The sequence below is a fragment of the Anolis carolinensis genome, chromosome 4 (assembly GCF_035594765.1).
Source record: "Anolis carolinensis isolate JA03-04 chromosome 4, rAnoCar3.1.pri, whole genome shotgun sequence".
Taxonomy (NCBI): Eukaryota; Metazoa; Chordata; class Lepidosauria; order Squamata; family Dactyloidae; genus Anolis; species Anolis carolinensis.
Window position 1 is genome coordinate 226,590,174 of NC_085844.1, and position 102,360 is coordinate 226,692,533.

The following is a 102,360-nucleotide window of genomic DNA, read 5'->3' on the forward strand; positions in this document are numbered from 1 at the left end:
GTTTCCAATGGTTTACAAGATTAAAACAATTACAAGAAAAATAGCAGGCTATGTTGGAATTACAAATCATTTCAAAAGAGGGAATAGGAAATACACTTTGCAGCAACAAAGTATTTAGAATTGGATGAAAGACTATTGATAGAGCTGAAACATATAAAAAACCCTGTAATATAATTTAGCTTTGAAATAAGGCTTACTGACAGTAACCAACAAAGAAGTGTAATCATTGAACCACTGCAGTTACAAAATTCAGTAAACTATTAGTATACTTTTACATAGAGAGGATTAGCTAATTCCTCTGCAAACTTGAAGGCTTACAAAAAAATTAGGTATTAGCACATACGATAGGGAAACTCCCTTAAGATGCTAGGAAATCTAAGAAATAATGAAAAATAAAATTGTCCCCCAGTCTCAGCTCTCCAAACAATGCAAACTTCCTAAAACCTTTTGTATATCTTTTAGTTTTACTGAAACTCCCCTGATATGATTGACAGCAGCCCATCGGTCCTCCCCATGATGCCTGTTGAGTTGCACCAGCATAATCTGCTCTACCTGAAATAATGTGACATCACTTCCAATTGCTATTTTGGCCAATTTGTGGTTGATTTTTTAATTTCATAGATTTTTAGTGAGGCTGAAGTGGCTCAGGGGTGCTGGGGAAAGTATATCACTGCATTTTCAGGCCTTTTGATAGCATTCATCTTGTTTTCTGGCAAAAAAAAGAAGCTACCAAAAAGAATTTAAAAATCAAGAAGTCAGGGAGCTTCTAAATGATTTCCGGGACTGAATATGGGGGCCCCTAAAATCCCCAGCATGTGCCCCATGAGCTGCACTTGGCCAATCCCTGGCAAAGATTAAATATATAGAGAGAAAGAGAGGGAGCAGCTAGAGATCCCACATCAAGATTGTATGGTATAAATCTGCTTATGTGGAGTTACACATGCGCTTTGCTATGCAATCAACTTGTTGAATGGCAGTGTTCTGCCACTGAATCAAGTCACCAAATGTGTAATTGAATGTGCAGCTAAACATGCATGTGTACCCATGCAGAATGTTCCTCCTGAGCAATGGCACTGCATGCCCAACTCTGCTTCCAAGTAGGAGAACATGTCCATGCACGAGTCACCAACAGGATTTTGATCATTTACATGTATATATACTGTGGAGTGGCACTGAAAAGGAATGGTTTTAGGGTTACCCAATCTGGGCTGAAACTCAACCCCCTTGGCCATTTAGCTTTCATTCACTGCAATTCCCTCTGACTTGAGAAATATGAATCTGTATATGTAGATTACAGATTACAGCATGTTTGTGAGGATGTACTGGCAAGCTTCTCTTTTTAGATTTAATTATTATCACCCCACTTGAGCTCTGCGTGGAATTTTTAAACAAGCAGCAAAATGTAATTAATGTAGCTGCCACTTTGGAAGTGGCATTTAAAATAAAAGAGAAATAAATAAAGAGCTGAGGGGAAAGATGTCTAAATACATATTGCCAAACAAACAAAAATTGTAGGCATTTCATGCTTGTCCTTTCTTAATTTAGCAAAAAAGGTGGGAAAAATGTCTTTGTAACTGGTACACATTGTCTCAGTTTCAGGGTGCTTTTTCTATAGATTAACACCCAGTTTCATTTCCATGGGTGAAAGTGGGCAAGTTCAAAAAGGCATTAAAAAAGGCAATACACAAAGTACCTTGGCCTACCCAAAATGCAGTCTGCCTAAGAAAAAATGTAAGGCAAATTGATCAATGGTATTCCCAATAGTAATCTATGGATGCGAGAGTGGGACCATAAGGAAGGCTGAGCAAAGGAAGATAGACGCTTTTGAACTTTGGTATTGGAGGAAAATTCTGAGAGTGCCTTGGACCACAAGAAGATTCAACCAGTCCATTCTCCAGGAAATAATGCCCAACTGCTCACTGGAGGGAAGGATATTAGAGGCAAAGATAAAGTACTTTGGCCACATAATGAGAAGACAGGAAAGCTTGGAAAAGATAATGATGCTGGGAAAAATGGACAGAAAAAGGAAGAGGGGTTGACCAAGGGCAAGGTGGAGGGATGGTATCCTTGAAGTGACTGGCTTGACCTTGAAGGAGCTGGTGGTGATGACAGCCGACAGGGAGCTCTGGCGTGGGCTGGTCCATGACGTCACAAAGAGTCTGAAGCAACAGAACGAATAAACAACACAACAAAAATTGATAAAATCCATGCTTCAAAACAGCTGGACAGCTTCTAAGCATTAACAAACAAAATGCATTGTACAGTTTCTTAGTGAAATTTTAGTATAAGAAGAAAGAAACAGAATTGGAGAAACATGAGTTACAAATGAAATATGCTGACAACTAGTCTCTTCATAAAACTGTCTTTGAGACAAGACAACCCATAAAAATACCCTTATCTGGAAATATCCTGTCTTTCGAGGGTTGAATGAAAAGTAATGCTTCCACCTTCGTTACTTGGGTTTGGATGGGAATATTTTAATAAATCAAATGTAGAAATAATCCTTAGAATGTGCTCTTTAGCAATCACAATTCACTTTTCCACATAATCACCAGATAATTGGATAAATTTCTGCCAACGATGAACAAGTTTTCTGAAGCTGTCACGGAAGAAGTCAACACTCTGTTTCCACAACCAGCATCTCATAGTACCCATCGTGCACAGATCTTCCGATAGCCAAGCACAGCAATAATGTGACCCACACGTTCTTGTGAAATGCCGATTATGCTTGAAATTTCTCTCTGAGTGATACGACAATCGTCCTGAATGAATCTGTCAACCTTTTGCTTGTGAAACTCAGTGGTTGCTGTCACAGGACGTCCAACTCTTTGTTTGTCATGCAAGTCAAATATTTCCACCTCAACATCTTTAAACTTACCCAACAACGCACAGTACTCACATCAACACAATCATCATAAGCAGCTTGCATTCTCTGATGAGTCTCCTTTGGGGTGACACCTTCTGCTGTCAAGAATTCAATGACTGCACGTTGCTTAAGTCACATTGACCAACCGTCTGTGCAGGGTTCCATACTTTACACTTCAACAACACAACAGTTCAATTCTAAGGCTTCCTGCCAAATGGAACTGTAGAGGAGAGTCTACTGAACAATCCAGTACCTACTGCATCTGTTGAGGAGTTATGAAGGTGGAGGCATTACTTTTCATTCAACCCTCGTACAATGCTCTATTCCTTGTCACCCAATGCTACCCAGTTGAGAACTTTATATTTTTACAAACGGATGGCAGGTTCTGCCTTCAAAATGTTTTCTTTTTCATTTTAATATCTTACAGACTATCAATCTTTCTTCACTCATTCATTAGATTTATATTGCAACTTGCTCCCAAACTGGCACTCAAGGCAGCTAAATGGAACCCAGGAAGGATTGATTGGGTCTAGAAAGTGGGCATTGTTTTGGAAACTGTAGCACTAGCAATCCTTTTGTGTGTTGAGACACTGTCATGGCCTTTCTATGTCAGTTAACAGGGGTGGGCAAAATGGGACCTCAGGACCAGATATGGCATCAAGTCTGTTTTTGCATCCCTTGATCACTCCACCCTGTTATGTTCCTTAAAATAATGTGTTACCTGCCTTATAAATAGCCTGCAACAGTGAACTGAGTCACATTAAAAACAAAAACAAAACCAAAAAAAACCTGTGACTGGCATCCATTATTGCAGTTACGGATCCACAGCATAGAATTGCAAGTTCACAACTGCTTCACATTTGCTAATTGTATATATTCATGATCATCATCAAGGAAAGGTTTCATGAGAACCACCACCCCTTTTAATGTTCCTCTAGTAACAGCAAGAACATCCCTGTGGGTAGAAAAATCAGACAATTCCAACTGGATGGCCCATTTGCAAAATTTTGCCCTCCACCTTTTAACTTCTCAACAGCAGAGTATACCTGCCCTGTTTGGCACAAGTCTGTCCATGAGAAGCAGGTGAACATAGCACTGAACTAATTGCAGAATAATCGCAAGATGTCTTCCATAATCTTCCATAATAGCCAGCAACTGTTTGGCCAAATTCAAGAGAGGTTCGGGTTTTTTGGATTCAGAACCAGCAACAGACACCAGTTGTGGATTTTAAAAGGTTTTACATTTATTCTACAGCAAGCAAATTACATGTAAGATACCCTCAATAACACTGCTGGTAGTCCCAGATAGCGGCAGGATGGACCCCTTCATTGTAGTTACCTAGTGCACGACACTTCAGCCACAGGTTCGTGCTGAAGCCCTGATTTGTGCCTTAGCTCAGGGCATTTTTATAACCTGCTTGTTTATATTTTGAGATGTTGTGAACATCACAACACCCTTGGCTATCTCACCATTTCTTATCTTGCACCTGTCTCCAAGGTTATACTCCCAGACCCTTCAAGGTTATTAATGCTTCTTGTGATGTACCAACTGTGTTATCTTACATAACATCTAGACAAGGTCAAGCAAATCATAAATAATCTCTAAACAGCTCAGAGGGACAGAGACAAAATGGAAGAATAACTAGGCTCCAGGTCACTATCTCCTCAAAATAACCAAAGGTCTTCCAGCAGTTGTCCATACTGTAGCTATGTCAAGCAATTGGGGGGGGGGGGGGGGGAGAGAGAGAGAGAGAGAGATCCCACCAGTGATCAGGGCAAAGCCATATAACATTTCCAGCCTGCATCCACCAGTGAGCAAGACATTGCAATAAGGCTCTTGCCTCTGGTTGTTTCAAAAGCCAGGGCTGTGTTGCAATTCCTAGAAATGTAATTCCATAGTGCCCTCAGCAGCAGCAGAACAGACCTCCTTCACTCAGTGCAATGCTGGTTATTAAGATACATTGGGCGGTGATGTAAAATGGAGCAGAGACATTGGTTACTTTTGCATTCACATGGGCTGTGTCTCTTCAAAATTAAAATATGTCTGCCCTTTTCTGCTTTGGTTTTGCTTGTTTGTTTGTGGAGTGTTTCTTTTCATTTTTGGAAGTCTATAGAGTGTCCCAGGGATAACAAACTGGTCTATGGACCTACTGCAGTTCCCTAACCCTACCATATATTATTGATTTAAGGTGTTTGCCTTGTCAAGGATGTCTTTTCTGTTAGGTAAAGGTTTCCCCTGACGTTAAGTCCAATCATGTCTGACTCTGGGGGTTGGTGCTCATCTCCATTTCTAAGCTGAAGAGCCAGCGTTGTCAGTAGACACCTCCAAGGTCATGTGGCCGGCATGACTGCATGAAACGCCGTTACCTTCCCGCTGGAGCAGTACCTATTGATCTACTCACATTTGCATGTTTTTGAACTGCTAGGTTGGCAGAAGCTGGAGCTAACAGTGGGCGCTCACTCCGCTCCCGGGATTTGAACCTGGGACCTTTCGGTCTGCAAGTTCAGCAGCTCAGTGCTTTAAAACACTTCGCTACCGGGGAAGGTGGTGGGTATTTCTACGCCAAACAGGTTAGCCCAGTGTAAGAACTAAGAAACCATGGGGCAGCTCCCAGCTTCGTCCCTTTGCCATAGTTGATCATGGGCTGCCACCCCATGACATTTCCATGGCTGGAGGAGTACAGATGTGTGAGACTTCTAGATGTTTGGACTTCAATTCCCACATGCCTCGGCTAGCACAGCCAATGTTAAGTGATTATAAGAATTATAGTCCGAAGTAGCAGGAATGCCAACATTTTCAAGCCCTACTGTGTAGAAATATCTTGGAATTGCAAACTTGAACTATAGAAATAAGTTTCAAACCATGTTTGAAAACAGCATTTTGTAAACATATTCAAAGAGATTCTTATTTTCTTACCAAAGGCAATAAGAAGAAGTCATTTCCTGGAATTCATTGTGCTAATGGACAGGTTTCTTGTTTGGACAACAAAAAGCAAACACAAATTCAGCTGGTCAAAGGGAGAAGATAAAGATCTTCGGTTTGTACATGCAAATGAATCTTTTTATCAAAAATCTTAAAGAAATCCTATAATAGATAGCCCTATAAACCCGAAAAGGCTGTCAAACAATGCAGAGCCCAGAAAAGTATGAAAATAATTACAAAAGCAGTTTGCTTAGTAAGAAGTTGCAGCATTGCCTTGAGAATCATGTACATTTCTCTGACTTTCCCAAATTACTAGAAGCTGATGGAAGCTGACTACAGTTGCTACATGGCATATCTGATTGGACTAACTTGGTTGTGTTTTGGAAACAAGCTCAGAGTTTTCTTGGCAAAAGCTGCTGATATTCTGAGAAGATAGAACTAAATTTGATGGATCCATTAGTCATGACACTCCTCTCATAATAGGAATAATATACCAAATCCTTCTATGTAGAAAGAACAATGTCCTTGACTATGACAACATCATTATGTCGTGGTTTCCACAGGATGATTTATTTTGATTTAATTTCATTATAAGCAATGATTAAAGCTTTGAAATGTTCCCCTTTGACAACCAAAATTTATTAGCTCACGTGGCCATCAAAAAGGTCTAAAAAGTAATTTTCCAACTTCTGGCTATGACTAATCTAAAAGTCCATAAAAGTGGTTGATAAATCAGATCTTGGTATCCCATCATGCACATTTTTGATGAATCTGTGGCTGTTCTTCAGGCTGATTTGCATGAACTATGATGGAGATGTTACCTTTTTTATGTGGACAGCATAAATCATGATCCATATGGCTCTAGCAGTAAATTCTCTGCTTAAAGTCCAGCAATGGCAACACAAAACTCTGAAAAGGAGCCTCAACATTACCGCAGCATAGGAACCAGGGCCACTAAAGGCATTTTGCTACCTGACGTCAGAAACATTCCATTAATAGATGCCATTTTTATGTATAGGTTAAACTACTTTGGAGGGGGCTCAGGACAACTTGTTGAGCAAGAAGAAACAACTATGGCCTCCAGGAAGAATGCCCAGAAGGCTGCTACCACTTCCCCCAAGCTCAGCTTCCTGGGTGATTAATCCAATCTCCCTTTCAATAGGGCTGGCTCTGATAAGAACCAAGTTACATGAATATGGCAAACATAAAACAGCAATATCCTGAACACATGGGCTGCTGCGGTGTAGTCTTCTACCTAGCACTTTTGCCTCTGCTTGAGTCTACTATTTCACCATAGGGACATTGGTTTCCTTCCCCAGTGCTATAAAGTTATGGATGATATCTCTAGTAGCTGACAACTATTTAAAATAGCCACAGGTTTTAGAGACTTCTATTTGAAAGCTTCCTCTATTTAAAAAACAGTCCAATCTGTGTCCAGTTAAAGAATTTTCCAAAACAAGAAAAAGGAAGGACAGGAAGAGGTTGTTTCCTGCTGCTCCAGAGACTAGGGTTGCACCAACACATAACATTAATGCAATTTGACACCACTTTAACGGTCATGATTTTGTGCTATGGAATCCTGGAATTTGTAGTTTGGTGAGGCACTAGCATCCTTTGGCAAAGAGTGCTTGTTAAACTAAATCCTTTTAATCCTATCTAGAGTAGACTCAATGAACCCACATGTTGGCTGACCTTTCAACAGCTGATTGAATGGCTCTACCCTAGTTGGGAATAACCAAAAGGTGGCAGATCCAGATTGCTATCACAGCCCTCACATATTCCCTATCTGGTCCAATTGGATGTTGGGGTCCCATTCTAGAATCTGCACCAACAATCAATAATAAAATAAACCATGCACTCATGGCCTTCTCTAACATATATTTTGACTTAAACCTTTCACCCAGCTCTTGTCTTATCAATTTTTTTTTTGCTTGCTATCTCTCTGAGCCTGCCTTTCTCTATGCTAGTGTTCAACTGCACACTCAATCAAAGGCATATATGATCAAACAAATAACTTTGAGATAGGGTAGCATACTGTTACTTTTCCCATGGTACTGACAGATCTCATGCATGCAATTTCAAACTTTATGCCCATTGCACAATGTGCTGACACATAACCCAAATTAAAAAAATGTATTCCTGAGGAAGAGCCTTTAATTCATCATTTACAGAGATTTATAAATTTTCTGAATCTATTTGCTGAAAAGAATGATTGACTTTGGAATTCTTTTTATCTCCCAAGAAAGCTCCACTGTATCTGATAACAAGAGCTTATATATCTGCTTGGTGATTATAACTGCAGTGATCACGCAAGACAGTTGTGTGCATCTTTGCCTCAGTCCCTTTTACCTGGGCTAAATTAATAATTTATATTGTTTTTACCAATCTATTCACGTGGGCTTATTAAAATTCAGGTGATACAGCCATAGGTCTTACAATTACAACCAATACAAACCTGATGTTCTGTTGTTTGGCTGCAGGAATGGGTTGTTCTAGTACAATCCTGTATTGTTTCTTTTCTTTCTTTCTTTCTTGGCAAATGTGAGTTTTCCATTGCACATTCCACCAAAATACATACCAATCAGAGCCGGTCCAACAATGAGGCGAATTAAGCGGTCGCTTCGGGCGCAAAACATACGGGGGCGCAGTCAAGACTGCTTTTTCTGTTGATTTCTTGTAAAACATGATGTTTTGGTGCTTAATTTGTAAAATCTTAATGTAATTTGATGTTTAATAAGCTTTTCCTTAATCCCTCCTTATTATCCAACATTTTCACTTATCCAACGCTTTTATTTTTCAGTGATTGGTTTGGGAGGGGGTGCCAAAATTCTGTTCGCCTACACTTGAAAAATACCTAGGGCCGGCTCTGATACCAATCTTTCGTTCAACCTACTTTCACTTGGGCCTTCCATATGGCTGCTGTGGTGAAGCAGTTTGAGTGTAAGATTTTGACTCTGGAAACCAGCCATGGAAACCCATTGGGCATGCTTGGGTTAGTCATACTCTCACAGCTTCAGAAGAAGGAAAATACAGCCCCCATCTGAACAAAATCCCATGATAGTGTTCATCTAGGGTTGCCAAAAGTCAGAAGTGACTTGAAGGCACACTACAACTACAACAGCATCAACAAAAATCCATAACACCTAGAGGAAGTTGGGGAAGGTTGTTCCAGTTGAATGCCAAAAACAATGCTTCTTTCTGCTATCCTTTCTCATGCAGAAAGTAATGTGCTACAATTTATAATTAATGAATTAATGAATTCTGAAATAAAATTTTAAAGGTGTAGTCCTTTGGCCATTCTGGAACACAGAATTTGGCCCCTGCCTTCCACGCTGTTGCTCTCCATGTTCTAAATCAGTGGTTCTCAACCTGTGAGTCCCCAGGTGTTTTAGCCTACAACTCCCAGAAATCCCAGCCAACAGTTTACCAGCTGTTAGGATTTCTGGGAGTTGAAGGCCAAAACATCTGGGGATCCCAAATTGAGAACCACTGGTCTAAATAATCAAGGTTCTATTGATTCAATTGATTTACTGAAGATCAGAGTAACAATTGGATTTACATCACTGCATAGGGTCAGGATTGGCATCAAAAAAGAATTTCTACCATCATGATGTATATCAGGGTGGGAAATATGTAGATCTCCAGGTTGTTAAATTGCAACACCCAGCATGCTTTTCCATTGGCTGGGCTGATAAGAACTGCTGGAAGTTTTTTAAAGCAGAGGTTGGATGGCTATCTATCAGGAGTGCTTTGGTTCTTTGTTCCTGCATGGCAGGGGGTTGGGCTGGGGGGCCCTTCTGGTTTCTTCCAACTCTATGAATCTTTGAGTTGGAATTCTGCAATGTCTGGAGTGCAACACTTTGTCCACCTTCAGTGTAGAGTCAGCTTTGTACATTTGCAGGTTTGACTTTTGCAAATTTGGTTAAAATGTTTTCATGCTTACTTGCATATGGAAATATATCAGTTCATCTGAGCTTTCTTTTATTTTTCATAACATTCAATCTAGACTACAAGAGAAAGTTTTGCATGTTTGTAGGTTTGTCTTTTATCACAATTTGATGATATCAGCATTCCATGAATTCTGTGTGTATGTGTGTGTCTTCAAGTTGCTTCTTGACTTATGAGGACCCAATGAATTTCATAGGGGTTTCTTAGAAGTGGTTTTGCCAGTTCAGTTCCATCTTCTTAGCCATTAGGAAAAGAAACAAATAGTCAACAGGGACCTCTAGTGATAGTAGATAACATTACATGGCACATCACACTTCTTTCAAAGTGCAAATCTAATAAGGGGGGATACATTCCTGAACCTACCATGGAAACATGAAACTGCAGATAATAGTGAAGCCTACTGAAATGAATAACTTACAGCAATGACATACCAGAGAACTATGTTGTAAGGCCTAGAAAATGCATAAAGGGAACACAATTTGTACAATCCTATTGCATCGTCATAAGCAATCAGTGTCTAGAACCTGCATTCAGGTGTCCTCTGACTACTGTTACACATCTGGGGAAAGGAGCAGCATCTTTCTTGAAGATCTAGGTGGGATAAGGATATTCATTTCTCCTGGCTGTGAACTCATGGATGGGAGATTGCCTGGGCGTAACTCCAATCCTGGTCATCGATTGGCTATTGGAATTATAATCCCACCCTCCAACTGAAGTTGCAAAGCCATGGAAAAGAATAGGCAAGCAACATTTTTTTGCTCTACAATCAGCCCTCCACATTCGCTAGACTTGGGGGCACAGGGACTCCACAAAAGTGAAAAACTCCAAATAATAGCATTGCTTTTGTTCCTTGTGAGAACATCTCTCTAGGAATCTTTCAGTTTTCCAACACAACTCTAGGATCAACTTCCATAGAATTGTACTGGAAGACTTAGAGATTCCTTGAAAGTATTTTCTCAAGGAGTCTTTACATCCTCCAGCATGAATCTGTGATCAATTTCTAGCAGAAATTTACCATAAAGTTGCACTGGAGAGCCTAGAGATTCCTAGAAAGAATATTTTGATGAAACTCACAAAAAGTCACATTCACACATTTGGAGCGCTGACTGAAATAGGATCCAAACTTCTTCCTGTCTCCAAATAGTAACAATAAAGCCTGGTAAATAAACTCTTAAGTTATACTTAGAGAAAGGCCATTGAAATTAATGGGATTTTGGTTAGACATTAGAATTACCCATTCCAAACTGGTGTGCGCTTCTGGACATCAAGGAAGCAATTCAGGTTGTCATCTCAGCACCTTCTGTCAGAAAAGTGCACCTCCTGTCCAATGTGCACCATGCAACAATTTAACAACATGCTGTGGATTCCAGTTCTTGTTCCTGTTGCTCTTTTTTCTTCTGCTTCCTTACAAGCTTCTTGTAAAGATACTGGATTCTCTGATCTTCTTGATTCTTAAAGAAAGAGGCAGCAATTTTTCGGCATAGTCGACGTGAATATGTTTCCAAAAATGTTATTGCATAAATGATGCAATATAAGAGTCCAACAGCAAACGTTACAGCTGTGTTTGGTGGATTTGGATATCTCAAGGAGCAGTTAGCAGAGAGAAAAGTCAGATTCTGATAGTAACTCCTTTCAAACGGTGATTTGGATTGTTCTATAGAAAAAGCATTATTAAAAACTTTTCCAAAAAATTCTATAAAGGTTAACTTCACCTGAAAGAACAAGAGAGAATTGGTTTAGCTGAAATGTGTAGCTCATCCAAATACTTGTTCTGCATTCAAAGGCCCCATTGACTCAACTAGTTAGCCCATGTTAAGGTGCAGGTTACTGATTTAAAGCAGCAACAACAACATGGGTCTTATTCACACTCCACAATTATACTAATCTAATACCACTTTAACCACCATGGCTGCATCCTAAAGATTCCTGGGGTTTGTAGTTGAATGTGGCTCTTAGAATTCTCTGAATAGAAAACTATACAGTTTCCCTGAACTTTGCAATGTCCAAAGAAGTGGGTTATGATAAATTAGATTTATGCCACTCAAACACACGAACAGGATGCTAACCAATCTTTTTTTTAGTCTTTAAAGTGCCACAATGATATTTTCATTTATACTAACTACTTACAATTAAAACCATGATTTCAAGTATAGTTTTTGCTTGCCTTGACAACTGACATCTTACTAATTTTCTCTTAAATACTTGGGCTGGTGGCTTTAGTACTCACATCGTATTTTATCCAGAAGCTAATTGGCACTACAGGGAACTGAGTAGCTTCACTCACTGCTGCTTGTGCCAAATGGAAGGCAATATAGTCTGTTGCGATGATCACTAATGTTAATATCAACACCAAGGTAAGAAGAAAAATATGTGTGAGAGAGGTCATGAGTTCTTCTCTGGTTAACTTGAGACCAGTTGGTTTTATCAGCTTCCTGGAAGTGCAAGAGAGTAGGTGAATTGTTTTCCTCTCCTGAGCTAAATATTCTAGTTTTTTGGTGATATAAATATTATCAAATTTGAGATCTGTGAGGTAGCTTTTCAGGTAAGAAGCGGACTCAAAAACAAGAAAGCAAAGAAAGAAGCCAGCAGATACTCGGTTGGCCAACAATATGACCTTCTGAATTAACACTTCAATTCTCAAGAATTCCTCTGTGATATGATAGCTGGCATCAGTCATTTTCTGACTCAGTAGGAATTCATTACTGTGAGTTTCAAACATAACCTGGCTATTGCTTGTTCTCCCAAATTTGTCTGGCAAGTCATCAGTTCTAATTTTGAGAGCACGACTGAATTCCGATGAAGCATTTTCCAACAGAAACGTTGACTTTAGGAGACTCTCAGAGGAATCCTTGCAGATGCATTTAATGATTTCCAGAATAGCCTTGATGTTGCTTGTGATGTTTGGGATTATGTTGACAGCTACAATCATGAAGCAGGCAGACAGGAGCAGCCTCCTCCCTTGCTTAGTCCCTAATGTAGGCACAACCATGGTGAACATGCAACGGACAGGGTGTACCAAAAAGAGTGTCCACAACGCCAGGAAACTAATGGTTGAAGCAACTGTGGCAGAGAACTGAGAGGAATATTGCAGAGAGGAAAACATCCAGCAGTAGAAGAGGCCTCCAACTGAAGCAGCAATGCAGCAGCACATGAGAAATAAGAATAGCAGTTGGTGATAGTTGGATGGTATTGGTGTGGAATAAGCAACCCAGGCTTCTAAGATGACTTCTTGTATCCTTGGAAGGAGACCGTCCTGACAGTAGGTCCAGATTCCTAACCTGTACCAGTAATGAAAAATTATTTCTGATTTGATATGATTGATCCAACAAATAATTGAAACTACCATAACTTCCACTGATCTTGAAAGCTAATCCGGGTGCAAATGTGAAATTTCAGTATTAAGATTGAAACATTGAATGTGAAATTTCACAGCTAAATCCAAAACTAAATAGTACTAAATTTGAGGGAAGTACTCTCATCTTAAAATTGCAGGCTTGGACTAGATTGTTTCAGCTAATTTGGAAAAGTTGCTTTTCTAAGCTCTTGTTTTAGTAGACATCATATGGTGATTCAAATCCAAAATCCAAAAGACTTCAAAATTGTCCACATGGTTGGCTGAGATAGAGATACCATCGTTTTCTGACTATTCAATGTACACAGACTCTGTTTCATGCACAAAATTATTTAAGATTAGCTATACAATTACCTTAGGAGCCCCGGTGGCGAAGTGCGTTAAAGCACTGAGCTGGAGACCGAAAGGTCCCAGGTTCAAACCCCGGGAGCGGCGTGAGCGGCCACTGTTAGTTCCAGCTCCTGCCAACCTAGCAGTTCGAAAACATGCCAATGTGAGTAGATCAATAGGTACCGCTCCGGCGGGAAGGTAATGGCGCTCCATGCAGTCATGCCAGCCATATGATCTTGGAGATGTCTACGGACAACGCCGGCTCTTTGGCTTAGAAATGGAGATGAGCACCAACCCCCAGAGTCAGATATGACTGGACTTAACGTCAGGGGAAACCTTTACCTATACAACTACCTTAAGCTTATATAAAATATAAATGAATATTTTGTTTAGACTTAGTCAAATCTCCAAGATACTCAATTTGAACATATATACAAATTCAAGTCTTCAAAATCCAGAAAAAAACCCCAAAATGCTTCTGATCTCAAGCATTTCAGATAATGGATAATCCTCCTCAATTTGCTGTTAAATTCTGCAAAAGGCTTGGAATTTTTTAGCAGAATGTAATGTCTCCTTATTTCCTGCCCCATGTACCACAAAACATAAATACATGTGGTATATTTTATCTGACAAACAACACTCTTTGGACAGTAGAGGTTTTAAATAATGAACTTAATTTGCTTTAGACATATATTTAAAGGTAAAGGTAAAGGTTTTCCCCTGACATTAAGTCTAGTCATATCCAGCTCTGTGGTTTGTGCTCATCTCTATTTCTAAGCCGAAGAGCCGGTGTTGTCCATAGATGCCTCCAAGGTCACTCCATGACTGCATGGAGTGCCATTACCTTCCCACCAGAGCGGTACCTATTGATCTACTCACATTTGCATGTTTTCGAACTGCTAGGTTGGCAGAAGCTGGAGTTAACAGTGGGAGCTCACTACGCTCCGTGGATTTGAACTGCTGACCTTTCGGTCAGCAAGCTCAGCAGCTCAGCGGTTTAACCCATTGTGCTACCAGGGGCTCCATATTATGTTTAAAATAACGCCTAATCATAACAAAAGTAAAGAATTCAATCATGATTTTGCCTCTGTTCACACATATTAGCACCTTTCACATTATACATTATTAGCTCTTTGATTTCACATCAACTGTCATGACAACATCCAACTGAATTCTGAGTTAGGTGTTTGTACCTCAGATACAGTGCCTTAACAAACTTTAGAAAACTATAGGATACAGCCAAGGAAGCTAAATGGAATTGCAATGCTGAGATCGTGTAGTATGAAAGGGTTCTTTCTTTAGCATTATGGGGAAGAAAATAAATACATTAATATTTTAAAACTCCTTTTTTACCTGCTCCATAAAACTGTTCTCATTATTTCCATTTCTACCTTGATTATAATTTCATCTTAACTTCTTTTTCATTTATCATCCTCCCAGCAGACTTCAAAATTGGGTTTTCAATTATTCCAACTTATTCATTGTAGTTTTCCAAGTTTAAATTTTAAAAGAGTTTGCTATGTCCATGCAAAAACATTTCAGTGAACATTTCCTAACATACCTAAACATTCTTATACTTGCAGAAATCAATTTTAATGAATAGGGATGTTTGGATAAAAGCAAAACAATACATGTTTTGTTTTATATCTATAAAAGAAATATTGGTTTCAACAATATGGATTTTATTCATTTTTAAAAAAGAAAAATATGATGGAAAAAATATTACTGCAACTTTGACTGCTAACCACAAAAGCCTCTTAACCCATTTTGCTTCACTAGAATTATGTTTGAGTCTTGTGACCTAAACTTTGTAATTTCCTTAACCTTGAGGGATGAACAAAAAGCAGGAAATATTTTTTTCAAAAATCAAAATTTGGATAAAGAGTCAATTGATTAACAGTTTGCTGGGTTTTAACTCTATAGGCCATTTAACTAATTAATAACTTAATTTATGAATTAATTCTGAAGAAACCTTATTATTGAAATTCGTGTCTTAAATCACTCCCTTTCATTAACATTTAAGCCTTGACCTTTTTTTTATCAACAAATGTCTGACATAACTCACAACTAAATGATTTTTATTTTGTCCTTCCTGATAATATTACTGAAGTTATTTGATATAATGCACTAGATTGTAGCAGATAAGCGTTTAGTTAAACAAGAAGGAAGATAATTGAAGTCTACAGTCTGTCGAACCATCCTATAGAATATCCAGTCCAGAATATTCAGGACTTATTACAGTAATCTTCTTAGTGTACAAATATTTTAGTTACACACTGCAAATCTTTATTCCCTTTTGTATAATTTTCATTATCAGCTTCATTTACTTTTTCTAAACACCCAAAGATAAATAGTTAAGAAAAAAAATCTTACATACCCTGTCTTATGAAGATGGCCCAAGTTCCTTTGTAAGTTGTCTGTAGTCCTGTAAATCTTCATCTTGTTTTTGTATGCTAGGGATGGGGAGGCCTTGGATAAAACATGGATAGAACTCCCAACAGTTGCTAGAGAAATAAGAACATGGAATGATGTATGTATTAACTCGGAAATGGTTTGCATTCACTGACAAGGTAAGGGATGAAATCAAATCTCTTTGTATTTCGTAAATTATTTTTTGCCTTTTCTTCTGCACACCATAAAAAACCAACACAAGGGTGTATATAGTTGCAGCTTTCTCTTTTTAAAAGTCTCTCATGGACTGTAAATATGTGCTGATGATTCCTGTTTAAATACCAGCCCTGGATATCAGAAAAGATTGGTCACTATGAATAACCACTGCATCTCGGTGATGAATTCAATCAGCTGATCCTCTACTGATGTTTACACTTGTTAAAGGGCTTTGAATATATTGTGTTGTGGTTTTGACTTTGGAAACTCACTTCCTTAAAACATAAGCTCAGTAAGACTCCACAGTTTAAAAGGACAACTTGTTGCTGAAGACGTTAGCAATGTGCTTAAAGGGAAAGCAAAGTGGAGCATGCCATTGCCGCAGCAACACGTGAGGCTTCTCGTATTCCACCAGGAACAATGCGGGGAAGCCGGGTGGTCAATGCTTCCCCCTGTGGGATAGTGAATTGGGTGGTATGTGGCATGGGGTGACAGGTTCCCCAGGCCCCCAACGTGCACCCCTGAAATCACCATGATGGGTGGCAATTCCAGTGGCCTTTGTGATGAGGTTGAAGGTCATATGCACACAGCATAGGGGAGAGAAGAGACTTCCTAGCTTCTGGAAGATTCAGATTTCTAACAGGGTGGGTTATTACCCATTCTCAAAGGCAACCCAAAGACTCCACATGTTATTTACAAAATGGTTAAAATTGTGAACACCTATCCTCCAACTGTCCTAATCTGGCCAGGAGAGTAATGATGAATCCTTGCAGCTTCACATTGTGGAGCTCCAGGGAAGGCAGCCATCCAGCAAGTGGCCTCTGTCACCTCCTAATAAGTAATAAGTATGCTGATGAAGACATAGGGCTGAGATACTAATTTCAATGGCATCCTATTGCAGGTTCGAGGAAGGAAATGTGCCCCAGTCCCTACATTTAGAGGTTGCCTATATTTCTAATTGGAGCCCCTGGTGACACAGCAGGTTAAACCACTGAGCTGCTGAACTTGCTGACTGAAAGGTCAGTGGTTTGACTCTGGGGAGTGGCGTGAGCTCCTACTGTTAGCCCCAGTTTCTGCCAACCTAGCAGTTTGAAAACATGCAAATGTGAGTAGATCAATAGGTACTGCTCTGGTGGGAAGGTAACAATGCTCCATGCAGTCATGCCGGCCACATGATCTTGGAGGTGTCTATGGACAACGCCGGCTCTTCGGCTTAGAAATGGAGATGAGCACCAACCCCCAGAGTTAGACATGACTAGACTTAATGTCAGGGAAAAACCTTTGCCTTTACTTTTTCATATTTCAAATACAGTAGAATTTATTTAGAGAAGACTGCTAAATTGACTAAGAGTTTAAAATGTTTATTTTCAGAAAGCTAAAACATTTGAGGGTTGGGAAACAGTGGTCTCTTACACTACACAGTGATGGCTCAATGAGGCCACTTTTACTGCCAGGAGCTAGTGAGAGGCTTTGGCCTAATACCAACCAGCCTTGCCAAGTGGCCTCAAAGAGAGAGAAGAGTATGTAGCCAGGATCATCTGAATATACATACTGCCATCCTTTCTCTTTGCATGTCCTGTCTCATTTAGACTGCAAACCTGAGCATGGGGAAGTGTCAGATTGAAGATCTGTCAACTACTCTGGATGCCTTTAACTACTCCATTTATTTGTCAACTGATTTTAGAACATCTGCATGCATACTGACAATGCACTGCCTCAAATATTTCAAACATCACAGTGGTTTGAAACTAGAGGTTTCCAAGAAACATATTTTCGGATCTCTGTTCTGCCCTGCTGAAGTGGGATTTTCCTCTCACTGCAGCACCTCTCTGAAGTTGCTGTTTGCATTTCAAGTGAAACTCCCAGGGACTGCAAGAGAGGCTTCCCTGAAATACAAATAACAGGTTGGAGGACATGGTCTTCATCAGGATCATAGCAGAGAGAAAGAAATAAAGACCTCATCCTTCCATGTTGTGGAGACCAGTGGCATCATTAAGGGGATTAAGGGGTAAAAACCACATCATGTCCCTGCCAGTCAGGATTTATAAATTACCTGGCATTTCCTAAATGATAACAGGGTTAATACTGCAAGCCTAACCACATGTGAAAGTGCTGTGTCACTATAATCAGGGTGTAGAGGCTGATGCAATGGGGAGATATAAAAATTGTGTTCTCCCTGATGAGGGACGGATGATGGTTGTTAGAGAGAGTTGTTGCTAGAGGAGAGTGAGAGAGAAAGAGGTTGTATATTTTCTATACACTGTATATAAATTTAGATTACATATATTATATCAATATACCTACTAATCTTAAATATGTTAATTTGCCTTCTAATGTTCATGGACTTGGGTCAAAGCTGTAATTTTTACCTAGATGGAATAAAGTTTTGAATCATGGTTTCATCTGTATGCACAATTTGTTTTTAATGATGCTGGCTCTAAAAAAAGGAAAAGAAATTTTTTTGATGATTTTAGCTACAATTTTGTGGTATGGTCTGGTACCAGAGGAAGACTATGAGGGTGATACTATGAATTACCGCACTGGATAATAAAAACCTTAGGGATGCCATTAGTAGACACTACCACATTTTCACCTTCCCTGCTGTTTAACAAACTCTTGGTCACATCAACATCATGCTTAATTTAGTGTTACCAGAGGAATTGAAAACATCATGATTGAAAATTAGACTGGTAGGATTTAAAAAGTAGAACTGGCCCAGAACAGGCTCACTCAATAAAGAATTGCCCTATTCACACCAAGAGTAAACTTCTTGTTTTTCCACTTATCAGTTTGTAAGTATTTAGCTGAGATGTTTGTTCCATCGATGAGCTAAGAGCTTCAAATGTACATTTCCCAAATTAATGAATCAAAAACACATGGAGGAAGTGCAAATGTACTGACTGTGTGGGTAGTATTCATTATCAATATTACACTATTTTTACTTGATGCAATCATTACATATTAGGAACTTCTTTTCTTTCAAAATTGCTGTGTGGTTTTTCCTGAGAAACCAATAGATGGGCTGAAATAATAACCTTCTCTTCCTCGTTTGAATGCATCTTCTGCTATTGCTCATTAACAGAACCTCCATCATTGTTCCTTTTAAAGGAAAAACAAAAAAATGTATCCTTAAATGGGCATATTTTTGAAACTGGGTAGGGAAATGGAGAAACGGAGGGGAGGGCTTCTCCTTTGAGAGCTTAGCATTCACATCTATTCAGCTACATCGCTCTCCATAGGGAGTGAAAAGCTATGGCAGTAGCAGAAGATCTATGCTGAACTAGACTATAGGACAATCTTCATCATTCTGTACCCTAGGTAGAAACCATATTGAGAAGCCCCGAAACAGAATAAGAGAGCCATAGTGTTCTCCCATTCATATTTTCCTATAGCTTTGATCATCAAAGGACTACCTCTGATACTCTAGTATCTCTAGTATCTGCTGGTGACATTTACCAGCATAATCCTTGGTTATACTGCTGTACTGTACGTACTTTGAATGACATTGTTCATGGAGGCAGTAAACTTGCTGATAAAGTCAAGGTTGGACTTCTGCAATGTTCTGTACATTGGGCAGCCTATGTACCAAGTTTGGAAACTACAATCAGTTCAATATATGGCAGCCAGATTGGTTATGGGTAGAGTTAGGAGTGAGGGCACCACATCTATACTAAAATCACTCCACTGGTTGTCAGTTTCTGGGAAAAATACAAAATGTTGGTTATTACCTTTAATCCTGGAGCCCCTGGTGGCACAATGGGTTAAACCCTTGTGCCAATGTTTGAAACTGGAGAGAGCGGGTGAGCTCCCTCTGTCAGCTCCTCATGCAGGGACATGAGAGAATCCTCCCACAGGGATCATAAAACATCTGGGCATCTTCTGGGCAAAGTCCTTGTAGACAGTCAGTTATCTCACAACAGAAGTGACTTGCAGTTTCCCAAGTCACTCCTGACACGAAAAAACCTTTTAACCCTATATGGATGATTCCATGTTATCTACAGGATCGCCTTCACCCATATATTATGCCCTCTATATTCAGGCAACTGAACTCAACTTGAGAATTAGGTGAGGTACCAGCACTCTGGAAGAGAAGCCCTTATAAGGAAACCCTTATAAAAATACAACTCTCGGGATTCCACGTCATTGAGCCATTGGAGTTAAAGTGTTGTCAAGCTCCATTAATTTTATAGTTTAGATATTTTAAAAATGACTGGTTGGCATCCTACTGTGTGCCTTTTTTGCCATTGTAAGAGGAAAATTCTTTTCTAACACAGGAAACATGGGGAGAGAGGTCCTAAAGCAAGTAAAGCACCAACTAGGAAACAACAGAAGAGGGGGAAATCAAATAAAGTGAATATGATAATAAATATTCCTGGCTCTGGGTACCCATGAAGAATTAGTTCCAGGACCCCAAAATCTGTAGATCCTCTGGTCACATTATATACAATGATGTAGTGAATGTCCCTTGCATAACATGGCAAAATCAAGGTTTGCTTTTTTGATTTGTTTAAAAATATTTCCAGGCCATGGATGGTTGATTCTGTTGATTTTGTTTGAAGGTCAACTGTAATATTATGAAGGGAAGAGAGGAGAGAAATAGAGGATTTGAAAACAAGAAAGGAAATCTAGTAATGAATCTTCTGAGTGGAGTACCAAGAAAAGAGATTAAACTAATTGGCTGAGTTTCCGACCACAAAGTGATTTAAAGATAGAACTAGTCTTTTCCAAAACACACAGTCACACACACTCCAGCAGAAAAGAGGAAACTACTACAGTTTGTAAGGCACAGACTGTGATCTCAGCTGCACTGCCGAATTAATGAATTTTGATATCATTTAACTGCCATGGCTCGATGCTATGGAATCATGGCAGTTCTAGTTTGGCCGGGCATAAGCACTCTTTGACTGTGAAAGCTAAAGCCCTTTGAACACAAGGTCTTTAATTTTTACTTCTAAGTGGTGCTGGTGCCTCACCAAACTACAACTCTCAGGATTCAATGTGTTGTCGAAGGCTTTCATGGCCGGGATCACAGGGTTGTTGTATGTTTTCCGGGGCTGTATGGCCATGTTCCAGAAGTATTCTCTCCTGACGTTTCGCCCACATCTGAAGATGCCTGCTATAGATATGGGCGAAACGTCAGAAGAGAATACTTCTGGAACATGGCCATACAGCCCGGAAAACAGACAACAACTTTCAGGATTCCATAGTTTTGAGCTATAGCAATTGAAGTGGTGTCAAACTGTATTAATTGTGCAGTGCAGATGCACCCTCTGCTTTCTTGCCCAAATGGAGTACCTTACATTGATCCCTGCTGAAATTAATTTTGTTGGGTGTGACCTTGCGAAAGAAAATAAGAGGACATTATTTCTCATTGTGATAAGATGCTTTGTATGTCAATAGAAACATGAGGAGTTACTTGCCTCTCTGTATCTGAATTAACATATCCACATCTGTGTTGACTTTTAGTCTTCTGGGACCCTTCCACACTACACAATTATAGTGCTATGGTTCCACTTCAGTGGCCATAAGTGCATCTTATAGAATTCTGGGATTTATAGTTTGGTAAGATGCTAAAGTGGAACCATAGTTCCACTATAATTGTGTAGCGTGAAGGTACTCTTATTGCCCCATCCTTTTTGGCCTATTGACTGATGAGGAATGGAGACAAAGACGTTCCAGCTCCGATTTGAACCAAGCTGTGAAAGACTATTATGACTCGATACTGCTCTCTTAATAAGGCTATTCAATGAATAAAATTTTACAGAGTTGCCTATTACATTCCAAGCTTTTGTCTCTATAAAATCAATCCTTCTATGAAATGTGTGTCCCAGCTGTGTGATATCAAAGTCAAGTAGTGCAGCCTCTTGCATTTCTTAGAATCTAATTAGGGATTATTCACGCACTATTAGGCTTTATTAATTTGTTCTTTTTGGTTACGGGATTGATATTGATATTTGTTTACATACTCAGCCCCGCTGCAACATTTTGTTCAGAGCAAATTCCTCTGTTATTATCATTTTTCAGGCAAATAAAACCATGGGAGATTGTCTGAGGCTATCTCTGAGCTCCAAAACTGTTTTTGATAACAGACCATGAAACAAATGGTGTTTACGTTAGTAACTAAGCAACGAGAGCTTAGCAGTGAAGAGGTTAACTCTGAACATGATAAGTGTTTACTTACTAGACCACAACATATATTTCTTCATAAAACTGAGATACAGGATTGAGTTTTTGGGATTTAAGGTATTGCTCTTTTGTCAGATTTGGATACAATTTTTATAATTAGAAGTTAAACATTCATTCATAAGAATATAAATAGGCATAGTCATTCTCTATTCAATCTCACCAAATGTATAAAACCAGGGTGCAAGTTTCACTCACTCACTGAAATTACATTTTCCAAACAAACAAACAAACAAAAGGAGATATTTCCTCATCTAATTATTGAAAAAACTTGCTATGAAAATGCTATACAAACTGAGTGTTAAGTGGCTTTCTATGCACATGCACATGAAGGCAGCCAACCACTACTTTTTGCCACTTGATCCTTTCCTCTCTGCAAAGGTTTGTAGCTCAAATGGAGCACATACTTTGCATGCTTAGGTCCCATGTTTAATTCTCATTATATTTCCAACTGGAAAAGACGAGTTGAGCAACTTCTGCCATAGAAGCTGCTTTTCACTGAGTCAGACCACCTTTCCATTTGCCAGCGTCTGGCATTGGCTCTCCAAAGTTTCAGAGAAAAGACTCTCCCAGCTCCGTTTGTATTTGGGATTTCTTACATGCCCAACATTTTCCCCACCAGTGAGCAGCAGTTGCCCACTTGCTAATAGAGTAAAATCCCTATATCCATTATCCATGGTTTTATTTATCCACATTCAACAAATGTGTTCACTGTGTGCATTTTCTGGGTCCTCCTATGCAACTCCCTGGTATTCATATGCCAGGCATTTGTCATTTCAGTACAGTATGCTATTATCTGTGATTTTACATATCCAAGAGAAGTCTGGGAAAACATGGGGGTCATACTGTACTAATGTGGGTGGACAACCAATATAAGGCAGATTTCTATGTTCCAAGATTCCACGGAAAAACACTAGCACTATCCCGCTAGATACTTAAAAAAAAGCAGTACTGAATTAAAAATAATGTTACTTTTTTGTAACCAGAACATAATGAAGTTGCATATCCAAAACAATGTGGCAAACAAGAATGATGTCACAACATTGTTGCCCCTTGGTATCTGCTTGGAATTAGGTCCCTGGATCCCCCATGGATATGCTACTCGGTGGATACTCAAGTTTCATTATATACAATGACATAATCAAATGGAGTCCCTTATATAAAATGGCAAAGCCAGGGTTTGCTTTTTGGATTTTAGAAGGAAGTGCAATACAGCAGGGTCTCACTTATCCAACCTTCGCTTATCCAACATTCTGGATTATCCAACACAGTCTGCCTTTTAGTAGTCAGTATTTTTGTAGTCAATGTTTTCAATACATTGAGATGTTTTGGTGCTAAATTCGTAAATACAGTAATTACTACATAATGTGACCATGTATTTAACTGCTTTTTCTGTCGATTTGTTGTAAAACATGATGTGTTTCTTGCTGAATTTGTAAAATCATTATGTAATTTGACATTTAATAGACTTTTCCTTAATCCCTTCTTATTATCCAACATTTTTGCTTATCCAACGTTCTGCCGGCCCGTTTATGTTGAATAAGCGAGACTCTACTGTATTTTCAAGGGTGGTTGAATCTGATTGTGTGAATATGGAGGGTCTGCTATAATCACTTCCAGTTACTTTTTATATGTAGTATATCTTGCAGTTCATTTGATAGTTTCACTTCTTGTGATTCGACATGATGCATTTCTTGCAAAGGTATATGCGTGATGCAAATAAAAACCTGAGTTACTTTTAAAGAACATTTTGTGTATTTTTACAACAATTTTGAACAGGATGACCTTTTATGCCATTATCTTTATTATTCTTAAATTGTATTTGTTTTACTTGATGGAGGGTAAGAGGAAAAATAGCAAGTACAATAGAGTCTCACTTATCCAACATAAACGGGCCGGCAGAATGTTGGATAAGCGAATATGTTGGATAATAAGGGGAGATTAAGAAAAAGCCTATTAAACATCAAAATAGGTTATGATTTTACAAATTAAGCACCCAAACATCATGTTATACAACAAATTTGAGAGAAAAAGTAGTTCATTACACATTAATGCTATGTAGTAATTACTGTATTTATGAATTTAGCACCAAAATATCACAATGCATTGAAAACATTGACTACAAAAATGTGTTGGATAATCCAGAACGTTGGATAAGTGAGACTCTACTGTATCTGAATGAGCAGTGTAATGTAGTACTTTCTAAACATGGCTCGAGTCTTCCTGGTGCCATGCTGAGGTCACCAACAGAAGCTATCCAGTGTTTCCTTGGAAAGGTACTCCCGGATTGTGCAAAGCCATAAAGATTTTCATGTTTTAATGTTTTGTGGAAATTTTGTCCCATATGTAAGCTGCCCCGAGTCCCTTCAAAGAGATGGGGATGGGGTACAAAATTAATTTGTTGTTGTTATTGTTATTGTTATTATTGTTATTGTTATTATTACAGGTGACACCTTAGCATACGCATCACAACCAAGACAGCCACCCATTGTCTGTGGCTAGCTGGCTTCCAGTTTTTTCCAAAACCAGCATAAATCTCCTGGTGGAAATTGCAGTCTGTCAGCATCAGAAAGGATCTCAGCCAAAATAACAACACATTTCTGCAGAAATATTAGCAAAAGAAGATGGAATGTTGAAGATTTTTGAAATGGCAGAAATGAGCAAATTGTCTACTATTTCTTTTTTTAAAGCACTTTTGACCTTTATAAAGAAGAAAGAAGGATAATAATTGAGAGGTTTGAATACTGAGTCTTTTTTGTTTTATTAGGCAGAAGTTTTAATGCTAATAATAGTGTTTTTTTTTTGTGTGTCAGGAGCAGCCGGAGTGAGAGAATTGGCCGTCTGCAAGGACGTTGCCCAGGGGACGCCCGGATGTTTTGATGTTTTACCATCCTTGTGGGAGGCTTCTCTCATGTCCCCGCATGGAGCTGGAGCTGATAGAGGGAGCTCATCCACACTCTCCCTGGGTGGGATTCGAATCTGGCAGCCTTCAGGTCAGCAACCCAACCTTCAAGTCACTAGGCTTTTATCCCTTAGGCCACCGGAGGCTCCAATAATAGTGCTATAATTGTAACATAGGATCTCTCCACATGGAGGGGGAAAGAGCAAGACGGCATGGTGTGTTGCCTCCCTTTCCTCCATATGGCAGGAACAGGGCATCAATGCATCTTGTCCTGTCCCCACCATGTGATGGGTGAAGGAGGTAGGGTGTGAAGAGCGACTGCAGGCGAAACCGCACAACCCCAGGGGCCATATGAAGAGGTCCTCAACAGTGATTATGAATTCAAAAGGATCCCAGCTAGGTAATTGTTTTAACTTTTGAGTAACCTAAGTATTTGATATATTCTGGACAAGCTTTTGTATATGAAACTAGCATATCTAAACAATGTTGTCCAAGTTTTGGAAAGCCACTGCCCCTGCTTTCATTCCTTCTTTCTCTTGTACTCCTCTCATATCTTTTACCATTTCCTCTTTCTTCCTGATACTGGGGAAAATGGAAGGACAAAGGAAGAGGGGACGACCAATGGCAAGATGGATGGATGGTATCCTTGAAGTGACTGGCTTGACCTTGAAGGAGCTGGGGGTGGTGACGGCCGACAGGGAGCTCTGGAGTGGGCTGGTCCATGAGGCCACAAAGAGTCAGAAGTGACTGAATGAATAAACAGCAACTCTCTTCCTGCCTTCACTCTTTTTTCTTTCTCTCTCCCTCCCTTCCTTCCCCTTTCCCTTCTTTCTTTCTTTCTTTCTTTCTTTCTTTCTTTCTTTCTTTCTTTCTTTCTTTCCTTCTTTCCTTCTTTCCTTCTTTCCTTCTTTCCTTCTTTTCTCCTATTCTTTCTCCCTTCTCCAGCTCTGAGAGGGCATCACAATGTGTCTCCATGGCAACACGGCTCTCTTTGTAGCTTTTTCCTTCCTTCCTCGCTTCCCCTCATACACTTGTTGTCTTTGTTTCCTGGTGAATCATAGCAGGCCACTTTGCCTAGCAATAGCCAATCATTCACATAGCAAAAGTCAATTCAATTACATCACATGGATTGTCACTTAGCAACAGCCTTTGTGGTACAGGCAGACAGATTTTGACTTAGATAGATAGATGATAGATAGATAGATAGATAGATAGATAGATAGATAGATAGATAGATAGATAGATAGACAGACAGATGCAATCCTTTCAGGTGTATCCCAACCCTAGGTGTATCCCAATCAAAATATGAGGCCAAGGAATTGCCCCATGGCAGTTTAATACTATAACAATTGAGGAAATCCATTCAGTCAACTGTTGAATGGTGAATCAACACATAAGTAAATCCAAATGATTTAATTTCACTACTTGAATTTAGATTCACAATTTGGGTTGGCAGGCCAGGATGATTCCAGATACTTATATTTTAAGGTCAACGCCTGAGATATAGGGATGACTCTTTGTGATGATGTTACAGGGGGAAGCCTCTGGTGATGTCAAAAAGCATGAGATATTAAGCACTAACCACAGTTGTAGAGAGTATGCCATTCACACAAAAAACACCAACCAGAATTTTCTATCATGGCCTACATTACATAACTTTAAGTATACTTAGTTACATTGCAGAGGTGCTAAGAAACCATGTTAGTGGATTATGAAGACACCAGCAAAGTAATTCCAATGTGCATCAGCACTTCCTAACCAATTTCCCATTGTACAATGGGATTGACACACATTGAGACCATTGCTTATTGGTCACTTTGTTGGCTTCCATACATAGTAAAGTAACAGCAGCATCCTTTTTGGATACCAATGTTATAGAACTGCACAATTCAAACTTCTGCAGACATGACTACCTACAAAGATGTAAGTTTCCAACAGGATTCCAACCATTATATCTAAGTAATGAAGACTATATAGAGATGTGTGCATGCCTAACTTTGCCCACCCCAATCTAGATGTTCCATGATTAGTTATGGAACAAAATATATTCCCCAGACAAACATTACACCTACCATCCTGCAGCAGGATTGCTGTTTTCCTCAGAAAAATGCCCTGAAGAATACCAATCATGAATGTTACAGCAGTAAACTATGTGGAAAGTGTTTGCTGTATATGTAAACTGATTTATTCAGTGTGGCAGATGAAAAAGGCAAAGTTTATAAAGAAGATTTCTGGAGAAATGTTAAGGTGTCAATCAGGGTTTCCCATGGGTCCTTTTACAGAAAGACAGAGACTGGAAAAATACTGACTTTCAAACTGTAACCCCCCTACTGTCCACAAATCTTCCTTGAATTAAGACAGGATCTCTTCTGAGCACATCTCATGTATATGAATGAAATATTTAGAATGAAAAGTTTTTTTCATCTGCCTGAAACAATGCTGACTCCATGTGGCCAGATGTTGGTATTCCACTGTGGGGCTGCCTGTCAAATATGACCAAGTGAATCAATTTTTTTGGAGAGAAATGGGGTTGGGTTATCACTGGTTCAATTTCTGCAATTGCGTTAGGCCTTTCACTGTCTAGGAAGTTAATGCTGGGGGAGGGGGAGGAATCAAGTAATTTGCTTCCTTTCCTACCCATCAAGTCACTTCCTAAATTTCTAGGTGTTTCTCATATTAACAGTTTGTGTCTTATTTGAGTAATTGAATAGAAATGGATAGGGCCAGGATACTATTCTCACTAAAGATACATGTGTTATATTTTGTATATTACCATATTTACTTACATAGTTGCCATCCTGTTTGTAAGGTATGCAATGGTAAGTCTATCTTATACCTGTGTGTGTGTCTTTGGAGGGGCGGACATTGCGGAGGCTAATATTCTCTTCCACTTTTTCAAAGCCTGTGACTGCTCCCTGAATGGCCATTGCATAACTGGTGGAGAGTACAGCAGATTGGAAAAGCATCTGGTTATGCCCTGTAGCTACTAGATATAGATTGATGACATCATCCACCAAGACTCCAGCAGATCTCAGTGGAAGAAGTCATCACTTGTATCTAAGAGGCATAGCCAGATGCTGTAATTCACCTCTATTGCCAGAATGAGTTGGGGGGAAACAAGGGTGCCTACTTTTAGATTCATTGACAACACACCTGGAATCTACATGCAGCCGCGAGCCAAACTTTGCCCATTCTTGTCTTAGGGAAATAAATCATAGCACTTTATGTATTGTGTCCCCAACCCCTGTTTTTCCGTGATCTAATGCCATTGGAAGCTCGGGCAATTACTTGTACAATTAATGGGTCTTATTAAAGACTTAGGGCCCTTCTACCCTGCCATTTGGTCCAGAATATCAAGACAGATAATCCACATTATCTGCTTTGAATAGGATTATCTGAGTCTACACTGCCTGATAATCCAGTTCAAAGCAAATAATCTGGATTTTATACAGCTGTGTAGAAGGGCTCTAAATTGGGTATCCATTATGTCCATTGTGCAAGTATTGTCTTACAATAATGGTCCTTTAATGCCATTCCCAAATGGGCAGAGAGAGAACATCCTTAGAACAGTGGAACTAGCATTTTTATCACACTCTGCATGAAGTTTCCATGTTGCTCTTGCTCTTGAATTGGAGTTCTTAAACAAATCCTGTGAGTTGCAGTTTAGTACTGTCTTAGTGGCAATTCTGCATCTTAACCCAGATGTTTCAGTGGCTTTTCTCAGCTTTCAAATCAGTCCTGTGCACATTTATTCAGAACCCCATTAGTTCTTGTAGCCAACTAATTTTGAACAAAATTACAACTGCAGGTTATCAATGGAGATGCATTTCCATTAAATGTCACAACTGCTTCCTGGAATACATTCATACCTCAACATATTGTTTTAAGGTAGGGAAATAATGTAGGTTGAGCAAGTATGGAAGGTAAGCAAGTCGAGTTGCAGGATTCATGTGCAAAAGAAGACACACAAGCACCACCCTGTGACTCATGCATACAGACTATAACAGTGCAAATAAGGGGCAATGGGTACATTATATTTTCAGTCCTCATAGTCATTGGACTTTTTGAATGCTTTTAGCTTGACCTCTAGCCACTGTGTATTCATGATGCAATGCTTATGCCATTTTCATGTCACCAGAGACCACGATTAAACAAAAAAAAGAGAGAAACATCAAATTGGATCCAATAGCTGTATTTACCAGGTATGCTTCTGGAGCAGATCCCCAAAATGAGATGGTTACAGAGAATTGTAAAGGCACTGAATTCACATTCTGTGCCACAGAAAGAATCCTCTTTTGTCCCCTCACTTCCCTCCCATAGATCTTCTCAAAGTCATGCCTTTCAAAATACGTATTCATCATTCATCTTTCCATGAAATTAAGTCCATGCCTTATGTACACATGAATAATATAACATAGATGCTTACAGTGGTGATTAGAATCACTTTCCATTTACAAACACTTTCATTGAAAGTACCCAATAATCAAATTTATAGAAAATGAGATCAAAGCTTTAGCTGCTTCCATCCAAACCTCAACAATTGTGCAGTAATTTTCTTTGTTATAGTGTTTGTTACCTTTCTTTTCAATGAGTTAATTAATCTTCACAACAACTCTGCAAGGTAGGCTAGACTGACAAAACAGTGGACGTGTGTGTGCATGCGTTGGGGTTAAACTACTCTTTAACATTTTCCACTAGCTTTCAGGTCAGTATTAAATTTGAAAATTTTCTGGTCAACTAAGCTGTACTTCTAAATATGTAAAGTGGAAAGCAAAGAGTTTGACAGTAAGCAGTCATGGGTATTTGGAAAGTCTTTCACAAATATATGATGTAATAATTGCCTAACTTCTTGAGAAAGGGTTGGTAAAGATTTCTGCCAAAACCTTAGAGACATTTCCAGTGGCTCCTATATCAGTAGGGTGGTAAATCCATTCTGGCCTTTAGTCCAAACTTTAAAGGAAATGCACAAAGCATTGAACCTAATGAGGGCTAGGATTCCCTCTTCCCAACTTCTTTGAAATCCTAATTAAAATTTATGGTTGCTTCTTCTCCACTAGTATGGTAACCACCAAGTACCCTGAGTATTACCAGTTAAAGACAATATTCAGTTGAATGCATTTTTCTATATTCTGTTAGTTATGGATAACTATATACAGAATGAATGAAGACTACATTGGCTGGAAATCTGTACATTAAAGAAGTGCCTTAAATTGATAAAGTTTTTCTTTGCGTTTTAGGGGATGTTGCTACTTTAAGAAAAAGTTTACTATTCACATTGTTCCCTCTGGTCTGCCACTATTGAAACACAATTTGCTGAAATCCACACTACAAATTTTGTATGTTGCTCAAGAGCTAAAAGGGGCAATATAATCTGTCTAAATTAATCATGTGCTGTCCCTCTCCCAAGGCACTGCCCTATCTCTCCTCTTTCACTAACCTATCCCCTATCATTTATATGTGAATTTATGTCACTCGCATGTCTCCATTCACATAGTTTATTTAGCTGAAAACTGAAACTAAATCTTTAGCTAACACCCTGTCTCAAGCCTTTTTTTTCAGTTGCTCTTCTTGCATGCCATCAATTTGACTTCGACTTATAGTAGCTTTACGAATGGGAGACCTCCAAATACTGAATCAAATTCGTTCTGATGTCACAGTATATACTGTATACAGTGTTTCCTCACTACTTGCGGTTCACTTTTCGCTCCCTCGCTATTTCGCAGATTTTTTTTAATGGTCCAAGGCACTATCCAATCAAAATCAAACTAACCAAATAAACAACACAAAGCAACTCATGGAGGACTAGGCTGTAACAGCGCCTGCCTTTCGCACATGCGCTCTCACCCTGCCCCTCTTCCGGGAAGGCTTCACTGGCTCCCCGGGAATCCTGGGAGTTGCAGGTTTACAGCCTTCTCTGCCAAATTGTTGCCTGCCTCACCAAACTAAAACAACTACAGTGCAAAACGGGCTTGTGAAGGATAGAAGGCCACCTAACTACTAAAATAAGGTACAAATATTAAAAGAAATATAGTGTCCCTACTTCGCAGATTTTCACTTATTGCAGGTGGTCCTGGAACGTAACCCCCGCAATAAGTGAGGGAACACTGTATAGTTATTTGGGAACAATTGCAAATCTTCAGTTCTGATTAACGGCTCAGTTAAAAACTTCAAGCAAGTAAAAGAAAGCTGAATGTGGAAAAATATGCCCAAGATCAGTTATGTAGCAACAAAAGTTTGAGACAGAAATCAATTTGTGATCATGATCTTATACTTTGATATATCGTCCCATTTAGTAGCTTCCATTGAAATGTACATAAAAAACACTCCCAGGTTAAATAAAATGTCAATAAGTCTTCTGCAAAGTTGAGAAATGGTACTATGATATGAGGTCATAAAGACCCCTTTGGATATTGAGAATTCATTTTTCAATCAAATTGGCAGCTCAGCTGCAGCATTTTCCAAATTAGTCTCCAGCTTTCCTCACACTATTTTACTTTGTCACATGCTTTCTGGATCTTTTCTTCTATTTACAAGCAGACTGCAAATTTTAAGTAGAATGAGTGCAATAAATGCCTTCCAGAATTGAGTTTTCGTATTTGCATTCCTTCTCTGCTGCCTCTAAAATACCTTTCACCTTACCCCACAAAAGTGTTCAGAGCTTTCAGACATATTTGATCTACACAGCTGTGCTCCAGGCTTTTTTTTCTAAAAGAAATGTGGAACCTACATTTTCCATTACCTTTATCAATAATGGAAAATATAACAGATTGTAGACCAAAAGCATCTAGAGGCCCAAAGGTTTCTTGTTTCTGCTTTTAAAAGCAAGGGATGCAGCCAGATAACCATCACTCTTAAAAAACCATATCATAAATCTATTCTTTTTTTGTTTTGTTTTGCTTTGTTTTTGGGTCAGGTGAAGAATATGCAACCTGTAATGTTTTCATTGCTTTTCTGATCCAGGAGAGATCAACATGTTGTTTCACTTGCTCCATGCGTCTGCATTCAGATGAGAAGATGGTTTAATATTCATGTAGCCATATACTTCTATGTTCAGATGGTGGATCCCAGGGAGAAAATAGAAAAAGCTCCCTTTGTTTCTACAAGAAAATAAATGGGGAAAGGACACCTTCCAGGACCACCAATTAATGCCCGAAACTAGTGAAAGTCTACACCAACCCAAAATGGATTGATGTGAATTTTCAGATGGAGAAGATCTTCCAAGACATAACATGATTATCCAGTGAATATTTATCAATATTTTAAAAAACAAACATGTGAGAACAGTCTTGTGCTGAGTGGGCAACAACTCAGTGCCATTACTGTGCATACTTCGTATTTGATTTGATTTGATCCAGTGCTCAAATTTGAACAAACTCTCCAAAATAAGATAATGTTGTTCATAATGTACTCATAATGACTTCAACGTGGTGTTCTGTACATCTACCAACAGCGTAGTTATATTTTCTGATGAATGGATGTTGGCCCAAGCAGGATAAGTGCCTAGCTGAAAGATGCTCATCCCCCAAGTGTTGATAGCCAGGCTCAGAAGTAGAACTCCCATCAGATTCATAAGCAGGCCTGTCCTTGCCTGTGGAGGAAAACCAAAAAGATAAAGTATAGAGCAAGGTTTCTGAATTATTAGTGAGAATCAAAGGAACCTTTATCCATCCATTTTGTTTGATATAGAAAATCTAAAGCAAGAGTATCCCCAACACAAAGGTATCTATTCTCTCCTTCAGAGATGAGAAACACGTGATCTTTTCAATGGACTCAATTCTCATCAGTCCTTACCGCTGGCTATGCTGCAGTCCTCAATTCAGCTCTGTTGGAAATGCCTCCTAACACCCCTCTTGAGAATTAGTTCCCCTGTCAAATTAAAAGGTTTTCTCCCAATCTTCAGTTGAAATCTATCCATCCGTTAGATTTAGACTTGATCTTTGCAGTACTATGATGCAGTATTTTGAATACCAAAATAATGGTTAAGTTTAAAAATATTATATGGTAAAATTAGATAAGAGAACTCTATAGGTCCTTTTGTGTTTTCCCAGTTCAATAAATGCTACTTTGTAAAATAGAAAACTAGGCCATAATCACTCTAATGAGAGCCCCCGGTGGTGCAGTGGATTAAACCCTTGTGCCAGCAGGACTGAAGACGTGAAGGTTGGGTTGCTGACCTAAAGGTTGCCAGTTCAAATCCAACCCAGGGAGAGTGCGGATGAGCTCCCTCCATCAGCTCCAGCTCCATGTGGGGCCATGAGATAAGCTTCCCACAAGGGTGGTAAAAACATCAAAAAATCCAGGTGTCCCCTGGGCAACGTCCTTGCAGACAGCCAATTATCTCACATCAGAAGCAACTTGAAGTTTTTCAAGTCACATCTGGCACGGAAAAAAAATCTCTAATGAGAAATGTAACATCACTTTGGCCGACTTCTCTCAGTATCATGCACAATGAATAAGATACTTTGCATGAAACACATTTAGGGTGCTTGAGATGGCATTTTCCTCCCAATCGATTTTCCTCATTCAACTGAATTTTATAACTCATCTTTTTCCCATTTGTCACCCTCCTGTGTTTTCCTCTGCTTATTATATATTTTCCTTCTTTGGCCGCCTCCTCCTCTCAAATCCATTAAGGAAGAAAATAGAAAATAGCTGCACAGTGTCTTTTGATTGGTAGCACTAGGGATATGAAAGTGCCTAGACTATGATTAGTTACTGAGCCATTCTGAGGGAAGATTGACTCTCCCATCAAAGGATGAGGCAGATCTGCTTAAGAAGCTGTCTCCTTAGTATGTACACAATATCAACATTACTAGAACAGCAGAGCCAGTCTGAAAGTGCACAGTATTATCATCAGATGAACTAGTTTCTCTCCATATTCAAGCACAATGAAAATTGTGATTCTGCAAACTTCCCCCACCAAGTTTTTTGGGAGACAGAAGAATGTCTGGAACCCTGTTCGTTAATCTCATTAATCTCAATACACCTATGCAATTAACTGATGAATGATGGCAAATCCAATTGATTCAACGGTTCTTCTGTGATTGGGACTAACAATAGGATATAAGCTGAATTCTAAAGTTATCCATTCCAATTTCAGAAGTGGAAGCGTTATTTGGGACTATAGCTCCAAAAGTCCCATAGGCAGCATTGTCACTGGACAGCATGGATGGCTAGAGGATTCTTAATGTTGTTTTCCCAAAAAAAAAAAAAGTATTTTTCCAGGCTCTGCTGATCTCCCACAACATCCATTCTTCTGATCTCTTTCTGAATGAATGATTCCTACACAATTTCTATAAGTAGAAATGGCCTGTGATCCAAGAAGGAAACACTCTCATTTTTGGTAAATTTACTCTTAGATTGTGAGCCAGCATGGCATTTCAATTTTATTTCTAATCAAGAAAGCCTAAAGTATTATGAGTCAATGTTTGATAATAAAAATATAGGAGTTTAATTAATGAGCATATAAACATAGTATGCTCTTCAGGCATGTGTTTGTGTGTATATGTGTGAAAGAGAGAGAACCTAAGAACTTCTACCATTGATATACTGACACTGACATTTTATAACTGGATGTGTTCCTGCTAAAAGGTAAAGGTTTTCCCCTGACATTAAGTCCAGTCATGTCTGACTCTGGGGGTTGGTGCTCATCTCCATTTCTAAGCCGAAGAGCCGGCGTTGTCCGTAGACACCTCCAAGGTCATATGGCCGGCATGACTGCATGGAACGCCGTTACCTTTCCGCCGGAGCAGTACCTATTGATCTACTCACATTTGCATGTTTTCGAACTGCTAGGTTGGCAGAAGCTGGAGCTAACAGCGGGCACTCACTCCGCTCCTGGGATTTGAACCTGCGACCTTTTGGTCTGCAAGTTCAGCAGCTCAGTACTTTAACACAGTTCGCCACCGGGGCTCGTGTTCCTGCTACTATACAAATAAGGCAAGATGATGGGTTACAAGAGAGAGGAAATCCTTCACTTTTTTATACTGCAAGTCACTTCTGGTGTGAGAGAATTGGCCGTCTACAGAGACGTTGCCCTGGATGTGTTACCATCCTGCTGGAAGGCTTCTCTCATGTCCCCGCAAGCTAGAGCTGACAGACGGAAGCTCACCCCATCTCGCTGATTCAAACCAGCAACCTTCAGGTCGGCAACCCAACTATCAGGTCAGCAGTCCAGTCGGCACAAGGGTTTAATCCATTGCGCCACCACGGCTCTTCACTGAGAGCACCCTATTTGTGTAACTGTGGACTAAAGAAGCTCACCTGGCATCTACTTTATAGTCTCTGGTGTTAGGAGAAGAGAATTTTATTCTCTCAATATTTTTAGGAACCATTTTAGTGCTTTTAGATTGCATTGTTTTATGCCTCCTGACAGTTTTACTTTGGGATTTATTATGTGCAGCTGTGGGTTTCTCTTTTATCTAACATATTTTATCATTATTTTATTGTTACTCTACAATTTTATGTTTCCAGTTTGTGCATCAAGCAACTAAATGCAGAAAATTAATCTGTACTGTACTGAACTATTTTCTAATTCAACTACTATTAAATTAGAGCACGTATCTTAAGTGTAACATTACATTTCAACACGTTTTGGCCTATTGGGAATAAATATAGGGTAGAGTGTGCTTCCCTAAACTAGCCATCATCATTTATTTAATGAAAAGCAAAGGCTTTAAAACTATGTAAAATTAGGCCTTGCAGAAAATCTGAAGGGGGAGGGGGGCTCATCTTTCCACCACACCTACTCTTGCAGGACTATAGATATAACTAAATATATCTCATTCAAATGCTCTATAGAGATATGGGGAATGGTGGGGCCTTCCTGGACAGAAGGTGGGTAGATATCATTTCCTGTTCACTTCTATTTTTAAAAAAGTCTTCCCTGGGCATAAATTGGCCCATGATGGCACCAACATGTGGCGGAAATGCTTCCCTCCCCTAATAGACATTTCAGGCCATTTGGGGACAAACACATTTTGGGGGGGGGGGGGAATTAAAAAATAATTTTCACTCTCAGGAAGGCCAGTGACATCTAAACATGATGGCAATGCCTCCCATATCTCCTAGAGTGCATTTGGAGACATTTTTCCCTGGGGCTCACAAAACAATGCTGGAGGCAGTCTGCACACTACATTTGCTCTTCTGATATAAAGGGATATAGGACAGCAACAGTTTCCTGACCAGTCCTCTGACAAAACATACAGAAGCAGATATTCAAAACTAGACATGAAGTTATCAAATGCACAAATGCAAAACATCTGCATGGTTTTCTGTTATGTTGCTTATAAAAAGAACCCTCCACTATCACCAACAGAAGACTCTCCTGAAGTCAAAGAGCAGCTTCATAAAATCAATTTTGGCTAGTTCACTGCAGGGAGAGAAAAGGTTTAAACTTCTCTCTATCCTCCATGGTCCCAAGGCTAACAAAATAAGCACCATAACTGTGTGCACACAAATTACATCGCCTCTAGTTTAGCCCTGCTGTTTAAAAGTTAATGCACAAATGCCCCTTGTATCTTGCAATGAAAATTCATCCCGCTGGACTTGGTATGGATCAGAATGAACCTGCTGGAAACAATGGGTGCAATCCAGAGAAAATTAAGCTCACTTGTGTCTCACTGAAATTAGTCTTAGAAGTTAATTGAACTTCTTAGTAGCCGGAATCAGGGCATTGGTCTTTCCAGCTCAACTATTCTCTAGCAAGCAGTGGCTCTCCTAAGTTCAGCTTTCATTTTCTTTCTTACAGAATACCAGAATAGTTACAATTATTTACAGTTTTTATACCTCGCCCTTCTCACCCCGAAGGGGACTCAGAGTGGCTTCACAGAACACACATACGGCAAACATTCAATGTCGATTATACAATTATACAATTAACAAGGATAGTCAACACAAACAGAGGTTGTGCTCAACTCCGGCCACGGGGCGAGTGGGGCGCTGTTCCTCCATCTTCCATGCCAAGGAACTTTGCTCTTATCGATGTCCTTAAGAGTGCCTTTATTACCTCCCAGCTAAAAGTAGTACCTATTCATCTACTCACATTTCTGCTTTCGACCTGCTAGGTGGGCAGATGAGCTGGGGTGCTCAACCCAACCCGGCTCAAAATGCCGACCTTTTGATCAGCAGGATTTTTCTGATTCACAGTGGTTAGCCTGCTGTGCTAAGCCTGGACCTGCTTCTACTCTCTATACTTATGCCACCAACAATGTTTACTGTCGAAAACAACTTACCATGTCTTTGACCATTAAGTGACCTGAAGCAAAGGCAATTGAATTTGGTGGAGTGGAAACTGGAAGCATGAAAGCAAAGGAGCATCCTATGGTTCCTGGTATCATTAAATACAGAGGATTCACTTTCAATCGAATGGCCTTGAAGGAACAAAAAAAAGGGGGGCACAATTATTTATCAGCTGAGATGAGGACACCAGATAAAATTTCTAAAAAAGAACAGAAAATGGCTGTCTGCTATGTTTTTGTACATGCTTCCACCAAATTTTATTTTGTTATTTCTGTCAGCACATATCGACTAAGCAAACCAGGCAAGGTGACAACATTCAATGAAAGTCACACATCATGGAGTTAGCTAGCCTGATAATATTTTCCAGGTATGAGTTTGAAAAGCACTTTTGAGCCTCTTCTTTATATTATGACATGTATAGATATTGTTGATACATGTTTGCAGAAGATATATGAAATGCCCCCTATGTAGGTTTTATGTCTGTGCCAATATCAACCTCACTTACGAGAAGAAAGGCTGATACTAGTGAAGTTGAGCGGAAAGTTGAAATATATATTGGCAATGTCCCTTACCAGTTCTGCCAAGACAGGTAGAAAGATGATGATTGTGGCTGTGTTACTAGCAAATTCTGTGAACAACGCAATGACAATTGTGATGAGAATGACGGCCACAGGAGGTGGGAGGTTCTCCAGTGGGCCAAGACGACCGCCAATCCAGCTGGACAAACCAGATTCCTGCAGCAGGGAAGAAAATCTAAAAGGTTGTGTAAGAGATTCTACAGCAATTCAATCATGTTCCCTTATATCACCTCTTGTCACAAGATGATAAATTAGGAACAGACTTTCCTCTCAATATTCAAATCAATCTTTCTCTCGGGAATGAAAAGAAAGGCGAGCATAGATTACTAGTTTTATCATTTAACCTACTGCACATCTGTACCTCATATGGGAAATCTTTCCTTACTGCTAGTGGAATGATGCAGATGACCAAGCAACAAAGGTCAGAGACATCATTATGGTGCAGTCCATTCATTTGTATGGATGTTTGGCAATAAAACAAGAAAGTACTTCATATTAAAGCCAAATTCTGTAGCTATTTTTGAGGATGAAGAGGCAGCTTTCTACTCAGTTCTCACTAATTGGATGCAAGCTTTATACAGACAAAAACAAAGATCATAAACTATAAGAATATGTTTTGGAAAATTGAAGGCAATAGTCATCGTAACAGACGTACCTCACATCCTTTTGCCATAGCAAAACCTCCTCCAAGCAACAGAATTATATTCCAAGGAACACTTTCTTGGGCTTTTCTCCATGATAGCAAGGGTTCATTCTCAGTGTTTGGTGCTAAACAAAAGAGATTTATGACACAGAAAGAGGGGGTTTAACAACACTTGGGATCATGGCTTAAGGATTGAAATCCACATTATTTTCTAGAAATTGGTGATTTTTGTATATGAAAAGAAACATATAGGATTAACATAAGAATAGCCATCTTTGAGAACTTTAAAAGGTTTTTTTTTAATTAAACCAAATTAACACTTGTGTAAACTAAGAAATCCATCTGGTAATAAGACACCTTGGTTTTAAGAGTCTATCTCCTGTACTAGAAATCAGTTTATGACATTTTATGATGAAATCCAGATGTGTAAACATAAAAACAGAAACGAGGTTTGTCGTATCCCAAGGCCAAAGATGAGATGCTACACAAATTGTTAGCCTATTATTAATGAAGATGTTCACTCATAATGCTATCTTTTTTTGAAAGCACTAAAACCAGATACATGATGTACTTATGTTTAAATGGAAAACAAGAACAAAGAATAGAAGGTCAGCTTTTCTAAACCATCCACTACATTAAGGGAAGGCAAATGTTTTGACTCTGTCACGACCCAGGCTGCAGAGCACCAATAACCATACACAGAGGCCAGATTCTATCTAATATCTTTATTAAGGAAATATATAAAGTTAATAAAAACAAGTATAGGAAATAGTCCAGAAGTAGACCTTTCAGGAAAGGTCAAAATTAGTCCAAAAAAGCAATGTCCAATATGAAATATTAAGGTCCAAAGTTGTAATCCAATAACCGAAACACTCACTTGCCAAGCAAGTGAGGGGAGATGACAAGGTCCTTTAGTCCATGAACTTGAGCAAGGCTAGGAAATAACTTGATTCTTGGCACACAAAGCTTGATTCAAGGCAACAAGGAAACGAGGAGCAAGAACAAGATCCGTGGTAATTACTTGGCGAGGTCCGGGAAACAAGGCAAGATCCGGGGAGAAAACAAGGCTGAGAACGAAGGCTTGGAACAGGAACAAAGGCTTGAAAGCAGGAGTAGCTGTCCACACACGCTGCTCCGGTAGCTGACGAATTGACTCCGCAAGATTCCTTCGGGAGCAAGGAACCTAAATAGGCCTCGTTTTCCCACCAGAGAACACTTCTCTGGGGAATCAGAAACGAAAGTCAATCTCTGTGTCCAGATGTATGACTCCCTAAAATTTCTCATGGCAGCAGGCTTAATCATCTGAATGCTTTGCTGCAATTCTCAAACTCCTGCGATTAGCTTGTTGCACTCCTTTTTGCTGGAGATAATAATTACGGCGCGAAAAAGGGGGAGAACTCGACTCAGGGCTTGTTTGGCAGATTTCTGGAAGACAAGCCTCCTGCAGGTGCAAAGGCTCAATTTCTGGCTGGGATAGTTCCTTTTCTGGCTGAAATGGTGGAAAACCCAAGTTTTCCTCTTCATCATTCACAACAGCACTAGGAACGGGACTACATGGCCCATGAGTCATCACACTATCCCCCTCCTCAAGCCCCCTCTCAAAATAGGGCTCTCTCCCCGAGGCGCGAGGCCGCGGCTTGGCGGGATAGGTCAGATGGAAGCGGCGGGTTAAATCGGGGGCATGGACTGTGGAAGCGTCTTCCCAAGAACGTTCCTCGGGGCCAAAACCCACCCAGTCAATGAGATATTGTAGACGGCGGCGGTGAAAGCGAGAATCCAAAATGTCCTGAACCTCGAATTCCTCCTCCCCATCCACCAAAACAGGAGGGGGGGGCCGGCCGGTCTGCATCAGGGCGCACACCTTCCGCCGGAAGGAGCAGAGAACGATGAAACACTGGATGAATGCGCATAGAGCGCGGAAGTTGGAGTTTGAAAGTCACGGGGTTAAGTTGCGCCACCACTGGATAGGGGCCAATGAAACGGGCATCTAATTTCCGGCAAGGGCGATGGGAGGGCAAAAAGTGAGTGGACAGAAGAACCCGGTCTCCTACCTTGATTTCGGGGCCCGGCTGGCGATGTTTGTCAGCGTGGCGTTTATAGTCCTCCTTGGCTTGGTCCAGTTGCTGGAGCAAAAGTTGTTGCACCGCTGTGCGTTCCTGCAGCCAGTCCTCTGCTGCGGGAACTTCTGAGGTTTCAATGACAGGAGGAAAGAAACGTGGATGGAAGCCGTAGTTTGCAAAGAACGGGGTTTCTTTAGTTGAAGCCTGGACCCCATTGTTGTAGGCAAACTCTGACAGCGGTAACAGGGAAACCCAATTGTCCTGCTGGTAGTTCACATAACAGCGAAGGTATTGTTCCAAAGTGGCATTGGTGCGCTCAGTTTGCCCATCCGTTTGGGGATGGTGAGCCGAAGATAAACGAGAGTCTATGCCCAATAGTTTTTGTAGTGCTTTCCAGAAACGAGAGGTGAATTGGGACCCACGGTCTGTGACCAAACTCTTGGGCAATCCATGTAATCTGAAAACATGTTGAAGGAATAGATCTGCAGTCTCTTTGGCCGTGGGAAGGCCATCACAGGGAATGAAATGGGCTAACTTGGTAAAAAGGTCCGCCACCACTAGGATCGTGGTGAATCCACAGGAAGGTGGTAGATCAGTGATAAAATCCGCAGAGATTATTTCCCATGGGTGGGATGGGGTAGGGAGGGGATGTAGAAGCCCTGAGGGTCTTTCCCTTCTTGTCTTGGAGCGCTGGCATACTGGGCAGGTGTTGACATATTTCTCCACATCCTTGCGGATCTTGGGCCACCAGAAGTCTCTTAGGATCAAATGCATGGTTTTGAATAGTCCGAAATGCCCTGCTGGCTTGCAGTCATGACACAGACGAAGTGCTTTTTCCCTGCCCGGTCCTGGGGGGATGTAAACATGATTTCTATAGCAAAGTAGCCCATCCTTGAGCGAAAAGGGAAAACGTAGCCCTTGGCGAAGTTGGTCTTGTGCCCAAGCATCTGCTTGCTGACTAGCCCTGATTTCCTGAGCACAAAGGGGCCCTGGAGTAGAGGGAGTTGATTCAATGGGAGTGGATTTGGTGTTTCCCACTGTGAGCGTGGCAAAGTTCTCGGGTTGTAGCAGCTGGGACTCAAAGGTCTCCTTGCGCCCTGCAGCGTATTCCGGTTTCCGTGACAGGGCATCTGCTTGCTTGGTCTGGGCTGGGGTTACATAATGAATTTGGAAGTTAAAACGTTCAAAGAATAAAGCCCAGCGTTGTTGCCTCTGATTTAGCTTGCGGGCAGTTCTTAGATGCTCTAGATTCCGATGATCAGTATGTACTTCAATGGGAAATTTGGCCCCTTCTAACCAATGTCTCCAAGTCTCAAAGGCTGCCTTTATGGCCAAAAGTTCCTTTTCCCAAATAGTGTAATTTCTCTCTGGTGCGGTCAATTGACGGGAATAAAAGGCACAAGGATGGAGATGATCTCCCACTGGTTGTAGGAGTACAGCCCCAATCGCCACATCGGAGGCGTCCGCCTGCACGACGAAAGGGGTTTCAGGGTCTGGATGCTGAAGGATTGGCTGGGACGTGAATAATTTCTTTAGTTGCTGGAACCCTTTCTCTGCTTGATCTGTCCAGCGGAAAGGCTGTTTCCCACGGATGCAGCTGGTGATTGGGTCAGACCAGCGGGCAAAGTCTGGAATGAACTTGCGGTAGTAGTTCGCGAACCCCAAGAATCGTTGCACCTCTTTCTTGTTGGTTGGCGCCCGCCATTCCAATACTGCTGTGACCTTTGCCGGGTCCATGGTGAGCCCTAGTGGCGAGACACGATATCCCAGGAAATCTACCTCTTGCAGATCAAAAGCGCATTTTTCCAACTTGGCATAAAGTCCGCGGTCCCGCAATCGTTGTAACACCATTCTGACGTGATTCTCATGTTCTGATTGTGATCTAGAAAACACCAAAAAATCGTCCAGGTAGATAATCAGGAACCGATCTAGATAATCCTGAAAGATATCGTTGACAAAATGCTGGAACGTTGCGGGAGCTCCACATAAACCGAAATTCATAACCAGGGTTTCGAATAAACCGAATTTTGTCTGGAAGGCAGTCTTCCACTCGTCCCCTTCCCTGATGCGAACTAGATTATAAGCTCCTCGAAGATCCAGTTTGGTGTAAACTTTAGCCCCTCGAAGCCGGTCTAAGAGGTCTGAGATCAAAGGCAGGGGATACCGGTTTCGTTTAGTGATATTGTTCAATGCTCTATAGTCCACCACCAAGCGTAGGTCCCCTGACTTCTTTTTCACAAATATCACTGGGGAAGCGGCTGGGGATTGAGAGGGTCTGATAAACCCCTTGCGGAGGTTTGTCTCTAAGAACTCCCTGAGAGCTTCTTGCTCTGGTTCAGTCAGGGAGTAGAGGTGTCCTCGCGGAATCGGGGCCCCCTCCACCAAGTCAATGGCACAGTCATAAGGTCTATGTGGGGGTAGTCTCTCGGCTTCTTTTTCATTGAATACATCCCAATATTCTGAGTACTTCTTGGGCAAGGTGATGATGGGTTCAGCGTCTGTGGCATGGCATACCTTGGCTACAAGGCAATGGTTTTGGCAATATTTTGAAGCAAACTGCAGTTCTCTGTTGGACCAGGAGATGCTTGGGTCGTGGAGTGTCAGCCATGGAATTCCCAAAATCACAGGGAAGTGGGGAACCTCGGTAACAAAGAAGGAAATCTCTTCCATGTGTTCCCTTATCCACATTCTGGTGGGTTCCGACCACTGGCTTACTGGACCTGTCTTGAGGGGGCGGCCATCGATGGCTTGCACCACACGGGCGTTCTTGAAGTCGTGATATTGTAATCCCAGAGAGTCGGCATACTCTCTGTCAATGAAGTTGTTTGTGGCTCCTGAGTCTATCATGGCATGGACCATGACGGGTCCTTTTTTTACTGACCACAAGGTGACCACTAGAAGAAATAGGACCCCGGTTGGCGGCTCTTGAGTGGGTTTTTTGACCGGGTTGGCGAGCCTCTCTACGCCCGGTCGCTGGCTTCCCCCACCGGCTGTGCGCCAGCCGCCTCAGACGTCTTCGTCTCCGTGGAGGACGCCGCCGCCAGACGAGCGGCGGGCTTCCCTTTGGCTGGACACTCTCTGGCAAAGTGGCCCCCGTTTCCGCAGTACCAGCAGAGATTTAGGCGTTGGCGACGGGCCTTCTCGGCGGCATCTAATCTGGGATGCACATTGCCCAACTGCATCGGCACCTCCTCGCTTCCTCTGGGGTATGGGGCTGGTGGCGGGGGTCTCCACACTGGGCGCGGCTGGACGCCGGTGGGAGCGGGAGGTCTCGCTCCGGTCCTACCGCTCTGGCCTCGGATCCATTGTCTTCTGTTGGCAATCATGACTTCAGCTCGTAAACATTGATCAATGAGTGCTTCAAGAGAGTGTGGAGGATCCACCTTGGAGATTTCCTCCAGCATCTCGATGTTGAGACCCTCCCGAAATTGTCCTCTGAGGGCTATATCGTTCCATCCGGTGTTATGGGCCAACACTCGGAACTCGGCTATGTACTGGGACATGGGTCTGTCCCCTTGGGAGAGGCGCCGGAGTTTGTGGCCGGCTGCCTCCAAATTGTCCTCAATCCCCCAAGTCGCCTTAATGTGATCCAAGAATTGTTGCGCTGATCTTAGATGTGGGGAGTCTTGGTCGAACAGTGCCGTCGCCCAGTTGGCCGCTGGCCCGTCTAGGAGACTGTAGATCCACGCCACCTTGATGTCTTCTTGGGGAAACTCGGCATTACGGGCCTCTAGATAAGCCTGGCATTGGCGACGGAAAACATGAACCTTAGAAGCTTCTCCAGTAAACTTGGTTGGCAGCGCCAGGGCCGGGAGACGGATTCCGCGTTCCTTCAATCCCCTTATTTCTCCCTCCTGCGCATTGAGCTTATCACGGATGCGGTCCACTTCATCCTTGTCGATGGTGTAACTGAGTGGTTGGGCCCCCGGTCCGGCTCCGGTAGACATTCTGGCCTAGGTTAATTGGTGCTTAGGGTGGCGGAGTCAAACTGTCACGACCCAGGCTGCAGAGCACCAATAACCATACACAGAGGCCAGATTCTATCTAATATCTTTATTAAGGAAATATATAAAGTTAATAAAAACAAGTATAGGAAATAGTCCAGAAGTAGACCTTTCAGGAAAGGTCAAAATTAGTCCAAAAAAGAAATGTCCAATATGAAATATTAAGGTCCAAAGTTGTAATCCAATAACCGAAACACTCACTTGCCAAGCAAGTGAGGGGAGATGACAAGGTCCTTTAGTCCATGAACTTGAGCAAGGCTAGGAAATAACTTGATTCTTGGCACACAAAGCTTGATTCAAGGCAACAAGGAAACGAGGAGCAAGAACAAGATCCGTGGTAATTACTTGGCGAGGTCCGGGAAACAAGGCAAGATCCGGGGAGAAAACAAGGCTGAGAACGAAGGCTTGGAACAGGAACAAAGGCTTGAAAGCAGGAGTAGCTGTCCACACACGCTGCTCCGGTAGCTGACGAATTGACTCCGCAAGATTCCTTCGGGAGCAAGGAACCTAAATAGGCCTCGTTTTCCCACCAGAGAACACTTCTCTGGGGAATCAGAAACGAAAGTCAATCTCTGTGTCCAGATGTATGACTCCCTAAAATTTCTCATGGCAGCAGGCTTAATCATCTGAATGCTTTGCTGCAATTCTCAAACTCCTGCGATTAGCTTGTTGCACTCCTTTTTGCTGGAGATAATAATTACGGCGCGAAAAAGGGGGAGAACTCGACTCAGGGCTTGTTTGGCAGATTTCTGGAAGACAAGCCTCCTGCAGGTGCAAAGGCTCAATTTCTGGCTGGGATAGTTCCTTTTCTGGCTGAAATGGTGGAAAACCCAAGTTTTCCTCTTCATCATTCACAACAGCACTAGGAACGGGACTACATGGCCCATGAGTCATCACAGACTCTGAGATTCACATGCAATGTCAGGTTGAGGACCACTCATACACACGTGGCCTCCCACTCATTGATATTTCACATTTAATAACCCTGCACTTCCCTATAGTCCCTAGATTGTTCTATCTAGATGCTGAGAACAGATGAGAACAAGTTATGGTCTGAGACCAGAAAAAGTGGGCCAGCTTTCCAGGCTTTGGTAGATTATAGTGAAAGCAGCCACAGTCCATGTTGCCCAATTGTGCCCTGAACAGAGATATGAGTTGAATGCCTTCTCAATGCCTTCTTTGCCTCGGTCTTCTCACAAAAAGAAAGCCATCTTCAACCTCAGCAACATGGAATGGACGAAGGATTGGGGGAAATCCAACCCCAAATAGGGAAACAAGTTGTCCAGGAACACTTGGCCTCTCTAAACGAATTCAAGTCCCCAGGGCCAGATCAGCTACATCCAAGAGTATTGAAGGAATTAGCGGAAGTTATTTCAGAAGCACTAGCAATTATCTTCGAGAGTTCTTGGAGAACGGGAGAAGTCCCAGCAGATTGGAGGAGGGCGAATGTGGTCCCTATCTTCAAGAAGGGAAAAAAGAACGACCCAAACAATTACCGTCCGGTCAGCCTCACATTGATACCAGGCAAGATTCTGGAAAAGATCATCAAGGAAGTGGTCTGCGAACACTTAGAAACAAATGCGGTCATTGCTAATAGTCAACACGGATTTACAAAAAAACAAGTCATGCCAGACTAATCTGATCTCTTTTTTCGATAGAGTTACGAGTTGGGTCGATACAGGGAATGCTGTGGATGTAGCCTACCTGGATTTCAGTAAGGCCTTCGACAAAGTCCCCCACGACCTTCTAGCAAATAAACTAGTAAAATGTGGGCTAGACAAAACTACGGTTAGGTGGATCTGTAATTGGCTAAGCGAACGAACCCAAAGGGTGCTCACCAATGCGTCGTCTTCAAAGAAGTGACAAGTGGAGTGCCGCAGGGCTCCGTCCTGGGCCCAGTTCTGTTCAACATCTTTATTAACGACTTAGACGAAGGGTTAAAAGGCATGGCCATCAAGTTTGCAGACGACACCAAACTGGGAGGGATAGCCAACACCCCAGAAGACAGAAGCAGAATTCAAAACGATCTTGACAGACTAGAGAGATGGGCCGAAACTAACAAAATGAAGTTCAACAGGGACAAATGCAAGATACTTCATTTCGGCAGAAAAAATGGAAATCAAAGATACAGAATGGGGGACGCCTGGCTTGACAGCAGTGTGTGCGAAAAAGACCTTGGAGTCCTCGTGGACAACAAGTTAAACATGAGCCAACAATGTGATGCGGCTGCTAAAAAAGCCAACGGGATTCTGGCCTGTATCAATAGGGGAATAGCGTCTAGATCCAGGGAAGTCATGCTCCCCCTCTATTCTGCCTTGGTCAGACCACACCTGGAATACTGTGTCCAATTTTGGGCACCGCAGTTGAAGGGATATGTTGACAAGCTGGAAAGCGTCCAGAGGAGGGCGACTAAAATGATTAAGGGTCTGGAGAACAAGCCCTATGAGGAGCGGCTTAAAGAGCTGGGCATATTTAGCCTGCAGAAGAGAAGGCTGAGAGGAGACATGATAGCCATGTACAAATATGTGAGGGGAAGTCATAGGGAGGAGGGAGCAAGCTTGTTTTCTGCTGCTCTGCAGACTAGGACACGGAACAATGGCTTCAAACTACAGGAAAGGAGATTCCACCTGAACATCAGGAAGAACTTCCTCACTGTGAGGGCTGTTCGGCAGTGGAACTCTCTCCCCCGGGCTGTGGTGGAGGCTCCTTCCTTGGAGGCTTTTAAGCAGAGGCTGGATGGCCATCTGTCGGGGGTGCTTTGAATGCGATTTCCTGCTTCTTGGCAGGGGGTTGGACTAGATGGCCCATGAGGTCTCTTCCAACTCTACTATTCTATGATTCTATGATTCTATGATTCTATGAATAGGGAAGCACTGAGGCAGTGCTGAATAATGAATTAAGTCATATGTAGCAGGGTTAGACCTCATGTATACACCCCACGGCCTGTCTCCATTCCTTCCTACATTCCCAACAATATCTGATCCCTTGCTACAGCTTCTAGAAAAATGCAGTGTTTTACCTTTCATTGACACTTTTTCTTTTAAAAGGGAAGGTGCATATTCCTAATGAATAATTTGGTCTTAGTTGTTGGTTTATTTTGGGATTTGGCTGGTTCATTATTGTATGTGTATCTATGCTTGTATCAAGGAATTGAATGTTTGCCTTTTTATTGGAATCCACCCTGAGTCCCCTGGGGGAGATAGGATGGAATATAAATAAAGAAGAAGAAGAAGAAGAAGAAGAAGAAGAAGAAGAAGAAGAAGAAGAAGAAGAAGAAGAGGAAGAAGAAGATGTTGTTGTTGTTGATGATGATGATGATGATGATGGGATGAATGAATCTTGTTTAAGAAGAGATTCATCCTCCTAGGAAGAACTCGCTTGCTTTTAAACAAACTGCATGGGACATTATTGTATAGTAAAGCCTTATTTTAAAGCAAGGGTAAATGATCTCTGGGGATCATGGGGCCAGGTCCTGCCAGAAACTTGAAGAGTTGACATTTCTGAACACCTCTCAGACATCTAGCACTTCCTAAAGCTGCCCTAAAAGCTAATCACACCCACAGAGGGTGCAACTGGACATTTGGGACCACAGCACCCATGTTGTTGTAAGCTTTGGACTGCAATTCCCAGATTTCCCAGCCAGCATGGCCAAATAAATGGAAGTCTGGAAAGCAAGAGTTGGGGAACCACTGCAATATATTACACAGCAGCCTTAGACAATATGTAAATTGGGTGCTTTTGTCAAGTGAGTTTCACAATACATTGCATGAAGCCATTTTTCACATATTTTGGCACAGAAGTGAGTTTTTTTTCTTTCCCTTTGTTTGCACTTTGGATTTGCAGTGTTAATTTTCTACTCACCGCTCAAATAATGTGAGATTTATGGCAAAGAAGAATTCCTGTCTCATTCCTTTCAAGTTCTGGTATGTTAGGGTTTTTTAAAAAGTAAAATCAGCAACATTTAGCTGAACAAGAAACAAATCAAATTACACAATCCTCCAGGAATTTAAATATAATTTAATTGAATGCTCTAGCACCTCCTTGGCACAGGCAGGAGAGGCACCACCAGGAAGGAAGGCGGGAAGGAGAAAGTATATTATGATAAGGCAATCTGTGAATTTTCACTAAAGCAGAATTGCTAGAATGGAAACCTCAATTTTCCAGGGACAAAGTTTCAGGGAAAAACAAATTCACTGTACAGTTTAGCAGTATGAAACTATTTATATGAATAATATCTCCCAGAATTTACTGACAGTTGATGACTGACCATACTGCTTGTGGTATTCTGGGTATTGTTGTCTTCCCAAATAAGTTTCCAAAGTTCTGGCTGAAGGGTAATTCTCCATTTGCTGAGCTGAAAATTCTCACCTTCTCTATGACTAATAGTTCTCAAAGTCCCAACCTCACACATATAATTTGTAGAAGTCTGGTTTTATGCTTAGTTATTATAGAAAATACAGATGCAATTTACAGAAATTTACCTTTCAAGTCAAACCACCATTTAAGGGTTGGCCTTTTTGATGGGAAGAAGAACAATATTGTCACAATTGTGACTCCCGTTACAGCGTCTGTGACAAACCTAATGGAGGAAGGGAGTGAGAATTCTATATAAGTGAAAAGAGTCGAATTTTGTCAAAGAGGTTAAGATTTAAACTCGCAATGTAACTAAATTCATAATACTTCTATTAGGAAATCCTTGCTGCAGCCCTAAAATCATGGCACTACAAAACTAGTACAACTCCCAGGTCAAAGAGTTGGAGAGAACCCCTGAGAGTTGGCTGCTTAGAAGGAAATTTACTTAGCTTAATTTGGTCAGGAATTGCAACATCCTTGTGAAATGTTACAACTGATGATAAATACCGACTTGTGATTGAAAAGAGTAGAGATACTTACACAATGTGCCCTTGCTTTCATTGAGGAAAAATACTTAAAGCATTTTCTTACACTCACTCCAGCCAATTCATTTGAAGTATTGCTGCTATCTTTAACTTTAACTGCTATCTTTAACTTTTAAAGGCAAGTAAGTTTGATTGCTGCTGTTAAAAATAAATAACAATTCTCAACCAAAACAAAATCATGCGCCAAAGTTGTATTTCCTGATAAGCAGAAGCCAACTGTCCCTAAACCAGCTGGGGGATTCTGGGAGTTGTGAACCAAAATGTTTTCTAATTCTAGGGGAAAGTCCATCAATGTTTTACCAGTCTTACTTCTCTTTGTAATTGATACTCTTCCTGGGGGGGGGGGTCTATGTTCCACATATATCTACATGAATGTTTCAGAAGGTCTATAAACTATCTGCCAACTTTTTTCCCACTAATCCCCCCCCCCCTCCATAATGTTGAAAATTGTATCTAACTATTTTTCTGGGCAGGTTTCACCTGATTATTGAAATATCCATGATCCAAAGAAGGCTCGGAATTATTGTTCTGCATGCATGTGGTACCAAAAAACTGTAATTTTCTTCCTAATTCTGATGCTGCGATACAATATCCCACCAATAGAAACGATATGGTGTGGGAGGGCATGTGAAAGGGACTTCTCAGCTGTTGCATCCAAACTGTGGAACGCCCTTCCCTTGGAGATGCAATTGGCACCAAGTTTAGTTTCTTTCCAGTTTAGCATTCTCGTTTTCTTAATTATGTGAAAAGATTTGAATATAATATATGCAGTTTCTATTGAGGACTGAGAAAAGTCAACCAACAATGTGATTTAAGTCCTCGATATAAATAGTATTCCCAGAGGCAGGACGATTGGCTTACTATGAATACATATGAATGAAGAAGATTTTCATATGTATACAGGCACATCTCGCTAATACCGTGTTTCCCCGAAAATAAGACAGTGTCTTATATTAATTTTTGCTCCCAAAGATGTGCTAGGTCTTACTTTCAGGGGATGTCTTATTTTTCCATGAAGAAGAATTCATATTTATTATTGAACCAAAAAAAAAAGAACATTCATTATACACTGTTCGGTAGTTGTCAACACGAACCAGCATAACCAGACAAACTGTGAATCCTATCAAGATATTCTTGTTACTACCACTATTTCCATATACAACAATCTATGGTACATACATTTCCCGATTCTGCATGCTCTGGTGTTCTGTTCGTTGGGCATGCTTCCAAACAAAAACTTTGCTAGGTCTTACTTTCGGGGGAGGCCTTATATTTAGTAATTCAGCAAAACCACTAATAGGTCTTATTTTCTGGGGATGTCTTATTTTCGAGGAAACAGGGTATGTATACAGGCCCATCTCGCTAATACGTTTCAGACCACTACGTGAAAGCAAATAGTTCCTTAAAGCAAACCTCACTCTTTTTTCACTTACCAGTGTATATAAAGGCCTAAAATATATTTACACAATCCTTTATTAAGTGTGAAATAGTGCATTTAAAAAGGCAGAAAAGTGAAAAGAAATTTCCAAAATATGAAATTGAAACACAAAATACACTCATTTTGGAAACTGACTGAATACAGGTAGCAAAATGGCACTGTGCTGTATATTTTTTTAACAAAATACTGTACCTATATCTGTAAAGCATTCTAAAACAAAGCACTTTAAAACAAGGTACACCTGTATTCTACGATTATATCTCTGGACTTCAAATGGTCATATAATTGCATTTTTCTTGGCAGATGAACAATTAAAATGGCTCTCTCAAGAGACATGTGGGCATTTCAGGCCCTTTCCACACAGCTGAATAAAATCCGACATTATCTGCTTTGAAATGGAATACAGTATATGGCAGTGTGGAGTCAGATAACCCAGTTCAAAGCAGATATTGTGGGATTTCCTGCCTTGATATTCTGGGTTATATGGCTATGTGAAAGGACCCTCAGTCAATGGGCTTAGCAATGCCAGGACACAACATGAAAGAGTCTAGATATCCAAATGTACAAATGAAGGGAAATTCTTACCCGGGTGTGAATAAACTTGCCCATCCTGTGATGAATTTAGGATCCCTGGAGAAGAGCAGGATGGCGAATAAGCAGAAGAGGACAAATACTGCCTGTTCAGCAAACCTGTAGCAAATGAAAGTGCAATGAACCATCACAACCAAGGTATTGTATTTTTCTACCCAGTCTTGCATAAGCCTAAGTTCAATTACAATGAGCAGAGGCCCAGAAAGATGAATTAAGCTACAATTGCTATGATGTGCAAAAGAAAACCAGCTACTTCAACACAAACTGCATAAACAACCTCATTTTTCCCCTAAAGGAAAAAAACAAGGCAAAGAAATATTTTTGTCAATATGTATGTGTGAAAGACAAAAATGTAATGTTGGCAGAATTAGAGGTGTAAATTGCGGAGATATTTTACTCTATATGGGAAGAGAAGAAGCAAATGTTTCCTTTCAGAAACATGTAAAACTACTGTACAGTATACATAAACTGATGACAGAAAAGTATTAAATCATTTTTAATTAAAATTTCAGCATTTGTTATGAAAAAAAAAACAGCATGTAAAAGCTATCCTATAAGCAACCAGGAGTGGTAATTCACATTTTAAATACATCATAACCTCTGCACTATTCATGTTTACATATTTTTAAAAACGTACTCATGTATCAGAACTGGACAGTTGTTTTCACCTTCATATTTCTTATTGTTTGTTTATTTACAGTCCATTCAGTTCTCAGAGGACTAAAGTAGCAAAACAACTGGCCCTCAGATCAATCCAAGTTGTTGAGCCCCTGTTATTACTAAATACTTAGAAGTGGAATGGTTGAATTATACTTTACTCTCTTCTCACATTATCTAGCTTGTAAAGACTAGAAGCTCCTCATCAGATTTAAGGAAGGAGAGATACAAAAGCCATTTGGAAGAAATTTGGAGTAGCTAATCAAATTGGAAGCAGCTGACTTAATGGACTGTTAGAATGAGAAAAAAGCCTTTGATTTTTCCAATGACACTTTGCAGGTTGCTGGTGTATAATGACTTGAAGAGCCCATTTCATAACCTTTGATGTCTTTGTAAAGCATTTTTCGGGTTCTACTGTATTGTTTAGCTTTTACTGTTAAGACCCAGCTTTTAAAAATTACATGTAAAAAACGAATTCACCATATAGAAAAATAATAACAAAACCAAAGTAGAATTCTGGAAGAATTCTAGATATTGAAGTTAACAAAGTAACTTTTCCAAGTTCTGAATAAAATAATAAAAACCTATAACTGAGATGAACAATATAAACAATTTTAATGAAATAATATCCTAAAAGGCTTGTTTTTGCACTTCCGTCTAATAATTAAATAAGAGCAAATCAAGGCATAGATTTCATTTTACTACTCCACAGAATAGCTGTACAGAATGCAAGAACCTTTAATATGCAGGCAGCCCCCAAGTTACAAACAAGATAGGTTCTGTATGTTTGTTCTTAAGTTGTATTTGTATGTAAGTTGGAACAGGTATATTTTAAGTGTAAAAATTTTGGCATGTTTTGGAAATAAGGATTGGTGATAAGGCTTCAGTTGAGACACATTTTCCACATGATAACTCTTTCAGGAGTAATTTTTTTCTTCCAAGGGATAGATTTCTCTCACTTCCTGTTGTCTCGCCCCTATTCTTAACTATGAGTCGTTTGTAAGTCAGATGTTTGTAACTCAGGGATTGATTGTACAAGCTTTTCTTCAGGAATCTTTTCAGGACCTATTTTCTTCTGTAATACTATGAGGTTTCTCTCACTATGAGCCACTTCGGAGATTACTGTATATACTCGAGTATAAGCCTAGTTTTTCAGCCCTTTTTTTAAGACTGAAAAAGCCCCCCTCGGCTTATGCTTGGGTGCGGGTCCTGGTTGGCTTATATTTGGGTCAACTTATACTCGAGAATATATGGTACATTTATTATTTTTCTCTATTATTATTGGTATTATTACATTTATTTTTTCTCTATTATTGTTGCTACTATTACATTTATTTTACTCTATTTTTATTATTGTTATTATTAATAATACATTTATTATTTCATTCTGATCTTATTATTATTATTGCATTTATTATTTTACTCTATTTATTATTACATGTATTATTTTCCTGTATTATTATTATTATTATTATTATTATTATTATTATTATTATTATTATTACATGTATTATTTTACTCTATTATCATTAAAAGGATACATAAGCACATTTACATTGAAGAAGATGAGAATAATGATTTGATCAGAGTTGGACAGTCTTATCTTAAATTTGAGCTTTGTGTAAATATTCAAAAACATTTAACCTACTGATGCCTCAATTAAGGAAATGTTATTGGTATCTATTTTTATTTCTGAAATTTACCACCCTCGGCTTATACTGGAGTAAATGTTTTCCTAGTTTTTTTTGTGGTAAAATTAGGTGCCTCGGCTTATATTCGGGTCGGCTTATACTCAAGTATATACGGTAATATCGTCAGGGGAGGCCCTGCTCTCAGTTCCACCTGCTTCGCAGGCGTGGCTGTCGGGGACGAGAGACAGGGTCTTCTCAGTGGTGGCCCCTCGGCTGTGGAATTCCCTCCCCAACAATATTAGGTGGGCCCCCTCTCTTCTAGCCTTCGGAAGAAAAGTAAAATCTTGGCTCTGGGATCAGCCTTTCAGTGACTAGTACATTGTAACAACTGACTTGGAATATGTAGAATGACGATGGATCGGCCTTGGATTATGATTTTTTGACAGCATGATTTTAATATTGAATGTTAATATATACTAATTTTGATTCAATACTGTTAAGTTTACTGTTGTATGTGTTTTAAGGCATGTGTAAGCCGCCTTGAGTCCCCTGCTGGGTAGAGAAAGGCAAGGTAGAAATGAGGTAAATAAATGAATAAGTATGATTTCAGGCATGTCTTAAAGTACCTATTTGAACACACCAGCAGGAACATGACTGCATCAACACTCCACACATCATAACACTGCACATATAACATACTCCCTTTCACCAGTATTTGTGGATGTACAAGAATCAATATTTCCTGGCATGAAGGTTTCATGAATTTATCCATAACTCTACACATGAAGGCTTCCCATGTAAACATGTTTGCTGTACATAACAGATGTTTGGCAGAGGAACTATGTTATATGCATCCCTGTCCCTGTTCATATGTTCAAGGAAATCAGATTCATAGCTCAGGGGCATTACTGTGCTAACAAAACAGTTTGGACATCAATATTAGGGTAGATATATGGAACAATGACAACAAATATACTGGACAATACAAAGTCTGGGATGAGTGCATTTAAAACTAGGAATGCGAATTTAAAATCCACATACCTTATTATTATTATTATTATTATTATTATTATTGTATGACACAGCAAACAAGATAGATATGCTGGATTTCGTATCATAAAATCACAAGTTGAACACTTCCCAAGTGTCTAGGACTGTGTGATGTATTTTCGGATGATGTGTGCAGATCCCAGTAGGGTGGTCTTTTGCAGTTGGCAGATCATAATTTTGTCAATGTCTATTGTTTCCAAATGCGGGTATAAAATTCATTATTAAAACCAGCTGGGTAGGCCTGCCAGGAGTTGCATGGATCTCAAAAAAATAGTAAAAATGCCCTTCAAAACCCTTAGATGTCATTCTGGAGCATTTTGTAACAAAATAAATAAATCTTGAGGCAAGCACAAAATTGTCTCTGTGGGCCAATGCAGCCCTCAGGCCACCCTTTTCTCCCATCTCTCTGTGCTTTCGGCCCTCATAAAATTCCTCCAGACACAAATATGGCAGTGTAGAAGAGGCTTGAGTCATAAAGGAAGAATCAGCCAGCGTGTCTTCAGTAGTTCCTATGCTGATGTATATTCTCAGATATACCTTCTCAAATACAAAAACAAAATTGCCCAGCTGCTGAAGGTACACCTTAAAGAATCCATCTGTCTAAATATGGAAGTTAATGGGATGATCGACAATGAATAATTTATGACATCAAACCTGGATGGTTTCTTGTGCAGAGCTCCTGTGCTCATTATGTGAATGATTATTCATGAAGCCTTCAGCATTTCACTTATTTGTGGATCATTCATGAGCAGGCTGTGCTATACATTTTCAAAATTCAGTGGACTGACTAATTAGAGAATTAGCTTCTTCCTTGCTTAAATAATTTAACAGAGGTAATTAAGCCACATGTCAACTACTTCAGGTTCATTCTGAAATTCAGTCCAGAGCTATTTTAGTTGTTAACAGCCTTCAAGTCAACTTCAACTTAAGATGAACTTATGAATGAGAGTATGCTTTCACCTACATAAGTATTAGTCAACTATTTGGAAACTGATGCAATTGGTCAACTCTAATAGACTAGTAGCTGGATTTAGCCTTCTGTGGTGAGAATCTTGTTGATGGAATGTTGACATAATGCAGAATTAAAGCAGCCACATGTATCATCTAGGCTGCCAATTCTTACATACTACATTGTGAAATGTCAAAAATTAGACATGTAACACATACATCAACCAACCAACCCCTCTGCCATGTCATACACTTGATCATACTCTGATTATCCCCCCCCCCCCCAAAAAAATTACCCTACTGAATTTTTATTATTGCAACTTACTTTATGGGTCCCAATTTCTGATAGTCCTCTGTTATTACTGCTCTGGCTCTGGCTTCTGCATCAGCTCTGATTTCTGATTTCTTCTTTCTGCAGCCTCTTGACAACATGGGAAGAAGATTATTTTTAAAATGCTTAGTTCAGATTCACACACTTCTCAACTAAGCAGCATTGGCTCATTCTGGATTATGAACATTTTAAATCTTGACATACATAAGATCTTATCAATGAATCAATGCCATTGCTTTTATAGAACATTTGAATGTCTATTTCTTGGATGTTCTTGATGGCTGTAGCTTTAGTTTTCTGTTTTTTTCTGGTTTAAAAAGAGGTTGGGTTTGTTTTTGTTTTGTTTGTTTGTTTGTTGCTTTATTGTTGTGTGCAGGAGAAAGCATAGATTTAAGGCCACATATAAACCTCAAATTTGGCTGATTTTAAGTCAATCTTTCAACTGAAAGTGGCCTCAAATGCTCACAAACCACTAGCAAATGTGTTGATTTATCTCACTCACCTCCAAAAAAAACCTCCCCAATTGGCCCCAAAATAGAATTAAAAACAAAGAGCTCAAAATGGCAACAACATCACCTTTGATGCAAGCAGAGATGTGTATGCTGTTTCCAGGTTGAAAATTGGCACCTGCTCCCCTGCAGTCACCCACTTGTATTTTAATGTACTGTAATTTTAATCTGGGGAAAATTTCTGGAAAGGGGAGATATAGTGCCTATTTAACAATAGCACAAAGATTGCAGGCCTTTGTGCTATTGTTAAAGGGGAGGGCAAAATATGAAGGAAAACATGCAAACACTTGTCCTGCTGGAAGACTTAAAATTCCTAGAGACGAATCTTCTCTAGAAATTTGCCAGGTCTTCTAGTAAGAAGTATATCACTGAATTTCCTGCAAGATCTAGAAAATTCCAAAAGATTACATTTTATGTCAGATTTGGGTAAATGAAATCTTTGGTACAGGGGTTATACTGTAGTCACAAATTGGCTTGAAGAATGGGAATAATGGTACAGCTTGTCCAGTGAGGGAACATTGAAGGATAATGTTTTTAAAACTCAGATTTGGAAATGGAAGGGCATGCTTTAAAAAAATAAAATACGTAAATGGAGCTATTCTACAGATTTCTACATACCTATTTTTTAAAATGATATGTTTTATGAAACTTGGTGGCAATTTGCCTTAAATAGCTACCATTTGTAGCAAAAGAGGATCTTTCAACACTGAAGGTGTTAACAAGTATGAGTCATGTCTCATTAGAGGCACACAGATAGGGAGGTATCTTGTATACCACAGGCTCTCCCATGACATTTGGCTGCCTGAATTAGAACAGCAAACACGCACTGCATCAAATCAAAGCACCTAGTACCCCAAATTTGCCAAGTTATTCTGGCACAAGGAAAAAAATCCCATAAACCCCTCTTTCCATTCCTAGCAACTAAATCCAGTCCCAACATACAAAATACAGTCCCAGTTTGAATCATATCCCTCTTTTTTAATAGTCCTGATCCAAACCCAATTTAAAATTACTGCAAAATCCAAAAAAGGTAATATGTTTCATATTGCCATATTGAAACCTAGAGAAGGCTTCTATAACTTAAAAAACAGGAAATGGAATATCTCACAACCAGGTAAAAAGAAATGGTTCCATACAACCATTAAAGGGTTTTTTTTCCGTGTCAGGAGCAACCTGAGTTGCTTCTGGAGTGAGAGAATTGGCCATCTGCAAGGACGTTGCCCAGGGGACACCCGGATGTTTTTGATGTTTTACCATCCTTATGGGAGGCTTCTCTCATGTCTTCGCATGGAGCTGGAGCTCATAGAGGGAGCTCATCTGCACTCTCCCCGGGTTGGATTCAAACCTGGCAGCCTTCAGGTGAGCAACCCAACCTTCAAGTCACAAGGATTTTATCCCCTAGGCCACCGGAGGCTCCACCATTAAAGGTACAGGAGCCTCTCTAGTTTTCATTTTAGCAACCATCTGCAAGACATGCTTGATTTTTCTAGTATGTAGCACACAAGCCACAAACAAGAGACAGTATCACAAACCAGTTAAAAGCAACAGATGTATACTAAATTCACAATAAGCATCAGGAGATGGCCATCATTGAAAAAGCCCACGAATTAGCACCCTCCATCCACATAGCTACATATCATGACCTTCTTTACCAGTAGTCTGGCAAAAGTTGATACAAAACTGGGATTGCAAAAGGTCTAAATTTATGTGAACGTATATGAGGGGTAAGGACAACCTCTTGTGAAGGTAAAGGGTGTAGAGTATTTGTTTAATATTTCAATTTGGCCTGTGGGGTTCAACCTACAGTCCTATGAGTTATTACCTAGCTTTCACACTAAGCTCAGGGAATTTATTTTGAAGTAGACATACTGTAGATAACATTTCTAACATAACTGTTAGAAACTCGGTAAGCTTGGTTTTGGTACCTAATCCCAGAATACTTTTTCAAGCTATAGTTTCAATGCTGGTTGGGGATTATGGGACTATTATCCCCGACACATGACTTTCTAAAGTTTTTCCGCTATCTAATGCAGTAACCCTCTTTTATCCCATCCACAAAAGTTAATTCCATTATCTTGGCATTTTATGGAAAAGATATAAAAGCCTCTGCACTGGGAGAAAGATCAAAGTCTGAATAGGAGTGATTCACCCTGTCTTCTGCAGTTAATTCATCACCTTCATGAATCCTCTTTAGAGACAGACAACATCAGATTCCTCATTTCAGGAAATGTCAATGTGTGGGACAAGCTGACTCCATCTCTCAGATGTGACTCATAAATTATCCAGCTTCTCCAGTTATATAGAGGACATAATGATAAAATAAACTATTAGAGAGTTTGAGATGGAGGGAAAGATGAAAACAATGTGCCTCTATTGAAAGCTTTCATGGCCGGAATCACTGGGTTGGTCTGAGTTTTCCAAGTTGTATGACCATGTTCCAGATGCATTAATTCATGACGTTTCACCCACATCTATGGCAGGCATCCTCAGAGATTGTGAAGTCTGAGACTTCACAACCTCTGAGGATGTCTGCCATAGATGTGGGCAAAACATCAGGAGAGAATGATTCTAGAACAGGGCCATACAGTCTGGAAAACTCACAGCAACCTAATGTGTCTCTGTTTATTTGTCAGGCTAAAATCAGAGCCCTTCCAGACAGATAATCCCAGGACTACCTGTTGGTGAATCCCCACAGGCCCAATACTCCATTAAACCTGGGTCTTTAAGGAAGGCCTGGATCTAATGGGGTATCTAATTAATTCAGGACAAAGCAGGGTTTGTGAATTAATTTGCTTTTTCCTGAGGTGCCGTTTGGATGCTTCAGGTAAAAGCCTGACAGGCCCCCACATTTTTGGGCCTCTCTGGAAGGGCTCTTACTTATGCCTGGAAGGGCCCTTAGAAATGCCGGAATTGCATGCAATTTGACCAGATCCCGGAAATGCGACTTTTTTCCCATGCTGATAGGAAATGCTAGTTTTGCAGCTCAAAAAGTAACTTTCCCGTGTTCTGGCAATCTATGGCACACTGTGGCTTGCCCAAATCTTTGGCTGCAAGCGTTCTGGCAAGCTTCCTGAAAAGAAAGAAAGAATTATATTCACTGAGCACATATCTAGTGCCAGTTCTTGGCACATTAAGAAAAATGTAATTGCTGGACCCTGCTGAAGCCTGTGAAACATTGGTGTAGACCACGACCACATGCTGCACTTGGAAATCTCTGGAAGTTTGGGTTGGTGCAAAATATGACATCTAAGCAAACAATTGTATCCAGATCATCTTACTTTGCTACCAAAGGTTCTTGGGTGGTTGCCAATGGTTTTCTAGATCCAATCAAGATGTTTCTTTTGACTTCCTGAAGTATGAAATGGCTTGGGCCCTGGCTATGTAAGGTTATTAAGATTATCAGAGTCCCTCATGATCAAACTGTTACTTGTGGAGATTTACTTAGAATTGGAAGGACCCACACAAGGCTTGAGAAGAGCATGTTCCTTTGTGCGCCATGCCAGAAGAATACAGTGCTGAAGTTCATTGTGAAACACACTGTCTTTGCAGGTATGATCAGTTCTCATTTTCTTTATTTTTTTAGGATGGGTCTGATGACCTATCCTTTTGATTTGGCCTTGTCAGTATCTGAAAGTTAATACATTTAATGGTTTTAATATTTTAAACTGTTCTCAGTTATGTTTGATAACCATTCTATTTTAAATGGAAAGGTGAAAATGAAATTTTAAAAAATCAAATCTGTCAGATTCCACCATACTGATTGACATAATACATTTTAATTTTTGGCTAACAACACTAGGGGAGGTAGCAATGGCTGTATGGACCATATATTTGATGGAAAAAATACATTTGTAGGTTGAATAGTGCTCCATAGAATGACAGAAACATGGTTTAGTAAAAATGTAAATCAAAGTTAGTACAACAATGTATATACTGCAAATTACCCCCACCCCCAAACACCCTGAGTTTTTCATGTGCTCCAGCTCATGAGTAGCACTTCTCATTTCACAACACTCTGTAAAAAAAAAAAAAGTCCAGGGAAAACTGTTGTAAGTAGTCAGCTTAGCAAAAGATTTACAATGACACCACGGTATTTTTCAGTTATCAATTAACACATTGTGCAATGAAATTACTGGAGTTTAATCCTTGTCAAGTGTAACATGTTCTGGACCAAATTTTCCACACATAGATTTTTGAACCTGCAAAACTCCTATACCATGAACACAATCCCTTAAGGTATGATACATTAAGAAAATTCTGTATTACGATGTCCTTTCTCAATGAAGGTACTATTTCAATATGTTCTTCTTGCATATGTTTTCTGTTGGTTACTATAGTTGGAATTTTGGTTTCTTGGAATGCATATACATAGATAGATAGATAGATAGATAGATAGATAGATAGATAGATAGATAGATAGATAGATATGAATGATAGCACAAATCCATTACCACAAATTCTTCTTTGTAATTATGAACATTTCTTAGTACAATATATACAGTTTGAAATGGTCAAAACACTGAATATGTAGAATTTTTTTTTAAAAAAAATGCTAAACTTAGAACCCTGTTCTCATTACAGTAAATTAGCAAAACTCTGTGGATCGGTACAAAGCTATGCCACCATATATCACATGAAGTTCTTTGGACAGAGCAGAGAGACCACCATTTCAGGGACTGGGGTACCTATACAGTGACCATAGACTATGTTTGTCTGTAGTAGAAAGCTAGGATTTAATGCATGAACTTTAGATGCACACACTCAACCCACAAGGCTATACTTTATTTATAAGACAAACTATAATTCAGATTTATTTTATCCTAATTCCTGGGTTATTATTTTGAACAAAACAGGAATTGTGGCTTATGCATAAACTGTAGTTTGTTAAACAAGACAGCAAATAAGACAGGATTGTTATGGACTTATTTAGTAATTGTTACAATCTGTACTAGTTATTCCTGAGTTGTATATTACAACTAACAGTACCCAGGATTTCTGTGAAAGTAAAACTAAAACATACTTTATTATTTTTTCCAGCATCTGGAAAGTCACATCCAGGAGGGAGCAAAGAAGTCCATTGTGTTATGTTTCATATCAGAAAGGCGCAAGTACACAATGGTAAATCCTAGACAAATGTCATGCCCTAACTAGGCCAAAGAGTCTGCTATAAATTACAAGAATCCCAAAGTCTAGCAGCCAAAAACTTTGACAACCTCTTTTTATGTTGAAGTACATTTACTATAACACTAGTTTTTGCTAACCAGTCACAAATCAGAACTTAAACCCACATTTTGCTGTTAGTTCACAAACTCTATTCTGACGAAGCCATGGCTGGGATGTCCAAATCTATAGGCCTAGCTTGCCCTGACCTGGCAACAGCTAAATTCTTCAAGAGCAAAAATGGAATTCTTACAATAGATACATTGTAGAACTAAAAGGAAGAGAGGTCTAGTATAAAACGTCTACCATTACAGTAACAGCTTTTCAGGGTTCCAGAAATAAAATTTCCAAGTCCAATCTAAAGGAGCTAGGAATTGAACCTGGAACTTGTATATGCAAAAAATGTATTCCACCACTGAACTAGAAGTTTTCCCCATAATTTACTCCATGGATTTTCATGAGATATGGACCATAAGTGGGAAAGGTTACACTTTGAAACAACATTTCCAGGAATCCCTCAACCAGCATGACTACTGTCCACAGAGAGATCCTAGGGATTATGATCCAAACAGGTTATTCTTCCAAGCTCTGATATAGACCAGCAATTACCTTGTGTATTTTGCAGTCCTACTTGTGCCACGGATTAAGACGCATTGAGATAAGAACCACTCATGTAGAATTTTATTTCATTTTCACTTCTTTTTTCAGTTTGGTTTTGGGTATTTTCCATTTTCCCTGTTTCTTATTTTCTTTACAAGAAAGCTTATGCTTTTTCCCAATATAAAAGAAAGAACTAATCCAATGCCCAACCTGTTATTTTGTCTGAAATTGGAATCAATGTATCAAACTATTCTGACATAAAAGTACCTTAAGCTAATGCATCCATAAAGGAAGGAGATCCAGAGCCATCCGAGGAAAAGGAAGAGCACCATCAGAGGAAATGCAAACACAAACCATGAGCCAAAATTCACAAGGTCACACCCTGGAAAATAACTTGGAGAAGGAGAAATGTTTCTGATTAAAGCAAGATAATGGAATACTTTTTGCTATGACAATATGTGCCCCAGGAAACGTTGTCATCCAAATATTTCAGATGTGATTCTCAAGATACAGTTGATATCAACTGCACACAACCTTGCACCCTCCAGACATGTTATACCATGGCTCTCACCATCACCATGATATGGCCAGTGCTTCTTGCAACAACCTATGGGCATTTGACCACTGCTTCCCCCATCCTGTTGATTCTTTCTTGGTTGCAGTTGTTGTGGCATTTTTATTTTCTTAAAATGTGACATGGTGGGCATTGACTCTGGGCTTGCAGTTGGAAACAGTACTTATGAATTTCACTTGTTTGTGTTCAGTATGCAACCACCAGTGCCTTACTACCATACCTCTTCAGTTGTCCTGAAAGAATGAGATTTGGAGCCGTTCCAGTCAGTGTTGCTGTTCCACCAATACTGGCAGAGTAAGGGATTGAAATCAGAAAGCCTTTCCACACATTTGTTTTGTATTCTTCCTCCTTCCTTACATCTGAAGAAACTTCAATTGTGACCTTCTCCTCTATCAAGTCTTTCCTTTAAAACATTCAAAAAGGAGAACAAAAACCTTTAAAATTGGTTATTTCTACATTACTTGAGATTAATTTGTTTGCTTTTGTTTTGACAGTTGAACAAATATCCCTCCCATCCCTCCAGAGACAAAAGAAATAAGATGAATTTGGGGGAAGGGCCAGAACAGGTTCCTTCTAGAATGTTTATGGTTAAAAAGAGAAGTACAGTACTTGTAAAGGCCTCTGCCAGAAGTTTAGAAAAGTCAGTATCAATTGGAAATGAGAATGACTTCATTCAGACAAACTGCAGATTCACCATAGTTTAGTGGGTGCCGGCTGGACTGCTGACCTGAAGGTTGCTGGTGAGAATCTATGAGAATCAGGGGTGAGCTCCTGTCTGTCAGCTCTAGCTTGTGAGGACATGGGAGAAGCATTCCAGCAGGATGATAACACATCTGAGCATCACCTGGGCAACATCTCTTTAAATGGCCAGTTCTCTCACACCAGAAGGGACTTGCAGAATGTTCTCAAGTCGCTTCTGACATGATAAATAAGTACCATAGTTTAGTGTTGCTTTGGCCTAAGCTATCCTACCTTCTCTTACTCTAAAAAAAAACATTAAAATGTTTTTTTAAAAATAAATAAATAAACATTTACAACAGTGTGTAGATAACCACACTTTATTGTAGTATCTAAACTGGCAACTTTGGTTAGTTTTAATTACAATTTATCCAAAGAAACCAGGATGATTTGCCGCAATGGAATCATGGGTAATTGGGTCAAGCCATAGTTAAAACCAACCAGTATTCCTATTTCAGGCATAACAACAAACTACAGTTAGCTGAAAACAGATGCAGATGCTCCCAACCCCTATGTCACAGCCATGCAAATTGAGAAGGAAAGGGACAGTGCATAAATCCAATGCCCATTCATACAACATTAAGCCATAACTTCATGTTATAGCCTGGTGCAGCCCAGTGCAGCCAAGATGGACCCTTTATATGTGCATAGCCTTGTTTAAAAGGTAATATGTGTTTTGAAAGATGAAAAGGCTACTTTTTGGACTACCACTTCCAGATCATGATAGCCAATATGACCAGAGTTAGGGAGTTGAGACCCAAAAATAACTTTCAGCCTCTGAGTGCTCTACACTCCTTACTATAGTTGACAGAAGTAGAAAGACGGTGAACAGGTATTAAATCCTGTTAAATAATAGGGATAACATTTTGATGGCCTCTCTCCATCCCTTCCAACCTTTCCATAGAAACTTACTCATCAACATTTGCTAGAAGCTGCATCTCAGTTGGCACCATGTGAAGTTTATTCTGAAGTGTACATACTGGAAAAGAAAGATTTTTGAAGAGTTTTAATGTACAGAAGGTCACAATAAAATTAAATGCTCAATGATTTGGAGCTACAGTAAATAAACAAAAAAGTTAGGTAGTGATATACCTGACAATGTCCAGAACACATGAGTTTGATGCTTTTTTTTATAATGGTCAGAGTTGAAGAAAAAATATCTGCAACGCTGGCTACAATTTAAAGATGTCTTTGTCCAGCAATAGCTGTTACATTCTCAAGACTTTGTCTGACGCTACTGCTGTGCAAGTATATGGACCATACTCTTCTCTGTTACATTTTTGTTCAGTCCATCTCTGCTTAATGCAAATTGTGGAGTTCAAATGCTTACACACAATCTTTAAAGCAATTAGCTGGTCCAGTAGAAAAGAAAAAATATTGTTTAATGCGCTTAATTGGATAGTACACATCAAAAGATCTACTTTAGAAAGTTTAAGCACAAGGAGAGATAAGACTGTAAACACAGGATAAGGCAGGAGAGTGAATTTAAAGTAAGTGAAGTAGTAAATTGACTCAAATGCTATAAAGCCGGGCTGTGGCGCAGCTGGCTAGTAACCAGCTGCTATAAATCACTACTGACCGAGAGGTCATGAGTTCAAAGCCCGGGTCGGGTTAAGCCTCCGACCATAAAAAAAAAATAATAGCCCCGGCTTGCTGTTGACCTAGCAGCCCCGAAAGACAGTTGCATCTGTCAAGTAGGGAAAATTTAGGTACGCTTTATGCGGGAGGCTAATTTAACTAATCTACAACAGCATAAAACTGCTCACGAGGAAAAGAAGAGGAAGAACAGCCACCAATGGATGGTGAAGCAACAGCTCCCCCTGTGGCCGGAAATCGTGAAGCTGGAAAGATGTTAAAAATGCCTCTGTGTCTGTCTAAAACTGAATGTTGTTTGTCTGTTGGCATTGAATGTTTGCCATATATGTGTTCATTGTAATCCGCCCTGAGTCCCCTTCGGGGTGAGAAGGGCAGAATATAAATACTGTAAATAAATAAATAAATAAATAAATAAAGCTAGAAGCATAATATTTAGCAGAAGAATTGGCAAGGGAATTGCCTCATTCTGTTAACCAGCCAAGCCAAGAAAACAGCAGTTGAGCTCAAAAAAAGCACCTTAAACATGAATGACAGCTTTCATTGGTTTATGTCCAAATAGAAGGTATGTGTGTATGTGTGTGCATGTGCGTGTGTGTGTCACAAATTTCATGTGTATATCAGCATTCACTATAACTTTAAATTGGCTACAATTTAAAGATTTAAATTTAAATCTTAATTTAAATAGCAAATCAGCTATGAAATAAATCCAACCAGGGAAGTAACAACCTTTACTTGATGTTAACTAGTAGAACATTCTCTAAGAATATAGGAAGATCCCTGCTTGACCACACTGAACCATTACATAGCCCAGCATGCTGTTTCCCACAATGGCCATTCAGATGCACCAATGGATAAACACAACTCAATGTTCCATCTCTGATTCTAGAGAGATAACCATCATGAAGAGCAGTTACTGATACCCTGATCCTCTATGAATGAGTCTAGTTGCTGTTTAAAACCACCTAAATCAATGGTCACCACTCACCACCATATCCTTTGATACCAAATTTTGTAACTTAACTATGCACTGTATAAATAGTATGTTGTCACTCCTAAATGTCACTTTGAATCAGAACTTGTAGAACTTTAAATTGGCTCACTGCTTGGTGCCATTATAGTTGCTCTAAATCTGTAGTTCTCAACCTGCTATCTCCAGATATTTTTGGCCTACAACTCCCAGAAATCCTAACAGCTGGTAAACTGGCTGGGATTTCTGGGAGTTGTAGGCCAAAAACATCTGGGGATCCCTGGTTGAGAACCACTGCTCTAAATTAAAGATATTACCACACTGTTGTTGTTGTTAACTGTCATCAAGTCAAGTGTAACTTACAGTGACTCAATGAATGTGAGACCTCCAAGTCACTCACTCACCAGCAGCCATGCTCAAGCCTTCCAGACTCAGGCTGTTGGTTCCTTGATTAAGACTATCTGTAATGCAGTCTTCCTTTTTTCCTACTACTTTCTACCTTACCAAGCATTACTGTCTTTTCTAGGGAGCCATGTCTTCTCATGATATAACCACTTTACTTTTATTTCTAGATTGTATTATATAAAACAGAGATTAAAAAAAACCTCCAGTATGTCCAGAAGGTCATCTTTGATACCCCTAGTGAACATTTCTGCCATCAATATAAGGCAACAAACAGATGTTCCATTCTTCCACATCAAAATAAGGTGAATGGTAACATTAAAGCAGAATTGTTACTTTCAAGGGGATTCTTAAGGAACAACATACCTACCTATCTGCTACTAAGTAATAATTTTCCATGCTGTGATGAGCCTACGGCACCAGAAACATGAAACTCCATCTATGAAGCCAGCAAACATACAGCAATTTTTAATATAATTGCAAGTTTTTATATTTTAATATTCTGAATTAACAAAACCATGAATTGGAATGCATTTGTCTCTCCTCTGCAATGTCCAGAAAATGACAAATCTGTATTTACTGGTATTATTATGCTTCCAAATGTTTGATCTAATTTCTTCCCTCTTTCCACAAAATTCATATACACTTCTTTTCAAACATTATTCTATTGCATTGTAAGAAGAAGCCCTGGTTTGGGATCACTAACCATTGGAATGCCCAGCAGCTCACTGAACTGAATAGAATCATTGCTCTTTTGAACCCAGATTTCCTGGTATAAATTTTTCCATTTGGAAATGCTACCAACTTTATCCATTTCCCCACATTAAGATAGACAGGACGTTACAAGAAAAGACAAGCAATTGCGGTCAAAGTCTGTGGACTTCTTCACTCTGCTGCAGAAGGGAGTAAGTCTGCATTTGTTCAGTGAACCAGTGACTTTTGCAATGTCATGTTTTACAGTTCAGTGGAGTAAAAAAGAAAATAAATGTATTGTGACTCTTTTTCCCTTTCATGGTGGATTCTTCAGTTCTGTGTCTATGTACTTGTATAAGTTTCAGATCCACAAACAGCCATGAAAACTTACTGGGTGACATGAGGCAGGCAACACATTCTCACCCTTAGAAAATCAATGATAGGTTTGCCTTAGGATCATAATAAGTCAGAAACATGAAGGCACACAACAACAACAACAACAACAGCAGCAGCAGCAGCAACATAGGCTGTATATATTTGTACATTAATATGCACCCACAGAAGCAGAGAAAACATCAAATTGTAGAAGCGGAAGCTACTCCAAGGATCATAATGTCCAACCCATTGCCAATGAAGAAATCTGCAGCCAAAGTACCTCTGAGAGATGGCCATCCAACCTCTGTTAAAAGGTTCTCCAATGAAGGCAAATCCTTTTGAGGTAATTAACTCCATCGTGTAAAAGCCCTTCAATACATAAACCCTTCACTCAATTGCCAATAAATCCTTAATGTTTAGTTGGAATCTCTTTTCTTGTCATTTGAATCCACTGATTTGGCCTGTACCCTCTGGAGCAACAGAAAATTAGATTCTACACGACAGCACTTCAGATATTTGAAGATGGCTATGCTATCATCTCTCAATCTTCTGTAAGTTAGATGTATAAAACTCCCTCAAGTATTCCTCGTAGATCTTGTTTTTGTTCTGTTCCCTCAAGTCACTTCTGAGGGGTTGGCCAAGATTTCTTGAAGTGAGGTTTGCCATTGCCTTACTCTACGGCTGAAAGAATATGGCTTGCCCAAGGTCACACAGTAGGTTTCTATGGCTGTGGAATTCAAATTCTGGTCTGCTAGAGTTCCAGTTCAGCACTCAAACCAAAAACCCATCCTGTCTCGCAAAGCAGAATGGAATGGTACGATTCCTTCCCTTGACCTTCCCTTGACGAGCTCTTTTTCCACCACATCTTTATCTGCCTCATCACACCAAAGCGTGGATCCAGTTTAAATCTGGTTTCTGCCTCCTGTAGAATTCTGGGGTTTGCAGTTTGGTGAACCCAGGACCTGTCTGTTTGAGCTAAGACCCCTCCCTGAAGTGGATTTAAAGTGGATCCAAACTAGTGTGATGAGGTCCTAAGAAGCCCTTTGGTCCTCTGAGGATTTTAGATTTCCACTCCCCAGCTAGCACATGATTAATTATCCTGTTACCCTCCTGGATCTACCTTGGATTTCCTCTTTCTCCTTCTTGAGATCCCGGGATGTTTCCTTTTCTCCAAAGAGACTCTTCAGAATAGCCATTGCGATTGGTAGCATCATTGCTGTAGAGGCTGTGTTACTAAGCCACATAGAAAGGAAGGAGGTTGTCAGCATCATTCCCAAAATGAGCCTATCAAACAAAAAGAAAGGAGAAAAAGTGAGAGTTTTACCGGGTCATTTTTTTTTCTTTTAAGATTAAAGAGAACAAATCTGTCTCAGTCATGTTCTGTAAAATATCCAAGCCTGTAAAACTAGAAGTGTTAATCTGATTACAACAGTGCTCAATGTGCTATCTTTCGCCTCTCTTATTTGCCAAATGGAGGAAAATTAAGAACCCTCCATATACTTTCTTTAAAGTCTTGCTGCCCTCCCCAACGTTAGCTCTATATTTGTGTTAACTTGTATTTTTATGCAATGTATGCCCTCCCCCAATAAACTCAAACTGAATAGACTGAATTTATTGTTATTTAGACATGTAACCAGTAGTGTGTCCATTTGTAGTTTTTAAATTTGTGTTCCGCCCCCCCTCATAGTTGTGGTGAGGCTTGCTTATCTTACTTCTTTTCACATATCCTTCTCTTATGACTCTGCCGTGGATCAGATTAACTAGTGACCTGTTTGCAGTCTAGTGAGTTGCGCATTGAACTAGACACTTGTCTGCAACCTGGAAATCTTGGAATTGAGTTGTGCTTTGTAATCCAAAAAGCTCCTACACTGGGATTTGCTCCAGAGTAAACAAGAACAGAAATGAGTTTTTTAAAATGTCCACCTTAGTAAGAATTACATCCAGCACATAACAGTTTCATTTGGTTCCTCCTCAGACCTGTGTCTCTGCCATTACAAGAATGCAATCCCTGAGATCCTTTCAGTGAATTCAGTGTGAGCCAAACAGTATTTTCTACTTACTGTTTTAAAAATACCACACAGTATGGCTTACCCGCTTAAACTGTCTCATATTCATACATTTATTTCTGTTCTCCAAGTCAATACAAACCCTTTAATTAGCTTGTATACAGTCTAATTAGACAGTCCTAAGCATTCATAATCTAAATTCTCCTTACAACAACCTTGTAAAATAGGCTAGGATAATACACTGTAGGACAAATCCAGAAACTGCCGGAATAATCTGAAATTTCCAGGTATGCACCCCATACTTCTGAAAGGCTTTCTCAATGGAAGTCCACCTGATTTCTGCATTATAATGCTTTCAGTTCTGGGTCAAGTTTCCTGTATTCTTGCGGGCTTTAAAGATCTTTATTTCAGGGTCATAGCAAACATTAAGAGGAATCTGTCATTCCGCAAATTTAAACCAATTTCCCTTGTGCCTCAGCTATCAGGATTGCAAATTTAACCTATATTTTTATATTTCAATGTACAGTCACAAAACAAAGTCAGCTTTATGCACTATAGGAAGATTACAAAAAATTCATGCTATCGTCTGTCTTTCTTCCAGGGATATAGGACAGCACCTTTGGAGTTCATCCCTGGCATGATCAGACCATTTGTATTCCTGTTGTAAGAAGTCTTTTGCAGGAATCATTTTTCATTCATGACTTATGTTAAACTATTGCAGAAGGAATTCTGTTCAGCCATGGCATCTTTTAATGCTACTATCTCTCTAATTTTTGAAATATGTGCTTAGTGATCATTAAGAATTTTTTTTTTGCTATGAGAAATGTGTTCAGAATAAAGTTACATACAGAAATTTATGTGTATGGTTTAGCCAATTTTTAATCTCGTGGTCTCCATTTCAAAGAAGGAGTTGCAGCACAATCCTATATGTATCTAGTATCTACGTTGAATTAAGGACCATTATTCAGTTTAATAGAGCTTCATCTATGGGAGTAGAGAGGTGAAAACATCTTGGCAGAATTTGCTGGATTTTAATGGTTTATTTACCACAAGCAATTTAGACACACATGAATAATGATTTGGAATCTCTTCAGGTACTTTTTTATCCAGTAGGGAATTTCTAACAGGAACAGAAGAGATTAATCAAATATACTAATAATCAGATCCACAAATGCTAAACCCACAAATATGGGGAGCTGATTGTATATTTCTCAGAGTTCATTTAGACTCCCAGCATGCTACATAGTGAATGCTGGGGACTGGCTGAAGGACTCTAGGGGTTTCCAAGGTCTGGACCTGCCATCTAGAGTTACCATGTACAACCCCTGAAGATGCTTCTACACACTTGTTTTGCAGGAAGTAAATTTTCATTTGCTGCAACCTTTATAGCAGTGGTTCCCAACCTTTGGTTCTCTGGGTGTTTGGGATTTTAGCTCTCACAATTCCTAACAGCTGCTAAGCTGGCTGGGATTTCTGAGGGCTGAAGTCCAAAACACCTAGAGAACCAAAAGTTGGGAAGCAAGGCTTTATAGTCACTGCAATAATGTGGTACAAAAAAAACCCAAACCTACTTTATTTTCTGCTTTTCTGGCACAAAAGTCTAATTATGTCATCTATTTACCTGGCCGGCTGCACTCCCACCAATATTAGGATTCTCAGTGCAATCCTGCGGTGAAGATTCCACTCTTCGATGGCAGCTGCCATGATTAGTCCACTCAGGAAGAGGAAGTTGGTGTCTAGAAAGTACTGGGGACAAACTTTGTTGGCTGGGAGGATCCCAAGGAAGGGGAAGAGAATGATGGGAAGAAGAGCTGTCACAGACAACGGCAGAGCTTCTGTGCACCAGTACGTAGCCATCACCAGAATGACATAGAGACATTTCCCTTCCTACAAGGAAATCAAAGGAGGGAGATCAGTCACTTCTGTTACAGCACTGGGAAACATGAAGTATCCTCGAGAATCCTTTAGAATGAAAACTGGAGAGAGTTCATGTACTTTAATGGTGGCATAGTAGAAGAAAACATTTCAGCAGGTGCTGCTTGTCAAGCAACCAAGTAGCAAGCAACACCTGCTCAAATCCTACAGTCATTTGCTTTTGGCAACACTAATTAGTGTGCTTTCTCTTGATTACTTGGGTTTCTTTGTGGCCACCACGGATAGCAAAAAGCTTCAGATTCATGTTACAACTGAGATGGGTGAAATTTATTTTTACTTGGCAATGGTTCGTTCAACATAAGAATCAAGGATCAGAGCGATTTGACTCTTTGCGGCATTTTCAATATTTAGAGAAATGCTCAAAGACTAAAAAGAGAAACAGAAAGAGAAGGAGTGCTGAAATGAAGCAAATGGATGAATGAGCTTGGGCACCACACAGAAGCTCCTGGACTGCCTTCACATGATCACTGAACAGCCTTGGCAACTGATAAATGGCAGGAAAGATTTCTACACAACAACCCACTAAAAATTCAACATCCAGGAAATGATTGAGCAAAGAGATCTAGAAGAAAGTCACATATTGATCAGCAAGACAGGTTTAGCATACAGCATCTCTCTTGAAATCCAAAGGAAATCACATATTCTAAAGCAAAAGCAAGTGAAATGAGATAGCTGCATTCTGGTTGCCAAACACAAAACTATCAGCTTTGCACAGACCAGTGGTAGCTGGTGGCTTCCCTGTCAGTAGGGTGGTATATTAATTCCAGGTTTTGGCCTGAACTTTAAAAGAGCTATCAAAATGCTGAGTCCTAGCCGCACAATAGAATCAGAATCTTGCATTGTTATTTCAAAGTTCAGACTAAAACCTGAGAGCCACCCACCTCTAATGGTACAACCAACATCATTCATCCCCAGCTTGGAGGGCTGCTTGGACAACACAACAGGCTTGTAATGAAACCTGAATTACAACCTGCTCATGGCACCCTTTCTGTTCTCCAGCTATTATAACAATTTCATTTCCTATCATTAAGCTGAAGATAAAGTTACAAAAAAGCAAAGTCCAAGCTTTGTGTGCCCATGTACCAGATATGGCCAAAGGGCACAGGTTTCCATAGAGAGAAGAGAAAGATGGAAACCGCATTTCTCTTTCCCATACATAAAGCAAATTCTACCAAACTTTTGCTGTGTGGCAGCCATCAAGTAATATCAACCCAGTCTCAGAAATGGTCAAAATTATTTTTGGAGACTAAATTATTATCTTGCTTAAAGTTCACATTTGGAAGGAGTGAGGATTGTCACAAATACAAACTTCCTTGCTGTGAATCTTGTGACTGGATTAATTTTCTAACTGTGTAACCAAGAAGTGTTTTCCTCAGTTACACAATCGCCTCAGTCATGACGCAGAAGAAGCTTTGTTCTATGACTGTCTGGGTTTTTCCTTCCATGAATGTGCCTCTAAAGCAGAAAATGAAACCAAGGTTGATTGCTGTTGAGTAACATTCACTTATGGGAAGCAAAAATGCAGGACATTGGGTAATGTTCACTTATGGGAAGCAGAAAGAAGTAAAAGCTCAACGACACTAAATACTAGATATTTCAAACCTACCTCCACCTACACAGAGAAAAAATTATGTATTTATTTATTTATTTATTTATTTACAATATTTCTGTCCAATCTTTCTCTACCCAAAGGGGACTCAAGGCGGCTTTAGATAAAGGCAACTATTCAATGCCTTAACACAGTACAGTATTAAAATAGTAAAAGGTAAAGCTAAAAGTTTCCCCTGACATTAAGTCCAGTCGTGTCCGACTCTGGGGGTTGGTGGTCATCTCCATTTCTAAGCCGAAGAGCGGGCGTTGTCCATAGACACCTCCAAGGTCATGTGGCTCGCATGACTGCATGAAACGCCATTACCTTCCCGCTGGAGTGGTACCTATTGATCTACTCACATTTGCATGTTTTCAAACTGCTAGGTTGGCAGAAGCTGGAGCTAACAGCGGGCACTCACTCCGCTCCCCGGGTTTGAACCTGGGACCTTTCAGCCTGCAAGTTCAACAGCTCAGCGCTGTTGAACACACTGAGCCACCGGAGGCTCCAAGTATTAAAATAGACATTTGAAATAAAATAATAAAATACAATTAAACCAATTAAAAATATTTGAAAAACATATAGCCATAATTGATCGCGTCATCTACATGCATAAACCGGGCCATTCCTATAGTCATAACATGTCAATCCATATCAGTTTATTGTACAGGTTCTTCAAAGGCTTGTTCACAGAGCCACGTTTTTACTTTCTTGCGGAAGATCAGGAGGGAGGGGGATGATCTAATGTCACCTGAGAGACATTAGACCAGAGAAAGGAATAATTGCAAGATTTGGCAAAATGTGTTTGAGGTTATAGCTCTACATTTCTTAAAGTACCGGTCCTACTAATGCAGAAAATAGGCAGTGAAATATATTTTCTCTTCTCCAATAATTCCAGAACCTGAAGCTGAATAATAGGAGACTCAGGACAGAGAGGAGGAATACTTCTTTATGCACCATAATCAAATCATGGAATTTATTACCAGATGATGTAGAGTAGTAGCCACCAACCCGGACTGCAGATTGGACAAATTCATGTAGAATCAAGTTACCAGTGACTATGCTCCCAGTGTTTCAGGAGTTAGATCTCACTGGACCTCTCCACCTGGGCTACACAGTTTCTGTTCCTGTCTTAGTTGATTGATGCACCTGCCAATCACTTATAGCTGATTGACTCATCTGTTCCAAGCAAGTTTTCTGTATTGTCCAAAACTAGCTTGAAGTTAAATAATTGTTTGCTTAATATCTAGGACTCAAAGAGCCAGGGCAACTGACAGGAATGTCAAAGCAAGAAAAAGCTAAAACCCAATCATCACCATTATCATTTGCAAAATTTAAAACACAATAAAGCAAGTTTTCATATTACAATTATATCAATTTTTAATGTTCTTTCAAAAAATATAACAATGAAGTTCAAAATTCAGCATGCCCCCATGACTTCCTGCATGCAAATGATTTTTAAATGCTGTTTGAATAGAACAGCCATTTTATCTGCTGGCAAAGAGAGCAGAGAGGGGCACTCTAGTTTGCATGGGAATGCAAGGTAACTTCATAGATTGGTAGCAAGATAAGATAAAATAAAAGAGGTACTAAAGTGACCTATCAACAGCTAGTACCTCATCAGCAGGAGCCCCTGGTGACACAGTAGGTTAAACACTTGTGCCGACAGAACTGATGACTTGAAGGTTGGGTTGCTGACCTGAAGGTTACTGGTTTGAATCCAACCCGGGGAGAGTGTGGATGAGCTCCCTCTATCAACTCCAGCTCCATGCGAGGACATGACAGAAACCTCCCATAAGGATGGTAAAAACATCAAAACATCCAGGCATCCCTGGGCAACGCCCTTGCAGATGGCCAATTCTCTCACACCAGAAGCAACTTGCAGTTCCTCAAGTCGCTCTTGACATGGAAAAAAAACCTCAACAGCAAGCTAAGAAAGTACACAGGTCACCTAGTCATATATTCTTCCCCATGACAGTGAGACATATTATATTTTCACTTAAACTAGAGATGCACAACAATTGGCCTGTGGACCGTATGTGTCCCCTACCAAATTTTGAGGCTATTGCTATTTACGGTATCACCAGAACTACAAAGGGTACAGAAAAGGCCAGTGAAATTTACCATGGGATTGTGTCAAATTCCCCCATGAGTAAATATTATGATGTATGATATTTCTAGTATCAGTGGGGAAAGGTGAGCAAGCGAAAATGCAATTATGCATGTTATAGAGATAGCAGATAAGGGAGAAGCCTTTCTTCTTAGCTTATAGTGCTAGGACTTAGGTCACCCACTGAAGCTGAAGGGTGGGAAATTCAAGGCAGATAAAAGATGTGGTTCTTGATATAGAACATACTTCAATAAAAAAGACCCTTTAGAAATGCCAAGGTTAATAAGCTGAGTGAGGTGGGATGACTGTTACAGCTAATAGCTTACACACCCAAAGGCAACCTCCTTCCTCTTCTGTCAGTGCACAGATGCAGATAACCCTTTCTTATTACTATAGAGTAATTTATTAATAAAATGAATTTAGCTATGTATGTGGCCTCAGTTGCAAGATATTTATATATATGGTGGTGGGAAAGGATCTGAAATGCACTAGATATACAAACGACACCAACATGATGGTAACTATGGTAATCATATTATTCAACTAAGGTGGCAACTATAACTAAGCACAGATTAACATTTGTATGGTGTAGATAAGCCTTTTTCTAACAAAATATAAGGAAAAGCCACGAAATACACAAATAGTTTATTTTACAAGCCCAAGGCCATGGCAAAAAAGATACAGGTACAGGGTGCAGAGAACACTACCCTCAAGGTAAACAGGAAGCAAAAGATAACAAACAAAGGGCACCATCATGCTCACAAAAAGGAAAAGCATTTAGATCAGACTTGGGTCTTATATAACCTTCCAGATGTGATTAGACTGCAGCCTCCAGAATTCCCAACATTCCTCACAATTGATGGGGCTTCTAGTCCAATGGTATCTGGAGGTCAATATGATTCTAATCCCTAATCCAGATAAATGCTAGTGCCCTGAACTATAACACTACTACTGAACTCAGAGAACAGTCAAAACACACTATCCTCCTACTCTATTTACTCAGATGATAGATTGTGTATGATGTGGATTTGTTCCAGCAGGCATAGGCCAAGAAAGCAGCAGTGAAGCAAAGTATACAGAACCAAACAAGAACACATGCAAACACAGTCATGCGGCTTTTAATATTTTCATATGTGTAATATACTTTAGGCTTCCTTCATGTAGTTAATTTCACACTTAATATGACTTTAAGCATATTGCTGCAAAAGATATTTACTAAAATTATTTTTCCTATGAACTCCTCACCATTACATTCTGCTGTGGTCTACTCTGAGAAATACTTGACTAGTTACCATCTATAACACAGTGATATTTGTCAATGTGTAGAAAGGTTACTGGGGAGGAGGTGTCTGAAAGCAGTCACCCAAAAAAGTTTTTTTTCCTCCAAGCTTTCACCTGTTATAAAGCTATTAACCCCAAACTGTATTGTAATATGTTATTTCTATTGATCAAAACATTATTTTGCCAAACGTTGGAGTATATGAAAGCTAGACTCACAGCTGGAGGAGTGTTTGAAGAGGCTAGAAGTGAGTCTTCTTTCCTTTCCTTTCCTCCCTATGCCAACATTGCCTATAGCTTTTATCTTCAACTTTGCCAAACTTCTCACATTACTTGCAGTGCATAAACTAGCAGCATCTTATGTGCCAAATAGAGGGTGGCGGGGGAGACTTCCCACAAGAGTAACAAGAGCCCCCAGACAATAAGGTGTGTTTGTTTGCTTGCACATTCACTTTCATAACTTTCCCTCCTTTGCTCACACAGATGAACAGTAATAGCTCAGCAACAAGATACATGACTTTGTGTACAGAGGGTCTCATGTTCAATCCCTGGCATCTTCAACTAAGGGCCCTTGCACACAGGTCCAAAATCCGAGAAAACCAGGATGGACAAGAGTGGGAGGTGGCTAGATGACATTTGCTGAAAATGCACACTGAATCGTACTATTGGCAGCCAAACATGGTGTAAAAAAGTGTTCACAAAATCCAATTTCAGCCAGAAAATGTGCATATTTGCATCACTGTATATACCTGCACTCAAGAAAAAGGCAGGACTTCATTGTGATATGCTGGTGTGGACTGCTCGAGAGCACGTATGCATTCTAAAATCCCAAAACAGATGATGACAGCTATAAACAAATGGAGCCATGGATACACAAGTGGCTAAATGGAAACACAATTGGAAAGCAATTCCCATGAGAACTCTCTGCAACCATTCCTTTGTTTTCATATTTATGAAATTAAACAGAACTTTAAATTCCACAATGGGGACCAGCATGGCAAACCAGTGATCCCAAAGGGAAGCAGGGTTCAAGAGGGCAAACATAAAGACAGCAGAAGGTTAAAGAGAGATAAGAAAGAAATTTGCTTATGTGGACTTTCTAATATATGCATTAGCATTTATGAGGTCTAGCGCATCTCAGAGAGTCAATTAAAAAATTAAAAGAAAACATCTGGTAGATGTCCTGCATCCATTTTGAAAAATCCGCTATAACCAATCCTTTCATGATGCTGGGACTGAGAGCTCAGTGCCTGGACTTTTCTTAAGGTACCATAATTTGTTGTTCTACTTCTTCATCCTGGTTTAAGAGGCTGTTTGGAAGGGCCCTAAAACTGCCTGAAATCTTGGAGAGCTACAGCCAATCAGCTGAGTTGGCACTGATTGGATGGGAATTCTGCAGATCTCCAGATGTTGGACTGCAATCTAGACTGCATAGCCATTAGCCATTGATGTAAATGCTGGGAACTGTAGTTCAGCAACATTAAGTGATACCTTGCCCATCCACATCTAGATGGTCTGATTCAGTACAAGGCAGATTCCTAGATTGCTTCTCCTTCTGGACTCAAATGGTCTGACTCCGATCCTTTCTTGCAGTATCCTTGGTTAGCTCCATTACTGAATCAGAATCTTTTTACATCTTGACCTGGAAGACTGCTAAGATTGACCTACAGGGAGCTGCCTACAGGACATGCTGCCTGTTTCAAACTTCGGTCTAAGCAACCCTGTCCTCATTAGAAGCTGTAGTAACAAGCTCTTTGCACACCTCATTAAAATTGTCCCCACTACCCCTGCCAAGAACACAGCCACCCCCAACCTCTTGTCCTGTTGCTTCTTGCAATCATTTGCTATGCACACAGAAGTGTTTGCAGAAGAATTCAGCTCAAAGTTAAGCATTCAACAGTTTCTCGTAATTGCCATGAGACACACAGCAAGGGCAAGTGTTCCTTGTGTAAAAACAGTGACTGAAAAGAAAAAGAAGATGAGGACACACAGCCTCAAGAAAGTTTGGGTGCATCAGTTTTTTAAAAAGGGAATCATTGTGTTAATTTTAAGGCCCCTGGAGACAAAGGTTATTGGCTATGTTGGTTGGAAGATTGTGGGATTTATAACCCTCAAGAGTAACTTTTCTAGCTTGACACAAGAGTCATTGATTGTCATTAACATATCAGTAAAAAGGGCTTAGAGCAGGGATAAACCTGAAATTGTTCTTAAACTCCAGACATTCATTATGATTGGTAATGTTGACTAGGACTTGCAACCTAATAACATCTGTAGGCCACACAATGACCACACCTCTTTTGGATAAATGAATGAAGGACAAGTATCAAAATGGAAATGTGCCCTGATGACTGTATTTATGCCATTTCCAGTATCAGAAGCTGCCTTTCAAGTATCTATTACTGGGAGCAGGAGAAGGCTGTAGTCTTAATATACTAACAGCAGACTTGCCAGAGGTATCTAGTTGACAATAAAATGAAATAGGGGACTAAATAGGGGTCTTTGGACTGACCACACAGGACTTTTAATGTACCTTTCAAAGCATGTCCCAACTATCAGTATAGATACCATACTGTGATACTGGAAAAATTCCAAACATGCTGCATATAGGTACACAGAGATGGTTTTATATTAAACCCAGAATCCACCCATCTATGTTATATGAAGTTTCTGGAGGAGTAGCTCTGTTAACAAAGTATGCTTTGTTGTCTTTTCAATTCTTACTGTGAAGTAGAACTAGAGCATCTCCAATCTCCAGTTGATAGTAATTAAGCATCCTTTAAACTTAAGACTTCAGGCATCGAGACAAAACTTTCCTTTCCTCTTGGTATTTGGCCTGAAATCTAATAGCCCCATGAACGTCCTTTGCCTGCTGTGACTTCGCCTCTTGGCATCTTAAAGACATTGTTAAAAATATAAGCAGTTCCTTTTGTTTTCCTGGTGGCAGCAACCTGCTGGTTAGGTCCACGCAGAACAAACTAAAGCACAGCTCTCACAGCATCAGAACTTAATCCTGCATGGACACAACAAACAAGTGCCTCTGACTGCCAAAACCAAACAAAGGCATTTTCCCCCTCAATCCAAAACAAATCTGATTATTCAGCACATGCAAACATACATACATACACAAAATACTAGGTTAGCATAAGATTTTGCACTAGGGCTCTTCCATGCTCCAAGCATGGGTATCACCAGACTTACTATGTTTTGCTTTTACCTATAATCCAAAGGTCCTATAGAATTCAGTGTCCAGACATCAAATAGGTGCCAGCAAAATACAGCAGCCCCAATAAAATGTCAATCCAGCCATCTGGGTGCAGAAAGGACTCCGGAGTACTCCCCAGCTGGAGGCACAGCAGTTCTGGAGCCCACAGTACTCCAGATTGTTTTGGTAGGTGTGGATGCATCCTCATCCATTTCTATTTTCCCCATTCAACCTTCTCACAAGAGCAGAGATGCAAAAACTGTTTATATATGATACTCTTGATGGGACTACACATGTGTGAAGTATGAATTAAACAACACAAAAGATCTTGTTGTAATTCAGGTTTCCTTGAGAGCCATGAACTCAAACACAGCCAAACCACTATCAGTGTCAGATTTCCATGTACATAGGAACCCTCTGCCCTATTTTTACAGTCCCAAGCAGGACTTGAAAGTGGATATGTATTGGCTCCTGGGCTCAGTACATAGCCGGTGGCAATTTACAAACCGTGAAGGCCTGCTATATTGCCAAAAACCAAAACAAACAAACATGGTTTAGAACAATTATTTATGGGCTACAACTCTAAGCATCCCCGAGTAGTACGGCCATTGGCCATGTTGACCTGAGGAGCTGAAGTCCAAAATATAACACTGGCAATTATCAATTCAAATGCAGTTTCTACGTTTAAAAGACAACCCTCTCTCAGGTTGTATTCACAGACCTAGAATGGCATCATCTTCAAAAGGCATTAAAAACTATTAAAGCTGTTTGTTCAACTATCATATGCACAACAAGCTTATATAACAACATATTTACAGGCTCCCAAAAGAAATTAAATATCCATTTTGTCCTTCCATTTTTTGTCTTTGAAATTAATGAAGCATTGCATGTGCTCTTAAAATTACCCAACATATAATTTTAAAAAGGGAAATGAGAAATAATAAAAACTGAAATGATCTTCCATCCCCCACATGCTGTGATATCAAAGGAAACATCACAAATCTGATGCCATGAGCTCAAAAATAAAATGTTTTTGACAAAGAAACCCTCAATATAGTTATGGCCTCATCAGAGGGATCTGCTTAGTCCAAGCAAAAAGTGTCTCTCCATTTGGTTATTTACTGATACACTGAAAGAACATTTAGACATGAGTGAGAAAGGGCACACCTTTGCAGAAACCATACTAAAATATTTTAAAACAGGTCTGTCCATCTTAACCTGTGGGTCCCCAGGTGTTTTGGCCTACAACTCCCAGAAATCCCAGCCAGTTTAACAAGTGTTAGGATTTCTGGCAGCTGAAAGCCAAAACATCTGGGGACTCACAGGTTGAGAACCACTGTTCTATATTGTTGTCACTGTGTGTCTCCAAGTTATTTTTTTTACTTATGATGGCCCTAAGGGAAAAACTACCACAGGGTTTTATTAGCCGCATTTGTTCTGAGGGGGGTTGCCCTTGCCTTCCTCTAAGGCTAAGAAAGTGTGACCAAGGCACCTTCTACACTGCCATATAAAGTCCAGATTATCTGCTTTGAACTGGAGTGTATGGCAGTGTAGAAGGAGCCAAAATTGGGATTCAGACCCTGGTGTCCAAACAGTTATGTCTAACACTCAAACCACTGCACTACACTGATATATGGCCACTGATTTATGCCACATTATTAGTAATAATTCCTTCTACCACTTTAGTCAGAACAGATATTAAACTAGCTGATTTATACTTTCACAGATTTCCCCACCCATTGTGGATTCCAGTCTTCTTTCACAAAGGGTGATCTTTTTGAAATCCAGCTGAAAGTTATGAAAGTGTTTGAATATGAATGTGTTGGTCTTCTCACAAAAATAAAAATAACAATTTCATATCTGAATATTTTCATAGAATCATATATTCATAGAATAGTAGAGTTGGAAGAGACCTCATGGGCCATCCAGTCCAACCCCCCACTAAGAAGCAGGAAATCGCATTCAAAGCACCCCCGACATATGGCCATCCAGCCTCTGCTTAAAAGCCTCCAAAGAAGGAGCCTCCACCACAGTCCGGGGAAGAATGTTCCACTGCCTAACAGCAGTCACAGTGAGGAAGTTCTTCCTGATGTTCAGGTGGAATCTCCTTTCCTGTAGTTTGAAGCCATTGTTCCGTGTCCTAGTCTGCAGGGCAGCAGAAAACAAGCTTGCTCCCTCCTCCCTATGACTTCTCCTCACATATTTGTACATGGCTATCATGTCTCCTCTCAGCCTTCTCTTCTGCAGGCTAAACATGCCCAGCTCTTTAAGCCGCTCCTCATAGGGCTTGTTCTCCAGACCCTTGATCATTTTAGTCGCCCTCCTCTGGACGCTTACCAGCTTGTCAACATCTCCCTTCAACTGTGGTGCCCAGAATTGGACACAGTATTCCAGGTGTGGTCTGACCAAGGCAGAATAGAGGGGGAGCATGACTTCCCTGGATCTAGACGCTATTCCCCTATTGATGCAGGCCAGAATCCTGATGGCTTTTTTAGCTGCTGCATCACATTGTTGGCTCATGTTTAACTTGTTGTCCACGAGGACTCCAAGGTCTTTTTCGCACACACTGCTGTCAAGCCAGGCGTCCCCCATTCTGTATCTTTGATTTCCATTTTTTCTGCCGAAGTGAAGTATCCTGCATTTGTCCCTGTTGAACTTCATTTTGTTAGTTTCGGCCCATCTCTGTAGTCTGTCAAGATCATTTTGAATTCTGCTCCTGTCTTCTGGAGTGTTAGCTATCCCTCCCAGTTTGGTCTCGTCTGCAAACTTTAACAGCTCTCAAACAGATTTCATTGGGACCCAAGGATCTCCTTGTTTGAAGACATCAGTTCAGGAATGACCATTTACTCTACATCTTATCCAGTGAAGACACATTACAAGAATTCATTTACCTTTCCTGAAATGTTGCTGTCATCCTTTTATATTCCTTTAATCAGTTGTCACCCCACTGCCTCTCTAGTTGGTCTCTTGCTCCTGATATATTTAAGGAATCCTTTATTGCTGAACCTGATGACGTTAGAAATGTGTTCATCAAAATCCTAATTGCCATCATCAACGTCCTTCAAACAAATCTGTGCCCCTTTTTGTTCATCTAATTGGACTCATGTATCAATTTTCGATCTAATTTTCTGTTTCAATTTCCCCATGTCTCATATTAGTCACTTTTTTCCTAAGTCAAATGTGGACTCAGAGCAATGGATTCAAATTTAAGGAAAGGAGATTCCACCTGAACATTAGGAAGATTTTCTTGACTGTAAGAGCTGTTCAACAGTGGAACTTACTGCCTCAGAATATGGTGGAAGCTTCTTCAGAAGCTTTTAAACAGAGGATTGGATGGCCATCTGTTGCGGGTACTTTGATTGTGCTTTTCCTGCATGGCAGGAGGTTGCACTCGATGGCTCATGTGATCATGTCCAATTCTATGATTCCATGGTTCTAAGATTTCTGCAAAACATCCCTCCCCCTCTGATAGCTTCCTTTGCATTATTTTAACTGGTAATTACTCTAACTGTATCCCGCCTTCCCTGACCTACGATATACATTCCAGCTGAGCCTTTGTCATTGTGGCTTGAAAATAACATAGCATTTTTAGAGATTTAATCTTCTTGCCTTTCCCTTTCAATACCTTTCTTACCAGTTCCTGTTACAGAAACTTCCTCATTTGAAGTCAAATATTGCAATTTTGCAATTTCTGGCCCCTTTTATTTGCATATAAATTAGCTTTGACAGTCTTATGGTCAATAGTTCAACAATATTCACATCTAAGTGGTCTTGGGTGGCTTTGACGTTTACTGCTGTCAAGTCGAATTCAACCTATGGCAACTTGAACAAGAGACCTCCAAGGGTCCTTCCAGACAGGCCCTATATCCCAGGATCTTATCCAAGGTTTTCTGTTTATCCCATATTATCTGGCAGTGCAGACTCATATAATTCAGTTTAAAACAGAAAACCTGGGATCAGATTCTGGGATATAGGTCCTGGCTGGAAGGGCCCGAGGTCATCCTATCATCAGTAGCCCTGCTCAGATCTTTCAGCCTCAAGGATTGAATCTTTCCATCAGGAATGTGGATTTTCATTTTTTCTGCTTTTAGAAATAATGTTTCAAGCATTATTTTATTTTCTAATGAACCATGTCTTCTCATATGGCCAAGGTATAATAGTCTCAAATTAGACAACTTGGCTTCTAGGAACCCACTACTTTGTCTTTTTAGCAATCCACAGTGTCCATAGAATTCTTCTCCAGCACAATATTTCAAATGAGTTGATTTTCTCTCTGTAAGCTTTTTTCACAACCCAGCTTTCAGAACCATACATAGAAATACCAAATACAAAGGCATGGACAATCCTATGGTTAGTATTCCATGATCTGCCTCTACTCTTCAGGATCTTGTCTCATTCATGGCTGCTCTTCCAAGTCCTAGCCTTTTTCCAATTTCTTGCCTGGATTCTCTATTCTGAATAATGACTGAGCCAAGGAATAAAAAATCTTAAGGCATTTCAGTGTCTTCTTCATCTATTCTAAAGTTATGTAATTGATATGTGGTTACTATTGTTGTTTTCTTAACATTTCATTTCACATCTGACTTCTTCCTTGGCTTTATTTATGGTTTATTACTGCATTATTCATTATTATTTCCATTTGGGCAATCAAAAACATTTTCACTCATACTCAACCTCTCAGCTCTCATCAGATTTTTCCTTGGGTTCAATTAGCTTCCTGCCATTCAGTTTCAAGTATCGTGAAATATCTCACTACATCTTGCCCAAAGAGACAAACAGTTCCCTATTCAATGACAAGCATTTGATTAGTTTTGTCTAACCAGTTAGACAATTTATAATTTAACCCCTTTAGAGCTGAATCTTGTCCTTTCTTAATATTGCTTCAAACATGATAAAAATAATCCTAGCATTTCCATTATCACAAGGAATGTGGTTCTGTATAAGCTACATTATATTTAGCAGCTGCTTTTTGCTAAAATATACAGTAAGGGTCTGGATTGGAAGCATAATTTTGTTCAATAAGAAAAATATTATAGAAAATGGGGTCATCATTTCCTGTCAATCAGTTTCAAGCCAGAAAGTCAATAAATCCATAACCAAACAGACTGAACAAAGTCCAGAACTGAGAAATTTTCCTTCCCAGCAGCCTCTTCCTAACTGAACTAAAGGCATATAATCTGCAGTTTTTTTTAATACAAATTGCATGGGTGGAGGGGAGATAATTATTAGAAGTTTAACAAGCATGGAATGGAAATTAACCTGTATCTTTCCTACTGCAATCCTGAGGAAAATATAAAGTTACTATGTTCAGTTAGAGAAATCTCCCCAATTGCCTAAATGGGACATTTCCCACAAAGCAAATACTAGTATAAAGAGAAATATTTTTTCTCAAGACTTGCAGCAGAGAGAAGAACAGTTTTCTGATGGCCCCAATTTGGCAAGGACAATACCAATTAATTCTGGAATCCCACTTTTCTGTTTTTTTGGAAGTTTCTGTCTTCTCCACTTTGTCCTCCTCATTATACGGTACTTCAGTTGCTACAAACTAAGTTCAAAGTGCCAAAATATTAACACACTCATCACATTTCAGTTGATTAAAATTATGTTGCAACTATCCTTTCTAGTGAGTCTCTACCAAGTAAAGAAAACAGTGTAAGTTAGGTTGCAATCTCATAACTAAGATGAATTGACAGAAAGAAATCATACTGCAGAAGGGGAAAATTTCATTACTGTCCAATGTGTAAAGATTGAAAAGGAGTTGAAAATACTATAAAGAATAGGCACTTCATATCTACGCAGGAAAAGTCAAATATACAATGGCAAGTTCATAGCTAGAAAATAATTGTGGTGAATTTCATAATTCAGAAAGATAGATTAGCTAAACTGGAGGAAATTGAGATTTAGGGGCAGACAAGACCAAAAGAAAACACTTCTATTTCTGAAAATGAAAAACTGTGGGTCCCTTTTGTTGAAGATTGTCATGTCCTCCAATGCAAGTCTGAAATCCAAAATCAAGAACTAGACAGAAGAAAAAGAGAAAGTGAACATTTGTAAGAATATTTTATACCATTTCCCCTTTTTGGATGATGTAATAAAATGTTTGTTCTGTAATAGATAACGATATATACCCAATCCAGATATTGCTAAATAAGCTTTCTTTATTTTTAAAAAATCCCTATCATTAAAACTGATAAGTTATCCCTAAGCATACTGGAATGCCAATATTTAGGGAACCATGCAAAAAAATGCTTAGAAAGCTATTTGACAGGACTGCCATGTTTACTCAAAAGGAAGCATGTAATAGGTTAAGGTCACAGATTGCAAACATATGCACAAGGACCAGAATTCACACTGAACACCACAAATTACTGCCAATTAAATACTCTTCATAGAATAGCGCAATTAATTTATAGGCAACTACTCTGTCAACTCATCCACAATCATCTTTTACAAATCAGTATCAATCAACAGGCTGTAAAATGAAGTCTTTTGGGAGCAGAAAGCTGAGAACAGGAGACAGAGAACGATTGCTAACATACTCTTTATTAGGCAAGGTAGCTCTGAGAACCGGAAGGAAAAGCATGCCTGAAAAGGACAATGGACAAACTCTGGGAATTTCTCCAGGAAAAAGAATTACTTCCTTGTGACCTGAATAAGAGAGAATTCTTGAAGTAGGGTAACTAGATTAGCTTTGCAAGGAGGCAACTGTGATTACTATGCCACAGCATGGGACAGCACACTTACCAGTACTTTTGTCGAACTAGCTCTTCTATGGAAATTCTCTCAATTGAGAGTGTTATGGATTAAAATGCAATTGATTAAAATAAGGCCTTCTAGCTATTGAGGTACAGAAGCCCAGCTGAATGGGTGGGTAGATATCTTATTCAGAAGAGGGTTCAGTTTGAGCTAAACCTAGAGACTGGATACATTCTTTTAAACTGCAATTCTCAGAACCCCCATGCCAAAATAGCGAGTATAGCCATGGTGGCTGGCAAAATTCATGGTGTTACAATTCACAAGAATAACATTTTTAAACTTTTGGAAAACTTTTGGCTGAACGGAGAGAAATATTATCAAGAGGTCTGAAAATGACAGAACATCTGTCCAAACAGTTTAGGGTGTGTGTGTGTGTCTTAACAAAGAAGGTAGCAAGATATACTATTTTTGAAGTGGCAGGAAGATTGTTCTTAGGAAGAGAGCAGCAACTTAGAACCACAATACTCCTATTGCTCCCACACCTCCACCAATCTATCTGGCCAGGGAGGGAGGAATAGAAATATTTTCTTGGGGCAGATGCCATAAAGAACAGGTAAAAGAGTATTGAGAAAGAACAGAAAGTAGGTAGAGAAAAAAGAAGACTGCTTGAAGGAGGGGAAATGTATTTCCTTTGGACCAAATGTTTTATTCACTGGGAAATTCTCTACCATACCAGGGCCAATCTTGTCATAAATCAGAAAAAATAACCCCCTCAAGCAGCTAATCTAGGATATCTTGGTTATTTAATGTCTTTCTTCTTGTTGTGTGCCTTGACATAATTTCCAAAGTTACGTTGGCCCTATCACAGGACTTTCTGGGGCTTGCGAGTGTGTGATGTGCCCAGAGTTACCTATGGCTGAAGGGGATTTAAGACCTGATTTTCAGAGTTGTAGTCCAACACTCAAACCATTACACCACTGGTGTGTTTTATCAACAAAACATTCAAAAGAATTTGTTGAAAATTCTGCCTCAGATGTCAAAATAACGTGTCCATCCTCAGCCACTATGTATGGGAAATAGTGCCATTTGATGCTCTCCTTGAGGTAATAAAAGCATTGAGCTGGTCTTGTTCAAAATTGAGAAGTAAAGGAAGCAGGTTAACAACCATGCCTGAAGGGCATGACCTGGTCTCATGAACTTTCTCTTGGTTGACGAACATACACTTCCTCAGCTCACATGAAATAATATCTGGGCCAAAGAACAACTCTGAATAAGGAACCCTGAGATCTCTTGAAAGGCTCAGTAGGGGCCATCAGGATCCATAACAAGTAATTCAAGTGTAGCTAGTAAACAAAAATAATCATAAAGTCTATGGGATGGGAGAAGAACTATTGTGAGGATTTCTTGATTGGAACAGTAGATAGGGAAAAGTCAAAATAGCTGTGTGTTCCAGAATAAAAAGCAAAAATCAGAACTGGGTAATATCACTAGGTATCAAAACCACTAAAAAGTGGCAAGCTTTCATGTTCTGTAGAACTCTTCATTGGACCAGATTGTAGAAAACTACAGGATAAGGAAAGGCATGAAAAGTCCCAAAATCTAGCCAGATGTAGTGCCTGTTGTGCCGTGAGCCAAGTGAGCTCCAAAATGGGGATTGCAGAGAAGAGGCAGAGAAGAGTTATTGTGAAAGCAAACAGAAACGAAATCAGGGTAAATAAGGCAGACAGGAGATAAAGACATCTCCTGATAAGTCTCTTGACTATTCCAAAGTTGAGTATGAGTGCTTAGTCGGGAAGCAGATGTTACTCCCAGAGGCTGAACAGAGAGAGAAGGAATGAGCAGAGAGTGCTGAAGAAGCTGCATCTCTTGACAAGGAAGGACAGGTGGGTTTCACTGCAGTCACTTAGCCATGCCAAGGAAAGTGAGCGATCCAATACTTCTCCCCATCACTTTTAACAACTGCACAAGTATTATTCATAGTCGGGGACCATGGTGTCAGTCCTCAAGTCATCAGCTGGAGATCTGTGAAGAATTTCCCAGAGAAAAAGAAAAAGTGGTCATCCATGGGTACAGAAATGATGCCAGTCTTTGTGGCACATTAGTCCCCAAAGGCTAGTCCCACTTATCAGGTGACAAAAGAAGCACTGAGCGGGATACACAGAGAGAGTCATAGGAAGCTCCACCTGCCATACAGGCAAAGAAAGGACGTGGGGATAATTTGTTTCGCACTTTTGCAGAAAGAACAGTGTTGGGGTGCATCAAGAGCTCAGAATTAATGCAGTTTAGCAACACTTTTCACTGCCTTGGCTCAATGTAGGAGTTGTGGTTTGGTGAGGCACCAATATCCTCTGGCAGAGAAGGCTCCAGTTCTTGTAAAACAACTCCCAGGATTCCATAGCGATGAGCCATGGCAGTTAAAGTGCTGTCAAGCTGCAATAACTGGACAGTGTAGATGCACCCTTGGTGGGCTGTCAAATCCTCTAAAATCCACAGACTGGCTTGGAAGCAAAAGCAAGGAAAGGGGTGAAATCCTCCTCCCAGGAGGGCACTTTTTCTAGCCGTGAGGATAAGCAACGGAGGGAGGGAGGGAAGGGGGCTTGTCCGGGGTTACCTTGGGGGGCAGGCTGAAGAGGATGGGCAGCAGCACCAGCGGGGTGCCAAGCAGCACCAAGTAGCGGCGTAGGCTCCACACTTTCTTCACCAAGGCGCCCAGCGCTGCCATCCCGGGACAAGGCCTTGGCGGAGAGGGGCGCTTGGAAGGAGGGCAGGGAGGGAAGGAAGGCGAGGGAGAGGAGCAAGAGGCCGGCTGCGGCGCCTGGCCCGGCGTTTTATCCCGGGAAAGGAGGGAGAAGGCGGGGAGGGGTAGGAGGAGGCAGGGCTGCCTTTACCTGGGGGCGGCGGCAGAGGAAGGGAGCACGGGGCCATCGGGCCGCCACTCCGCCCGGCTCCCACCTCCCTCTCCATCACCTCGGGAGCCAAAGCGGGGCTCGGGAGAGGAAGGCGCCTCCTCCTCCTCCGCCTCCTCCTGGTTGCCTGTCCCACTCCCGACAAGAGCAAAGAAACTTAGGCCTGGACAGTCAGCGCCTAGACCCGTCAATTCTCTTCTTGGTATTCATTAAGGGCCAATTGTTCTTGTGTGCCTACAAGTCATCGCCCAACTACAGCGACCCTGAGGGAAACCTATCACTGCTCGAACTTTCTTTGCAGAGTTTGTTCAGAGAGTTATTCATGCATAGGGTGCATCTGCGCTGCACAGAATGAAGGAAGTTTGGCACCACTTGGAATCACAGAGTTGGGAGAGACACCATCCAGTCCAACCCCCTGCCAAGAAGCAGGAAAATCGCATTCAAAGCACCCCGGACAAATGGCCTTCCAGCCTCTACTTAATAGCCTCCAAAGAAGGAGTCTCCACCACAGCCGGAGGAGAGAGTTCCACTGCTGAACAGCTCTCACAGTTAGGAAGTTCTTCCAAATGTTCAGGTGGAACCTCCTTTCCTGTGGTTTGAAGCCACTGTTCCACGTCCTAGTCTGCAGGGCAGCAGAAAACAAGCTTGCTCCCTCCTCCCTATGACTTTCCCTCACATATTTATACATGGCTATCATGTCTCTTCTCAGCCTTCTCTTCTGCAGGCTAAACATACCCGGCTCTTTAAGCCATTCCACATAGAGCTTGTTCTCCAGACGCTTAATCATTTTAGTTGCCCTCCTCTGGACACATTCTAGCTTGTCAACATCTCTCTTAAATTGTGGTGCCCAGAATTGGACACAGTATTCCAGGTGTGGCCTGACCAAGGCAGAATGGAGGGGTAGCATGACTTCCCTGGATCTAAACACTATACTCCTATTTATGCAGGACAAAAAACCATTGGCCTTTTTTGAACTGCCTTGGCTCAGTGCCTATGATCTGTAATTTGGTGAGGTACCAGTACTCTTTGGCAGAGAAAGTGTCAACTCCAATGATTTAGCATAAAGCTATGACAGTTCAAGACGTGTCAAACTGCATTAATATTGCAGTGTAGATGTACCCATAATCTCACCTCCTCAGCACCACAGTCAGTGTTGTTTTGGAAATAGCAACCTCGTGAATGTATGTATTTGCTAACTTGTATTCTATGTGTATGTTGATTTGCCAGTTTGACTGTACCTCTTTGGTGTGGGAGGGATTATAGACATGTGATTGTACTGAGCATGTTCAGACTCAGGTATCCATTTTATATTCAGTATGTGTTTGGTCTCCAATGAAAGCAGGTGTATGTTTTGCATCACACCTCATTGGAGGAGGATGCATGTTGCTGTTTGGACTTCAATGTTATAAGTCTGCTTTAGACATCAGTGGAGGTAGATGCATTCATGCTTATGGACTTCAGTGAGTACAACTATATTAAAGACTATGGACTATTGATTAAGGATGATACCCTGTATTCACAACACAGAGAGAAACTGCATCCTATCTATAACTGAACTTTAATAAGAAACATGCCTATATGGTGAATTAATACCAGATGTTTATGAGTAAACAAGATATGTTATTTTTTAAAGAAGACTTTGTTTTTTTTCTCTGAGTGCATATTTTAAACTAAAAGGTTTCAAAGAAGTGTATATGTTTTCGGCAACTGCAACTGCAATTTCAACTTCAAAGAAACTCAAAAGAAGATTTCCTGCTTCTTGGCAGGGGGTTGGACTGGATGGCCCATGAGGTCTCTTCCAACTCTATTATGCTATGATTCTATGAAACAACCATCCTCTGCTAGACAAATATATTTTTGTAGTGGCATGTCTTTGTCCTTGACAGTTCAAAGACATGGTTCTTCAGTTTAACAACTGAGTTACCTGTGTGCCATTACATGAATCCTTGTGAATATCACTTGTTAAAAGAGTTGACTTCTAACGAAGTCATGCTTTTCTTGACTAGTGGTTTTCAAAAGGTATTCTCCACATGTTCATGAAGATATGACATCATTTTTTCTTTTCAATAAGGTTATGATTGCCATTTATTTACAAAAGGAAATGTGCCCAAAGACTGGGTACAGTTATTTTCCAAAATGTTGTGCAGTCGTTTTTTTGTTGGGCACTTGGTTTCCATGGGATTTGGTTCCAAGACCCCACAGATATCAAAATCTGTGGGTGCTCAGGTTTCAGTATATACAATAATGTAGGAAAGTGGTATCCCTTACATAAAATGGCAAAAACAAGGATTGTCTTTTGAATTTTTTAAAGCTATGGATGGTAAGAGTTCTTGGATGGAGAACTCATAGATATGGAGGGGCAACTAAACATGCCTTTGATTCCAACCTTCAATGACCAAAGCAAACAATCAGAGGAGCGTTTGCTATTTTCTCTGAGGCTGAAAGGGCGAGATTTGCCCAAGGTGACAATAGCTTCCCATGTCTGAAATGGGGGCAGATACAACCCCCATCTCCTAAGAAGTGCAGTCTAGCTCTCACACACCACTACATCACGCTGGTTCTGTAAAAACAAATCCCTTGGATCTGATCTTTATTTCACAGACCTGTAATGAAAAAACTTTGTTCAATATTGTTCAGTATTAGTTGAAGATATTTGGGAGTGCTGAGTTCAAAAGACACAATAAAATGTCATGTCACACATAGTTCTTTTACGAATTTGATTTTTGTATTAATTGTTGCTCAGTTCTGACTAGGTGCAGACATTGAACTTCCACTGCAATTTCTTGTAGTGTTTTTGAACAGGTTTTTGTGTCTCATCTCAGCAAACTTTGGAAGTCTATTAGCAGATGGTGGAAGATGCTGCCTCATTGCGAGTGTTGACACAAGTCCAGTTGGTTTGTGTGGAGTAACCATCTTATCTTTTGCTTCAGGCCTCATGATGCCATAGACCAGTGGTTCTTAACCTTGTCTTTACCCTTTATCTTTTGCTGCTATGGACCACTCCGGATTTAAAACCCTAAAGTACATAAAATGTTTATCTAAAGTTACTCAACAAGATTCTTCAAATTCAGAGAAAAGGGAGGAATAAGCCAATGCTTTAAGTTCAGGGAAGTTCATTTCAAGCATCACCTTATGGTGGAGAAGGATGGGAATGTAGTCCCCTGGCATTTTATTTCAGTCTTTTCAAGCCAGACAGACCTTTGCTTGGGGAACTTAATGCACTAAATGCTGCCTTGGCTTCTAAAATTATGAGATAATTGTCTTTTTTGTTCAAAAATGAAAATGAAAATGCTTTGATTCCCAGCCTAAATGATAGATGCCGCACCTCAAACCAAATTCCATGTTTGGGTGTTTCCACTCTCCTGTAGGACAGACACTCGGTCTCTCTGTATTTGACTGGCTGTTTCCAGCCTCCTTGCACTTTTACACTACAGCAAAATAATGGTATGGAAACTGTCCTTGGAAAATGCAAGTCTTTTTGTCCTCTTGTTTGTTATACTTCTATATCCAGTTTTTGCTACGATGGAAAGAAGCCAAGCTCAGAGTAACTTTGCACTTTGCCACAAGCACCTCTTTCTCTCTCCTCCTATTCCTTCTTTCACTTCACTTCATAGCCTTGCAATGCATCTCTTTCTTGCCCCCTTCACTTATCCTGCTCACCTTCCTCCTCTTCCTTCTCGCTTCCCAACCTTACAATGTGTCCTACTCTTGCCCATTGAACCACACCACTATATATCTCACATGTATTTCCTCTTTCCATTGTCTGACGCTCACTTCCACTCGTGTTTCTTTCACCCTGCACCACCCCCTTGTTTTTTGCTCATACTCACCTAAAAATACTAAAAACAACTCCTTGTATTTTCACAGGCATTCAATGAACTACACATCCCAAACTCCCCTAGCTAGCCTAGTTCACAATCCAGCTGGCTGGAGATTGTGATTCCAGAGCTTAGCTTAATGCAAGTATCACACATAGAAACTGGATTATGTGGCCAAATGATATTATAATGATAAAAGCTATTATTTAGGAAAAACTCACAAGCTTGGATGGGCTGCAACAGTTTGTTTCTGCCCAAGTCTACAAGGAAGGGCAAGATTACACCCCCTACTCTCTTCTCCCCACTTGACTGTAAAGTGCTTTTGCATTTTTAATTCACTTTATAATTGAAGTAAGCTGAGAACAAAGGAGCAAAATGGAAGGAAGAGAAAGAAATTGGAACGTTTTAACAGCAGCTAAAAATTAGGATGGTGGAGAATTAACTGGACTGTTCCTGTCAAACTGGGACAGTTGGAAGGTATATCACTGGGACTTCCACAAGAAAGTGCTCCAGATATGTTGAAAACTGACATAGAACATTTGAAGTTTCTCTCTGGCCTTCCTGCTTTTTCCGTAATTGCCAGGAGAATATGATAAAGTGAATCTCTTGTCCACATTGGGTTTATTAGACCCTGGAGTCTAAAAATTCCATACGATGATGAATTGCCAAAAGCATGCAGTTCAAAGAGCATCACAATGACCATTCCCTGCTAGAAAAGAGATGTTAATATTATTGCTACAAACATGAGCATGCTATTAAGATGTTAACTATTAAAAGGTTCTTTATTCCTATTAACCAGACAGAAGGTTTTCACTTGGGCAAGTCAAGTTTTGCATCACTGATAGCATGAAGTGAGTAAAGGTGAGGTTTAAGGATGAGTTTCCTACTCTAGAAGGACACTGAGATTAAAGTGAACAAATAGGAGGTTAGTTTTGCATAAAATGAAGGTTTAGTGGGCAGAGAATCTGGTGTGTTCACAAGAAGACAAGGTTACATAAAAACAGACAATAAATACGCCCTGCAAACAAACATAATTAACCACCCTATGCCAGACACATATTTTGCATAATATCCAGGTCAAAGTTACATTGGTAAATGGATATTTGGGTTTTGTCTATTTATTAACTTCTTGAAGAGTTATGATTCTATGTTCTGCTTTGCAGTCAAAGCAAAACACAGACTAGTTACAGGGGCAACCTCAAAGTTATATTTCATACTCCTATTCCTCAAGAGTGGAGGATTTGGAAGTTTCCAAATGCTTTAGATTTCAACTCCCAGAAGCCCCAACCAGCACAGCCAATAGTAAAGGGTTATGGGAGATGAAGTCCAAAGTATCTAGCAAGCCAAAGATTCCTTGCCTTGGCCCCAGTCAAACTGCAGCATGGTGTACCAAGGGTTATCAAAGTGCAATTGTGGTTTTCTCTTTCTCTTTCTCTATTTTTCTCTTGACCCATCCCAGCAAGACTATTTGAAGGGTTTTGTAGAGAATGGGTGTAGCTAGTGCCATCCATCTATACAACAACTCATGACAGCCCAGTAGTGTGAACTACATTTGTACAGGCAGTCACCAAGTTACAAAGAAGATCGGTTCTGTAGGTTTATTCTTAAGTTGAAATTGTGTGTAAGTCAGAATAGGTACATTTTTTCAATGTAACTCCAGCCATGTGTGTGTGTACACATAATTTGGATAGTACCAGGTGTCTGTCACAGATGCAGGTGAAATGTTAAGAGAAAATGCTGCTAGAACATGGACATACAGTCCAGAAACCACCCTATTATCTATCCCTATGTCAGGGGGTTGGAGCCAAAGCTCATTATCAAAGCACTTGCCCTTCCTGCTTATGGTCCCAGATGCAAATTCGCCCTTTTCCATCTCAAACTTATATAGCAAATGTAGGAAAGGCCAGTCCCTTGTTGCTTGTGCGTCATGTCTTAGATCTAGAGGGCAAGAACTGTTTGTGCAACTTATCTTGTAAACTCCATTGGGAGCCATTTTGACTAAAGGGCATGACATAAATGCTTTAAGTAAATAATGACCTGTCTCTTTTATACTTTGGACCAACTGTCCACCTCACAGTAGGTGGTTACACATTTGCCAAAAACAGGACAAAAATTCTGGATGTAATATACTATATGGGATATAAATATTTTAGCTAATAAATGTTCTAGGCTGTATGAAGAAATGCAATTTCAAAATAATCACTATAATTTAAATAGCAATATAAACATCTTCCCCTACTCACTAGAGGAAGGGAAGAGTGTGATCATTACAGACTTGCATCTCTGTTCGGTCTGCTATTCAGTTAGTAGCTTCCTTCAAAGCTCTTTCTCTCTCTCTTCCTATGGTTATCTTTGTGTCTAAACTAGATGACTAAAACTCTTGCAAATAGAGAACTGCACTCTGTGAAATAGAACATCTGACCACCCTGCCTTGTCTTCATATAAGGCAGAATTATACTTAACAGCTTCTCACAAATATAGGTTATCCATAAGCCCATAGCCTCCCAGTTGAACAGGGAAAGTCCCCATTAATTATTTTATCATCCCACCTTCTGAGTGGCTTTGAAAATGAGTAAATTTTTCTCTCCTCTCCAACTTTCCTCTTTCGTCCTCATTTTAGTTGTTTCTGCAAACTGCAAAAATAGTTTGCACTCACTTGGATGGGAGACCACGAATGAATATCAAGTGCTGTAGGCTATCTTTCAGACAAATGAACAGGCAAAGTCACTTCTGGGTATTCATTGCCTAACAAAACCCTATAAACTCTATAAAATTTATGGAATCACTATAAGTCAAGAAGTAACTTGAAGGCACACATAAATTTAACTAAGCAAGGGGGAAGAGGATAAGAGAGGTTTCCCAACAGACTCAGGTAAAAGTAAACTGTTGTAGACTCTTTTCCTTTGTTTTCTTCCTCAATAATACCATTTGCTATTTTGATCATACAGTGATGTTTGACCATACATGTCTTTCAACACACATGTCCCCATTTTGGGATATCATGCTGAAGAGCTACACATTTTGAAATGTTAATTTTGGAAGCTGGTCATGGAAGGAGCTACTGAGATAGTTATTCCGCAAAAGCAATAATACAAAAGTTGAGGCTTGAACAGACTTGGCCTCATTAAGTCCATGCAACATGTGGATTCCTTTAATGACCAAGCAAAAATACATTTTCCTCCCCTGAATAGGAAGACAACTAACAATATGGATTGGGAGAGATCGGAGACTCTTCCTTTCAACATTATAATAGGCAAGAAAGCCCCAGCTCTGGAGACTCGAGGGCAAAAGGGCAAACAATGCAGCAACCATTCCATGCCTCATAATCAAATTGAAGAACAGATCAAAGTAGTAAAAGATGAGAAGGAAAAGAATAATTATTGGCTGGGTTTTCCTTCTGCCTTGTTGATGTGTTTGCCACAGAGAATGAGAACAAAATAACCTCCTCTCAATTTCACCATGTCCTCACATACATCTTAACTCATGCTGATTAAACCCGCCCTGCAACGTGTCCAGGAAACAGAAAAATATGATTATTAAGAACATAAGCTTTCTCGTTCGGATACAGTATTTATTTACCTATCAAGAAAGTTAGAAATGCTGGAGAAACAAAGTATCTAAGAGAGGCAAGATTATAGCAATAAATGTAAAAGCAATTCTGATAACGAAAGCAAATGTTGGAGAGCAGCCAAACCAAATCTTCTAAGCACAATTGCTGATTACATTGGATGGATGGATCAAGCAGCCACTCCCAGCAAATCTTAACAGTTTTAGATGGCATTTAGGGGATAAGGTTGTCCCCAATTCATGTGCTGGTTATTATTATCCCTCCTCTGCTATCCCAGGCTTACTGAAGTAATTGGAAAGAATCCAGGTTGGAGAAGACTGGGGCCCCTTCTGTACTGCTATATAAAATCCAGATAATATCCGCTTTGAACTGGATTATATGGAAGTGTAGACTCACATAATCCAGTTCAAAGTAGATCATGTTGATTATCTGTTTTGATAATCTGGTTTATATTGCAGTATAGAAGGAGCCTGGCTTGAGACAAATCATTTCAGACACTTCTATCATCATTTTGCTTTGGTCTGTACTGGTTTGAGGCCTATCTTGCACTGAGAAAATTTAGTTCTCCACAACTTTCTGACTTCAACTCCTAGGAAACTCCAAACAATATGGAAATGGGAAAGAATTGCAGGTGCTGTTGTTCAAAAGATTGATATGCCCAAATATTTCCAATTATTTATTCTTTACACCTGTGTTCACCAGATATAAAAAGGTTGACAAATTGGAAAGGACTCCCAGAACATATGGCTGTCAGAAGTCAAAAACTATGTATGTCTAGCTGCAATTGAAGCTTTTATCCTGGAGGCTTTAAGAAGGTATTCCACAAAAGTGATTATCCTTGGGCAAGTCTTCAAGGAAAGTGAACATCCTTGAAGCAGGAAAGGTCGATTAAGACATGAGTGATTTTCACTTTAGAACAAAATGCAATGAAAGATCAATAAGCAGGGATTGCTAAACTTTATTTTTCCTGACAGAGGTCTCAGTTTCATGAAACCTAGATAATTGGTTAAAAACCTCCCTGTCATGCAGGTCTCAAAAGCAAGGTGTACTTAGCCTGCTCTTATTTTTATTATTTCATGAAAAATAAAATGTTTCAGGAAATGTTTGAGAATTGTTATGCATCTGTCCATTTGTGCAGTGCTGTCAATGGGCATAGCAATTCATAGGGTAACAAACATGAAAAGAAGGAGGTGTTTCCAACTATCAAAGGAGAAGTGACAATTAAATGCAGAAATTAAAAAGATGGAGGCAAGGATAGGAAAACAGATTTCCAACTAGCCCTCCCAATCAGGCAGGCAGCTGGCAACTCCATTATAAATAGTAAGAGGATTAGGAGGAGAATACAATGATTCCAGCTGGGGATGGAGCCAGTGTGAAGAAGGATGCACAAGGCACATGGCATTAGCAGGGGGGTTTTTTTGTCATTTTATGGCAGTGGTTCTCAACCTGTAGGTCCCCAGGTGTTTTGGCCTACAACTCCCAGAAATCCCAGCCAGTTTGCCAGCTCTTAGGATTTCTGGGAGTTGAAGGCCAAAACATCTGGGGACCCCAGGTTGAGAACCACTGTTCTAGCCCAATATACTACATTGCAACTAGCAGTGGTTCACAGATGACTCTCATACTATTAGATCCTGCCAACTGCTCTCATGCCTTTAACAGCAGCTTAATATAAAGGCACTAGTTCCAAGACTAAGAAACTGTGTCCCTCTATGTTTTCTTAGACTGCAGACTTTATCACACCAAATTATTGTATCATAAGTCAACAGAAACATAAAGATCTCTTCCACATCCCAGCACATTATGAGATTTTGGGACTTACTGGATGAGAATTCCCACTATCAGTATTCCACACAGCCTTGCTGTTTACCCATGTATGACCTAGCCATCACCTATACACTGGATTTTTTTTTCTTTCTTTCTTTTTTTGTTATTTTCCAACTACAGTTTCACAGTTTCAGCATTTTTGAGATGCTGTTTATTTGCTGTGCAATAAATTGGACTGCAACAGAAGGAAATAATCACATAGGCACTGTCAGAAATAAGATACAACCCAATCATGATTCAAGCACAACTTGACTACAAGACAGTCATGGTATCATGCAGGAAGCCCCAATCAAAAGGCATTTTATCCTGTCATAAGTATGTTTTAGCAACCTCATATAATAAAGCCCTACAACACTTATAATCCCTCACTGGCTGGCTTATGGAAGTGTAGGCCAAAATATCTGAAGGTCTGCAGTCACATTAGAAAGTGATAACTCTATCTGTTAACCATTGCAAACTTCACTTATTGATTTGAGCAGAGCAAGCTGCTGTTAGAGAGACAGAGACAATCTCAGACATTTGTTCTGGTCAGTTGACATGGGCTATTTCTCATCCGTTTGACCCACCCCTCACCTTTCCGACTGCTGGATGACCTGAACACTTGACTTCATGTAAATAAAAATAAGTCAGTTCAAACAAGAAGGGCTTAGGAAACAATTATTATTATTCATAACAGTACTAACACTAATACAGATTTAGATGTTTATATCATAAAGCCAGTTATTAATTTTTCTTCTTTTAGGGTAGTATAAACAAGCTCTTACACAACAAACCTTTCTGACTGAAAATTTCCATTTAAAATGCCAGTTTTGAAAAAAGACGCAATCCAAAAAGCAACAACAGTGACCCAGTATTTTGTTGTTATTATGTCAAGATCCGCTCAGTTAGCAAAAATCCCTCCTTCCAAAATATACACAGCTCCAACCAGCAATCCCAACATACTCACCTCATTCCCTGCTGCTTTCCCCATTCTGTTCTTGCTCATAAATATATTCCTTCCTGCAACGACTTTATTGTCATTCCGGAGAAGGCTGATTTATGATCAGCTGATCATAGCTGAAGCCCCTGGAATCTGAAGTTGGCCCATTATTAAAGGCAGTCTGCTGTTCAACACCACTGGGGCCTATTATGCAGAAGTGGGCAATCTTTCACTGCTGGAGCTCTTTATCTATAATAATTGCAGAGAGGCAAGAATTCCACTATGGATACCTTGCCATTTCACACAGGGCTGCAGCTGATTATCTGAAGAAGAGCACATGCCTAAATCCCATTCTCTACACCAGGTTCAAGGAACAAGCCAACCTATAGATCAGAATACAGTTTCACCATTGATTATTATGAATAGGGGATTCTGGGATTTTTGCTCAAAAAAGTTACTTTTCAAACTGTGACATAGACTATATAAGTTATAGGTACAGTAGTGACTAAACCGGCAATGTTCAGGGATGGGGGAAAGCTCTTAGCTTCTCTTGCTTCTTTTAGATCTTTCTAAGATGGAGACACTAGGACAGGCATGGGCAAACCTGGGTCCTCCACGTATTTTGGACTTCAACTCCCACAATTCCTAACAGCTTCAAGCCCTTTCATTTCTCCCTCAGCTGAGGGGGAAAAGGAAGGGGCCTGAGGCTATCAGGAATTGTGGGAGTTGAAGTCCAAAATACCTGGAGGGCCCAAATTTGCCCATGCCTGTCCCATATCCTGGGGAATATTTTGTTGTCGCCTTCTGAACAGAGCATGGAAAAGCTGTTGTTTTACTAAAGAGCCCAGTATGCCCCAGCCAGTGTGCCTAGTGGGCCTAATGGCTAAAAACTGTTGTCCAAAAAGTATATATATATTTTAATCTTGGTCCCTGAACTGCACATTTCTGTTGATTGCTTTGAACGTACTAGGTCCCTGGATAAAAAACATGGAAATAACGTAAAAGTACAAACCATCTAATATTGTAACACACTCTGTTTTCTAAACTCTGGAGTAAGAGGGGGTGTTGCCGGAGCTGTGGTCAAGTTTCATATGTATTACATAAAGTCCCAAATATTTTCTAATGAAAGAAAAATAATATTCTAGAACCCTTTAGTGTATCCAAACTGAAAAGGCAAAATATGGGTGTAATGATATCAAGTGCCAAAAAAATTCTAAATCGCTGAATGTGTTGTTGTTTATTTGTTCAGTTGCTTCCGACTCTTCGTGTCCTCATGGACCAGCCCACACCAGAGTTCCCGGTTGGCCTTCGGTGCCCCCAGTTCCTTCAAGGTCAAGCCAGTCACTTCAAGGATACCATCCATCCATCTTGTCCTCAGTTGGCCCTTTTTCCTTCCATTTTCCCCAGCATCATTATCTTTTCTGAGCTTTTCTATCTTCTCATTATGTGGCCAAAGGACTTCATCTTTGCCTCTAATATCCTTCCCTCCAATGAGCAGTCAGACATTATTTCCTGGAGTATGGATTGGATGGATCTTCTTGCGGTCCAAGGCACTCTCAGGATTTTCCTCCAACACTACAGTTCAAAAGCATCTAGCTTCCTTCGCTCAGCCTTCCTTATGGTCCCGCTCTCGCATCCATAGGTTACTACAGGGATGTGTTGTTATTTTGGGCAAACCTGGGGGCTGGAGTTCACAAGAGGAATCGCCAATTGTTTCTGCCCCTTTGTAGTTAGCCATGAAGTTATCCTTATTGTCCAAGTTTTAAAGGTGAATATGAATCAGCTCTTAACAGAATTCTCTAGACAGAGTATAAAAGGTAGAATCAGTTGGAGGTGAAGAGCAGCATCTAGTGGTTGCAAAAAGAACATGGTTCATTTGACTGCTTTTGATTTAATTTGCCTTAGAAATTCAGTCCATTGGTTTCTTCTATACAAATCTTTGCACCCTTGATTTATTTCTATGCTGTTTTTGCTCTTCTTTTATGAACATTGTCCAACCTTTCTACAGTAAAGATAGAGAATTACCATTCTGATTTATCTTTAAAGTGGGTAGCTTTTCTTCCTCCTGAACAGCTTTGGTAATCTTGGCCTCACTCTGATGTGTAATGTCACTGTTTTCATTTAATTTTCTTCTTAGTGAATTGTCTGTAATTATAGAATTCACCAGCAGGTCCTTCAAAGTTTTGCAGATAAAAACAGAGCCTTGTGTTTTCACAGATGAAAATTGGGACATCACACATCAGATAAGATTGTGTGTTCTTCCTCATGAACTTGACAAACTATGAAAGGCTGCAGCAGTTTGCTTTTCTCTGAGCCTATTGGGAAGGGCAGAATTCCCCCCTCCCTTTCTCTACCCCTGAGTTGACTCCATGGAAATTACTTTTGGCATTTGAACTCGTTTTGCAGCACCAGAAGGCACTTCCACAGCCATATAACCTAGAATATCAAGGCAGATAATCCATAATATCTGCTTTGAACTGGGTTATCTGAATCCACACTGCCATATAATCCAGTTCAATGTGGATTTTATACAGCTGGGTGGAAGGGGTCTGAAACAATCTGAAGACAATGGGAGAAAGTGAGAGGAGGGAAGAGAAACTGGGACTTCTAGAAGCAAAGCAAGTTGAAAAGGTAGTGCCAGTGGTTATCCAATCCTTGCTCCTCATAATAGATTTTTAAAATATTGTAGTTAGGACTAAACCTAGTGGAGAGGCTGT

General features: G+C 40.0%; 2 protein-coding genes across 3 annotated transcripts; both read right to left on the reverse strand.

Annotated features, from left to right (window-relative positions):
* Window positions 1-10,767: 10,767 nt before the first annotated feature.
* Window positions 10,768-16,858, reverse strand: ocstamp (osteoclast stimulatory transmembrane protein). The gene is made up of 3 exons (XM_062979801.1): window positions 15,796-16,858; window positions 11,964-13,014; window positions 10,768-11,448 (listed from the first exon to the last, which is right to left on the reverse strand). Exons 1-3 carry the CDS (start codon window positions 15,975-15,977, stop codon window positions 11,083-11,085), a joined length of 1,599 nt encoding a protein of 532 aa, XP_062835871.1. The 5' UTR covers window positions 15,978-16,858; the 3' UTR covers window positions 10,768-11,082.
* Window positions 16,859-29,286: 12,428 nt separating this feature from the next.
* slc13a3 (solute carrier family 13 member 3) lies at window positions 29,287-89,411 on the reverse strand. 2 transcript variants are annotated; one of them, XM_062978903.1, is made up of 13 exons: window positions 89,220-89,409; window positions 71,421-71,686; window positions 68,914-69,077; window positions 64,673-64,739; window positions 63,243-63,425; window positions 62,716-62,841; window positions 56,174-56,269; window positions 51,557-51,661; window positions 49,117-49,214; window positions 38,584-38,696; window positions 37,923-38,084; window positions 37,344-37,481; window positions 29,287-32,698 (listed from the first exon to the last, which is right to left on the reverse strand). In XM_062978903.1, exons 1-13 carry the CDS (start codon window positions 89,328-89,330, stop codon window positions 32,519-32,521), a joined length of 1,809 nt encoding a protein of 602 aa, XP_062834973.1. In that variant the 5' UTR covers window positions 89,331-89,409; the 3' UTR covers window positions 29,287-32,518. The 2 variants fall into 2 exon arrangements, with proteins under 2 accessions (XP_062834973.1, XP_062834974.1); XM_062978904.1 differs by lacking the exon at window positions 29,287-32,698 and having other exon boundaries at window positions 37,345-37,481; window positions 37,923-38,103; window positions 89,220-89,411.
* Window positions 89,412-102,360: the final 12,949 nt, after the last annotated feature.

Bases quoted from the DNA above. Each gene is read 5' to 3' on its own strand.
- ocstamp (XM_062979801.1), bottom strand. From the start codon at position 15,977: ATGCAAACCATTTCCGAGTTAATACATACATCATTCCATGTTCTTATT. The intron at 13,015-15,795 runs GTATGTAAGATT...TTACTGGTACAG, and splicing joins GGCCATCTTCATAAGACAGG to GTTAGGAATCTGGACCTACT. The intron at 11,449-11,963 runs GTGAGTACTAAA...TTGTTCTTTCAG, and splicing joins GCTTCTGGATAAAATACGAT to GTGAAGTTAACCTTTATAGA.
- slc13a3 (XM_062978903.1), bottom strand. From the start codon at position 89,330: ATGGCAGCGCTGGGCGCCTTGGTGAAGAAAGTGTGGAGCCTACGCCGC. The intron at 49,215-51,556 runs GTAAGAATTTCC...TTCCTCCATTAG, and splicing joins GCAAGTTTATTCACACCCGG to GTTTGTCACAGACGCTGTAA. The intron at 32,699-37,343 runs GTAAGTTGTTTT...TTTCCTCCACAG, and splicing joins ACTTAATGGTCAAAGACATG to GCAAGGACAGGCCTGCTTAT.